Source organism: Scyliorhinus canicula, chromosome 14, assembly GCF_902713615.1.
Source record: "Scyliorhinus canicula chromosome 14, sScyCan1.1, whole genome shotgun sequence".
Classification (NCBI taxonomy): domain Eukaryota; kingdom Metazoa; phylum Chordata; class Chondrichthyes; order Carcharhiniformes; family Scyliorhinidae; genus Scyliorhinus; species Scyliorhinus canicula.
The window spans coordinates 136,971,841-137,116,019 of NC_052159.1; the positions used below are offsets into that span (position 1 = coordinate 136,971,841).

A 144,179-nucleotide genomic window follows, 5' to 3' on the forward strand; every position below is an offset into this window, starting at 1 on the left:
AGCACACGTGGACCGAGCCGTCGGGAACTCGGCCCATCGCAAGCGGAGCATCGCGGGTGGACCCACTCATGATATGCAAACGTTTTTAAACTACGCGCACCGTGCGTCACATTAACACAATTTCTGAGGAGGTGGAGCATCGCGATTTGGTGTAAAACCGGCGCCTGCCATGATTTTGGTGTCAGTTGCTATTCTTCACCCAATCGCACGGCCTGATTTTGACATCGGCCAATGCAGAATCCTGCCCTATGGGCGGGATGCTCCGCCCCGCTGCGCCACATTTCTGCGGGATTCTCCGTTACGCTGGTCGGTCAATGGGGTTTCCCATTGTGGGGCCGCCCACACCATCGGGAATCGGGAAACCCCCTGGCGCCGGCAAAACGGAGCAACCCGCTGGCGGATAATCCCGCTCCATATCTTTAAAATCAATTTTTTAAACTGTCGAAATGACCACAGAAATGAATGGTGCTATAACAAATTATAACTATCCTTAAAACCCAGTCAAAAAGATCAGGACCATGCTGGAATTATGTGGTTGTTAATTAAGCCACTACAGAGGGTCAACGGTAACATTAACGTAGGAAAATCCTGATTGTCTACATTTCTGCCAGTAATGATAACAGAGCCCTATTAAATGGATAGTTGAAGCAGCAGTCTGATCATTTTGCCTGTCTATTTGGTGTCATTAAAATAAACTAAAGGTGAGATTTGCAGTGCAGTCTTTAAAAGTGCAAGTTTCCTCCAATGTTGCATTTCCCGATTGAAATCTTTGATGTGCCACCCCCCAGCACTTCTTCCCATGTGAGGGAGTCCGGCGAAATGCAAGGTAGGCAGAGTGGGAAAGTTGCAGCAGGATAACATCCAGGAGCGAGTAAAAAAAATGATGGCCATTTGCCAAAGCCTGTCCTGAAAGACAAAAGTCTGGGGCGTGGTTAGAAAGAGCAGCAAAGTTGCAATGAGAGTGCTGGATAAGTATAGTAGGTCAAGAAAGCAAATAGACATAAGGAAAGGAGCCTAGGAAGAAAGTTGGGACTTATCTTTTTCAAACTGTGCTGGATCACTGTGGAACTTGATTTTGTCAGGATGTTTGAATGGGAGCAACACCCCCCCCTCCCTCCCCACCCTTTCATCTGGTTGGTTTAACATTTATCCTTTGATGAGCAACCAATCAGAAATGGAAGTTGAGGGCTTTTTTTCACTGTTATGATCTTGGACCAGACCCGCAGGTTGTTGATACAATCAAGTTAGGGAAAAATTACATTTTGTTAAAGTAGACAAGGGGCGCGATTCTCCGATGCCGCGCAGCATCGGGAAAGCCGTCGTGAACTCGGTCGAGTTCAACGACGGCGCGAAACGGCCCCGATCGCGACCTATTCTGGCCCCGGGAATGGGCTACCATCGGGGCCGCGCGAAACACGGGGGGGGGGGGGGGGGGGGGGGCTGACGTTGGAAGCGTGCGACGCCCAAATGACGCCGCTCCGTGTCGTAAAAGGGCGCGATCCACGCACAGAAAGGAGGGGGGGGGAAATGTCGGAGCCACGGAGGGCCACCCCGAGGTTCCGTGATACGGACCTAGAGACCCTCCTTGATGAGGTGGAGCAGCGCAGGGGCATCATCTGCCCAAGACGATGGCATCGCCACCCTCCCAGCGTTGTGCGACGGGCCTGGCTTGAGGTGGGCACGGCAGTCAGTGCTGTGGGGCAGACCCCTCGGTCTGGGGAGCAGTGTCGCAAGAAGCTCCACGACCTCACCAGGGCTGCCAGGGTAAGTGCCACGAGGGTGCCCCCGGGTCACAACCCTCCCCCCCCCCCCCCATGTCCCTCATCACCCACCTCCCCCCTGGGCACGCGGGGGAGGGGGGGGGCGAGAGTGAGTGGAGGGTGGTTAACAAATTTGTCACAGACCCACATGAGCACTGCAACCCCCTGGAGAGATGCCATGGTGTGGCTGCAACTTTCCCCCCACCCTGTGCCAATATCTGAATGCCCTGATGATACCTGCCGAATCGTGATGACCTATCTATGCCCCCCCCCACCAACAGGACAAGACTGCTCACAACAGCCGGGAGCGCAACAGAACCGGAGGGGGTTCACCCGTTATGCACCCTCTGACAGTGTTCAAGCAGAGGGCACTGGACCTTGCTGGGGGATCTTCCACCTGGGAGGTCGCGTAATGCGAGGTTGGGGGTGCAGAACCAAGTGAGACAACCCTGCATGACAACACCCCCCCCCCCCCTCCATCCTCTGTCACCTCACACTCTACCCACTGGACCCCCCATCCTCTGTCCCCCCACACTATGCCCACTGGACCATCCTACGCCCGGCCGAGCGTGTCTAACTAACCCCGTATCATTCTGTTCCCTAGGATGTGCTGACAAATGTCCAGAACCGTCTGCTGCCACACACAGGCGACCATCCACGACAACCATCGCACCCAGGCCCGTACGCCAGAGGGTGGCAGGAGGTCGGCTAGGAGTGCCATCCTCCAAATCCTGGACTCTCAAGCAGGACATACAGAAGACGGACAGTGACGACTTTCATGGCTGTGCGTTGCCCGAAGGTCGGGCCGTGAGACAGGACAGGACAGGGTAAATGGACCCAGACGCACAGAGGACGCAGACGCAGTCAACGGACTCACCTGACGCTGAACCGTACATGGGCCGCGTGTGCCCTGCGCTGGGACATGACTGGAACCAGGACATTCCTGAATTTCTGACGGACGAGGATCTAGAGCTTGCGGCACTGCTGTCTCCCACACCATCCACCATCCCAGAGACACTCGGTTGGGCAATTAAGTGATGAGGCTGCTGGGTCACGGTCTGGTGTGCACCACACAGCTGAGCCGGTACAGCAGGTGGAGGTCGGAGCAGCCGAGGGGCTGGATGGTCGGAGGGCAGCCCAGGCCCAGCATCCAGCTGCCGCCCAGACGTTTCCCGAGTTCCTGGATTTACTCGACCCACCTGGACAGCCGATGCATTTTGAAACCCAGGGACACAATGACGGGATGAGGGCCATCTTCCAGCAGCTGCAGGCGCAGTTAGAGGAGTCAAACCGCGTCCAGGAGCAGGGAGTGGTGCCGCTGATGGCAGCCACCCAGGCCGACACCACACGGGTGGCGTCTGTGGTCGAGGCAATGGGTGGAACGGTTTTGGCCATGAGTCAAGTTCTGCAAGCCGTTGGGCTTCATGTGCACACGTCATCCACGGCACTGGAGAGGGCTGCCCTCTCACAGGCAGCAATGCGCCAGAGCCAACATGACATTGCTGGCGCTACGGGCCATGGCCGAGTCTCACCAGGTCATGGCCCAGCCCCAGCAGGCCATGACACAGTCCCAGCAGTCATTCGCGGAGAACATCGACCGCCTGACGCACGTGCTGGATGGTGTTCGCACTCACAGGTTGAGGTCGCACAGTACCTGGCGGGAATGTCTCACTCCCTGGACTCCACTACTCCCTCTCTCCCCCCCCCTCCACTACTCCCTCTCTTCCCCCCTCCACTTCTCCCTCTCCCCCCTCCATACTCCCTCTTCCCCCCCTCCACTACTCACTCTCTCCCCCCTCCACAACTCCCTCTTCCCCCCTCCCACTACTCCCTCTCCCACCTCCACTACTCCCTCTCTCCCACCGCTCCACTACTCCTCTCCCCCCTCCACTACTCGCTCTCCCCCTCCTCTACTCCCTCTCTCCCCCCCTCCCACTACTCCCTCTCTCCCCCCTCCACTATTCCCTCTCTCCCCTTCCCACTACTCCCTCTCTCCCCCCTCCACTACTCCCTCTCCCCCCTCCACTATTCCCTCTCTCCCCTTCCCACTACTCCCTCTCTCCCCCCTCCACTACTCCTCTCCCCCCTCCACTACTCCCTCTCCCCCTCCACTACTCCTCTCCCCTACTCCACTACTCCTCTCCCCCCCTCCACTACTCCCACTCTCCCTCCCTCCACTACTCCCCCTCCCCCTCCCACTACTCCCTCTCTCCCCCCTCCACTACTCCCTCCCCCCTCCACTACTCCCTCTCTCCCCCTCCACTACTCCCTCTCTCCCCCTTCCCACTACTCCCTCTCCCCCCCTTCCCACTACTCCCTCTCTCCCCCACTACTCCCTCTCTCCCCCTTCCCACTACTCCCTCTCTCCCCCCCTCCACTACTCCCCCTCCCCCTCCCACTACTCCCTCACCCCCCTCCACTATTCCCTCTCTCCCCCTTCCCACTACTCCCTCTCTCCCCCTTCCCACTACTCCCTCTCTCCCCCCTCCACTATTCCCTCTCCCCCCCTTCCCACTACTCCCTCTCTCCCCCTTCCCACTACTCCCTCTCTCCCCCCTCCACTACTCCCTCTCCCCCCCTCCCACCACTCGGTCTCCCTCCCCCCCTCCCACTACTCCCTCTCTCACCCCCCCACACTACTCCCTCTCTCCCCCACTCCACTACTCGCTCTCCCCCCCACTACTCCCTCTCTCCCCCCTCCACTACTCGCTCTCCCCCCCACTACTCCCTCTATCCCCCTCCATTACTCCCTCTCCCCCCTCCACTACTCCATCTCTCCCCTCCACTACTCCCCCCCCCCACTACTCGCTCTCTCCCCACCCTCCCACTACTCCCCTCCCACTACTCGCTCTCTCCCCCCCCCTTCCACTACTCGCTCTCTCCCCCCCCTCCCATGACTCGCTCTCTCTCCCCCCCCCCCACTAGCCGCTGCGTTCTCGGGGATGCCTTCCCCAGTTTTCGAAGACTCCGGGACGGTCCGCTCACCTCCTCACTGCTCGTCAGCCAGCACGACTGGCTGATGACCTTAAAAAGCAGGTGTGGACGGTGACGGCGTGAACTGGGGCCACGCCGTTGGGACTTCAGCCCATCTGGGCCGTAGAATAGCAGGGGTTCCGGAGAATCGCCATTTTGGATGCATCGGGCGATTCTCCGGGTTTTGCCGCGTGGAACACGACGGAACAGATTTGCCTGTTTGGGAGAATAGAGGGAGCGCGTCAGACCGGTGTCACATGAAAAATGGCGCGGCCCACTATTCTCCCAACCGGCGTGACATCGGAGAATCACGCCCAAGGTTTGAGATCCAAGGAACTTGTTAAGGGAATAAAAGCACAAGAGTCCATGATTGTTGAAACAGCAAGCCTCCTGACTATACAAGGCCAGGAAGAATAAAACATTTACAATATCTGCTCATATTCTAACATTAATGGACAATACGAGGCACATATAAATTAACAAGCAAACTGAGATTGAACACACAACACTGCACAATGCGTGGTAAGCGCGACCAAGACAAATCACCCACATGCTGGCAATGCCACCTGGGAACCCTGGAAATGCCACCTGAGTGACACCAGCATGCCCAGCTGGTACTGCCAGGCAGGCAGTGGCAGCACAAAGGTATCCAGATGGCAATGAGCCAGAACTGGGAATCGGGCCCAGGGGTGTCTGCCCATATGAGGTGGGGTACGGTGAGTTGGAGCTTTGGTGGGGAACGGGAGTCACGTCAAGGGGTGTCAAGAGATCGGGCACCATTTAAAAATGACGCCCTGATCTCTTCCTGTACTGGCTAGCGGAGTTCCTCAGAGCAGGCAATGTGACTGAGTGTGGCCTTGGCGGACTGTTCCCCACTGACGCCTAAAAAACAAAGTGTGCTGTTTGATAGCTACAAGCGCCGGGAATTGCCCCGCTATGCGAGCCCAGAACGGGACTCTTGTTTTTTTAATTAGATCACGCACTATAAAATATATATAGATATTATCATGGCTCATTTCTAAAACTGAAAAAAACTGATCAAAGACGCAGCCTAAAATGGTTGAACCCGTGTCTGTCTGTGAGTCCTTGAACACGAGAGCTAATTTAGCAGTTTCACAAAAATTGAAGCCTCGTTGTCTCTGAAGTGACGCTAACATTTCTGTGGGCCACTACAGCACTGATGGCTTGGCATGCTGGCAATGCCACCTGGGAACCCTAGAAATGTCACCTGGGTGACACCCTGGCACTACCAGGGTGCCCAGCTGGCACTGCCAGGCAGGCAGTGGAAATACCAGGGTGCCAGACTGGCAGCACAAAGGTATCCAGGTGGCAATTAGCCTGAACTGGGAATCGGGCTCATTCAAAGGAAACTATATGAAGGTCACTTACATTCCATAAGCCAAGACAGGCTAACTGGAGCTGATTCATCTGCTGGGACAAATGACCCGCCAACCTCCCTTTAAGGCTGAATGGTTGGAACATTAACAATCTCATGGGACCCAAATAAAGGAATAAACACTTTTCCTCAAAGTCAAAGTACAAAGATGGGTGTGATGTGGCATGGAGGAACCAGTAATACATTGTAGAGCTGCAAAGCTCAGTCTGCCATTTTACCAACTACCCAGCAGCAGCACAGAACACCTGGCCCCATCTCCAAAGTTTTGACCAGATCTTCTGTACCATCACCTACAAGACTGATTCATTTCTGCATGCCAATCTCAATGTGGAAGTCACCTCCATCAGAAAAGTGAATTATCCAGCATCAGTTCAACCTGAAGGAATACACTTTTGGACTTTGATTCTGGACTCTGAACTCATGTAAAACAATAATTCATTTCTCTGTGGTCTTTGTCCTTTAAATCTTTCTTTCTCTAACTCTCTTCTACTGGATGAGCACACTGGGGAGCACGTAGCATCCCCCCTCCCCCTAACCTTGTTTTGAATGTGTGCAAATAAACTAACCATCTGAGTTTATCCTGCTGTGTGGTTATTGACAGAAAATTGAAACAACACCAAAACGAAGGGGTGGGTAAGTATGCCAATGCTTTTAGAGGGGGAAGAAAATCAAAACACCTTTTTCTGTCTGGGCAGATGGTCAGAGGATAATGCAACTCCAATCTATAACTATTGCCAACCATGATTAAGTGTATTCCTGAGGATTCCATCACCTGACTTGTCCCCACGCTCCTACCATTCTTGATCAACATATTCAACCTCATGATGTATTGCCTTCCTCGGCCACTTGGTAAGCAAAAAGGCTCATTACAATGCGATGTAACTTGACTGGAAGCCAAAGAGCCTTTTTTAATGTTTTTATATCTTGTAAGAAGAATTGTTCTGAGGAAATGGCAAAAAACCCCATCTATTTTAATGTCTGTATGATATTTCTCCAGCGTTGCACACAACACTGTGCAGGACCTTCAATTCCTGGAGAATTCAGGTCATTCCTGGAGGTCTTCCAACTCTGTGTGTCATATGCATTTGCTCCACATCGAAATTTCAGAACAGAAACAGACTGTTCAGCCCAACTGGTCTCTGTCAGTGTTTATGCTCCTCCAATCCTACTCTCGTTCATCTAACTCTATTCGCATATCCTTCAATTTATTTATCCCTTACCTGCTCCTCTAGCTTCCCCTTAAATGTATCAATGGTCAGCAACGAGGTGATCAACTATTTGCCAATTATTTTGCAGGATCTAGTTGCAACATGACACATGCACAGTCCCATAATTACGGGTGCCTTTTTCCAGCCTTCACACATTGTGAGGCACTGCACACACACATCAGAAATCAGTAGGCAATGGACGCACAATTTTCCAATCAGCATTCACAGAGTGCAGGCAACTACAAGGTATGCAAGAGCTCTGAAATTTTACTCCAGATCCATCAAACAGATGAATTTCTTCACTAGATCAATAACACAATTATATGTACACTGCCCTTCCAGTCAAAGAACCGGGTACCCGGTTTGGCTGGTCCCTTAGGCTTTACCCAGCAGCACATTTTCATTCCTGTGTTAACTTCCATTCGGTAAATGTTTCCTTACATTTCACATTGCATTAATCTTGAATAGCATGCTACGCTGCGTAGTGTGAAATATGAAATATTAAAAGCATAATGCCAAAAGCAACGCTGCATGAATATTATATGAAACTAAATAATTCACCAAATTTAATTTCCAGATGCAGTGGTTAAAATCCAAATACTGCCTACAGAATCAAATGTTCGGTAGTAATCATTGGCAAAATTACAAGAATGGGAGCTGTTCCTTGGCCTTTGCTTTAATGACTCTTAGCATGTGTTAGAAATCTGCTGCCAGTGACAATGAACTAAACCTTAACTGCGGCCGTCTCCTTCAATCATCTTTATTTGCTAAATTCTCCATTTGACATTTGTACTTCATATTACGACTGTTGAACATTTTGGGCACGATCCAACCAAATTGGAACAGAGTCCCGTAATGAACACGTTTAGCCAGGTGTTTCCCGGTGCTCAAAGCACTGAGAAACACCATGCTATCCATCGGAACTCTGTTTCAAATCGGGCCTCAGCAGCGCCGGCCCTAGGGTTGCTGGCGCCCCGGGCAAGCTGAACTTCAGCGCCCTTCGGGGGGGGGGGGCCGAGGCGGGGGGCGGAGCCGAGGTGGGGGGCGGGGCCGAGGCGGAGGGGCGGGGCCGAGGCGGGGGGGGGCAAGGCACGGGGGGGCGGGGCCGAGGCGGGGGCGCGGACGGAGGGGGGGGCCGGAGGGGGGGGGCGGAGGGGCGGCCGGGGGGGGGGGGGCGGCCGGAGGGGGGGGCAGACGGAGGGGCGGCCGGAGGGGGGGGGGGGCAGCCGGAGGGGCGGGGCGGAGGGGGCCGCCCTGGGGAGGGCGGAAACCGCGCATGCGCTGGTTGGCACCGGCCCAACTGCGCATGCGCGGGACCCGAGTCTCTGGCGCCCCCTAACACATGGCGCCCCGGGTGACTGTCCGAGTTGCCGGTACCTTGGGCCGGCCCTGGGCCTCAGCAGGGAACTCCCCGCCGAGGCCTCACTTAGTCCCGTTCCCTGTACTGAGGAGCTCCACATGCTGAAGAGATTAGGACACCACCTCAACCCCCTAACACGACCCCCAAACTGCCCCAAAGCCCCAACTCACCTATAAGGGTTGTCCAAGGGTCCCTCCGCACCCCACCTCACACGTACAGGGCACAGCCAGGCGCGATCCCCATGGTGGAAAAAATGCCAGCCTGGCAGTGCCCCTTTCAGTGCCACTGGGGCGCCTTGACTCCTTTGGTGCCATTCCGTCTGCACCCCGTTTGTGGGGATCAGAACAGACCGGCGCTCGCCCGATGTCTCCGAGGTTAAGATGTCAGATCCCACTGCCTCGGTACATCAGGTGAGTGCATTTTAGAGTGAGACTAGCTATCTGCCTCTAATATGCAGATTTCCAAAATAGTGATTCCCCCCTACAATGGGCAGGTTTCAGATCACAATCTCGTGAGACATGGTAAGCCGGGGAGATCCCGGAAGAGAGATCTCCTGGCATCTACTGGTTGCGCCACTTTTCGGGTGCAACGTGGCCAGTAGATCGTGCCCTTTATCTGCTTGCAGGAAAACAATAAAATGTGATGCAGCAGATGATGCAATTAATTGTTACATATAATGTACAGTACAGAAGGAGGCCATTCAGCCCATCGAGTCTGCACCAGCCCTTGGAAAGAGCACCCGACTTAAGCCCATGCCTCCACCCTATCCCCGTAACCCTGCAACCCCACTTAACCTTTTTTGGACACTAAGGGCAATTTAGCATGGCCAATCCACCCAATCTGCACATCTCTGGACTTTGGGAGGAAACCAGAGCACCCGGAGGAAACACACGCACACACGGGGAGAACGTGCAGACGCCGTACAGACGGTGATCCAAGCCAGGAATCGAACCTTGGTGCTTTGGAAGAAGTTGAAGGCTGAAAGGGGTGTGAATCATTGGAATTCTCTGCTCCAGAGCACTGTGTGTGTGCAGTTGTTGAGTGTATTCAAGGCGTGATATTCCACATTACCTGTGTGGAGTTTATATGTTCTCCCCATGTCTGCGTGGGCACGATTTCATCCCAAAGTCCAAAAATATATAGGTTAGGTGGTTTAGCTGTGCTAAATTGCCCCTTGGTGTCCAAAGACCTGCAGGTTAGGAGGGGTTGCAGGGAGAGGGCCGGGGAGTAGGCCTAGTTTGGGTGCTCTTTCGAAGAGGGTTAGTGATGACTCGATGGGCTGAATGGCAACAACAATCTTTCCCTCAATGCCAGCAAAACTAAAGAGCTGGTCATTGACTTCAGGAAGCAAAGTACTGTACAGCTCTGTCAACATCAACGGGACCGAGGTAGAGATGGTTAGCAGTTTCAAAGTCCAAGGGGTACACATCACCTAAAATCTGTCCCGGTCCACCCATGTCGACGCCAACACCAAGGAAGCACAACAGCGCCTGAACTTCCTCAGGAAACTAAAGAAATTCGGCATGCCCACATTAACTCTTACCAGCTTTTACAGATGTACCATAGAAAGCATTCTATCGGGCTGCATCACATCCTGGTATGGCAACTGCTCGGCCCAGGGCTGCAAGGAACTTCAGAGCCCAGTCCATCACATGAACCTGCCTCCCATCCATTGACACCATCTACACCTTCCTCTCCCTGGGGAAAGCGGGCAGCATCATCAAAGACCCCTCCCACCCGGCTTACTCACCCTTCCAACTTCTTCCATCGGGCAGGAGATACAAAAGTCTGAGAACACGCACGAAAAGACTCAAAAACAGCTTCTTCCCCGCTGTTACCAGACTCCTAAACGACCCTCTTATGGACTGACCTGATTAATACTACACTCTTGTATGCTTCACCCGATGCCGGTGCTTACGTAGTTACATTGTGCACCTTGTGTTGCCCTATTATGGATTTTCTTTTCTTTTCTTTTCATGTACTTAATGATCTGTTCAACTGCTCGCAGAAAAATACTTTTCACTGTACCTCGGTGCACGTGACAACAAACAAATCCAAATCAATCCAATCCACAGATTGTGTGTTTTGCCATAAATATATTTCAATTAATTGATTTTTAAAAGTATCGCCTGTAACTACAGTAATTATGACTAATAGCTGCATGTTACAGAATGTGCAATATTTTCTTCAGGGAAGGAGATTATTTAATTGCCAAATTGTTGAGTGAATCATGTATGAGGCAACGCTAAAATTAGAATTTTTAATTTCAAAGCTAAATGGGGTAAAAAAAAAACACTTTACGTTGAATTTCTGTTTTTAATAGTTTTTCCGACAAGATCTAAAATATTCTCTTGGTGCATTTAAAGGGAAACTAGCTTAAAAAAGCAACATGAGAGAAAAAGGAATAGAAAATGAAGTCTCCTGTTGAGCATAAATATTGGTATTGTTCTGCTGGGCCAAATGGACTAATATTGTAAATGTTGAGTACTTTGATTTAAAAGAGTTGCTGGAGGAGAAAATGTAAATTAAAACATTAAGAACAAACAAAATAGGAGAAGGAATAGGCTGTACAGCATAATGAGCCTGCACCACCATTCACTAAGATCAGCAGCATCAATTCTGCTTGTACCAAATCTGTAGGTGACCACCAAGTAGATCAATGAATAGACGTTTTATTAAGTTAAGTAAGTATTTACAGAGGGTGAGATACCATACTCCATGACTCCAGACTCCAAACTGTCAAGGAAAACCCACACTCCGGCCCAGTTGACCCTCTGGGAACTCCCCCCTCAAAGGGGCAAGCTGCTGCCTCAATATCCTTTGATTCCTTTAGTGTCCAACAATCTATCAATTCTATCCTTTAATACATTCAACAACTGCACACACACAGTGCTCTGGAGCAGACAGTTCCAATGATTCACACCCCTTTCAGCCTTCAACTTCTTCCAAAGTACCAGCACATTTAAAAAAATGATTACATTAATGGACCTCCCACCATATTATTCACAGAACATCAGAGACTTTGCGATGCCTCCGAGCAGTTTCTCTCTCTGTCATGTTCATATTTGTCTTATGCCTCTGTTCCTATCATTTTCTGTTCTCACGACTGAAATTTTCATGCTTCTTGTTCGCTTTTCGCTTTCCAATGTGAGGTAGAGGATTACATCTCAGGGAATCAAGAAGGCTTACTGGTTTGGATTGTTGTCTGTAAAGCCTCAGACACTTCGGCCAGTTTATTACTCAAACATTTAACCCAAGTGACCTTAATTGCGACATGATCAAAAAACAAATATAGGGGCTGGTTTAGCTCAGTGGGCTAGATAGCTGGTTTCTGATCCAGAACAAGGTCAGCAGTGCGGGTTCAATTCTTGTACCAGCTGAGAATTCTGAATTCTCCCTCTGTGTACAGGCGCTGGAATGTGGTGACTTTTCACAGTAACTTTATTGCAGTGTTAATGTAAGCATACTTGTGACAATAAAAAGATTGTTATTGTTATGATTCAACCTATTATTAAACACAGTAAACCAGTCACCCCCTTGGAAATTATCCCACCTAACAATAATCCCAATATTCTCAATACTACCCTTGTTGATGAACTCAGTCGAGCTGCGAGTTCAATTCTGCGAGTCTCGGTTGTCTCAGAGTCTTTGCCCGTGAAGTGGGTCTTGCATGCTGCTTCCTTCCATCCTCTGGCCTGTCATTGAATCTTCTTTGTTACCTCGGCGGGTGTCGAGTCTTTGCCAGTGAGGGTCCTGGCTGGTCGACCTTTGTATCCTTCTTTGTGCCTTTCCAGAGAGTTCTCTGACCTTCAATTAATGAAGCCTTGGGGTGGGAGACACAACACTCAATGGAGTTGCCGACTGCACCTCTGTAGGACACCAGTAACTCACCCCCAGGGTACATCACCAGGTACATTGTCTCCACAAAACCTTATCCAATATAAGGTGATCTAGGTGCCAGAAAGTCTGGTTCCATCTGGGCAAGCCACAACAATTGATCCATTTGAATAGGACTAATTATCTCCTGATGTCTTGTCGACAATGTAGACCCAGACTTTCCCCGACTAACTGTCTCTGTACAATGGATTTGAACTTGACTATTCGAATTCCCATCAGGCCTGCCTGGAGCTGATTCAGATTTCATTTAAAATGTCCAAATCGTAATGTAAAGTGTCCAGTTTTATATCAGGCCTAAAATTCAAACCGCTGTCCATTTTACCACAGAATGCGGTGTTCAGTGGCTTATTTTAGATTCCATGTTGCTTGAGCTGTGCCTGTTGCTTCCAATGTATCCGTTTAGTGCCAAAGTCTTGTGGTCTCCATCCCCTTTCCAAATTTGGTTTCACCTCTCCCGCCCACAAATCTGGCCTCCCGTGACCTTGTATCTTCTCTTGGACTATTGTTTCCTCAGTAACCTTCCGATTAGCTTGCCTATGTGTATTCAGGCTGCCATTCAGCTACATCCCTAAATCTGGTCACTGTAGAACCCGAACGGGAGAGACAACAGGAACACATGATAGGGTAGAAATGAACGACTGGTTTATTATGGTATACACAGAATGACAAAACTGCTACTCCTCTCCCTGAAAGGCCACCCTGCCTGACCTGCATCCAGTTCAGGGTTTTATACAGAGTCGTTGCCCCTTGTTAAGGGGAAACCCCACCCCCAATCATCGGGGGAGTTCATACTCAGCTGTGTAAGGGGATATCGAATGGAGCACAATCCTTGCACCCAAGGGCGTCATAATAGTTACTATTAGCTACAGTCTGCCAGCTCATATTTGCTACTGCTGTACTTGATGCTGTACGGCGTATGCCTTTAATATTCTTACTGGTCTCCGGTGCAGTCTGTAGAAGGAGCTGAGAAGGGACAAGTGTAAAAGGCATAGCAAATGCTTCAGGGAGAAAAGTACATTTTCAAGAGTAAAACTGGCAGAATTGACATCAGTAAGGCTTGGATTTGGGGTAGGTTCTTGATGGGGTGAAGTGATAGAACCTAATTTAAAAGCTACTGAGCAAAGGACGTCAGTGGTTTCATGTTGCTTCAAGGTTTAAAGCAGTCAAATAGATAGGATCATCAGGATAGTGACATGAATGGGTGTGGGGCCATATCAGACTGGGCCTCAGGTGGGACAGAGATGATGGTGAAGTGGAATCTGAAATTGAGCACAAGTAGCAGAGGCTACTTGAATTCTGAATGTCTTTCAGCCTTAAAACTATTGAGGTAGAAATCTATATATGTGGCGACTGTTCTTTTGGAGTCCAAAATAGGAGCAACACCAATTTGACAGTGCAACTTGCTGAACCCAATCTGCCCCAATGTTTGTAACCCCAACCACCACCGTCCCTCCCAAGGTAGTCTTTGGACCCTTTATCCATAGGTGTTGCAGGGACTATTTGCTGCTGAAAGACCTTGAGGTATAATTATTTCAAAGTGGAGCAGGTGTTTGTCTTGTCCAGAGCGGAATTCTTTCTGTATCCCTGCAGCTGCTGAAAGAAAGGTATTGTTTTGTTTTGTTTTGCTTTGTAAAATAAATTAGTATGGAGAAGGGGAGATAGTGGCATTGTGTTGTTGTCACTGGACTAATAATCCAGCAGACCCAGAGTAATGCTCATGGGACCTGGGTTCAAATCCCACCACAGCAGACGGTGAAATTTGAATTCAATAAAAATCTGGAACTGAAAGTCTAATGATTGTCAGAAATGGAATCTGCCTTACACGTGACTCCAGATCCACCACAGCAATCTGGTTCACTCTCATATTAGGGATAGTCAGCAAATGCTGACCCAGCCAGCGCGGCCCACATCCCATGAACTAATTTTTTTTAAATGGAAGGGCAGTTCAGATTCCCCAACTCCACCTACATTGCTCCGTCATGCTTCTGGGACTTAGCTAAGGGCCACTACCGGCAAGGGACTGATAGCTGCTCTTCAAATCTTAATGGGGAACTTATGGACATAGGTTCAATTCACATTGACTTTACCCTGTGTCTCTGGGGACATGGTTTCAAATATCACAATGGCAGCTGATGGAAATCAAGTTCAACCAATAACATTTGGAATATGAATCTAGTCTCAGTAATGGCGATCCATGAACCTGTCATCAATTGTTGGAAAAGGAAGGGAATGTCACTTAACTAACCTCTGAAACTGCCTATCAATTCAAGGGCAATTAGGGATGGACATCAAATTCTGACCTTTCCATCAACGTCCACATCCCACTGGAGGATCTGGGGTGGAGTTGGGGGAGTGGGGGGGTGCTTAGTAGCATAGTTACACGGGAGTTAGAACTAGTTTTAAGCCTTTTACTTTTTCCTGGGTAATCATTCTACAGAGTGAATTAGAATCTCCCGAAGTGTCCAACTTCAAATCTAAGTTTCAGACGGTTCCAGACACAGGCTACTTGCCCAACAGAAGTTAAAACCTCCCAGGCAATTCTTGCGGGGACTTGTGAGAGGTCTCCCAATGCATCTTCTGGGGTAACTCCGGGTAATTGAAGATCTGGACCTCTAGTGTAGTGATATCTGCAATTACAGCACGCAAGACAAATATTGAAGTGTAGTTATCTCATTTTAAATGTTACCATGGGGTGTTGTTGGTATAAATACTTGCGACAGGGTCATTCATAAATCATCACACAGGAAATAAAGGTAGAGAGTACAGGAACTGTAGAGCATAGGCAAAGTTTTAACATATTACAGGCACACACTCTTTATAATTCCTAAATGTTAACAAAGCAGTCAAGTTCTGCAAGCTTGGTTGAGGAATGATATTTTAGTTCAGCAGTTTTTCTGTAGCTTTTATTATTTCCAATATGATTTATGCCTGACACTGATTTGATTTTATGAAAGATAGACGTGCATTGTGTTATTGTTGCTGTGTAATAATACGATCAGGGGATTGGCACACAGGTGTAATCAAGTTGTTTTCTGCAGTATGCTTTGAAGGAACTTAATATCCTATATACTTGTTGTCGTATGTTCATTAGTTTTGTTCGAACTTATGAAGAAGTTTTCTTTTAATATGATTTGGATACAGCAAGTGTTATATGCATTTTTAATTCAGACATGAGGGCAAGGAGGTAAGTTCTCTATATAGCAGGAGGATTCCAGAATTGAGCAATCCTGAAGGAAGTGGCTGAGACAGTCAGGTGCAGTAGCATCATTGTGAGCACCAGGGTTGAATGCAAAATTATTTAAACGATTTGACAACAACAGTAAGGCAGCCCTTATTTCTCCAACGCTCTCAACAAAAAACTGGTGACAACCTGCTATATTTAATTGTTGCTGCAAAGAGAAAAGTTATGCCCACACTCGGGATTCTTGTAAAACATGATGAGAGGTTTCCTTTTTAAAGTTAGTTTAGTGTACCCAATTCTGATTTTCCAATTAAGAGGCAATTTAGCATGGCCAATTCACCTACCTTGCACATCCTTTTGGATGTGAGGGTGAGACCCACACAGACACGGGGAGAATGTGCAAACTCCACACGGACAGTGACCCGGGATCGGGATCGAACCAGGGTCCTCGGCGCCATGAGGCAGTAGTGCTAACCACTGCACCACCGATGAAAGGTTCATTAAGAGATGTTTCTCGTACAATCTAAGGTGGAGACCTGCAAAGCCTGAGCAAACACTCTGCTGATATCACTACACATCACGTGATGGATTCCCTGATACATAACACCGCTTCTCCTTCAGTTCATTAGTGCAACGACAAAGATCAGCATTTATACAACAGATCCACTTATACATTATTCTATACATACATACAATTCAATAAGACAGTTTCACTGGTGGATGTCTATTCCTATTTGGTATAATTCAGCATTCTGGAACTTGACTACTTGAGACTGCGGAAGCATTCTTCTTCCTTTCTGTCGATGGCACTTGTTGGGTAGTTACTCCAGTGTCTGTCACTATAGGTATTGCAAAGTGCTCTGAAACAGAACCTGAACTTGTCACTGTGTCTTGTCTCTGTTTCGGAGTTTGGCTCTCGAGGTTTTCCAAGGGTAGATCCACTTGAAACCTTTGTGCAAATTCACTTCATGAAGCATGTAGCTGAACAACATGACTTTGCCAAACTAACGGCAATCGTGACAAAGCATCATCATTTGCATTCTGCTCTGGTTTGCGATATTGGATATCGCAATATTAATAATAAGGTTAGCAATCTTCTAGCTGCCAAAGAAGATACACCGTTATACATCCCAAAGAGTATTGTAAAGGATCAATGATACACCGAAAGGATGAAATGACGCCTATAAAGGTCATGGTGGAATTATCTTACAACAAAAATGATGCTTAAAGTCTCTTTTCCTTGCGGAGTGTATTTCATTTCTGCACAAGTAAAAGTTTGTGAAGAAAATGCTAACAGTCGCTCCTCTCCTGAAGGCATAATGAGCGCAACAACAGCACCAACCCCAAAGTGGACACACCACAAACAAGTTGCAACTTCAGCTTTGGATTAAAATTAATCAACAACTCTGACTTCTGTAAAGTTTGTTTCACTTCACTGTCTGCATTTTCACATTCTTCTGACCAGTGCCATGCCTGTTTGACACAAAGCAACATGTGTAAAGGCTTTAACCGCATGAATTTACCGTAAAAATTGATTAATCCTAAAAGTGACCTTAATTTGGTCACATTTTGAAGATGTGATGAGTCTAAGATGGCTGACATTCCCTTAAGCTCCTTGTGTCTATCATCTTTGTCGATGACATGACCAAGGTAATTTATGGATGACCTGAAAAAGTCGCACTTTTCCTTTTTAATCTCGGAGCACGTTTGCTCCAACTATTGGTCTTCTTAAAACCTTCAGCATTGGTGGCAGTGCTTCCCCTGACATCTGTGTGTAAACAAGCCCAATCCTAAGAATCCTCAGTTGTTCCCGATGCCATTTCACTGTTAGTCGAGAAATGTCTTCTTCCAGTAATTTTTGGCTACCTCAATCCTCATCGCCAATCTTCTCTTATGCTATTTTTTTTTTGTTGCCCCAAAAAGAAAAGATATGGAAATGCCCACACTCTGGATTCTTGTAAAACATGACTCGAGGTTTATTAAAAGGTGTTGCTCATACAATCAAAGATGGAAAACTGACCAAAGCTTGTGCAGACATTCTGCTGATGTCACTACACATCTTGTGATGTGTAACCAGCAGGAATGTATTCTATGAGACACAACACAAACCTTCTTCCCTTCCCAGAACCATTCCCTCCTTTGCTTTCCATTATTCCCCATCCATTAAGTGGGCAGCACGGTAGCATTGTGGATAGCACAATCGCTTCACAGCTCCAGGGTCCCAGGTTCGATTCCGACTTGGGTCACTGTCTGTGCGGAGTCTGCACATCCTCCCCGTGCGTGCGTGGGTTTCCTCCGGGTGCTCCGGTTTCCTCTCACAGTCCAAAGATGTGCAGGTTAGGTGGATTGGCCATGATAAATTGCCCTTAGTGTCCAAAATTGCCCTTAGTGTTGGGTGGGGTTACTGGGTTATGGGGATAGGGTGGAGGTGTTACCCTTGGGTAGGGTGCACTTTCCAGGAGCCGGTGTAGACTCGATGGGCCGAATGGCCTCCTTCTGCACTGTAAATTCTATGTAATTACGAGGACACACGAAGCACATGCCACTATCAGTCTAAACACACAAGCAAAATATTGCAGATGTTGGATATCTGGAATCAAAACAGAAGATACTGGAAACATGTAGCAGGTCAGGCAGCATCTGCAGTGAGAGAAACAGGGTTAACAGTCTGGATTTTTAACTTGACTCAAGGGGAGTCGGAAGACTTCCACAAGAGGATGTGCACACAAGAGCGGGATTTTCATTGCTGGAGGGCAGGTGCGGGCTGGACCTGGGTCAGCTAAGTTGAGAGGAAGTGTGGAGGCAGCCACAGAGGCTGGTGGTGCAGAGATGGACTGTTTGAAAGGTCTATTTAGTGCCTGTTTCTCGGTGAAAAATAAAACACAATGGCCCTCCAGCCGTCACCCCCACGTTATCCTTGAAATGCTCCCCATGCACCATCCAGGCCATCCCATGATGCCCATCCCCATGGACCCCATGCCTCTATGCCACACTCTGCTCTTCGAACCAACCCCATATCCGCTCATGTGCCTGATGTCAAGCTTTGCCTTTCTATCCACCCATTATGGATCCCTCATGTCCCCATGTCAAAATATGGTATAGTGTATTTAAGAAATAAGGTTAGAAAAAACAATTCATTCAAACTATTCTGCTATATTTGAAAAAAAGTCTGGACTGTTATATAATAAAAATATCAATCATCCAGGCCTTTTGAAGTCTCAAATACCACAAACCCTTGAAACTACATAACTAGTGTAAAACAAATCATTGTGACATTTACTGCAAATCAAACAATGTTCTCTCTGAGGAGCAGGTGTTCACATATCATAACCGCTGTCTGAAATTTCAGTCAAGAATACATAATGAGACTTTAAATAATAAAAAATAATTTCTACTACAAGCCAATAAAAATGTCAATCACCCAGGACTTTTAGAATATCAAAAGTGGAAATTTAGAATAGGGGTGAGGGGGGGGGGGGGCATAGGGAATGGATGACATACATTGGCTTGGGCATATGAAGGGCCATGAGGGGTGGATTGGAGGCAATCATTGGCCTGGGGGCATGAGGGCAGATGGTGGGTGTGAGCTTGGGGTATGTAAGTGTGAGCTGGCGTGGGGAGGGTGAATGCCTTACCTTTTTCCTTTCTTACTGGCACAAAGTTCCACAGAACCAAGGTCAGCCTTTTAAACAACTGTATTGCTCAGCAGCCCCTGCTGATGCCTTTGAACATTTTCCTGTGTTAGTTGGCCCAACTGCAACATGGAATTGCGGTCTAATTAGCAATTTGTAAATTACTTTGTTGTTTTTAAATTCCTGTTGGATTTTAAGCAACTGGTTGGCTTATGAGCAAAGCTCCTATCCCACCTTGTTAAAGGGTATATCATAGGACCCTGATTTGTGATGTACCCACCTGCTTCTGGCACACATCTAAGGTATATAAATGGTGGTAAGCAACTAAAATGAAAGTAGAAATGCTTTAACAAATTTAAATTACATCCATTCCTGTGGTCCTGGGCTGAACTAAGCCATCTTGATGCTGTTACTTATCATCCTGATTAGCAACACAAGTGGGCCATTTAGACCCTCAAGCAGTTTTTATGTCATGTTTTTAGTTTGATATTCTCCTGTTGTTGAAAAGCAATGTTGACCACACAAGGCCAATGTTCAGAGAATGTTGGAAAACATGTTTGGTGGAAAACAATGCTTTTTACACTAATCCAAGAGAGGACAGAGCATTTTTCTCTCAATGGCTGCCGAAAATTGTGCTTTATACAGGAGACTGATCAATGAGGCAGTCCGACCCAGGGGTCATTTTTCTCAAGCGATCTTGTGTAGTTTTCATAACCTGTAGACAAGGAAATTATTTGCAGTCAAGCCAAGACTGTCCTCATCCAACAGCGGTGCACATACACTTTCTGTCATGTGAGAGTACCTTTAAGAAATTAGTGTTTATAAATGGGTGTGTGTATTAATATCTGTAGTGAGAGTACCTTTAAGAAATGGGTGTTTATTACTGCAGTGATGTCAGCGAGTGGATGAAGCTTGGCTGTCTCAGCTTTTAAATTTTGCTTTAGGCTGTTTGTTGCAGGGTGTGTTTTAGTTTCGTTTTCGGAGCTGGATAGCTGCAGTCACAGCCAGAAGGTGTATTAGTCTCTCTCTCTGTAATCTAAAAACGGCAAATCGATCCTTTGGTGATTTCAAACTAATAACTGCTCCCAGTAGTGACTTTAACCTGATGTGCTTCTGCTAAAAGTTCTTTCTTAAGGCTTATGGATGTCAAAAGGACAGCTTAAGGATTACATAGTGTTGTATTCTTTGGGGATTGTATTTGAATTAATGTTTGTGAAGATGTTCACTGTATGTTTTAAAAAGGTTAACTTGAGTTCATCGAATAAACATTGTCTTGTTTTAAAAAAGCTTTTCCATTTCTGCTGTACCACACCTGTAGAGTGGGCCGTGTGCTCCCCATACCACAAGCTATTTAAAGTTGTGGGTCAGGCAAACTCCATGATACACTTTGGGGTTCTCTAAACCCTCGCCCATAACATTTCCAACAAGTCTCACTGTTTCGCTGACTGACATCAGCTAACAGAGCAGGAGATCAAAACTTGTTGTTCTGAATGACTCAGCGTAACATCAAGTGGTGCATTGCTCTCTAAGATAACAAGATTCTCTTTTCCCCATTTTAATAGAAAAAGTATTCATGTTCCAAGATCATGGGGAAAAGAATGCCCCTAATCATTGTTCTTCAGCACTTATGTGTGGATGGGATTGGGTTCAACTATGATGCCCCTTCTTCGGTCAAACTGCCTGTCAGCAGCTTATATATACATAATGTAGTCACCCAACAGGGGTGTAGCATTCTATAAAGTGCCATGCGACAGAGGTTTATGGATGCTAATTAGAGATTAACGCTGGAGAGTGTGCACTGTGGATCAGGACGTGAATTGCTTGAGCTCTGGTGCACCGAGGGATTACTGTGTCAACTCACACATGAATATTGAAAGTTGGCCAAGGCGTTTAAGGGCAGCCTGCACTTGAAGGCTTGAGCCAGCATGAGGAACCATCGTCATTAGGGGAGTAAACAAAATCTGTTAAAATTGTTGTCAATTAGTATCCCCGGAGCTGCCAGCAAGAGAAAACTTCTAACCAATCTGTCTGTGCTGGATTAAGGCCAGATTTTGGATCTGGAAGGACACTGAGGCAATATTACATCTGTTTGTATTTTGGAGAAAATGCACAAATGTGAATTGTATGAATGCATAATTCTACAACTGGAAACAGATAAAATATTTCCTGCACCCTTCTAACCCATTGTGAAACTTCACTCTGTGAATACTTACAGCAAACGTAATCGGTTTACTGCTGAATTCTGGAAGAGAGTAAGGACGTACTGTAGTTTAACTCCCATACTCAGTTTTGGGAAGTCAAATGTTGTTTGTGTCATTGAAATGAATGGAGCAAGCACATCGAGAGTGAAACATATCAATTTCTCTAGTGAGTGTTACTTCTGGAACTTTGTACTTGTACCTTCAAATTTAATTTCACCCTGGTAGTAATAATAATAATCATTTTTATTAGTGTCACAAGTAGGCTTACATGAACACTGCAATGAAGTTACTCTGAAAAACCCCTTGTCGCCACACTCCAGCGCCTGTTCGAGTACGCTGAGGTAGAATTCAGAATGTTGTTTTCACCTAACAAACACGTATTTCAGGACTTGTGCAAGGAAACCGGAGCACCCGGAGGAAACCCATGCAAACACAGGGTGCAGACTCCGCAGACAGTGTCCCTAGCCAGCAATCGAACCTGGGTCCCTGGTGCTCTGAAGCAACAGCGCTAACCACTGTGCCACCCTATACTTGACCGCAAATTTATAAGTCCAACCCAGATGTGTTACCCAACATTTTCCTTAATGCGTGGGTGTGGGTGCAGAACTATTGAGAAAGTAAACAGCAAATAACAAAAACAGTATTTGCAAAAACATAAATAACTTATCAAATGAATTTGCAGTTAACGAAAGCGATTAGGTTTCATAAGTACAGCAGCAAATCACGGCGAGGATATCGCTGGATGAATTCTTAACAGGGTCATTCGACATTCCTCTGATGTAATTTGAATGCTAAAATGAACTGATTTAAGATAAGAAGCTTGGCACTAATTAAGTACCACTGCTGGATTAGCAGACAGAGGAATGCATTCAAATGGGTAACGAATATCAGCTTCTAATCGATATGTATGACAAATTTGGCTGCACTTCTTTCTTTGCTTTGGTTTCACTGCAGTCAGTCTGGACACCCATAGTGCACTGTCAGGCTGACCCATTTTCCTGGAGGGGGCCATATTGTGACCCACAACAAGTCCTCCACTACACGCCTGCCAAAGTCAGTGAGGAGAGCTTGGTGGTGCTGTAGCAGGAGACAAGCTGCAATGCCAGCAAGAGACTATTAAATGGGGCACGACTGCCCCCAGAGTCTTCACTTAAATATCAAAATAATGCAGTGCCACAGCTGTTCGGATTCTTGGCCAAAGTGTCAGAGCAGAACAGAGGGACAGGTTCAGATCCAGTTCCACAGGCACTGACTGCACTCCCATGGATTGGCCAAGTTTTATTGTTTACTTACAAGCCAAGACAATAAGCCCTGGGGAAATCAAAGGCCGGCCTATTCCTGTCCTCAATCCCCACTTTTCACCAGGAAGAAATCACTAAGATCCAAAAACCTTCAATGCAATTTTCCGAGGCAGGAGTGGAAGGGGGCGGAGGGGGGTTGCATTGGCATTTGTCAGAATCCCGGAAATTGATGTGGAGTCTGGGTACCAATGTCAACCTGGTTTTCCCCGTCGTGCATTCTGAGGGCAGAGAGGATCACCTTTTGCTCTGGTGGGAAATCAGTGAAGGCAATTAAAAAAACAACTCAGAGGCAGCTCTGAGGGGCTGGTTTAGCTCACTCGGCTAAATCGGTGGCTTTTAAAGCAGACCAAGCAGGCCAGCAGCACGGTTCGATTCCCGTACCAGCCTCCCCGGACAGGCGCCGGAATGTGGCGACTAGGGGCTTTTCACAGTAACTCCATTGAAGCCTAAGCGATTTTCAGCACGGTGGCACAATGGTTAGCTCTGCTGCCTCACGGTGCCAGAGACCCAGGTACGATCCCGGCCCCGGGTCACTGTCCGTTTGGAGTTTACACATTCTCCCCTTGCCTGCGAGGGTCTTACCCCCACCCCAACGATGTGCAGGGTAGGTTGATTGCCCTTAATTTTTTTTTAAATGCATTGGGTACTTTAAATTAAAAAAAAAGAAAAATAAATTAATAAAAGGCAACTTCGGGCATCTTTGACTGCATTCTGACTTTCCGAGATAATGAAAGCGATCAACACCTTTTCTACAGCTTGCCTGGCAGAAGAAGGTGAGTGTACAGCAGGACGTCCTTGCTCAACAAAGCTGAGCTGCCAGCAACAATACAGAGGAAGTTTGTGGTGAGCCAGGCAACCACCTTCAATGGCGTGCTGTGTCAAGACATGCGCTGTGTTCCTACCAATCCTGCCCTCCAATGTGGAAACATGGGATCAAGAAGGAAATGTAGATGCGCAGCCCAGTTCAAACTTAAAGTAATTGCGATTTCAGACCAGAGAAATAACTGTGCACAATCTGGAGGATTCAAGATAACAGAGAAAAATGTGAGAGGCTGGAGGAGGTTCTCTATACAGCTCAAAGCAGATATCACCGAATAATTGTGCAGGCAGAAGTAAGCCGATCGTGTGTTGCAAAGACAAAATTACGAAATACATCAATGAAAGTCACCGGAATGAACTCAGTTTCTTGCCAACCTATCCAAATCTTCGTCCAGAAGCAGAAAGAAAACTAGGCATTGCAGATTCCAAAGCCAGCCCGGGATAATGTACTAGGTTTACAGAATCATCAAATTTTATAACAGAGAAGGTGGCCATTCAGCCCATTGCATTTGTACCAGCTCCTGAAACAGCTAGCCAGCTAGTCCTATTCCCCAGCCCCCTCCCCATAGCCCTCAAAATTTGTCACTTTCAAATATATATCCAGCTCTCTTTTGAAACTTCCTATGGAATCCACCACTCTCCCAGGCAGCGGATTTCAAATCCCAAAAACTTTCTAAGTAAAGAACTTTCCCCTTATCTCACTCCTAGTCCTCTTACTGACCATCTTGAAATTGTGACCCCTAGTCACTGACTTATCAACTAGTGGAAACAGAATATCCTTCTTTACCCTGTAAAAATTGTTCATAATTTTGAACACCTCAATAAGGTCACCTCTTAATCTTCTCTGCTCCAAGGAGAACAAGCCCAATTTCTCTAATCTTTCCTTGCATCTAAAATTCCTCGTTCCTAGTATCAGTCTATTAAATGTTCTTTGCACTCCCTCTGGGGATTTAACATCCTTCCTTAAATAAGGTTCCCAGAACAGGACACAATACTCCAAATGTGGTCGGACCATTGATTTGTAGAGGTGTAGCATCGCTTCCTTGCTTTTATAAACCCAATGAGCCGAAATGCCTTCTTAAAAACTTGCCGGGTCACCTTCAGAGAATTATACACTTGAACCCCGAGGTCCCTTTGCTCCTGTACTCCCCTCACGTTGTACCGTTGAGCCTATATTGCCTCGTTTCCCCATGTTTCTTCCACCAAAACGCATTACCACACATTTCTCTGCATTGAAATTCTTCTGCCAAGTGTCTGCCCATTTGGCCTACTTGTGAAGTCCCTGTGAGGTCACTCAGTGTCACTCTCACAATTCACTATTCTCCCTGGCTTATTATCATCTGAAAATTTGGAGATTTTGCCCCCAACATCCTTCTCTAAATCATTTATATAAATCAGAAAAAGCAAGGGTCCCAACATTGAGCCCTGGGGAACATCACATTCAACCCATCTCCAGTCTGAGAAATGCCCATCTATACTTACCCTCTCCTTCCTGTCTCTTGGCCAACTTCTAATCCATGCTGCCAAGGACCCATCAATCCCAAATATTTCTAATTTGCTAACCAACCTGCCATGTGATATGTATCAAATGTTTTCTGGATGTCCAAATATACAACATTCACAGCATTATTCTCACATACTGCCTGTGTCACCTCGTCAAAGAACTCAATTGAATTTGTCAGACATGACTTGACCTTGAAAAAGCCATGTTGACTATCCAGTATTAACTTATTTTTCTGAGTGTATGTGTATCTTGTCTCATATTATCGCCTTCATTTAGTTTTCCCACTATTAATGTCAAGCTGACAGATCTGTAGTTTCCTGTGTTATCCTTTGTCCCTTTCTTAAACAACAGCATCACATTTGCAATCCTTCCCTCCCTTGGGACTAATTGTTCAGAAAGGCCTGGAAAATTTCTGTCAACGGTTCTGCAATTTTCTCCTTTACCTCATCCCAGCAATCGAGGATAGATCCCATCTGGACCTGCCGACTAGAGTGTTGCCAGTCTTTTTACCACCTCTTCATCCTCTGTCACTATACTGCTCAGTTGCTCAATGCCCACATTTTCAACTGGGCCATTGCCACCATCTTCTATTTTGGTAGAGACAGAAGCAAAGTACTCATTTAGTACCTCTGCCATACTCTCTGCTTCAGTGAGCAGTTACCCTATTTGTCCCGTCTGGGCCCCACTCCAGCCTTCAATAATATTTGACTATTAATATGTTGAAGAAAATTTTCACATTTGTTTTAGTTCAGTTTGCAATGCTTTCCTCATCCTTCCTCCTAACCATCCTTATTTCAGCCTTAGTCTCGCTCCTGCATTTGAGATACTTTCCTGATTTCTATTGCTGTTATTATTCCAACATGCCTCTTTTTTCTGCTTTATTTTCTCCTCAATAACCTTAGTCATCCAAGGTACACTAGCTTTGGATACCCCATCTTTATTTTTCATGGGTATGTACCTAGCTTGACCCCTATTCATCTCTCCCTTGAAAGTCTCCCGTTTCTCATCCACTGTTAGATCCATCAAAATGTGTTTCCAATCAACCTGTTCCAGTTAAACTTTTAGACCCCTAATATTTGCTCTTTTCCAGCCTGGGATTTTAATCCATGATTGAGTGTTACCCTTTTCCAACTTAATATCAAATCTTATATTATGATCACTATTTCCCAACTGCTCCCCCCTGATGTTCTCCAGCTGGATCTTATCCACCTCCATCTTATGTTTTAAGTTACAAACCTAGTGACTACAGTTTATTGGGCTACACCAAGGAACTCGGGTGTTTTGAATAAGCACTAATTTTATCTGTGTTGCGACTCCTGGTCAACTGGGGCTGGAATTGAGCACGCACGAGCCCTGGGTGTCGGGCAGAATCAGTGGATAAAGGTGGCTTGAAAATATGGCTGAAGAAAGTTTGGAGTTTCTAAGCAGGAGGACTACATAAAGAAAGACAAATTCACATCTAGAACATGTACAGGTCACACCCCGTTGATTGTGTTGATGCTGATATTAGAGTGAAAAACAGTGATAATGCAATGATTCCTGGTGGTCTAACAAACCTTGTTCAACCATTGAATGTCTCTCGAAACAAACCCTTTGAGGAACGCATGAGAAAAATAAACCAAAGTGGAATGACTGGGAGGCCGGAGGAGAGAAGACATTCACCAGGGAAGGCGGCATTTGGGTTTGAACGTTAGCAACCCTGTGTGAATGGGTTATCGAGAGCTGGAATGAAATCAGAATGGAGATCTGTGTCAAATCATTCAGAAAATGTGGGGGATCCAATGCTCTTGATGGCTCAGAAGGTGATTATTTGTGGAATGATGTAGCTGATCGCAACGTGATTGCTGGTGAAGATGATGTTGATGAACCATCTAATGATGACATTCAGGAAGCAGACTGGGATGCCTTATTTGGTTCTGAAGAATAGAATGGTGATTTTTATGGATTATAATTCACATTTAGTGCAAGGTCTGCTGAAAAGTAATGTTCCCTTCTGTGCTGTGAACGGACTAAATGGAATTTTATAAACATGTCCTGTAGCTTTTGTTTTTGATGAATTTAATATATTTGATGAATTTAGCGTAGAATTCCATGGAAAATTTGCAAAGTTTGGTTTGGGCACGTATGGTGGATTGTTTCGTGACAGCCAAGTTGATGAGATTATGGCCCTTATTTAATGGCAATTAGTGCCAAATATGAAACCTCACAAGATTCTCGACATTACTGGCTCTCTCGCTGTCTGATTCACCTGACTCATGCCTCAGCAGCTCACTGCTAACAAGGAGGAGCTGCTTCTAAACGTTCCATCACCACTCATTCCCAGTCAACACACAGGCATGACAGTGCGCAGATCTGCTCCTCACTTTGGGGATGCCAACCTCACAAGACTTCTGGATGGTGTGGATGAAAGGTGGTGCATCATGTTCCCCAGAAGGGGTTGGAGAACCAGAAGCAGGATGAGCCATCCCATGCCATCTGGGAGGCAGTGGCAGTGGCTGTCAGGGTGGGCAGCATGACAAGGAGGACCACTGTAAAATGCAGGAAGAAGACAAACGACCTCTAATGAGCTGCAAGGGTAAGTTACCACCTCTCTCCCTGCATCAGCACTTTCTGCCCCCCCCCCCCCCCCCCCCCCGCATCCGAACTTTGTGCTTGTTCCTCAGAATTCACTTCACCCACAAGCGCAACCCCTTCATGTCCAGGTGCACACATTAACCTGCTATCAACCTCCCTGACCCATCAACCATGTGGTTTACAATCCCCCTCTCTTTGTCCTCACAGGAGAAGTTAACCCATAATAAACGGAAAAGAGCCAAGGCAGGGGGAGGAATCCAAGAGATCCCTTATGAGGAACAAGTCCTGGAAATCACGGAGTTGCCTGAGGTGAAAGCATTCACTGACAGCAAGGTTGGCCTACGGCAGAGAGGTGAGGATCCACTGCCCCTTCATCCAGATAATCTGGCTCAACTGAGTTGCTCATGTTAGACAAAATTATTCTTCCATCTCACTGACCACATGTTCATTGTCTCGCAGGATCTTCCTTCATCTAATGAGGCCGGACCATCCGGAGGCATAACCACTGCCCTCCTGCAACCACCGCCCAAGAAAACACTGCGGAGGAGAGCTCCAAGGAGACCACCAGTGAGGCGTCACAGCTATCACCTTCACCATCACAGAGACACAGACCTCAGTGGGCGACATGAGTGGGCAGGCTTCTGGGGCACAATCTGGTGAGCACCACAGAGATGCTGTTGCACATTAGGTGGAGGCAAGAACATCCAAAAAAGACAGCAGTCAAAGGTCTGCTCGATCCCAGAACATAGCTGGGTCCCAGACAGATGCTGAGCCTCTGGACAAGATTTTTCCAGAGCTGATGCAGATGATAAGACACAGCTGTAACATTCAGGAGGGGGCGAGATTCCAGTTACCACATGGCTGATTGGAGGAGTCCCAAAGGCTTCAGGCACAGGAGATGGTCCCAACAATGCGTGGCGCCAAGGCCAACACTGTTGGGGGGCGACCGCAGTGGAGCACGACATCCACATCTTGAGTGGTGGTGTCCAAGGCATGGTTCAGTTTGTGATGAGCATGGCTGAGGGCCTCGTCCTCATGTCCCAGTCACTGAGGGACATGTCCCAGATGCAGGTGGACATTGCCAAGGCACTGCAGAGCATGACCCAGTCATAGAGGAGCATCATTGAACACGTCAACACCATGATGCCGACAATGGGGAGCATGCAGGCCTGGCAGCGCCAGATGACACAGGGGCCTCTGGAGCTCACTGAAGCTGTCCCTCCATCCCATGGAGTTCCCCAGGGCCCAATGGACACCGTCACGGAGGAAGAAGCGCTGTAGGCCAACCTGGGACCTGCCACCAAGGAGATCATGGCAGTCGCCAGCTCTTCCGAATTCCCCCTCCTGACACCTGCAGTGGACTTCCACCAAGGGCATCAAAGGACACAGCGCACAAGAGGCCTTCCCCTCTGATGTGCATCCTGGGGGAACAGCTAGACATAACAGTGGAGAACAAAAGGTCAAGAAGGGTGAGAAACATTGAATGGGCACTGGTGAGGTCAAGATCGGGAGCGAGGGAGAATGAAAATCTGTCACAATAAAACGTATTAAAACATGTCACAGCTCTTTCATGTGGAGCCTCTGTTGCATTAATATTCACAGCAGGCCGGCCTGAATCCCCATCCCCTGTTGGCCCCCAATCCCCAGCCACAGTGGTCTATGGTCAAGAGCCCCCGGTGCAGTCCTCGTTTGGAAGATGGTTATGAGTGCATTGTCGGCAGAAAGACAGGAGTCAGACATTAGCGGAAACTGAGGAGCACCATAGCTTACATCACAGCAACACGGTAGCACAGGGATTAACACCGTTGCTTCACAGCACCAGGGATCCAGGTTCGATTCCCGGCGTGGGCCACTGTCTGTGCGGAGTCTGCACGTGGGTTTCGTCCGGGCGCTCCAGTTGCCTTCCTCAAGTCCTGAAAGAAATGCTTGTTAGGTAAATTGGACATTCTGAATTTTCCCTCAATGTACACAAACTGGCGCCAAAGTCTGGCGACTAGGGGCTTTTTACAATAGCTTCATTGCTGTGTTAATGTGAGCCTAGTTATTAGATTATTATTACTCTCCTGCTTAATATGGTGACTGCTGAGAGTGCCAACAGTAGCAGGCTCCCTCTTTTAACTCCACTCGCTGGCTTATTTTGGGTTTGATTCTCCGTTACCCAAACCCCACCAATGCCCGAGTGATTCTCTCTCTCGCTGGTGGAACAACGGCCACCTTGCGCCTACTTCACTAGAGTAGCCCCCCCCCCCCCCCCCCCCCCCAAGAGAGAGAAAAGGAAACTGCTGCCTATCCACTGTCAGCCTTTCCTGAGTGGACGGGTTCGAATCGCCCAGAGTACCCTCGGTTCTCGACTCCGGAATATTTAAATTGTGACCCGACCAGAGATAACTGATGAGAAAATGAAAGAGCAAGATGGACTCCAATCGAGTTCACATCATATATATATTTTATTAAACACCAAGATTATACCTCATCAACACCAGAAAACAACATATAGGTGTCTTATACTCTATAACTATGACTATGGAAATAAAAACTAAACGGACACAACGTAAATTCTAACTTTAAACAGTATTAGCAATGTATTGCACTATGAAAAGTTCATGCACCCACCCTTCCAACAAAGCCTCAACTGCTATTTTACTCTCGGGAACTTCACGAATTACTAGGAAATACTCACAATCCTGGATTATAAATTACTCAGTTGTGTCGACCTTGACCTTCTGGGCTGGCTGCGTGCTGTAAAAACTGCTGTCTGTAACTCGGTTCAGGAGAGTCCGAAGAGAAAGAGAGTTGCCATGCGGGTCCGAAGAGAAAAGAGAGAAAATGGCTGCCAAGCCACACTTTTTAAAGTTCAGATTTCAAAAGATCCCGTGAGCTCCGCCCTCACCGGCAATTGCAAGAACCATGGTCCTAGATTGCTATCAGCCTCAGTGATAGCACAGTCTATTGAAATCACAAACGGCTGAGACTGCCCTGTCCAGTATGAATGGGCCCCATTGATGTTCCTAATCACTTTACCGGGGCTTACAGATTGCTTTCCCATCATGGAGATGGGTTTCTCCTTACTGCTGGATAGCCCCATTATCGTGTCTATTGTATCTTATCCAGGTCCATTGTGGTTGGTATCGATCTTCCAATCTTGATGCGGGTCTGGTCTGGTGATGTCATCTGCTCCCTTTGTGTTTCAGTTAATCTAATCAGCAGCCTGTCTGGGCTCTGACCGTTTGTGAATTCGACTGGGGGCTGAGCCTGCTGGGAGAAACAGCCAGTTTTTGCAGCCAAACGTGGTCACTTCTACCATTTAAAATGGCCAATGTGCATTTTACAGTCCTTATAGGTGTTGGTGTTGCCCGAAAAACTTACACCAACACAGGCCCATCACCCTGGAGTGATGTTAAACAGACCCATGGAAAGGGGAGCAGGGTGGTCAGGGAGGGTGGCGGTGTGATTGGGGGGGCGGGGAATTGGCGGGGGAGGGGGCTGGAAGGTTAAGAGCGTGGAAGGGCAGGGGGGATTGGGAGGGGAATAGGGATGGAGGGCAGTGAGGGTGACGGGATTGGGGAGAGGGAGGGAAATGGAGGCGGCTGAACTGACGAAAATGTCTTGTCCTCGGAGAATCTGGAGAGGATGAGGGCCTCTCTGTTTCTTCTGCCATGTTGGATCCTTGCCGTCACCTGTCCTCCATCCTCTGGCTCCTCCTCGGGTTCATCCTCCAGCCCATCCTTGATTGCCTCATCTCCTTCTCAGACAAGGCCGCATATCCCTCCACCTCCTCTTGCTCCTTTTCCTCCTCCAGTAGGTCGCCCTGCTGCTGTGCCAGATTGTGGAGGGCACAGCAGACCACCACAAAGCAGGAGATCTTCTGGAAGGTGTACTGCAAGGCACCACCGGAGCAGTTCAAACACAGAAACCGCATCTTCAGCAGCCCAATGCACTGTCAATCACAGCACGGGTAGCAGGGTGGGCCTCATTGTAACGGGCCACATTGTAACGGGTCTCTGCCTCGATATCAGGTCTCTGCACCGGCGTCATCAGCCATAATCTCAGCGGGTATCATTTGCTCCCCCTACGAGCCAACTCACCATCCTGCGGTGGTCCTCAAAGACACAGGGGATCTCCGAGTCCCCAGGATGTAGCTGTCATGCATACTCCCAGGGTAGCGGGCACACACGTGCAAGATTCGGAGACAGTGGTCGCACACAATGTAAATATTCAGAGTAGAACCCCTTCCTGTTAATATAGAGCACTTGCTGATGCCACAATATTTGCAGGGCAACATGTGTGCCATCAATCACCCCTGGACCTAGGGCATTCTGGTGATTGTGGCAAATCCTGCAGTCCGGGCATCTAAGTGTGCCTGGTCCGGCTCAACGGTTGGTAATATAGTCTGATATCCGGGCATACAGAGCATCTGTCATCTCCCAGATACACCTGTGGGCGGAAGATTAGGCTGTGCCACACAGGTTCCCGCTTGAGCCCTGCAATGACCAGGGTTGCAGTGACCTTAACGGGCACCGAGAGAGGGCGTCCTCCTCTTCCATGCAGTGCCATTTCTGCAAAGACGTGGCACAGGTGCTGCACTGTCTTTTTATTTAGACAGAGTCTTCTGCGGTACATGGTCTCCATCATCTCATTGAATGACCAACGATGCCTGTACACATTGGGCCGATGATGCCCACTCCTTCTCTAACACTCCTCAGCCTGATGGGTGGCCAGGTCCTCAGGCTGTGTGGTGGCTCCCTGCACATTGAGTGCTGCCTCCAAACTGCATTGTCGCTGCTGCCTTCTACAGCGTCTTCTCGCCTCGGCTGCCACAAGCAATGCGTGGGCAGCCTCCACGAGATCAACTCCAGCAAACATAGTTTTATTTGGAAGGAACTGAAGAACGAGAGAGGCTGATAATCGGTTAGGGCTTCCATCCCGTGACCCTCGGGTCCGCCAAGCCTCCCCCACCCTTACTATGACTGCCCGCCTTCTCTCAGAGTGCCATCCAGCGAGCCACTTGTGCTGGCAAACTTTGCTCTGCAGATGCACCCCCGGCCAGAAGCCCCAAGATCCCAGATCCAGACCTCTACCTCAAACATTAGAGAGGCCGTGATCAGCTGCCCTCCATTCATCCATACACTTACCCTTTCGTCATGAGTTCTTTAGTCTTGGATTGTTGGCAGCTGCCTCTATCATGCTGACGCTCCTAGAGTTCAGGCATCAAAGTTTTCTCAACATGCAATGCATGAATCATCCTCTGAGGCATGGCACATGTTCGCTTGAGGACTCACTTGAGAGTTCAGGCGTGTGAAGTGCTATCAAAACTAACAAGGCTAATTCCACATTTGAAATAGCCTTTAGCTGTGAAGCTAGAGGCTGCTCCCAGTCAAATGGAGTTAATATCATGACAGAAGCCACAGAAGTCCTGGAAGAGTCTGATAGGACAGATAGGCTGCAGCTGTTGTTGGCCATGTTATGGGTCTCCACAATATTTAAATATGGCTTGAATGCCTAACAGATGCAAAGCCCTTCACCTGACCCCGACTCTTCAAACCCCTCCCAGCCAAGCCCAACCCCACTGAGAGGTTCCCCCCTTCCCCTCGAGCACCAGGGAAGCTGCTCCGGTGCCTTTGAGCCACATGCCGGAGAATGTGAATGATGGCTCACCTCCTTGCTTCCCCTCAGAAGCCATTGCAGCAGGTTCCTGTATTTGAAAAGAGGTACAAAACAACGCCGATGAGATTTCTCGCGTGAGTGGGGTAATTCCCAGGAGGTCTCAATTTGACTTCAATCTCGTTAATGAGATTGAACCAAATGCAAATGAGGGTAAAACTTATTCTCGCCATTTTTGGGCGTGATCCAGAACTCACCATTGGGAGCGGGCCGGGTGAATCACAAAATGGTTCATGCCCAATGTGAACCTTGATTGTGCCCTCTCCCGCTATTCACCGGTCCGCCCCAGGCACAATGTGGCCCCTGAATCGTGCCCACTATCTATCTTCATGAAGGTTATTATTTATTTATAATTAAAATGCAACAATAAAATTGTTTTTCGACTCCTTTTATGCTACCTTTCGGGGGGAGGTTGGTGGAAGCAGTCTCCAAACTGGCTTCTCTGCAACAGCCAGACAATCAGAAACAGTGGGAGAGGATGGATTTCAATCAATCGAAAATATCACTTGTGTAAAAATCAGCCCCTACGTTTTGGCTAAAAATTTTATCTTAGAGACTCGACCTATGTATTTATATATACAGCTCCCCATTTTTACCTGGGAGATTTCTGAATTGGTTCATGTTTTTCCTATGATACTGTTGAATTAGTCCTATGGAGCCAAAACTAGAGGGCAATTTTTGTAATGTATGCTGCAATTTCAAACTGGGGACCAAATCAAAACTAACCGAGTTTTACCAAGTCTTTGGTTGGAATTTGACATCAAGATGGGGGCAGGATGTAAATTGTGATGAGCCATTCTAAAGTTCATTGGACGGAATTCTGATTCCTGAGGCTAAGGGCTGGTGCCAACGGTAAATCTGCGAGTGGTTCACGATGGGAAAATTGGAGCGAACCCCTCACCGATTCCGGTACCGGTGAGGGGCTACTACCAGCGCCGTGTGAAACACCTGCGGATCGCGTGGAAAACGACCGGAGAATCGCTGGGTCCTGGGCCGTGCATGCGCAGGGATTGACAAGCAGCACCGGTCGCGCCAGAAAACATGGTGCTAGCCATGTTCGACCACATAACCGCCCACTACAACCCCACAGCGCACCCCCTGGCCACCCCCCACCACTCTCGCCAGCCCTAGCAGAAGTCCCCTGGCCATGGGCACAGATCCCAGCCGAGTGTTGCGGCGCTGGACACTGTCTGCAGCCGGCACACCAGATTCCCAACCGCTGGGACCACACATGACCCGTACCGTCGGTAACTCGGCCCATCATGGGCAGAGCATTGCGTGTGGGCCGGCTGATGACGCACCAAGGGCCTTGAAACTGCGCACGGCGCGCGTCCCGATGATGCCGATTTGGAGGGGGCGGAGCATCGTGAACCGGCGTTAGACCAGCACCTGCCCCGATTCTAGCGTCAGAAGCCATTCTGCGCCCAATCGCCGATCCCAATTTTGGCGTCGGGCCACGGTGTATTCTGCCCATTCACTTTGGCTGGTCTGGAAGATCCCGCCGGCAAGAGAGGCTAGAAAATTCGGCCCCCCATTTGAGAAAGACCTTACCTCGTTGATCTCTGCTGGATCTCAGTTTAGATGTCCATAGTGATGGTGGGATGATTCTGATAGAGTATCACCATTGTGACTATACTAGTGTTAAGAATTACTCAGGAAGATTACAGTCACAGAAAATCTTTCAAGGTAGACTTTGCAGTTCCCCTATTCATTGTATATTAAAACAACAAATGGTAAATATGAGCTGGACATTCCTATGTAGCCGCGTTTGAGGAGAGCCATTTTGTGCATTGAGGTAAAGTTGTCACAGTCCCAGATGACCATAGGCTGCTTTCCCCTTTGAGAGGGAGAGCTGACTGGTGGCGATTTAACCTGAGGATCACCACACCTCAGGCGAAGGGCAAGGTTGAGAAAGAAGGTCCTTCATGAATAACCTCAGCCGGTACGGGACTTGAAATCGTGCTGCTCGTCTTGCTCTGCATCATGAACCAGCTGCCCAGCCAACTGAGCGAATCCAATAAAGTCAGAACCACACTTATTCAATTTCATCGCAGCAGGTAGATTTGATTTTATATCAAATAAGAATTGTAGCTGTTTAAAAGGCAGCAGGCCTTCATGTAGATCTATTTTCAGATATTTTGGAGCAATCTTTTGAGAACATTTCATGATGCAAGGTATGTGAGGAACAGAATGACTCTCCCAATATGTGCCAACTTGTAACCATACTTTTACAAAATGTCATAGGGTCTCATCCAATTTTGGATTTAACACAATCCGTTCCTAAGAATGCCGCAACGCGCTCAGCCGGCCAGCCAGCATCTGCGGAGGGAGAAACAGGATTTGATTTTCAACTGGATGATCTTTCGTTGGTTTCCAATTTGGATTTCAACCATCCGTCAAGTTTTACTTGTATCAAAAAAAATTATAATTGCTGACAAATTCCAAATGCTAGTGCAACATTGGAAATCCCAAAGTCCTGTAAATCAGAGTGCAGCAAAGTAAGGCACATTTGTGATTAATCAATTTGAGGAGCAGAACAGCAAGTATTAAACACCACCTCAAGTGTGTATTATACTGCAGATGTTCAACAAAAGAAAAGTGTGGTGGTAGATTAGCTAATTTTAAACAGATCTGCCACTTAATTAGTGGTTTCATTGGCATTTAACCACTGTTCATAAAATTCATAATTACCATTTAATTCAATATGAGTTCATAGCAATTAAGGTAGGAATATGATTCTTAGCAATATAACTCTTCTCCAGTCAGACCAAAATAGGACTGCTGTACCAGGATGATCCAAGAATGTTCATTGATTTATAGTTAAATGCAAATAACTGTATTCTTAAAAGAAGATTTTAATTGTAAGAATTATAGGTTTCGGAATCAATAACTCCTGTCAGTATGTGTTTACTGTACCAACTAAGCATCGGCATATTCACTGTCCAAATGATGGTAGGGATATTGGAAACTCACTTACACAATAGTCCTATATTTGTGCCTTACCTGTATGGATACATCAAATTCCGATGCTCATGCCATATTCAGAACTCTGGTCACTGGGCAAAACTCTGGTTATACACCACTTGGAGTACTGTGAGCAGTTCAGGGCACAACACCTTAGGAAGGATATTTTGGCCTTGGATGGAGCGCAAGGTAGGTTTATAAAAATGATACCTGAACTACATGGGTTAAGTTACGAGGAGAGATTAAACAAATTAGAATCAGAGAATATGTACAGCGTAGAAGGAGGCCATTTGGCCCATCGAATCTGCACCAGCCCTTGGAAAGAGCACCCTAATTAAGCCCATGCCTCCACCCTATCCCTACAATCAAGTAACTTCATCTAACCTTTTAGACACAAAGGGACAATTTATCATGGCCAATCCACCTGTGGGAGGAAACCAGAGCAGCCAGAGGAAACCCAACCAGACCGGGGAGAACGTGCAAACACTACACAGACAGTCACCCGAGGTCGGAATTGAACCCGGGTCACTGGAGCTGTGAGGCAATAGTGGCAATCACTGTGCCTCCCTGCCACCCAAAATTAAGCCTGTTTTCTCCAGAATTTACAAGGTTAAGGGGGGATCCGATCAAAATATTTAAGCCATTAACAGAGAAAGACAGGGTAGATAAAGATAAGCTATTTCCACTGGCTGGAGTTTCCAAAACTGGGGGCTATAGTCTAAAAATTAGGGCTAGACTGTTCAGGAGAGATGTTAGGAAGCACTTCTTCACTCGAAGGGTGGTAGAAATTTGGAACTCTCCCCCACAAACAGCAGTTAAAGCCAAAACAGATGTTAATTTTACATCTGAGATGATAGTTTTTTGTTAAGCAAAAATATGAAGGAATATGGACCAAAGACAGGCCTATAGAATCAGCCATGATCTCATTGAATAGTGGGACAGACTCAAGGGGCTGAATGGCCCACTCTTATTCCCATGTTCCAATTGTCACTCGTATGAAAAATGTAAACAAAAAAGAATGCGAAAGCAAGACTTGCATTTATGTAGCACCTTTCAGCACCTCAGGACATCCCAAAGCATTTTAGGACAGGTCGTGTTCATTCGCTTTATAGCCAGTGATGCACTTTTAAAATGTGGCTACTGTTGTAAACTAAGAAAGACGGCAGATTATTTGTTGACAGTGAGGTTGCATAAACAGATATGTGATAATTTGCAGATAGTCTTTTCCTGTGATATTGTTTGAGGTTTAAATCTTGGCCAGGATTTGCCTGTTCCTCTTCAAAATGATGCCACAGGATCTTACAACACCTACATGTTGCATTTATATAGCAGCCTTCACATAATGAAACATCCCAAGCCACTTCTCAGGAATATTAAAAATCAAAGTATGGCACTGAGACACACAAGGAGAAGTTAGGTCAGATAATTAAAAAGCTTGCTCCAGGAGATAAGTTTCAACGAGTGCCTTAAAGAAGGAAAGGGAGATCAAGAGGTGGAATTGTGGGGGAGGGGTTTCCAGGGGCTGAAGTCACTGAAGTCATGATCACCAACAGTGGAGTGTTTACAACTGGGAAAACCAGAATTAGAGAAGTGGAGCATTGTAATGCTGGAGGAGTTTCCAGAGGGAGGGAGGGGAAAGGCCATGGAGCAATTTGAAAAAATTTGAAAAGAAGGAAGAAAATTTTAACATCAAGATACTACTTGACCAGTAGACAATGCGGGCCAACAAGCACAAATGTGATGGGGAAATAGAATCTGCTCTGAGCTAAGAGTCAGGCAGCAGATATTTGGATGACTTCAAGTTTACAGAGGGTAAAATGTGGGAGAACACCCAGGATTCAATGGAATGTCGAGCGAGATGAAATCAAGAAACAATTGAGGGTTTCAGTCGCAAATAAGCTGACACAGAGGCAAAATCAGGCAATGTTATGAAGGTGGTGCCTTGTTATGCTCTTGGCGTAGCATAAGCTGCTTCCTTGATGTTCACTCTGACAAAGGAAGGTTCAGACGTGGAGATAACTTCAACATGTTTATTAAACTATTTACAATTCTCCTACTCGGATTCGCCTCTACTGTTAATCCTTCTATAGCTACTCAGACTGACGAACCAGTCTGCTACAATCCACGTGGTGGGTGTGATGTTGAATAAACTCTGTGTCTGTACTCACTGAGTGTCTCCACTGGAAAGAGGAAGATCATGTGTGCTGTGTCCTTCTTATATGGGTTGGTGGAATGCCCGCCTGTGGTGGTGTCACCTCTGTGTGTATCATGAATGCCCATTGGTCATGTCCTATCTTACTGACCAATTGATTGCATGTCTGTGTGTCATGTCTCTGGTGCTCCCTCTAGTGTCTAGTTAGTCGACGTGTACTTACATTAACCCCTTGTGTATGTACAGTGATGCATATCACCACATCCCCCCTTTTTTCGTGTTACATATTTTCTGAACACTGTTAAAGAAAATTGAACAAAAAACAGGTAGATAAGTGATGCTCTCATCGAGTTATGATAACAGTGATCATTAAACAATAAGTCCAACTCATACTTATGAGTCCAAAACCCATCAATTATCATGGTCGAATGTCTTTCTTGTTGGCTTGGTGAGTTGGTGATTTTGATGGTGGCATGTCCTTATGAACGCTATCAGTGTCCCTGTGCATAAGGAACCAAGAAGAGGTCAAATCATTTTGTTGTCTGATTTGGAGTCTTTTTTTCTTCCGATGCTTGTGACAGCGATGTTGGATGGCATCTGTCCTGAAAGCCAGGTTGCCTGTTGGTCGTGCAGCACACGTGAATTGGGAAGATGCATCGTCCTGCCATGGTATGTCATTGTACTGAGCTAGGCAGTAACAGTGTCCCGCATGGGCAGAGTTGTACCATGTCGTACCAGTCGTAGTTCCATTGGTGTAATCTTTGTCGTGCTTGCTGTCGACAATGTTGCCTTTGGTACGTGTCGTGTCATTGTCTTTGATATGGTTTTCATAGGTTGTGATGTTGTATCGGTTGGTTCTGTTGTTGTGTTCGCTGTGCTCAAGGACCACACTCTGTGGATAATACGAGTCCTTCAAACAGTTACTCGTGTCAGCGTGCTTTGTGGCATCTGCTGTTTCCTTGAGCGTGCCGTCACTGAGTTTGCGTCGCTCCCTGTCTGGAGTCATGTCCGGCTTACTTGAATCAGCTTTGGCGTTTGGTTTCTCCCCATTTGGAGTCTGGTCTGTTTCACCTGAGTCAGTTTTGGCTTGTCGATGCTCCCCGTCCGGAGTCATTGCAGATTCACTGGAGTCGGCTGAGATTTCTTGATGGTCCCCGTCTGGAGTCAAAACATTCAGGAATGCATTTGCTTTTGGAAAGGCTCGAGCAAATGAGGATTGAAGTAACATGTTGTCACCGGAGTCACTAGTAGTCTCACAGTAATTGTCGAGTACCTCTGTACACACTAGCTGAGGTCCATCACGTTGCACATCTTGTATGGGAAGTGTGATGCCGTCGTCACTTGTCGCACATACAGTGGGCAGAGCCTCAGTAGCTTCCTTTTGTTCACTTGAGCTGGGTCGACTGTCAGAGTCTTCTTCTTGTGGCTCAAACAATTGGTGGACTCTCATATTCGCTTTGTTGTTCACTGGAGTGTGGTAGACTGTCATAGTCTTCTTGCTGTGCACTGAGCATGGCAGACTGTCATAGTCTTTCTGTTGTTCACTTGAGCGTGGCAGACTTGCATTGTCTGCTGCTGGTTGCTCAGAGGAGGTTGCTGGACCCTCATGGTCTTGTTCATGCAAGGACTGCGCTGTGGAGCCTTGCGTTGCTTCTATCGTGGAGTCTGTCCATGAGCTCGCTGTGGAGGCTTGTGTCACTGGAGTCACTTCTTGTGTGGAGACGTGCAGTTGTCTCTCTGTGGAGTCTTTCATCGCTTTCTGTGTAGAGGCTGGGAACCTTTGTGATGCGTGGACCGCTCTCTTTGTGGCAGCAGGCCGCTCTCTGTGGGCTTGTACCATTCTCTGTCTCTTGGTGTCAGGCCGCAGCATAATCCTGCACTCACGAGTCGGGATGTCATATATGCTGGGCTGAAGATCCTCAAATCCGAAGAACACATCCGCGTCTGTGTCGGATTCTTCACTGTAGAACACATCTCGTTGCAGTTCGGATTTGGTACTGGGGTCGCCATCTCGAATGATGAAACCTTCGTCTGAGTCGTAGTCTTCTAGGACCATATCATCACTTTTTGTGTCGGAGCTGGCATTGGGCTCGTGATGTCCTGAGAAGAAATAAAGGTCGGAGTCGGAGTATTCAAGGACTGTATCATCTATTTGGGCAGTGCTAACTGCTTGTTGCAGGGTTCTGCGGAGGTTACTTTCAGCTACTGGTTGAATGTTAGGCATTGTGCTATTGTTCCAAGTGAAAGACTTTATTACAACTTTAAATTTTTTTTCGTGTTTTGGAACATTTCCCTTTAAGTGGGCGTGGTCCGGGACCTCTGATGTCACGAAGCGTGTGACGTCGGTTGTAGGTAGCGATTGCGCATGCGCATATCACTGTTCCTTTAATGGGGCCTTTTTAGCAATTGTGCATGCGCGGTTCTGTGCACTACTCGCGCAACTGCGCATGCGCAGTCTTGGTGCAAACTGCTTGTTCCAAGGTGCTGCGGAGGTTATTTTTAGCGTCTGGTGGAAGTTCAGGCATTGTTCTGTCTTTCGAGGTGAAAGAATTGTGTTTTGTGGCTTTGAAACTCTACTTATTAATTTTAAGACATTTCCCCTTCAAGTGGGCGTGGTCCGGGGCCTCTGAAGTCATGACGCTCATGACGTCATGCTCAGGACTCAATTGCGCATGCGCACACCGAGGTTCCTTTACTGTGCGCTCTTTTCACAACGGCTTCTAGCGCATGCGCAAAACACCGGTTTGCCGGTTTGCACCTTTTATGGACGTGCGCAGGTGTGGACTGGTCAGACTGCACACGCGCAAGATGGCTGCCATTCAAAACTGCTGTCTTCTTCTGTTTCAACCCTACCTCTGCCCCGTTGTGAGTATTCGCGCAATTTTTACCGATTATGTTCGTGTCCACCTCGCAGTGGCTTTTGAATTTGTCCAGGATGGTCTGGTATTTTGTTTTGTCCTGCCCTTCTGAGTATTGAAACGAGTTGAAGATCTCTATCGCATGTTCACCCGCAATGGTGAGTAGAAGAGCTATCTTCCGAGCATCGGTCGCGCCATTCAGGTTGGATGCTTCCATGTATAGTTGGAATTTTTGTTTGAACGAACGCCAGCTAGCACTAAGATTACCGGTGGTCCTGAGTTGATGAGGAGCCTGAATCTTATTCATCATGCCTGGATTTGGTTGCTGGCTGTCTCTAATGTTGCTGGGTTGAACTAGGGAGATTGAGCAGTCACTCCTGTACCATGTTGTGTTATGTTATTGCTGGTAACATAAGCTGCCACTTGATGTGGCTCTGCTGAAAGATGCTTCAAATTCGGAGATAAGTTTAACGTATTTATTAAATGATTAACAATGCTCTTAAATGAGTTCGACACTCTACTAATCTGCCTCCAGTAACTCAGTCTATTCTGCTAACTATACAAGCTTGCTCTCGACAATGTGCTAGGATGTGATGTTGCTGATTATCAACCCTGTCCTGCTCTCTTGGTTTCTGCCAGTGGAAGGGGCAGAGCATGTGTGCCTTGTCCTTTTTAGATGGGTCGTGTAGTGCCCCCTTGTGGTAATGCCACCTCTGGGTGTCCTGATTGCCCATTGGTTGTGTTCTGTTCTATCGACCCATTGATTGTGTGTCTGCATGTAATGGCATCTCTGGTGCTCCCTCTAGTGGTAGTGTATACATTAGCCCCTTGTGTTTATACAGTAATGCAAATTACTAGAGAGGCGACGGAGAATTGCGGGTTGGCATCAAATTGGTGCCCGCCGTGATTTTGACACCGGAACCTATTCTCCACCCCATTTCACGATTTTGGCGTCAGCCAACAGAAAATCCCGACCAATGTCTCAAATAAACCACTCTGCAAGGAATCCTCTTAATATAAATAAAAATCCAATAGCGCAAACTTTTAAAATGCTATAATTACATCGCTAGTTCCAAAAGGGGCTGCTTAGCACAGGGCTAAATCTCTGGCTTTGAAAGCAGACCAAGCAGGCCAGCAGCACGGTTCAATTTCCGTAACAGCCTCCCCGAACAGGCGCTGGAATGTGGCCACTAGGGGCTTTCACAGTAACTTCATTTGAAGCCGACTCGTGACAATAAGCGATTTTCATTTCATTTTTCTTTTTTCAAAAGGCCTTTTAAATCGGGATTTGTAAAAACACGACTGCAGCCGTCATACACAATCCAACCCAAGCTTTTAATTAACCCTTACTGTACCAAGCACATACAATTTAATACATCTGAAATTACTACATTCATCACAGCTTGTCCTGGGTGGCGGAATCGGTGAGGGAGAGGGGGAGCCTGGGAGAGGTGCACCATGGTCGGAATGGCATGACTGCATCATCAGTGTGGGAGATGGGAGAATCATTGTGTTGCCATCCTGTCAGTGTAGAGGGAAGATGTGACAGCTTTGCATGGGGGATGACAGAGCTTGGCTCGATGACGTGAGAGCAGGGAGGCACATTGTGGGTGATCAATGTGTCTTTTAATAAAGTTTGTTGTTACATTGGTGATTTATCTCCAGTACCTAAATTCACCTGTACCCACTATGTGACTATCTTTTCTTTGCTTTCTTCATCCTCCCACTATGTCTAGGTGTATCCCCAGGATCCATAGTTGAGGGTGAAGTGGCTGGCCTATTGACTTCCATCCCCCGTTGCCTGAGATGACCTTGGTGGTCGGGAATCTCTCTGGTTTTCTTGCTAAAACCGACACTTTGAAAAAATATTGTAAAATTCCTCCCTCTGGGCTGGGTTCTCCTATAATGGGGCTAGATGACCACACGAGCGTAAAACGCTGACGTTTCACACTGGACTTTCCTCAAGAAAGTCCTGACTGATTCTCCCATCTGCAGGGTGTTGAATGGTTCTTGCAGCTCTGCACCTCCGGTCGGGAGTCCGCGCATACGCACAGCGGTGGCCACCGTGCAACATGGGGGATTCGCACCATGTACCGTGATGGAAGAAGTAGGTCCCGTTCCCCCCCCCCCCCCCCCCCCCCCCCCCCCCCGAGATCGCGCGTGCCCATGGCTAGGTGCCACCCAATCGCTTGTCTGGCCGTCCCTGAGGCAGCCCCCGGTGATCGATCCCCCCCGCCCCCCACCAGGGCGGCCGCAGACTGAGTGCGCAGCCGCCACCCGACGTTCACGAAGGCCGATCGGTGGTTAGAACCACGCCGCCGGGAACTCAGGCAGTTGTGCGCGGAGAATCGGGGGGTGGGGGGGCCTCTGTCAATGGCCCCCTCCTGCGCCATGTAGTTCGCGTAGGCACGATTCTCGAGCGAATTTCCGAACACGTTTTTGGGGGCGGAGGGTCAGAGAATCCAGAGTGTCTGAGATGTCAAATCAATGGGTAAATTAATCTTCTTCCCCCACACGAGCACACAAGGTATATGTTACTGCCTTGATGCAGCTGCGTGATGCGGACTGCAATATATTGGATGTGTCCCCTGCTGAACACTGGAAAAGAGCCACAAGTTACCATTACAGCCACTGGCAGGGCCTGGGTTCAAGATGTTGCTGCACCATGCCAAACATGTAAGTGACCTCTTCAGGGTCTACCCTCAGCAGTCATTGGATTTCAGTCATGTTGAGATATGACCTCTGCGATCAGAACCTTTTCCACAGGGTAGTTGACCTCCTGCTCCTCCTTCTCCTTTCGAGTTCACACCATGCTTCTGCGTTATGTCCAGATGACCTCATTCTGACCTCAGATTGGTCACATTCATTTTCCTCCATGAGCGGGATTTCCTGACCCTTCCAGCTGGTGGGATTGTCCGGTTCCGCTGAAGGCGGCTCTCCCCCCCCCCCCCCCCCCCCCCCCCGCAGTCGGTCCCCCCGTGATGGGACGGGTGAGTCATGCAAAAAAATGCCTTGGATATAGACGAGAACAGAAGGCGGACGATGGTGGTCTCCTTCCGCTGCCGGAATGCACACTGCTGTAGGGGAGGGCATAAAATCCGGGCCTATTGGCCATTGTTTGAAGCTGCCATGCACGAGTTGCTCCTTTTTTGGCGCAATGCACAATGCTCCCTTTGCTTGCTGTGGGAGCAGGTCAGCTTTCAGCAGGCTTTGTGATCCATGTGACCGGCTCTGGACCAATTGTGCGGGGGGCATATAAACTTTGACCTGCAGAGAGACAGCACAGGGTACTGGAAGCAGGACTCTGGGCAGTGTTGACCGTGGAGCTGGAGAGTAAAGGAGCTAACCAGCAATATCCAGAGTCTGTGAATAGTTGTGTTTGCCGATGTTATTAAACCCCCTAAATTGTTACTGGAAATCTCCAGTGCATTGTCTCGAGCCACCACAATGGTGACGCAGCAAACATGTCGGTGGTTCATCTTCAACAGATTGGGATTTGAATTGGAAAGTGAGAAACCTCCAAAGACTGATGAGAATTGGAAACCTTCGACAGTGAGTAAAATGTCAATGATCAGAAAGTTAGAACCGCTTGATCAGGGGGCTGAAGACTGGAGCCAGGAGATCGAACGGCTACACTATTTCTTCACAGCGAATCAGATAGCAGGAAGACAAGCAAAAGGTGATAGTTTTCAGTTTGTGGGCCTCAAACCTACAATCTGATAAGAAATTTTCAGTCCCCGAATGGTCCTGACTCAAAAATGTTTGACCAGTTAGTCACATAGGTCAAAGAACATTTTAACCGCATCCTGCAGTGATACAAATTCAACTCTGCTGTTAGGGACCCAGAAGTCAGACTGGTAGTCAGACTCCGCTAAATGGCCGAGGACTGTGAGAATTATGCATTTCTCAGTGATATGCTGCATGATCGCATAGTTTGCGGGATCAACAATCTCAACATCCAAGAAAAACTCCTGTTTGAAACTAAAATCACATTGGACAAGGCAACCGAGATTTCTCAGGCCAAAAAAAGGCACACCTGATCTCCAAATCCTGCCAGAATGGTAAGAGAATCAGTCGTGAGGCAGTGTGACCACGAGGGGCACAGCAAGATCAATAGGCACAGCAGAGAAGCAGATACAGTCCTCAGGAACGGATCGAAGTTAGAGAACTGAGTAAAGAATGGGTTGTCAACCCAAATCGGAGGTGGATTGCTTTAGGTGTAGGAGAGATCGCCTCCAGGAAGCTTGCCATTGTCGCGAGTTTGCATTTTTCCGTGGTAACTGGAGAGACCATACCCAGACTTTTTGCCGTGTGAGGCAAAGCTGCCAATGTAAAAAAATACAGCAGCAGCAGCAATCCATGAAACGACTGAACCAATTGGAGATCTTTGAGGAGGAGCTTGAAATGTGCCATCTGAATGTAGTCAAAGTAAATATGACAGCCCCAATCAAAGTATTTCTGCAGGTGAAGGGAAGACCCTTCAAAATTAAAGTTGATAGCAGTGTATCGATTTTGGTTGTGGGAGAGCAGACGTTTGATTGCATTTGAGAAGGCATTCAGACACTGAATTTGGGTAGCACGATGGCCAAGTTGTCGACCCACATGGGAAAAACCCTAAAAATCTCTGGGACCACCAGCACGCCAGTAACTTACATAGAACAAGCCCAGGTGCCTTTGGGTGTCATAGAGGAGCAGAGCCCAAGCCTGATGGGAAGGGACTGGTTACAGCAAAATAGGTAACTTGGCTGGAAATGTTCAAGGTTGTCAACACATGGATTTCAAGGTGTGCTGCAAAGATATGAGGGTGCGTTCCGGAACTGGGAATTGTTAAAGCAATGCAATTGAACTAATAGCCCCCGTGCTGAAGCTAGAGTAGACTCATTCGAAATCTGGGCATGACATTCGTGCCACTTCACCAGTTACTAAAGAAACACCAACATTGACAATGGAAGGAGAAGCGAAAGGAAGCTTTACGCTTTGGAAAACAAGCTCCGCAATCTTCAACCTTTTAATTCATTTCAACCCAGGGAAGTCAGTTGATTTCGCATGCAATGCCTCACCATACAGGATTGGAGCTGTTCTATACCATAAGATGAAGAACAGGGGTGGCACGGTGGCCCAGTGGGTAGTCCAGCCCGAAGATGTACAGGGTAGGTGGAATGGCCATGCTAAATTGTCCTTTAATTTGAATTTATTTTAAAAATGACAGAGAACAGATCAGATTGATTAAATGCCTTGCCTTGAGGACCTTATCAGAAGCGGAGAGAAATTATGTCCAATTTGAAAAAGAGGGACTGGTCATCGTCTATGGTGTTAACAAGTTCTACCAATATGTATACGGTCGGCTATTCATCATAATAATTGACCATGATGAGGCACTACTGTGTCTTTTGAGAGAGGACAAATTAATACCCTTAATTGCGTCCGCCAGGTGCATGCAGTGTTGAACCTTCCGGCTAGTGACCTACAATCACGCCTTCTAACACAGGCCTGGCACCCAAATCTCTAACGGAGTTGCATTGAGTTGACTCCTCACCTCATCAGCTTACAAGAGAAATATCTCGGAGATGGTGGGGCCGATTGGGGAGAGGATTGGATTGGCTTTTGTTTATTCCAACGTGTACCGAGGTACAGTGAAAAGTATTGTTCTGCGAGCAGCTCAAACAGATCATTTAGTGCATGAAAAGAAAATAAAAGAAAAATAAAATACATAATAGGGCAGCACAAGGTCCACAGTGTAAACACATAGACACCGCCATCGGGTGAAGCAGACAGCAATGTAGTACTAATCAGGTCAACCCATCAGAGGATCGTTTAAGAGTCTGGTAACAGCGGGCAAGAAGCTGTTTTTGAAACTGTTCTTGCTTCTCCTGCCCGATGGAAGAAGTCGGAAGAGTGAGTAAGCCGGGTAGGAGGGGGTCTTTGATTATGCTGCCCGCTTTCCCCAGGCAACGGGAGTTGTAGATAGAGTCAATGGATGGGAGCTGGGTTATTGTGATGGACTGGGCTGTGTTCATGACTCTCTGAAGTTTCTTACGGTCTTGGGCTGAGCAGTTGCCATACCAGGCTGCGATGCAGCTAGATAGGATGCTTTCTATGGCGCATCTGTAAAAGTTGGTAAGAGTCAGTGTGGACATGCCAAATTTTCTTAGTTTCCTGAGAAAATATAGGCGCTGTTGTGCTTTATTGGTGGTAGGGTTGACGTGGTGGACGAGGACAGATATTTGGCGATGTGCACCCTGAGGAATTTGAAGTTGTTAACCATCTCCACCTCGGCCACGTTGATGCAGACAGGGGTGTGCACAGTACTTTGCTTCCTGAAATCAATGACCAGCTCTTTAGTTTTACTGGCATTGAGGGATAAGAACCAAGGAGGTCCACGAGGACTTGAAGGTCCCCGGACAAACTGATTGGTGATTAACTCTTTTCCCTTGTGTCATTTGACCTTTTATATCTTACTTGTGAAATGTAGTAAGGGATTTGATAGGAGAGGGATGTGGTAGCATGGCCCCTTTAAGGGGGTGGGCATTGCGGTCCACGTGATCAGCTCGAGACCAATCTCATGGGAGTGCACGAACCGCAACCAACCGAGAGAAATTGAAGGACCCACCCTGGGAGCAGTGTGGACCCCGGAGCTGGAGAGTCAACTCCTAAACAGCGTTGCTCTGTGCCTGTATATTCTTGCCTTTGCCTAAATTATTAAACCCTTTTATTGTTACCGAAAGTCTCCTGTGTATTGTCTAGGGCGACCACAATTACACTCTCTCATTCCTTCCACCTGTGCACCTGAGTACGTAACAGGAGCAAATAATTTTGTCCAGCCCAGTGTAGTTGCCCTTCCTTCATACACGCTTTGGTTAAAGTCGGACACCTGGGACTAATTATTTTGCCACCTCCCCGGCTGTTTCTGCAACTTTTCTTTTTTCCTCTAAGGGGATTTTTGCAACTCTCCAAAAGGGTACTTTACCTATTCAAGGAACCCCATAGAGTTCTAAACCTGCACAAATCATACCTTATTCCAGCTGTTGAAAATCAGACCTGACTGAAGGAAGCTACAGTCTTACAGGGGCGGTTGCCCCCGTGAAATATGCAAGTCCAAATTCAGACATGGCCCCATGAAACCCCACCACCCTCTACCCCCCCCCCCCCCCCCCCCCCCTCCCCACAACTCCTCCTCCCCGCCCCCTCCAGGAAAATGGTGGGAGCCAGGTTCCAGGGCCGGACTTTGGTATTTTTGTTTTATAAATTTTGAGTACCCAATTTATTTTTCCAATTAAGGGGCAATTTAGCATGCCCAATCCACCTACCCTGCACATCTTTTGGGTTGTGGGGGTGGAACGCATGCAAACTCAGGGAGAATGTGCAAACTCCACATGTACAGTGACCCAGAACCGGAATTGAACCTGGGATCTCGGCACCGTGAGGCTGCAGTGCTAAACACTGTGCCACCATGCTGCCCTGGACTTCAGTATGCAGGCCTCATGCACCATTTATTGGGAAGATGGAGAACAATCTTTCCATCTCCACAAATAGGTTTGGGCCCTGGTTACAGAACAGTTGATGTCACCACGCCCCTGCACTGCAGTGAGACCTGGACCATTCATCAGCAACACTGATGCGTGTGAGAGAGATTCCAATAGCATTGGCATGGATGTATCATAGGGGTTCACTGGGAGGACCATTGAACAAACTCCAGTGTTCCGATCGAAGCCAAGTCCCACCAGTATGCAGGTAAAACTATTGCAAAATCAACTTGAATGTTTAGGACATTATGACCAGATGGCTGAAAATCATCTCCCCTGCCAGGTCCTTTTCTCTCAGCTCTCAAATGGCCAACAGTCCAGGGGAAGTAAAAGAAAACTCGACAAAGGCATTCTGAATCTGTCCTTGAGCTGTGGCAGAATTGACATTAATCACTGGGATATGAACTTGCTCCTAATTGTTCAGATTGCTGACAATTTGTCCATTAAGCTGCGTCACTCTTCGGGTTCCAAAGCCTTAATTAAGAGGTAGGGGTGGCGGAGAGGGAAAGAAAAGGAAGCAAATCCAACACGCCAGATCCCACAACCAAGTGAGACATCTTGTCCCATGTACCCACAGATTTGTGGGTCGAAAATCTGCTCAGTAACCTGAAGGCATGTCATAGAAACTCATGACGTTGAGTCCAAGGTTTTCTTGAGATGAGGGGTAGCCAGTGTACAGAGCAGGGCTTTGGCGGCATGGTTGATTATAAATGGGGCCCCACACTGAGAATTTAGCAGTCAGCTAGCTTACTATAATTGAAACTAAAAATAGTTGAGGACCAGTAGGTATCGGTGTGATATGTGGGGTGGCATGGCAGCACAGTGGTTAGCATTGCCAGGGTCCCAGGTTCAATTCCCTGCTGGGTCACTGTCTGTGTGGAGTCTGCACATTCTCCCCGTGTCTGTGAGAGTTTCCTCCGGGTGCTCCGATTTCCTCCCACAGTCCAAAGATGTGCAGGTTAGGTAGATTGGCCATGATAAATTACCCTGCGTGTCCAAAAAGGTTAGGTGGGGTTACTTGGTTACGGAGATAGGGTGGAGGTGTGGGCTTAAGGAGGATGCTCTTTCCAAGGGCCGGTCCAGACTCTATGGGCTGAATGGCCTCCTTCAGCACTGTAAATTCTATGATCATGTTGTGTGTGTGATATAATTGTCCTTTAATTCTTTCAGCTGAAGTGTTGTGGATCTAACTCCGGTCCAGCGAAAGATGACCACCCCCCACACCCCACCCCCACGACGGGTTCCCCAGTGGCAGGGCAAGTGAGACACGCAAAACGGTGTAGATATCGGCAGGACCGGAATATCTAACCAGCGCTCAGTGGGGCAGCCACCCCCACCATTGGAAAGCAGGCTATGGTGGGGAGTGTCGGAAAATCCTGCCCTAGAATTCCACCAAGCAGGTTAATGACCTTCTCCCTCAGCTTTGTAAAGATGTGATCAGGAGGGTCATATGCTGGGTAGGGGCTTCATCCAGACCCGCCATTGAAGTTTCAAATCTGTGTCTCAAGGGTTAACCTGTCTGCCACGAGTGGCTTTGACATGCTGAACAGACTGTTTCACAGCACATGTACCTGAGAAAGAGCTCTGTGGGCAGAAATTTCCATTTCGGATCGCGGAGAACTTGTTTTATTTAATATATTTCACTTGTTCAGAGTCAACAGCACAGCCTGAGAGTTGAAACGGCAACTGCCTCTTTGTTTTTTGGCATCGCCCGAGCCAAAGTAATTGTGTTACCGTCATAAAATGCCCTCCTACTTCTGCATTAAATTGCAGCAAATGAGTAATTGTTCGAATTTGGCAAAACAAAAACAAATGTTTACTGAGCTGACAGGTTGAGATCTCCGCTGGTGTTGGAGTATAAATTTTATTAATGTTTAGATTCTGTCACGACTCGTATCCTTTGACATATCTTGCAGGCTGAGTTTAAAGGGGGAGTTTGACATCATGTATTATGTTTCTGAGCACTGGCATTCAATTTTGTTCACCCACACAGAAGAATAGATAAAAAACCAAGCACAAAGATACTGCATTCATTTGCATGTATCACCACCCACATAAATAATCATTATTTAATCGAAGCTGTTTTAGCAAAGCTCGATGTCAAGCTCTCATTATGTAGGAAATTCATGGGTCAGTTGTTTTTTTTTCTGCTACACAGGTACCTGCCCTTAAAACATGTTTCTAAATAATTAAAATCCCTAATGCAGTGGCCTTTTTTTTCTTCCCTATGACTTCTCCAATATGCTGATGGTTAACAGTATCCTGGCAGTTATCTATTATAAATATACATAATGCACAGTACGATTGTCACAGCTTGCACTAAATGATGACATGCAAATCAGTGTGTCGCTGTTAATTCCTAATTAAATCACATATGCTGGGCTTTCTGAGGGGTAAGCAAATTTGTGTGGCTGGCAGTAAGCACAGAAAAGTCCTGACGACATAACACTGATGTATGGACATTGGAGCGATTGTGAGGGAGTGTTACTCTCATTGTCCCGGTATGCTTGCACTGGGGAGGAAGGAAGGCCGCTGCAAATCTTCATTATGGAAGATTGAATGGAAAGTTCGGGACTGCAGTCAGTTCCTTCATGGGGTGGGGGTCGGCGGTGGGCGTGGGGGGGGGGGGGGGGGGGAAGGGTGGTTATGGTGCAAGAATTGGTTTTAGTACCCCATGCCAAAGCATGGATACATCATCTGCATTCAGTGACTCCTTCTGGAAAGTGAATGACCGGATTCTCCGTTGTCTGACTGTCTGACGCCAAAATCTCGAAACATGATTGGGCGGAGAATAGGTTACGACTCTAAAATCGCGGCGGGCGCCGATTTGATGCCAAATCGCTATTCTCTGTCTCCTCAACAGCGGCGTCAATGCAGTCTGGAACGCACTTACGGTAAGCACAGTTTGCATATCATTAGCGGGCCTGACCCGGTATTCCTTATGACCTCCTTGATGCACTGCCTCCGATGAGTCGAGTTCCCAATGGCACGGTTCGCTTGAGCTTTTAAAAATCGTGACACTGGCATCATGGTTGCAGAGGGAGAGAGAGGGGTTACGTAAAGTGTCCAACATCGCCATAGTTTGCTGACAGTTGTCCCGCTGTCTGGGGCCTTCTTCCAGGGTGGGGAAGTAGTGGGGGCGTGGGCAGGAGGTGGGTTGTGGGGTTGGGATGGACAGGCATTGAACACCATTGCCACAACCGGCAAGGCAGCCATGCAGCTGCACATGTCGCTAACAGCCCACTGTGAACACGGGTCATATAGGTGTCCCCCAGGTCCCCCCCCCCTCCCCTGAGGTGCCCTCTAGCCCCAGCCGACCCATCAGCTGTATGGGTGAGCTCCAGCACAACCAGTGCCATCATATTGGCTGGGAAAAGTGTGTGTGAGGATTGTCATGTGCATATGCCGCTGCAGCTTGTCAGGCCCCCGAGTGTCAATCACGGACCCCGCGAATCCCGCACCGTTTTTCATTGGAATCGATTGTGTTCCACGTGGCTCCAGTGCTAGCCCCTCCACAGTAGCTGAAACAATCCAGGATCGTTTTGCTGTCGTGAAAGTCAATTGTGAAGTTAGTGTTTCACTCTGCTTGCAGTGCAGGTCTGTCTCACTATAATTTATTTTGACCAACTCAGTGAGCTGCAAACCACATGAGGTGCAAACTGTAACTAAAGTCCTTTTGGACTCTCCGAACAAACACCAAGATACAGACAAAACAAAAAGTCTTCCTGGGATCCACCCGTCTCCATGACAACACATTCTGAGCTATCCTCTTGGTTCTAGAGATCTCAAATATAAAATACTGGTTAAATTCAACAGGTCTGGTTATTGCTGTAGAAACAAAAACAGAGGGCATGATCTAACAGAGTCCGGTTTTGAGCGTCTTTAACCAGGTGTTTGCCGGTGCTTGTAGAGCTAAGAAACACCAGGTTATTTAACGGGACTTTGTTGCAATCCAGGTCCTCAGTGGGGAATGCCCCGCCATGGCGGCACTTCGTCCCATTGCCTGCATTTAGGAGCTCCGTTCGCCAGAACTCCTCAGTGCAAGAGGAGTTTGGGATCCATTTTTAAATGGATCACCTGACCCCCCCCCCACCCCCTTCCCTCAAAGTCCCAGCTCACCTCTATGGGGTCCTCGGCCCTCCAGCACACTACCTCACATGAGCAGGGCACTCCCCCTGGCCCCATCACTAGCACAGGATAAATGCCAGCCTGGCAAAGTCACCTGGGCACAGCGCATTGGCAGTACCAGACTGGCACACGGGTAGCACTGTCAGGGTGGCAGCAGAGTGCCAGTGCCAAGGAGCTCAGGTGGCACCAGCAGTGCCAGGGTGCCACCTTGCCCAGAGGGCAATCACCTGAGGTCCTCAATTCCCTGGTAGATGCCCCCCCCCCCCCGAGTGTGGTTCCGTCTAGACCCCGCTTGTGGGGACAAGCACAGAACAGCGCTCACCTGAGGTTTCCGAGGTGAATGGCTTAGATCCCAGGGCCTCAGTTGATCAGGTGAGCAGCATATTAGAGTGAAACAAGCGGGATTCAAATTGCAAAGTCTTGCACGATTCCGTTAAATTCCGTGAGGCATGGCAAGCCGTGTAGATCCCAGAAGAGGGACCTCTGAGCATCTACCTGCCGTGCCCCGATCCAAGGTGCAATGTGGCAAGTAGACCGCACAGAGAATTAATATTTTGAGTCCAATATGACTCTTATGATAGAAGTTATTTAATTTTTTATTAATCATGATGAGTCGTATTGGACTCAAAACATTGGGCTCTAACTTCCAAACTCCCCATTGTCAGATAGGGAGAGGCGGGGGGGGGGGTGGGGGGCATCCTCAAAGATGCGCCAGGAAGTCCCCTTTGGAGATTCACAGGTAAGGTTTGCATGTGAATTTCCCAGAACGGGCAGCACAGTAGCACATGTGGATAGCACTGTGGCTTCACAGCGCCAGGGTCCCAGGTTTGATTTCCCGCTGGGTCACTGTCTGTGCGGAGTCTGCACGTTCTCCCCGTGCCTGCGTGGGTTTCCTCCATGTGCTCCGGTTTCCTCCCACAGTCCAAAGGCGTGCAGTTTAGGTGGATTTGCCATGATAAATTGCCCTTGGTGTCCAAAAAAAAAGGTGAGGAGGGGTTATTGGTTAGGGGATAGGGTGGAAGTGAGGGCTTAAGTGGGTCGGTGCAGACTTGATGGGCCGAATGGCCTCATTCTGCACTTATGTTCGATGTTCTAACTGTAAACTTCCCATGGGCACTTACCCTGCACTGGGAACCATCCGAAAATGCAATTTAAATCGCAAACTTCAGATGTTTCCCAATGGATTACACAATAGTTCCCCAGAAAAAAGTGAGTAGGATTAAAATCATTTCTAACTGCTGGCTAACTACAGTACAGACACAGAGCAATGTCCCACAAGATTCCTCCCAAACTTCAACAGCTCCAGGAGACACTCCTCCTTCCCACCCCACCCCTTTGGCAATTGCACTTGGGAAAATCTCCCATGCCCCTAACCCCCCCCACTCCCCCCCGCCCCCAGCTTCCACGGCATGAGACTACCATATCATCTGAACCCTCGATCCTCCGGCACCCTCCCATTGGGTTCCCCCACCCCCACAGGAATTCTTCCTGCCCCATCCCCCGCAGCTGGCCAGACCTTCACCCCGACAACCCCCAGGCCCAGCCCAACCTGAGGCTCCGTACTCCGACTTCCAAACCTCCAACCTCTAACCTCGGATTCCCTGCCAACCCCCTGGACAAGTCAACACTCCCAACCCACCTGTTCCCCTCCTAACCCCACCCCCCACCACCCCGCTGCCGACCTGCTGGCTTCTGACACCCAGACCTCCGATTACTCCAGCATTCCCCAAACGCTAACCACCGACTTTCTCCTTGGCCTGTCTAGGATGTTTACATTTCAATGGGATTTTAAACGTACCTGGTTTACAGCAGCTGGTGCCGGGGCAAGGGAGGGGGGGGGGGGGCTTCCCTTTGACTCAGATGCACTTTGACACTGGACCTCTGGGATGCAGTGCACTGCCTGGATCCCATCAATCCGGCGCTGATTGGCACTCGAAGGAAGTTTTGCCTCATTACCTATGTTTTTCTCTCCATAGATGCTGCCAGACCCACTTCGTTTTTCCAACACTTTCTGTTTTTTTAAAATTTAAGCTAATTATCCCACATTTACAATTTATCCTTTGATCTGAGTAAATGGGGTTTTATAACTTTTCAGTGTTTAATGAATGCTTTTAAAATAATTCATAGCAATTAAGGCCCTAAACAGAAATAGCTCTCTGGACTACGCCTGTCGCAATGATGGCAGATGGCACAACTTCAGCTCCTTCCTTAAGAAAGCTCATCTGCTGTTTTAAGATCTTGCCTTTCCAACTGTCAATCTCACAAGTCAACACGGCCCCAACCTTATCCAATAGGCTCAGAGCTGGCTTTAGTTCATTATTTATCCTATTACCTGGAGTTTAAATTTAACTCTTCAAATTATGAGCGGATTTTACAACCCCGCCACCAGCTGGCATCATGGCGGGCAAGACGGAAAAATAATCCCCCCCCCTCGACCCCAATGGCGCCTGCTGGTGGCAGGGCCCTACCATCCCATCATACAAATTCTCTACTTCCCATGGAAGCTAAAGAAATTTGGCATGACTGCATCGGCTCTCACAAACTTCTGCAGATGTGCCATAGAGAGCATCCTATCCGGCTGCATCACAGCCTGGTATGGCAACTGGTCGGCTCAAGATTGCAAGAAACTGCAGAGTGTGGCGAACTCAGTCCAATGCATCACACAAGCTTGCCACCCCCACCCCATTGATTCTGTCTAGACTTCCCGCTGCCTTGGGAAGGCAGACAGCATTGTCAGAGACCCCTCCCACCCAGGCTTTGCCCTCTTCCACACCCTTCCATCAGGCAGAAGATACAGAAGTCTGAAGACACGCACATCCAGACATAGGAACAGCTTCTTCCCCACAGCTACTAGACTCCTCAACGAATCTCCGTCGGACTGATCTGTTCCCTGTAAGAACACTATTCACGACACCCTATGCTGCTCTTGCTCATGTATTTGCTTTGTTTGGCCCTTGTTCCGCACTGTAACCAATCACTATTTGTCGATGTACTATTTGTCAATGTACTATTTGCTGATGGTCTGTCAGTTATTCTTTTGACTACTTTGTGCACCATCATCTTGCCAATGTACAAACCCTTCTTACCTCTCCGCCTTCCACCAGAAAAAGCAGAGGTTTCTGACCCATGTCTATTTAGAAATACTGTACATTCTGAGGTATTTTAAAGAATAATTTAGTTGGAACTAACATCATCATTGCATTGCTTTGAGATAAATCGACATCAAAGATATACAACAAACTGGTGAATATATAATATTAACAATATAATCCTGTGTATGGTCCTTTGGCCGCCGAAAAATATTTTTCACATTCTTCAGTACATGTGACAATAAATCAGTCAATCAATAAATCAATCATAAAGGTATATTTTAAAGCACATGAACCGTGAACTGTGTATTCACAACACGTTCTAATACTGACTGCTCATTGTCGCACTTGACTGTTCAGCTGAAGAATTGGGAGATGGTCAATAATCATGGAATTGAGCCTGAGCCTGAATCAGTAACTTCAGGAGAACAGGGGGGTAGGAAATTGGAAGGAGGGATGGATTGCAAGGAACAGAACACTGTTTGAATGACTGATGTGGCATTAATTGGGAGCATATGGGTATGTTCGGATTTCTAGCAGCTCAGAAGGGTTTTTGATGATGCATGCTCAGTTCAAACGGTGCCTGCCTATCCCAGGAGATGTGTGCGTGTTGGCAACTCGAGTGCCCGCTAAAGCAAGAGAATTTTAAGATTGATATCACTTTTTAGCATAAGCTTTCGGCTTTCAATTTTCATAAGCCAGATGAAAGCGACTATTTACAATCTCTCCACCCCAACAAATGCTGCCAAATCAGACAATTAACTTTTGTGAATTGTTGATGAGTTATTTCATGCATTTCCTGGAACTGCTGGCAAATCACATTTTACATTTTGAGCTGTCTCTCTAACCTGGATTTTTCACACTTGCTAAATTGGGATACAACTGGTGGGTCGAAGGTTACGAGGTGAGGGAGGGGTCTTATATCTGCAACAAAAGTGGACCCCTGGTACCAAGGTCATTATTATATTGTAAATATTACATATTCACCAGTTCGCTGTGTATCTTTGATGTCGATTTATCTCAAAGCAATGCAGTGATGATGTTAGTTCCAACTAAGTTATACTTTAAAATACCTCAGAATGTACAGGAATTCGAAACACACATGGGTCAGAAACCTCTGATTTTTCTGGTGGAAGGTGTGGAGGTAAGAAGGGTATATACATTGGCAAGATGATGGCATACGGAGTGGCAATATGTTCCCCCGCTCTGCCAGAATAAAGTTTTGGGCAGGAAGGCCCATGGTTAACTCACCAGGCTACTCTTAAATGACCAATTGATGACCATTTAAGGGTCTCATCGCACAGCTTCTGGTATTAGCCCAGTGCCGGGCAGGCCGTTCAACATACGGCTTGCATAGTAACAACAACCTTGGGGCAGGGTCCCGGACCAAAGGTATTCAGTGTTTGTTTGAGGCACTGGAGATCAGGAAATGGGAGTGGTCACTTGTCAAGACCATCCCCGCTCCCTTCTGACCACCCCAGTTCACACTTATGGACAGCACGGTAGCACAGCGGGCAGCACTGTTGCTTCACAACTCCAGGGTCCCAGGTTCGATTCCTGGCCTGGGTCACTGTCTGTGTGGAGTCTGCACCTTCTCCCTATAGGTGCGTGGGTTTCCCCCGGGTGCTCCGGTTTCCTCTCACAAGTCCCGAAAGACGTGCTGTTAGGTAATTTGGTATTCTAAATTCTCCCTGTGTACCCAAACAGGCACCGGAATGTGCAACTAGGGGATTTTCACAGTAACTTCATAGCAGTCTTATTGTAAGCCTACTTGTGACAATAAAGATTATTATAATTTCCACTCCCCGGGAGTACTTTTTCTGTATTATCAACACTGCAACATTGACTGAACTTCATTGGTATTGCTATTTATAAATTTGTGCCTGTTCTTTCTTTTTCCTTCTTCTTTGGGATTACGGAGACATGACTCCAAGGTGATCAAGGATGGGAACTAAACATTGAGGGCTAGTTATTTTTTAGGAAGGATGGAGAGAAAGGAAAAGATGGTGTAGTTGCATTGTTGATGAAAGAAGATATTTATACAATATTGAGGAAAGATATTAGTACAGATGATGAGGAATCTGTCTGGGTCGCGTTAAGAGACACCAAGGAGTAAAAAACATTTGGAGGTGTGATAAACAGACCACCAAACTGCAGTGGTAATGTCGGGAATTACACAAGAAACCTGAGATACATGTGATTAAGGAACATTTGTGTTGATGGGTGACTTTAATCTGCATATAGATTGGGTAAGTCAAAGTAGTCACTGTACAATAGAGAAGACATTTCTGGAGTGTATATGGGATGGTTTTCTGGACCAGTATGTTGAGGAACCCATACGGGTACAGGCCATCTTGGACTGGGTGTTGTGCAATGAGAACGGATTTGTTGACAACCTAGTTGTGAGTGAACCATTGGGGATGAGTGACCATAATATTGTCGAATTCTTTATCAAGGTGAATAGTGAGGTAGTTGATTCTGAGACCAGGTAACTATGATGGTATGAGGCATGAGCTGGCTATGAGGGACTGGCAAACTAAAGGAAGGACAGTGGACAGGCAATGGCCGCATTCAAGGAATGAATAAGTGAACACCAAAAATTGTTTATTGCTATTTGGTGCAAGAGTGGAATGGAACTGTGGCCAAACAATGGCTTACAAAGGGAATTATAGATAGTATTAGATTCACAGAAGAGGCATACAAAATACCTAAAAAAGCAATGGACCTGAGATTTGGAAACAGTTTAACATTCAGCAAAGGCAGACCAAGAGATTGATAAAGAAGGGGAAACACATTGAAAGGAAACTAGCACGGAACATAAAAACTAACTGTAAAAGTTTATATAGGTATGTAAAGAGAAAGAAATTGATACAAACTAATGCAGGCCCCTTACAGTCAGAAACAGGGGAATCCATAACAGGGAACAAAGATATGGCTGAGGAACTAAATTCGCACTTTGCTTCTGTCTTCACAAAGGAAGGCACAAATAATGTCCCGGAAGTTATGAGCAGCACAAGTTTTAGGGAGGAGCTGAAGGAAAAGAAATGGTTTGGGGGCAGCACGGTGGCGCAGTGGGTTAGCCCTGCTGCCTCATGGCGCCGAGGTCCCTGGTTCAATCCCAGCTCTGGTCGCTGTCCGTGTGAAGTTTCCACATTCTCCCCGTGTTTGCATGGGTTTCGCCCTCACAACCCAAAGATGTGCAGACTAGGTGGCTAAATTGCCCCTTAATTGGAAAAAATAATTTGGGTACTCTAAATTTATAAAAAACGAAATAAAAAAAAGAAATGGCTTTCTGGAAATGAATGGGATTGAAGGCGGACAAAACTCCAGAGCCTGATAATCTTCATCCCAGAGTACTTAAGGAAGTGGCCCTAGAAATAGTAGATCCATTGGTGGTCATTTGCCAAAATTCTTTGGACTCTGGAATGGATTGGAAGGTAGTGAATATAACCCCGCTAGTCAAAATGGGAGGTAGAGAGAAAACAGGGAACTATAGACCAATGAGCTTAATGTCAGTCATGATGTGGAGATGCCGGCGTTGGACTGGGGTGAGCACAGTAAGAAGTCTTACAACACCAGGTTAAAGTCCAACAGGTTTGTTTCAAACACGAGCTTTCGGAGCACGGCTCCTTCTTCAGGTGAAGAAGGAGCCGTGCTCCGAAAGCTCGTGTTTGAAACAAACCTGTTGGACTTTAACCTGGTGTTGTAAGACTTCTTACTTAATGTCAGTAGTAGGGAAGTTGCTGCAGTCCATTATCAAGGATTTCATAGCACAACATTTGGAAAGCAGTGGTGTAATCAAAGTCAGTATGGATTTACGAAAGGAAAATCATGCTTGATAAATCTACTGGAAGTCTTTGAAGACCTAACTCGTAGAGATGACTAGGGAGAATTGGTGGATGTGGTTTATTTAGACTTTCAGAAGGCTTTTGACAAGGTCTCACAGAGCAGATAAAGTTAAAACACATGGGATTACTGGTCATGTCTTGAGATGGATCGAAAGCTGGTTAGGAGACAGGAAGCAAAAGGTTGGAATAAATGGGTCTTTATCTGATTAAAAGCAAATTACTGCGGATGCTAGAATCTGAAACGAAAGGGACAATGCTGGAAAATCTCAGGAAGTCTGGCAGCATCTGTAGGGAGAGAAAAGAGCTAACGTTTCGAGTCCGATGACTCTTTGTCAAAGCTCACTCTTTAAAGATGGCCATTTGTCTGATTGGCAGGTAGTCACCAGTGTGTTCCGCGGGGGATCTGTGCTGGGCCCCAACTGTTCACATTATATATTAATGATTTGGACGAAGGAACTAAACTTATTATCTCCAAATTTGCAGATGATACAAAGTTGTGTGCGAGGGTAACTGTGGAGATGCAGAAATGCTTCAGCGGGATTTGGACAAGACGAGTGAGTGGGAACATGCATGGCAGATGCAGTATAATGTAGATAAATGTGAGGTTATCCGCTTCAGTAGCAAAAATAAGAAGGCAGATTGTTATTTGAATGTGTGTGAATTGAGAGAGGTGGATACTCAGAGAGACCTTGGTGTCCTTGTACATTATTCGCTGAAAATAAGTGCACAGGTACAGCAGACAGTAAAGAAGGCAAATGGTATGTTGGCCTTCATAGCGAGAGGATTTGAGTATTGGAATAGAGATGTTTTACTGCAATTGAATAGGGCATTGGTGAGGCCACACCTGCAGTAGTGTATGCAGATCTGGTGTCCTTATCTGAGGAAGAATGTTCTTGCTATGGAGGGAGTGCAGCAAAGGTTTACTCGGCTGATTCCTGGGTGGCTAGACTATCAAATGAGGAGAGATTAAGTCAGTTGGGAATATATTCATAGGAGTTTAGAAGACTGAGTTGGTCTCACATAGAAACTTTAAAAATCCTAACAGGTTAGACAGGGTAGATTCAGAAGGAATGTTCCCGATGGTGGGGGAGTCCAGAAGTAGGGGTCACATTTTGAGGAGAAGGGGTAAACCATTTAGGACTGAGGTGAGGAGGCATTTCTTCACCCAGAGAATGGTGAATCTGTGGAATTCGCTACCACAGAAAGTAGTTGAGGCCAAAATGTTGTGTAATTTGAAGAAGGAATTAGATATAGCTCATTGGTATAAAGGGATCAAAGGGATATGGGGGGAAGGCGGGATCAGGGTAATGAACTTGATGATCAGCCATGGTAATAATGAATGGGTGGAGCAGGCGCCAAGGGCGGAATGGACTCCTGCTTCTATGTTTCCATGTTTCTATGTTTCGTCAGACAGAACCTGTCCTTCTTAATCCCTGTTGTTTTACTCTTGACAGGGTTTCTTGATGGATCTAGCCTCAAAAGTTGGGAGAGCTGAGATAGTCTGGAAACTTTGCATTGGAGGTAATCACAATTTTAATGTTTGTATCACAAGCTCCCTACGTCTTCTCCTTATGTTAGCAATTGACAGGACTGCCTTAAATTATTCAAATGTGATATTTGCACAGGAGGCGAAATGTACTACAGTTCAGGGGGTTTGGCAGTCAGATCCTTATATTTTCTCAATTTAACACAGATTGATTGTAACATGCTGAGGAACTCTCCTTGCAAAGCAAACTATTATAATTTGACTTTCTAATGCTTCTAAAATAATAAATAGTAACACGCATTTCAAGTCACTTTGTGGGAGGGTAAGTGAATCGTTTTGCCACTTTAATCACTCTGAGGCTACATAAATTGAACCAAAAAAAAACAATGCTTTTTAATTTCTGCTTGAATCAGAATCACAAACGTCTCTCTGGAGCACATTGGAACCATGGGAAGAACTTACCTGTATCTAATTACTGTCTATAAGTTACATGAATAAATATAAGTACAATGGCCCATATTTATAAGTGCAACTGAGTCTAACTGCTGAAAGTTTTGAACTCGGTAAGAGAGAGGTTGCATTGTGGACACAAGACTGGATTGACATGGTTCCCTTTGGAAATGAGAGCACTGATTTAGCCCAACCATTTGAAAGGCATTGGGACACATATTTAATTTTTGACAGTCGATCAAAGGGGTAATAACCACTGCTCAGAGACAAATACGTTGTCTGGCTGGATCTATAACAGGCTTGCACACAAGACTGCTCTATGAATTCCCACCTCCAATCTCAAACTCCCCAATCATATGAGCCTGATATTCAGGCCCCGAGGTCAGAAGGTTCTTCAGCCAGTAGCACTGCAGATGAGGCCATTTTATGCATGAAAATGCATTTGACTTCTGCCCCCTCCACGCCATCTCCCCTTTGTTCGCAGTCTGGATCTGCCCTGAGAAATCACGAAAGTCACGTCAATAGTCTTACCCAGGAGAATTTTTAAAAACTTAATTCCCAGGATAGAGGCGTTACTGTCCAAGACCTGCATTTGCTGGTGCTGTCCATGTAGTGAAGGTGCTTCCGCAGTACAGGTTTCCACAATGGAGGAATAGTCAGGATGCTGTGTACCCCGGAGGAAAGGTTGGAGGTGTTGCTGCTCTCGTGCAACTCTGGACCTTCCATGTTGTAGATTCCATCAGTTGAGCACTTTGTAAATGGAGTTTGATGGCGTACTGGATTTACCCAGCCCAGGGCAACATGAAAACATACTTTGACAAAGGGTCATCTGGACTCGAAGGGCGCGATTCTCCCGAGTCACGAAGACTCGGGAAGCTGGCGTCAAAAACAGGCGGGTTTGACGCCAGCCTCCGCCCCCCCCCCCCCCGACCGGGAACCGATTCTGCCCCCCAGTAGGGGCTAGCATCGCGCAGCCGTGAACTCCAGCATAGCGGGCTTAACGAATTTCGTTAAGCCCGCTAGCCAGAGTTAGCGACGGCTGACGTGTCAGATGACGTCAGCCGCGCATGCGCGGATTGGACGACTCCAACCCGCGTATGACGTCATCACGCATATGCGTGAAACCCGCGCATGCGCGGGCCGGTATGCCCCTCAGCCGCCCTTTTGATCCATGGGTGATTTATGGACATGTGTCTTTAAGGCAGCCTGCCATTTTAATTCAAGCAGAAGAAAGCAATGGCCTGTGCCTTAAATCCAAATGGAAGGATCAAGAAGGTTGTGCTGATTTAAATTGTGGACTGGCACCAATGACAGAGATAGGTTTGCATTTGGTTTGATTGATTTGGCTGGTGGCCAATGAATGGGCCCAAACGATTGTGATCTGCCCGGTAATAGGTGCTGATTGAATATTATCCTTCAAATTTCTTTCAGAACAACAAGGCTCCATGATAGTTTTACTTTTGATTCTGGCACTGGAGAAAAATGATTCAGCTAAATCCTCTCCAAAAAAACTGCCTTATCAAAAAAGATCGAGCTGTCTCTCTCTCTCTCCAATATGCCTGTGGATGTTGGATTATTGAAAACAGGACCGGAAGGCAGGCTCTAAACTGAGAGCAAAGTCTGATGAAACAAGGATTCTGTCTCTCTGGAAAAATTGTGAGTACAGACACCAAAACAAGGACTGTGATTCCCAAGCTTACTGTGGAGAAAGCTAACAAGGGACCAACATCTGAACCAAAAAACCCAAGCCATGGAATTTGTTTTTAGTTAGAAAAGCGGCAACAGCATAAACCAGGCCCGAGACTGAAAAGGTATTAATTTGAAGATATGATGAGGAATTTTTGTACGTTTGAAATACTATTAACCTTTTGTGGCCTTGGAAGTTTTTCTATGTATGAGCAAATATTCCCACGGCATTGTGTAAGAGGAGAGAGTTTGAAGATCGGAATCAGTGAATCTTCAAATTCAATGACTGGAGGGTGACAGAAATGTACAACAATGTTTACAGGAAATGCATCCTTAATGTCACAAAAAATGATGTGGAGAAAAACATAAAATAAACATCCATTATTTAAAAAGCCATGTAATAACACTGAACCCCTCAACTGATGGTGCTGAAACTGGGAGCTTCTTTTAACCAGCACTGAAATACAGAAAAATATATATTTGCAATATTATAATCTTGGATCTAAATTGCTTTCTGCACATTTATTGTTGTTGCCTCTCTAATCATATATTGCTGACATGGAATTTTGAAGCAGGATTCTGTTTTCTGGTTAACCTGAAGCACTTTCAAGTAAGTTGACGGGTGGGCGGGGGGATGGATTTCGGCTTTGTAAAAGCTCCAGAGATTGGCTGCAATTACATCCGGAACATGTTGGAAATTCGTCAGGCTGATACATTTGATTTCAAAAAAGCCCAATGCCACACCAATTGTCTGCAGTTCTGAAATGGTTTGTTGAAAATCATGGTGGGGGAGTAATGGCCCTGACTAAATACTTCACACTCCTCGCAATTTTTATGCGCTATCTTGCAGCACAAAGCATGATTTGCTACAGTTTAACATATTGTACATCAGATGGGGATGCTATTTTAGCTGGAAAGAAAAGTTTTTTGGCAAGGTTCTGTTGATCCACTGAAAGTAAAATTTAAAATGTGCATAGTCTGAACAGAAGGTACAGGTTCATGTGTTCCCACAGCAGCTGAAACTCATTTGTTTGTTTCAATGACAAGGGTTAAAGTTCATTAGCATTTGTATAAACAGATTTTGCATTGTCGTACCAGGATAGTAGTGCTGCTAAATAAATGGTATGGTATGGCATGAATTTGACCAGTCCATTCACTTTTGCAAATCGGCCCTTGATATATTTTGCAGAGAGTTAGGGAGGTTATCATTTAGTCAATGGAGGTTTCATCATCCGTTGTCGGAGTTTAATCAGCCCTTAAGACAATAAGATATAGGAGAAGAATTACGCCATTTGACCCATCGAGTCTGCTCCGCCATTCAATCATATGTTTCTCACCCCATTCTCCTGCCTTTTCCCCGTAACCCCTGATCCTCTTATTATTCAAGAACCTATCGATCTCTGTGTTAAAGACATTCAGTGATTTGGTCTCCACAGCCTGCTGCGGCAATGAGTTCCACAGATTCGCCATCCTCTGGCTGAAGAAATTCCTCCTCTTCTCAGTTTCAAAGGATAGTCCATTCAGTCTGCGGCCTCGGGTTCTAATCTCTCCTACTGGTGGAAACATCTTCTCCACTACACTCTATCTAGGCCTCTCAGTATTCTGTATGTTTCAATGAGATGCCCCCTCATCCTTCCAAACTCCATTGAGTACAGACCCAGGAGTTCTCAACCGACCCTCAAATTACAAGCCCTTCATTCCTGGGATTATTCTTGTGATCCCCCTCTGAGCACCCTCCAAGACCAACATCTGATGCCATTTGAAAGCCTGGGAGATACTCTGAATAACAATGTTGATTTTTGTTACCTCTGTTTCCACACAGCACATTTCCACAGTCAGCATGATATGGCAAATGGAAATCAACAGAGCTGCTACCAACTACGTGAAACCAACACATGGTCAGCCCCAATAGCAGGCAGGAGTACATTCTCTGAATTGGTCCAGCTGTCCATTTCCCAGTTACTCTGAAGGGGCAGGGAATTAAGATTAAAACTGGTGGGGCCGGCTACCAGCCAGCTTTGCACAGACCTTTTGTTTTTATCCTTTCATGGGACATGGGCATCGCTGGCTAGGCCCAAATTTCCTTGAGAAGGTAGCGGTGAACTACCTTCTTGAACTGCGGCAGCCCATATGGTGTAAGTGCAGCCACAGTGCTGCTAGGGAAGAAGTTCCAAGATTTTGACCCAGCCACAGTGAAGGGACAGCGATAAAGTTCCGTGTCAGGGTGGCGTATGGTTTGGAGGAAGATCTTGCAGGTTGTGGTGTTCCCAAGTATCTGCTGCCCTTGTCCTTCTAGATGGTAGGGATCTTGGGTTTGAAAGGTGCTGTCGAAGGACCTTGGTGAGTTGCTGCAGTGCATCTTGTAGCTGATATACACTGCTGCTACTTGCCCTGTTGCTATGTTGCCAGTAAGTTGGGAGATATGTTTAATGCAAAATGTGAGAATGGAAGAAACAGTTTAGGATCAAACCATCCTGCTGGTATTGCTACTTTTAAAATGATCATACGATAAGCATTTTTAAAATAAGCATTTGGAAAATAATATCAAACAAAGCACATGATGATATGTAAGGGGAAAGTTGCAGCCCTTGAGTTATATAGCTTCATACCAGACAACTATTTATTTTATCTGAATAGTATAAGAATTGTATCTTTTATGAATAGGTTTGCATAGAGAAACAGACAGATGTAAGAAATATTTCTCTGGATTAAAATCCCTACCATTTAGCCCTCATCATTAGATGAGGAATTTATGTAGGTTTAATGATTTTAAAGAAATAAAGAGTAATTTATTTATGGTTATCTGTGATCCTGTTCACCGAATGGGTATGCTGAGATCTAATAAGAATTGTTCTGATGCTGGGAGACATTACACTTATTATTTATTTTATAACCATCCTGAGCCATTTGGTACCTCTCTTTCAGCCTCCCCTGATTCTCAAATACTGTGTGCAGTTTTGGTGTCCTTATTTTAGGGAACAAATAAATGCATTGGAAGTAGTTTGGAGGAAGTTTGCTGAATTAATACCTGGAATGAACAAGCTGTCTTATGAGGAATGGTTGGACAGACTGTGCTTCTTTCCGATGGAGTCTAGAAGAGTGAGGGGTCTTGACAAAGTGGACGTGGAAACGTTTCCTCGTGTAGGTGATTCCAGAATTAGGGGGCACAATTTTAGTATTATAAGAACAGAGATGAGTAGATTTTTGTTCTCTCAGAAGGTTGTGAGGCTTTGGATCTCTCTGCCTCAGAAAGCAGTGGAGGCGTGGTCATTGAATATTTTTAAGGCAGAGGTAGATAGATCCTTATTCAGCAAGGGAATCATAGGTTATCAGAGGTAGATGGGAAGGTGGAGCTCAAAACACAAAACAGGGCATCCATGATCTTGTTGAATGGCGGAGCAGGCTCGAGGGGCCGAATGGCTCACTGCTGCTCCTATTCTGTATGTTTGAACACAACTCAATTAAAATAAAACAAATCTCATCAAATTCATTACCACATAAATTAGGTGCTGTCCAATAATGTTAAAACCCACACTAACACCCCCATACCCCCACTTCTAATATTTGGCTGTTATTCTGTTTAACAACGCATGACTGAGGCTGGGAACTATACAAATCAGATGGGTTAGAAGTCATCTGATTACACAATGAGATGAAAGTTATTCTTGTAGCTATAAGCTAACCATATGCCTACAGGTTTAAGTGAGAATGTGCAATTAGGATCTTCATAGTTACTCTGCTTATTGCTTTTAGAGGATTTACAGATGTGGTAGGGCCCTCACTGAATGTCATTTTAGAATGAGGACAAAAGATTGAAATAAATTTGAAGCAATATGGCTTTGGAAATTGTTTGATGTAAAATATTAGCAACTAATATTTCTATATTTGACCATAGTCTTCTTAGGCTAATGTTATACTAAAGGTATCAGTGTCAGATCAATCTTTGCAGAGTGTCAATATGCAACAATATGTGAGTTATACTGCCACCGTGATTTCCAGCAATGTTCAAACATTAGAAATTAAGGGGTTTGATTTAATAGCCATTGCGGTGAGGCAGTTGCTGAATGACCAGGACTGGGAATTAATTATTTTGCATACTTGATTCTTTGAAGTGATGGACAAAATGGAAAAGGAGGAATTCTCCTCCTCTGATAATTAGGATGATATAAAGCAGTAGAGAGAAAGGACATGAGGTTACAAAAACAAGGTATGGAATGATTTTGGATGGATTTGAGAAATGAGAGATCAGAAAAAAATAGTGGGGCTATTGGTGATGTATAGAAGATAGTTTTCTAGAACAGAATCAAGGAAGAGGTTATTGTAGACCTAATATAGTGGAATTAGAAAAGGATAATTCGCAATATTGTAGTAAAGGAGAATATAGGAAAGAGTGTTCATAATATCACAGCAGTTAATATTGAGTTTAAAAGTGATTTAAATGTGGGCTCGGCCAACATTCATTGCCCATCCTTAATTGCCATTAAGATGGTAGCGGAGAGCTGCCTGTCCAATTTAACGGTTAACTTAATTAAGAACGAAACTAAACAGAACACAACGTGCAATTAAATAGCATCTTTATGACCACCGGATATCTTGAAGTGCTTCAAAAATGTTTTCTAGTTTGCAATAGTTTGAAATATTTATGACATGGAAATGCCGGCACTGGACTGGGGTGACCACAGTAAGAAGTCTCACATATATGTACTGTGATTGTGAATCTGCCTCCACTTTACCTGATGAAGGAGAGGTATTCTGAAAGCTTGTGATTTCAAATAAACTTGTTGGACTTTAACATGGTGTTGTGAGACTTCTTATTGAAATATTTAGACTCAAGTATATTTTTCTTACAATTCTCCATGTGGCTGGTGGACTGATACATTGTTGCTTAGCACCTGACTGCAATGTAGCAGTAAATATGGCAGCCTGGATGTACATTCCTCTAATAATTAGTTTCTATCATTTTGTGAATTATATAACAATACCTACTTGAAAAAGAATTGTTCAATATAATTGACCCAACCATGAAACATATTGGCCAGGATTCTCCCTTCTGGGGACTAAGTCCCCACGGTGGTGGGAAAACCAGCGCCAATCACTCCAGTGTCAACAACCCCCGAAAGTAAGGAATTCGGCCAACTTTCGGGGGCTAGGTGGACTCCGGAGGGGTTGACGTTGCTCCAGCCGGCGCCGAAGGGACGGCACGTGTTTGCGCATGAGCGGAACAGCCGGCGTGATCTCGTACACGCGCGGACCAGGTGGCGTATTTCATGCATGCACAGTGCTGGCATATCTCCGCGGATGCGCAGGGGTTCTCTTCTCAGTGCCGGCCCCCGGGCAATATGGTGAAGCCCTACAGGGGCCCGGCGTGGAGGAAAGAAGCCCTCCCATGATACAAGCCCGCCCGCAGATTGGTGGGCCCCGATCCCACCCCCCCCCCCCCCCCCCCCGAGGAATGCCCCCACATACTCACCTGCCAGGTCCCGCCGTGCTTGTGGTGAGTAAATCAAGCCGGCAGGACTGGCCAAAACTGGACGGCTGCTGGGCCCATCGGGGCACTGTCAACGGCCTCTGACCAGCGTGGCGGAAATCACGCCGCCGACCGAAAAAAGGCGCCAGAGAATAGGGCAGCCGCCATCGGGGTGGCGGGGCGGGATTCACGCCTACCTCCACGGATTCTCCGACCTGGCGGAGGTCGGAGAATCCCAGCCATTATATTTTACCTAAACGAAGGATGATTAATGATCAAAGTTTATAATTAACCTGAACATCTTCAAATCTGTTATCGCTTGTTTGCTTTCTCAAAATATTATTCATGATATCGGATAGGTGGAAAAATGTTGTATTTCTATTTGGCATTCATCACTGTCAGTGGTTAGTTTGGCATGTTACACAGGTGAGGTTGTGTGCATTGCTCCTGATGTTGTATAATTTGTGCTTGATGTTGATAATTGTATGCCACCTGGCTGGTGACGTTTATGTTGCTTCACTTATTGGCGGTGCTGGTGATGTTGGTCAGAATTCTCTGGCTGTTTGCTAGCAGCAGGATTCTCTGATCCCGCTGGCAGTGCACCCCCGCCCATGGGTTTCCGTTGCTACAATAGGAATTCCCATTGACAGTGGCGGGAACTGAGAATCTCACCGACAGTGAGCGGCGCACCATCTCTCACCGCCAGGAAACAGGCGGTTGGGAGGCCGGAGAAATAAACCCGTTGTCTAACTGGTAAGTAATATTCTTGGTGTTGATGATCTTTTCTCCTTTTCCACCTTAGGATTAGGCCAGATACAAACTCTGTTTTTGCTCAGATGCTTCCCTGTTTTGGCCTCAGTGATGAGCCTTGAAGTCTCAGCTTCATCTAGAACCTGCAAAGATCAACTGTTTACAATCTATGTCAGTGAATCAGAAGAAGGAATTGAGTATAATAAATCCAAGTTTGCTGGTGAAACAAAGTTAGGTGGGGAATTAAGGAGGATACAAAGTGATTGCAAAAGGAATTGGGTAGATTAAGTAAGTGGACAACAACAAGGCAGATGTAATATAATGTAAGTAAGTTATATGTAAACATTTCTTTGAATTATGAGATAGTTAGCAAAGTTGCAAATCCATATATAAATTGATATAGTAAATGCAACTGTGAGCATGGATGACAGCATGGATTGAACCACGCTGAGGGAAGATTTTCCCTTCCCTAATATAAAGGCTGATGGCGAGCCTGTGTCCACTTGTCCGTTTGGCCCCACAACCATTTTACATCTCTCGGACCACTGTTTGGTTCAAGGCAGGACTTGCATCCCCCATCAGATAGGAAGTCCTGCCTCTGAGATTGGTCAGAGGGCCAGAACTTCCCTTTACCCAGCAGCCTCACCAGAAGCAGGGCCGCTGGGACAAGATCCAAAGAGGAGAAGAGGTCTGGTTTCTCACTGGGGCTCGGTTGGCATGCTCCGGTGAGAGATCAGCAGGGAAGAATTATCAGTGCAGGGGAGGGAAGTACAAACCCAGAGAGGCCAAAACGGAGACACTTCCCCTTGTCTGGCCACAGGCCCACCAGATTTCACTCTGGTGACGTTGTCACCTGCTGCGGCCAGAGAAGGCCCGAAAATGGCTAATTAGGGCCTCAATTAGCCCAAGGTGTGTTGTCCACCTGATGCCACCCCCACCATGGTAAAATTGCAGTGGGGGCACTGGTTGCAGGTAGATGGCAGGCACGGCGCCACTTTAATGATGTACGGGATTTCAAACCATCACTGCCTGTCATCCCTTCCCTGAGGCACCATAAAATCCCAACCCACAAGTCAGCCCTGCAAATCAGCAAAGGAGAGAAGCAAACTGGAAGCATCCTACAAAGCACAGTTGAGGATCAGGTCAGATATTGGCATTCAATTCATTAACTGTCCTCACTCTGTGTCGATATCAATAACTTCACTACAATGACAACGTGGCTTGTGAAAAATAGTACAACAAATAAAAAAATGTTTTGAAAAAAATACAAATATAATGAATAATATATGGGATGAAACATTTTATTTTATTCATGAGAAACTTCTCACTCAATATGAGGAAATGCACTCTGAATCAAATATCCACTGTGCTCTTTTGTACTGCAGGGCAGATGTGTATCAAGATAGATAATTTCAACCAAATTATTGTGTTACCTTACAGACATGTCTGGTTCATTTAGCATCATAACAATGTTCTGTGACTAGTACCGTGGGATTTTTGTTTCAGTGAGCTGTGCCATAGACGACAAAAATCCCAGATTTGATGCTTGGTCCGTACATCATTAATTGATCCAAGCTTAGACAATGATAGCACTTCAACAAAAATAATCTGCTTTTATACAGCACTTTTCCCATAGCAAAATTATCCCGGCTATTCACGGGAGTGCACAGGACAACTAACCTCAGTACCCCTCAAATAGAAAAACTGTCAACGTTTCGATTCTTGGTATTCTAGTGGCCGTCTATTGAAGTGTGTGTGTAAAGAAGCTGTTAGGCCAGGAGATTGGGCTTGCCTGTGCCGTTTCCTGAAGTCAAACAGCTGGCCACTGCTCACGGTTGAGACTCAGATGTGAATTATGAAGAAAGGCTTCTGAATGTGGCTTTGTGAAGTGTACTCAACTGGTGTAGCAAATTCAGAAGATAAAGCTGGACAATAAAATGATAAAACTACCATGAAGAAAATCTGCATCAAGAGGAAAGTCAACTTTAAAAAGGAACTGCAGGAGCTTTTGAAAAAACAGTTTCTGGTTGATACATATTGGCCTTGTGCCCTTTGTCGTTAAGATCTATTTATTACAATAACCTGACAATGTGAGTGATGACACAATCCTAGCACTTCATCTTCAAGGCTGGTAAAAAGCCCGAAAGAATTTCAAGATCCAAGATGGTTACAACAAAGTATTTGGTCTCATTGAGTCTGCTTTTTCATCACATGAACAACTTCGTCTAATCCCTCTGTCCTGAAAGTTCACATTCCCTTTCCTGTTTTTTCCAAGTAACTGCCAAATTCCCTATTAGGCATACTAATTTCTGGTTTCTGCTTCAATAAAGGCAATAATGATCAAATTTTATTCATCGTCTTCATTAAGAACCTTTGCTTACGTCCTCTTTATTTATTTTTTGCTGTTTTCCTGAATTGTCTCATTCCCATCTCAATTACTTTTGAAAATAATCTACTATTGCTTACCTTATCATAATCCTTCAGCATTTTGAATACCAGCATTAGCTGCCTCTTAAGTTATTTAGTTCTGGTGGATAAAGAGCCTTACCTCTGGGCTGACTTTTTCCAAAGCAATAATCTCACCGCAGTGACATTCTTGTAAACACCTATTCCTGATAGAATTCCATATATTCCTATATAAATCTTCTATAATGGGGTGGCCACAATTGAGAAGATTTTTGCCTGACGTAACGAAGATACACATTGGAAAACCAATGTTCCTGCCGATTATTCTTATTCATTCTTTTCAATGGATAAAAAATCGTGAAATTGAGAATGCAATCGACCAATGGGCACTCACTCCTGCTGTACAAGTGGAAAATCTTCTAATGTTCCAACTATAGACTAAAATATTGTACAAGTTCAACATCACCTTGTTTTAGGGTCCTACCAGGATGGAGTGTCTGAGTAGCAGAGTCACACAAGAGAACAGATCAGAACCCTAATCCCCATCACTGGTATAATGTCACATAACCAATCAACGTGCGCATGGCACAAGTCATTATGAGCTCTAGCAACAGTGATGTAGTTTCATAAGCCATATTTCTGTTGCTGTTGATTGTGGTTGATTAATGGTGTTATATTCATGAGACTTGAGCTAGAGTTGTGGTACAATCGCACAAAACATTATTCAGTCTTCAACGTTACATGCTGGTATCACTTCTTTCTCTCCAATGCCGACAAGTTTCACAACTTTTATAACTCCTTTCAGAGGCAGGACTGTGAGAGTGTCAGTTCCTTACATGGATTGGTTTAATATGCTACAGTGGGATGTTACCCCCAGTGTTTGGGTTTATCCCCCACTGATTGGGTTTATCCCCCACTGATTGGGTTTATGGCTTAATCACATATAGCCTATTGTGTTTTTGGTGATGTCGGTTGCTGAGTAACTGAACTCGTGTTGTTTTTCACATATACTTTTGTCATGTTAATCACCCTGGGGTAACACGGGCTGCGACTGGATGCAGTTGTACTTAAAAGTAGACTCCAAACTTTGATGTTAGTTCAATATGCTTTATTGAACTTGTTAAGCAGTGCACACAGTTCGCTGTGGGTTTGACACTCTACTAATCTAAGCATGCTTACTATAAGTAACTAGACCAGACTAGCTCTGAGCCAGTGTAGAAGGTGCTAACTGATATATACACCCTGACTGTCACTACAGTTGTCACCAGTGGAAAAGAGGCAGAGTGTTGATGCCTCGTGTATTTTATAGTGGGAAACCGCCTTCTAGTGTTCTGCCTGGTGATTGGTTGTGTTCTGTCCTGTGTGTTGATTGGCTGTACTGGGTGTGTCTGTCACTGCCTGTCTGTATCTCATTATGTGCATGAGTGCATATCATGACAACCTTCAACTTAGTTCCACAACACCTGCTGCTGACCACAGCAGTTGTGTACATTAATAACCATCTAACCCTACAATGGTTTCTCAGAGGAAAATTGTTGCAATGGTTCGGTAACACTTATTAGAAAGGTTTAAATAAACCTGTTCTCTTGTCGTGTCCATGTTTACAATATGAAAATGCCTGTACATTTGTTTCTGTCATTAATTGAAAGTTTACTAACGATATTAAATTTTTTAAAAATGCCATTAATTTATTACATTTGGTAGCAAAGTATTTAATGTTTCTGTTAGCTCCCATTAATTTGGCTGAGTTTTTCTTGCAGTGGAAAGTGAAAGTGGTGGGGTAGGACTGGTGGGTGGTCCATGGGGTCTTTTGACCCACCTGAGTGGTCCCCGGAATAAAAGTTTGAGAACTACTGCTCTAATAGGATGGTCTGGGGAAGCTGGTGGCACAACTCTCAAACATTGCTAAGTCCTGGGTGAGGGACCCAAAGAGACATAAGTACCTGTGGGTAGGGATCAGATAATTCTTACTGAGCCTGATCGGAATGACCTCCCTTCATAGCTTCTCCCGATTCTCCTCCTGTGCTTCTTAACAGAGGAAAGGCAGACTACCAAAGGTGATATAATTAGTTATTTTCTTCCTCCCTGCCTGGCCACACATCAGTAATACTTTGCAGATTACAGAATTGTGTGTCATACAAACCATAACAAAGCAAGATACCCTGGTTTCAATGTGAGCAGCATTGTTATCGATCCACTCAGGCAGCTGAAAGAGATTTTCAGAACCAATAGTCTGTTCAATTGGAAACCTGGGAGAAACATGAGACTCATTGCATCAGTGCTCCACAGAGGTCGTTCAATACTATCAATCAGACGGTTTGCCTGAGTCACTAATCAATCTTCCGGACACCTACCTTCCACTTGTGGATTGTGCTTTAATTGCACACAGCCTTAAGTTAAAGGCATTTGACCATCTCCTTCAATCGCAAGCATGTCCTTGCCTCATAATGTGCTTTTGAATACATGTAAGCTGTTCATGACTGGAGTAAAAGTCCTTCCACCTGAGAAAGGTTCAGGGTTTCTCAAAAAAGGACATGCAGGTGATGCAGGTACAGCCAACTGCACCTTCCGCCTGGCGGAAATCCAGCTGCTCTGTAAAAGGTAATCACTGACTCACATCAATCTACAAAATCCAGAGGCAAGGCAATAAGCTCTGCTGCTCGCAAAGAGCAGTGTATTATTGACCAGCTTGTTGCATCACTCAACAGCCAATTTCAAAATGCTTGACATCACCTGAATAGAACCCAATGCAGAAGAATAGTGCCATAATTACTTTAACAGTCACTTACAGTCGTGCATCTCTAATGCAATGGTTCTCAAAGTGTGGGCTAGTCCAAAATGCAACTCACTGATGTGTAAAGCATAGTTGAGGTTACCCAAGAAAACAGGCTACAACCATTATCCCCTCCACTCACATGGCATTATGTAACCAGACCTTATGCTTGGCACAAGTCATCAGAAGCATGAGAAACAACCTTGCATTTTTAAAGCAAGAATTATGTACTCTTGATGTTCTTTGAGTAATACTGATGCCACATTAGGGCAGCACGGTAGCATAGTGGTTAGCACGATTTATCCACAGCTCCAGGGTCCCAGGTTCGATTCCAGCTGTCTGTGTGGAGTCTGCACGTTCTCCCCATATGTGCATGGGTTTCCTCCGGGTGCTCCGGTTTCCTCCCAAGGTCCAAAGATGTGCAGGTTAGGTAGATTGGCCATGCTAAATTGCCCTTAGTGTCCTAAATTGCCCTTAGTGTTGGTTGAGTGGGGTTACTTGGTTATGGGGATAGGGTGGTGTGGGCTTGGGTAGGGTGCTCTTTCCAAGAGTCGGTGCAGACTTGATGGACCGAATGGCCTCCTTCTGCACTGTAAATTCCATGATAACATAATTAGTTTCTCAGAAAATGATTATTTTGATAATTTTATATTGGAATGTTTGAAATCAACAGTTTCTTGCAGCATTAATAATTCGAAGGTTAAAATGTCTAATGACATGAATTAATCATTTGTTTTATGATGATTTGTGAAAGTATTTTGGGTAGGGCTGATAGGTAGGTGGTCTCAGAGTTTTAGTTTGCCAAAGCAGTCTGCAAATTAAAACGTTTGAGAACCACTGCTCCAATGGGATGGTCTAGCGAAGCATATGGAACAACTCTTAAGCATTGCAACGAAAGGGATTCTGCACTGAAATAGGCATAATGAGAAGAGGATAGAGATCAGAAGAGGCCTATTGTCCTGGTCACAATAACCTCCCTCTGTAATTTCCCAAGGTCACAATGAAAAGTCAATAAAAAAGGTACCAGGAGCCAGTTAGCAGGAACAAAAAAGTATCCCAACAATGAGAAAGAGATTACGGAAAATAGGAAAGAAAAATGTTCCATTTTACACTTTACTTCAGGAGAAAACCCAGAAGTAATTTTTGACGATGATCCTGCATGGGACACATCAAGCGATCGCAAAACCTGCCGGCAAGTTTTGTTTCTTTAAATATTTGAAAAATATTTTTTAACATTTGTATCCAATTATTTATTTCTTTTTTATATTTAGAGTGATCAATCCACCTACCCTGCACATGTTTGGGTTGTAGGGGTGAAACCCACACAGACACGGGAGAATGTGCAAAGTCCACACAGACAGTGATCCGGATCCAGGATTGAACCCGGGTCCGCAGCCCCATGGCAGCAGTGCTAACCACTGTGCCACAGTGACGCCCTGCCTATTTTGTACAAGGGGTGAGCCATGAGTGCCCACAGTGAAAAAAATACAGCATTGAGCACCAAAGGGAAAATTAAGACTGCAATGATGCTTTTTCGAGACTACATTAATGGACAAAAAGGGGTTTATTTAGTGATCTTTGGGCTTCATTCTGTCCGTTAGTGGCGCTGTGAAGTGGAAGTATAATCTTCCCCTTTTTTTAAACAGGTTTCTTCGATGGACACAGTCTTCATAAATGTTTTTTAAGAATGAACAAGTCAGAGAGGTGTACAACGGCTATATGGGGAGCACAGACCTTATGTTGTACCTTCGAGGGTTTAATTCTTTTGGAAAACCTGTCTGGCTAGACATCTGAGTTGTATTTTTAAATAGATTCCATCTCTTACTTGCCCATTTTGTTGCATGTTGCGAATTCCTGCATTTGTAAAACTTCTATCAAGCCCAGAATGAATGACTTCAGCAATGGTGATTTTGATGTTGCCTTCCTCGAAGAAGGATTCAGCGCCAGGGACATCTTGGAAAGCAAAATAAATGAAATTTCTCATTCTGATGACAAAGATGCCTTTTATGTCGCGGACTTGGGTGACATTGTCAAGAAAGACATGCGGTGGCACAGGGTCCTCCCTTGTGTGACTCCTTTTTAAACTGTCAAATGCAATGATGATAAAGCTGTGTTTAAAACTCTCGCTACTTTGGGTGCCGGATTTGATTGTGCTGGTAAGACTGAAATTCAGATGGTACAGAACCTTGATAACAGCTGCACAATAATCTATGCTAACCCTTGAAAACAGTTGCCACAAATCAAATATGCTGCAAAGTATGGGGTGCAGAAGATGACATTTGATAGTGAAGTGTAGCTGATGAAGGTAGCAAGATGCCACCCAAGTGCCAACTGGTTCTGCGCATTGCTGCTGATGATTCCAAAGCTATCTGGTGCCTGAGTGTTAAGTTTGGAGCAACACTTAAGACCAGTAGGCTTCTCCTTGAATGTGCCAAAGAGCTGGATATTGACATTATTGGAGTAAGCTTTCACATGGGAAGTGGTTGTACAGATGCCCAAACATATGCCCAGACTAATCCAGATGCTCGTTTTGTTTTTTCATATGGGTATAGAGTACGGTTTCAACGTGTATTATTGGTGGCGGTTTTCCTGGTTCGGAAGACACCAAACTCAAATTTGAAGAGATTGCAGCTGTTATCAATCCTGCACTGGACAAATACTTCCCCACTGATTTTGGAGTTCAAGCCATTGCTGAGCCTGGTCGGTTCTATGTGGCATCTGCTTGCACACTTCCTGTGAATATCATTGCTAAGAGGGTGATGCTCAATGAACAGAGTAGCTCTGATGATGAGGATGATGGTGAATGTGACATGACCCTCATGTACTATGTAAATGGTGGTGTTTATGGATCATTCAACTGCATACTATATGATCCTGCTCATGGCATGCCAGATCTGGTCAAGAAACCCAAATCTGATGAGAGGCTGTACTTGATCAGTATTTGGGGCCCAACTTGCGATGGGCTTGATCGCTGTAATTTGCCAGAGCTGCGGGTTGGAGACTGCATGATGTTTGAGAATATGGGAGCTTACACTGTTGCTGCTGCTTCAACATTCAATGGATTTCAAAGACCTCAGATCTTTTATAGAACATAGAACAGTACAGCACAGAACAGGCCCTTCGGCCCTCGATGCTGTGCCGAGCAATGATCACCCTACTCAAACCCATGTATCCACCCTATACCCGTAACCCAACAACCCCCCCCCCCCCCCCCACCTTACTTTTTTTAAGGACACTACGGGCAATTTAGCATGGCCAATCTACCTAACCCGCACATCTTTGGACTGTGGGAGGAAACCGGAGCACCCGGAGGAAACCCACGCACACACGGGGAGGACGTGCAGACTCCACACAGACAGTGACCCAGCCGGGAATCGAACCTGGGACCCTGGAGCTGTGAAGCATTTATGCTAACCACCATGCTACCGTGCTGCCCCTTTTACGTTATGTCAAGACCAGCGTGGCAATTGATGCAGCCGACCAAGGAAGATGGCTTTCTATCCCGAGCGTAGGATCGTGCTGCCAATACTTTATTGGCATCCTGTGCCTGGGAAAGTGGAATACACCTTCTTTAATCCTCATCATGCTCTTCAGCAAGCGTCAATGTCTGAACTTTTAATAGAACTCTTGCTGACCAGTGTTGCTCGTTCTGGGTGAGTGTGCTTTACACTCAATTTGGCTCTGTTTTATTCCTTAGCTCTAGAGTCGCCAGGTATCGTTATGATACCGCCACAAGATTCAAGTTCAAGTTCAGACCAATAACTCAATACACCAGTTAGTAAGTTCAAACAAGACACGTTTATTATAATACAGTTATCTACCACTTATGCATATAAAACTAAGAGACTAGGCTATTCCTACCACTAACAGGCCAATACTTGTCTGGAATAAGGGAACTGCCGGATCAGGGAACAATGGCCTCTTGCTTTGTCCTGGATCCGCAGGCTTCCAGTTGGTGTGGACTAAAGGGGTCAGGAGTGTCTACTCTCGTAGCGTGCATTGTATGACACTTACTTGATGGCGGCTGCTGACCAGGCCTCTCCTTCTCAAGGTCTTCTGCTGCAAAGGTGTTCTGCTGGGAGGGCCGGCTGGTAAAGAAGAAAGAATCAGTCCTGGGACCTGACTTTTATAGGTCACAGGGGCTTCGCGTCCTTCTGGGCGGACCCTCTCTAAACCTGCAATCGATTGAGTCTCTTCCCAATCGATTGATTTGAATTTCCCCAATAACGGGGCTGTTCCTCGATCACCGGGTGGTTCCTTACACCTTATTGGTGACCTTTGTCTCAGACTCCACTGGCGCCGGGATGTCTGACCTTCTATAGAATGTAGCAATTGCAGTTAACTGTTGTGTCCATTGTGCCTGGGAATCACTGTGAATCGCTCACTTAATATGCGCAGCTCGTTAGTTACAATTCAGTCTGGTTTCTTTTGCAGCTAGAATACAGGGGATTCTGCAAACTGCTTGTTTCTTTGCCAATGTCCATTTTTCCCTGTAACCTTTGCGTTCTTCCATTTTGTGTGAGGAAGTGGCCAACCCAGGTGGCTACACCAGATGGCAATCTTAGCTGAACTTGGAGGTTTGAGTAATAGTAAATGGCTGCCTTTTGGGGCCAGTAATTGATGCTTGAGTGCTTGAATATTAAAATATTCTGGATTTTATTTCATAGCATTTACAGTGCAGAAGGAGGCATTCGGCCCATCGAGTCTGCACCGGCTCCTGGAAAGAGCACCCTGCCCAACGTTAACACCGCCACCCAATCTCCATAACCCAGTAACCCCACCCAATACTAAGGGCAATTTTGGACACTAAGGGCAATTAATCATGGCCAATCCACCTAACCTACACATCTTTGGACTGTGGGAGGAAACCGGAGCACCCGGAGGAAGCCCACGCACACACGGGGAGGATGTGCAGACTCCGCACAGACAGTGACCCAAGCCGGAATCGAACCTGGGACCCTGGAGCTGTGAAGCGATTGTGCTATCCACAATGCTACCGTGATTGGTTTATGTCTGCAGTGAAATGGTTGACTAGGAGATGGGATCACATTCTGAAGTGTTCCAACGGAAACTTGTTTACACTTTAATAACAATTTTGTATTTTTATTTGAGCTTGAAATAAAAAATAAAATTTAGAGTTGCATTTTATTTGCAATGTCTTACCAAACAAAAAATATTTAGTGACTTTCATGAGCAGCATGTTTACAGCTATTTCTAAAATACCTCTGCTTAGGAGAACTCCTCCCCCTGGGCAGGTGATTCCCCACTCTGAGTCCCAATTGGTCAGGCAGGCCAGTTGGCCCTTACTCTGCTGTGTTGCCCTTAAAGGGGAAATTGCCACAAGGGCAACATTTATCAACGGGAAACAGCATGCGTCTTTGAAAGTGGTGAGCCACTGCTTTCCACCCCATCTTACTTTATCATTTATTCAAATCTGCTTAAAGTGGCGAAGAAATTACAAAGAATCCAGCCCAGAGGTTCTATTGAAAACCCACACATCCCTTTTCTCTTTTCAGTTGTAATGCATTTCAAGCATTTTCAATTTCTGTTTCAGATTTCCAGAAAATTCTACACTCTTAAGCATTGCTAGGAAAACGATTCCACACTAAAAAGGCATAATGAGCAGGGGAGGGGAGCAATGGATAGAGATCAGGGGCTGGAGTCTCCGCCCCGCCGGCCACATTTATGTTTCACCCCGACGGTGGGATGCTCTGACACGCCGACTGGGCAATGGGGTTTCCCATTGTGGGGCAGCCCCATGCCGTCGGGAAACTTACGGACTGCAGGCAAAATGGAGCATCCTGTCGGCAGAGAATTTAGCCCTCGAAAAGGCCCAAGAGGTCAAAATGACCTCCCGCCATAATTTCTCAAGGCCACAACGAAAAGTCAACAAAAAAGGTAGGTATTGCACCATGAGAAATAGATTGCTGAAAATGAGAATAGGAAAAAGTCCTCATTGTTTCCCTTTACTTCAGGAGAAAATGGGTGGCATGGTGGCACAATGGTTAGCACTGCTGCCTTACAGCACCAGGGCACAATTATGGGCACAATTCTCGCCTCGGGTGGCTGTCTGTGAGGAGCTTGCATTTTCTCCTCATGTCTGTATGGGTTTCGTCCGGGTGCTCTGGTTTTCTCCCACAGTCCAAAGATGTGCAGGTTAGGTGCAGTGGCATGCTAAATTGTCGCTCAGTGTCCAAAAAATTAAGTGGGGTTTGCGGTGATAGGGCAGGGGCCCAGGTAGGGTGCTCTTCCAGAGAGTCGGTGCAGACTCGATGGGCTGAATGGCCCCCTTCTGCACGGTAGGGATTCTATGATAACCCAGAAGTAATTTCTGATGACGATGTGACAGTTCTGCTATGATTATTTTTCTCTCCACCATGCTGTCAGACGATTAAAAAACCGAGTGAATGTGGTGCCTGTTTTCAAAGCCGAATGGATTTGTTATATATTACACTTGGATTTGTTGAATTCTTCTGCAATTAACTGTCCAATAGTTCTCAAGACAAGGAAGTTTAATAGTAAGGTAAAAATGTGATAACCCATTTTGTTTATGTATATGAAAATCCCAAGTGACAGTTTGCTCCGCTATTAGTAATGCACAGAGAACAGAATCCAAAAATAAAAGCTCTGACACATACATGCCAACCTACAGAACTTGGAAATGCAAAAAGCTGACAACCCCAAAAAAAGTTTCAGAGTGAAAAGAAGCCCTGAATAAATATCTACCACGATATTGGATTGCAGGATTTTTAATATAGTTTTCGCATAACGTTCTATAATTCTGTTTGTTCACGCTTCATTCTTAATAGTCACTTGAGTCTTAAATTCTACCTCCTCATATCAGAGGTGAAAACGAAGTTTTTCAGCATTGAGCACTTCCCCAAAGGAAGCTCTTTCACAGCCATTTTCAGAGCAGTACTTACTGTGGCTGAACTCGGTGCGATGGTTTTCCATGTTCGGCCCGGGTGCATCCAATACCCAGCAATGTGCTCGGTTGGCTGACTGACAGGGGCTGAGTGCCAAGCTGTGCATTCATTACTCGGTGCTGTCCCATAATAGATCCAAGTGTATCGTGGTTCAGCCTACCTAGTACAACAAAAGTTCCAAGGCCGCGGTGACAGTTTGTTTCTGCCTAAACGACAAAGGGATGAAGGGAAGCACAGAAACACCGAGTGTCGGAGATAATCCTGCATGCATCAGTTGTCACCAAACCTTCTGATCAAAGTGAAAAGCAGATTCATTCCTTTATCTGTGTTGCTTCAATTGTTTGCCATATATTTGCACAATGGATCAGCAGCATTTTTGAAAGAGCCTGCAATAACTTGCATGGAACACATCCAGCTGGGGATGATTATTTCCCTGTGCTCATTGGTGCTGCAGGCTCCAACACTTTGGGCAGAGCAGCTTATTCGCACTGATAGAAGAGTTCAACCAGTGTGGGGCTGATTAGAAAGGAGAGAAGACCCATCGAGGTGTACTGGGCCTCGCGTAGGTAATATTGTTTGCTGAATAAAAAGACTGCTGAGAAACTCGTCGGACTCCCCACGCTTTACTAAAGAACCATTGTGCAAAAATATCAAAAAATACATTGTCACAAATAAAATCCACTTATCCATCAAATTGCATTCCTTAGCTTATCCACACAATTGACTGAAAACCCGTTGGAATTTTATCTTTTATGCATTAGTCACAAGGCAATACAAAAAATAAGCATCATCCTGCATTCCCTTAGCTAATGGTGTTGACAGCAGGGGACCTGCAAAATTGGAGTGACAATGTTTCGCCAACACTGACCGACTCTCAACTGATCATAACCTCTAATAACAACCCAAAAGTGAACCTTTACTTTTTTCTATGAGTAGGTAATAGAAAATGAGGATGGTCATTTCTGTCCACAGTCGATTGTTCCATGTCTCCCCACACACATACCCCCTCACAGAACTCTCCTTGGCTAACTCTTCCAATGAGCTTTTCCTGCTTTCCACCTTCCAAGCAGTAAACTGTTCATTAGACTGACTCCGTGTCGCCATTGCTTTGAACTCAACCAATAGCTTTTCATTTGAGAAAGGTCTTTCGGAAGTCTAGCTGCGCCATGCCACCGGGCTATCTACAAGTATGATCTTCTCGTTCTGAAGCCATGTTGGTTATTGCTTTCTGGGTTTCATAGATAAATATATTTAGAATACAGATATACTTTGAGTTATCCATTCCATCATTTTGTAAGACGTTGAGATGTCACTTGGTTGCCTGTTTGTTTTGTCTCCATTCTTGAATTTGGTATATCAATATTCAAACTGCCAGTGGCACCCTTTTAACTTACCTCTTATGCCCAATGAGCCCAAAATGGGTGAACTATCATTAATCATCCAAATTACAGTGAGCATAATGGCAGGATAACTAGTAGGATTAAGGCTAGTGATTTTCAGAGCCAACTAGTTTACCAAGATTCTTAAAATAACGATGGACTTATGATTACAATACAATTCAAATCAATTGTCATTGCCAGTAGCTCCTAATAGTGTGATAGAGACCAAAAATTCACATTGCATATGTATTATTCCTTGTGTCTGAATAAAGCTCGTAGTCTTACAGTTGAAATAGATGCTTTATTTGTATAAGTTTGTTCTCTCTCCAGCGTTTATATTATGTTACATCTGAGCTGCCTGCCTGTGTCCTGCTCACCAGCTGTTGTTCCTGTGAGGACTGTCCCTGACTTCCAGTCTCTCTGTATTTATACATCTCCCGTGCTCCTGATAGTGATTGCTTAGTTGTATTACATTTACATTGACCCCTTGTATAAATACGCAGTGATGCATATCACTACAGCATATTCACATTTAATCTATACAACTGCTGTTTACCTATAGCTTGAAAGTAAAGACATGTCAAGCCCACCATCAGTGGAGGATGTAGTTTACTGTTTGAACAGACATGTAGATGTCTATCACCATTATTGCTAACACAGCTAAAGTCTATGGCATCAGGGGAGCAAGGAGGGCACAATGTCCCACATGACCTCTTGAGAACGTTACAGGCATTAGTCCCGAAGTTCTGAAAGACATGTTTGTTAGGTGAATTGGAGATTCTGAATTCTCCCTCAGTGTACCCGAACAACCGCCGGAGTGTGGCGACTAGGGGGTTTTCACAGTAACTTCATTGTAGTGTTACTGTAAGACTGCTTGTGACAATAAAGATTATTATTATTGGTCTTTCAGCTTTTCACTTTGTGCCATTTCCTGAGTGAAAATAGATCTGGGGCTGGATTCTCCTTATCCCAACGCCAAAATCGCGTTCAACGACGGGGCGTGAATCCGTTTTCCTGCACGAAATCGGGACCGGTGCCAGATCCGCTATTCTCCGTCCCCAGAAAAGCGGCTTACTCGTGGAGTACGCCACGCCGAGCATCCCCCACCTCAGGCCATTGCCTGAGGCCCGCCACGCTATTCTCCGTCCCCAACAGGCCGAATTCCCGACGATGTGGTTCTAAACTGGCCCTGCCGTTTTGGGAATTTTTGGGAATCTTCCCGGCATCAGGATGGATCCCTGCTGAATCAACAGCTCCCTTGTGGTGGGTGGGAGGTCCATTGGGGCCTCCTGCCATTGGTCCCATGAATGCACTGCAAAAGTGCAAAATCTGCAACCTCACCTTCATTCATCCTGTGAAGGGCTATCCCCACACACCGATGGCCTTAAAAGATGGAAACCTCTCATCCTTTACACATATTAATCAAGCTTCTGAGGAGACCTTCATAATGAGATGTTCTCATGTTGCCTTCCAAGCCATCTCGGCAGCATCCACCTATCCTGCAGTCTTCCCAGAGCTGTGAGACTGGACATCCTATTTGGCTTCCTGCCATGGGAAACTACCCACGTTCCTTAATTTGATGCCGAATGCAGAGGTGGCCTGTCATTTGCCGGTGTCAGGCCCCATAAATCACCCCAATGCCTGAAATTTAACAAAGGACATCAGATGCCATCCAATATTTCAGGGCCATTGGCGTAATTCTCTCTGCATGATTGGTGGCATGTTTCATGGTGCCAGAGGCTGCCCGCTATTGGCCAGAGGTGGGGTCATCTGGTCCCGCCGTTGTAAATGGTTTCCCATTGGATGCACCCCTCGCTGCCGGAAAATCCATGAGGGATGCGCCATTGGCGGGAGCAGAAGATAACGTCGGTGTGATCAGCCAGAAAACTACGGCCTATGACTTTTCAAGCAAAAGGTTAGAGATGTTAGACACGTTTAAAGGGAGTACAGAGACAGGAAAGGGGAAGAAATGAGTGGGTGGGGGAGTGGAAATAACAAAAGTGTAGGTCTTTGGCACAAGGGTAGAAGACCGGAGTGATTCATTGGTAAAGAGGATGAAGGTTCAAAGCAAAAGTGGGTGGTAATGCGATAAGTAAAGGCCACAATGTTTTGGGCCCATTCCCCTTGGGCGCATGTCCCAAAATGGCTGCTAAATCTGTGGAGAGGCAGTAAAGTGGGTCTGTGCCTCCAAGAACTCCGTAGACAATCAGGCTGGGAGATTTAGGGGGGTTGGGGAGTGGGGGGGGGGGGGGGGGGGGAGGTTGGTGTGTGCCGCTGTACATTCTCTCAGAGGTAATGCAGTGTCTGCCCAGGCTTCTTAAGTTTTAGGCATGACAGCAATTAGAAAATGGTACAATGAAGCTTGAGAGTGAAGTGTGCCTGTCAGTGTTGACTTTCTCTGCCTCAAAAAGTAGTTGTGCCCTCTAACATTCCTGATGGTCTTGTTCATCCAACGAATTGGCCATCATCATTTGACCCTTACCAATGTCATCAGCCCACAAGTGTATCCGATAGGTCATGAATGCTCTGTATGCCCAGGCTTCTGACTGCATTGACTTTGACCTCGACATGGACCATTCAGCTGACGGGGCTGCGGGACATTGCCGGACTGCCGCAGGTCCAGGGGATCGTTGATGGGACACATGTGGCGTTAAGAGCACTATGACATCAGGGAGTTCCCTTTATTAATCACAAGGGGTTCCACTCCCTGAATGTGCAACTTGTTTGTGACCACCAAATGACCATTATGCGGATTGTGCATGTTTTCCTGGGACCATGCATGCCAGCTTCATACTGCGGCAATTGCAGATCCCCGGGGTCTTCAAAGACCACCATAGACTGCCGGGGTAACTTGTGGGGAACAAGAGGTATTCTTTGAGGTCTTGGCTAATGATTCCAGTGCGCAGGCCTAAGACAAAGTCAGAGTCCCGTTATAATCACACTCAAAGTGCCACCCGTCCAGCTATCGAGCGGCGCATTGGGGTTCTGAAGATGCACAATTACTGCCTCGACCTGTCCAGCGGGGCACGTACCCCAGCGAGTCTCCCACTTTTTTGTGGTTTGTTGTTACCTCCACAACTTGGCATAGCAGCAGGGAAACATGCTGGAGGAGGATGCGGAGGTACGTGCCACTTCCTTTGATGAGGTGGAGGACCAGGAGAGCGTAGAGGGTGTGCCTGGGGAGGACATGGAGGAAGGAGGACAGTGGGCGGCTAGGGTGTGCCAGGACTGGAGGACCAGCATTTCCCTCATAATAATAATAATAATAATAATAATAATAGTCTTTATTGTCACAAGTAGGCTTACATTAACACTGCAATGAAGCTACTGTGAAAAGCCCCTAGAGGAACCCGGAGCACCCGGAGGAAACCCACACAGACACGGGGAGAACGTGCAGACTCAGCACGGACAGTGACCCAAGCTGGGAATCAAACCTGGGACCCTGATGCAGTGAAGCAACAGTGCTAACCACTGTGGTTCAACAATTAGGAAGCTTGTTGTTCGGCAACTCCACAAAACCATTTCGCTCACAATCACCCTCCCTCATCTCTCCCCGTCGAAGGGTTCATTGACACCTGAACAGGGTGATGGGCCAGGGCTGTCTGTGTGATAGGGTCGCTTCTAAAGGCAGGAAGGTGGTGATGACTCACTGTGAGGAAAGCTGTGTTGTTCCTCAGGTTCTGCCTCTGTCTGACTCCTGTCGGTTTGCTGACTGTTCACTGACTCCTGTGCTCACATTTAAGTGAAAGTTGGGGATTCATGCCTTTGTCCCGTAGCTCCAAGGGGGGAAAAGGGGCCAGGTGAAGGGTTTGCTGAATGATGAAACAGCCATTCCAGGATGTCTGTCTCATTATTGGCTTTACTTGGAGGGCCTGTAGGAGGACCTGAGTTTATATGCGGAGATGAGTTTTCCCTGAATGAGAGGGATGACAGACAGAGCTGGTAAGTATTTGAAGAGTGAAATTGTTTTATTTGGCAAGTGGTGACAGTGAAACAAAGATTAAACACTAACTACTAGTGAATAACTTCACCTCTGCCCACTCTGTGCATCGAGAACTCCTTAATCTTATTAGGCCTACCATTACTTCCAGGTATGTTCTCAGGATGCACGCTTGAGGTGGAGGTGGCCTTCTGTTTTCCATGCCCTGCAGCCTGCGATGCATTGGCGGGCATCCTCTGGAGAGCTTGAACCGAAAGGGACCCATCCAATGTTCGGGTGTCATTTGAGTTACCGCATCACCTTCAGCTGCTTGCTGCCACTGAGATGCACCGGTGTCAGGAAGTGGGGATTCAGAAGGGAAAGAGACTGCCAGAATCTCTTTGATTGAAGACTGTGGGTGGCCTCCAGTGCTCACTCATCCATCTGAGTGCTTGTGGGCCCTTGGATTACTCCATGGGATGGAGGAGCATTAGCAGTGAGCACCAGAGGCCTCTGTATCACCTGGCGCTGTCAGTCCTCTAGGCCCGCCATTGCCTGAACCATGTTTTCATAGCCCTCAGAAATTGCTCTAGACCAAGAACTGGAGCCCCTCAGCCATGGCCCTCAGAGACTGAGACACGCCTTGAACTCATGGCTCTGGCATCTTTCCCCAGGCTTTCGACTGCGGTCTCCATCTTTGCAGTTTTGGCCTGGACCTCTCAATGCCGGTAACATCTCCAGTGACTGAAGTATTTTGGGACTCTTCCATTCAGCCTTTCATTTGCAGGAATGTGACTGACAACCCCTCCTGGTATTTCCAGATCTGTCTTTGCATCTCTCGAGGCCGAGGGAGGAACCTTTCCAGAGGCACGGCACCTGGCTGATCTCTGAGATGCTCCTGACTCCACCTGATGTACATCAGAAGCTGAGTGATTCTCACCAAATAGTGATCCAGAAGCCTGTGTGCTGAGTTCACCCACCAAGGTGCTTGTTTCTGCAATGGTGGAAAGAGTGGGTGATAGCTGTGAAGTTTCTTCAGTGTCCTCCTCCGAGATCTCCTCTGAGCTGCTTTCAAGGGTGGTGGTGGGGGGGGGGGGGGGGGGGGGGGGGGGGTGGGCTCCGCTCATGAAAGTCTAAGTTCATCGGTTGATGTTCCTGCAAGACAAGGGATATGGCAAGGAAAGGGTTTGGGCACTTACCAACTCATGTGAGACAGGTCATCTGGATGAAGGTGCAGTCACACCTCACTTCTCTGCTGCAGGCCAACCTCACTAGACCTCCCCTGCAAGCTCCATTGCCTTTTCCTTGTAGGGAGTGAGAATGCACAGCTTGGACATGCCCCTATCCATTTTCTAGCTTTCATATCTGTTTGGGGTTACCTTCTCCTGCAGGGAACCAAAGTGAACTTTGTGAGCCACACACCTGGCGGGTCGGAGATCAAGGACAACTGGCATTTATGGGCACCACACTTGGGCAGAAAGTACTTTTGACAAAGAGTTGGGGGGATTTTGAATATGATGCTGGGTGGTCGAGTGTTGGGAGTAGCGAGGTGGAAGCAAGTAGGTTAACAGTGACATTCTAGGAGTGATGGAAGCATCGAGTGCAAAGGGGAAACAGGGGGTACTCACCTTTGCAGCTCATAGGAGGTCATCCATCTTTTTTTCAGCAGTGAACCCCCATCCTTTTGGTCATTCTGCTGGCACTAACTACTGCTGCCAACGCCTCCCAGGCAGGATTGATCACATTCCTCAGGGGCCTGTTGCCAACAGGTGGATAGATGGTTGCCCGCCTCTCCTCCACCATATACAACAATCTTGTCAGTGCCCTCTCCAAGAATGTTGGCAGAGGTCTTCTCCCTGTCATTCTACTGGCTTGGGTTGTGCTGAGAATCTGTTTACACGCCCCCCCCCCCCCCCTTGATTACATTACTCAGTTAACCCCCGAAGCGGGCGAATCACGTGCTTGGAAACTCAAGCGCAGTGTGTTTCACGTGAGGGGAATAAAATTTGACTCAGTGACGGAAGGTCGCTATCGAGATTGTGGTTAGCATAAATGCGTCACAGCTCCAGGGTCCCAGGTTCGATTCCCGGCTGGGTCACTGTCTGTGCCGAGTCTGCACGTCCTCCCCGTGTCTGCGTGGGTTTCCTCCGGGTGCTCCGGTTTCCTCCCACAGTCCAAAGATGTGCGGGTTAGGTGGATTGGCCGTGATAAATTGACCGTAGTATCCTAAAATGTAAGGTTAAGGGGGGGTTGTTGGGTTACGGGTATAGGGTGGATACGTGGGTTTGAGTAGGGTGATCATTGCTCGGCACAACATCGAGGGCTGAAGGGCCTGTTCTGTGCTGTACTGTTCTATGTTTCTATTGCGCAGCACCAGCGAGGATCACACCGGGTCTTTTCACCCAAATTGACATTTTAGTCATTTACTGGGAAAATTCCACCCAGAGTCCCTGACAAACAATTTCAGATCAGATTCACTGCTTCCATTTGTTTCAGAGGCGGTGATGGTTCTGCTGTTCCCATTTACAGATCCTTGCGCCCATCTTTTGTTTCTTTTACGTACTTGAAGAAGCATTGACTCAGATGCTATTGTTATAGAGAGTCCTTTGCCTGTTTCCACAAGCTGAAGAAGATTTTGAACATTTTGCATCCCTGCGGCACTTTTGAAGGAGAAGCTGTCAATGGGCAGTCCCTCGGGAGGAAGTGGCAAGTCTATAAGGTTTTCACAGGTTGAACATTGAGCTGCAATTTAGCATGACGTCCTGGGGGTTGAGGGGGGAGAGCATGCTTATTTCTTCACTGAGAATGAAGAATTATGAATCAAGGAATGATCCCAGACCTTGGAAAGCCAAAAGAACAATGATTAAGGATTATTTATTTTATGTGCAGAGAGAAGTGATGATTTCCACGAGGAGAATGTTGCTTTTGTGGACTACCTCTGTCAACAAGGTCAGGCAATAATTGTGCATCTTCAGAACTTCTGGAGTGGCAGCTTCAAAGGCTAGTTTGAGGGTTATCCCTAACAAGACACATTCATGTGCCTTCCAAGACTGAGTTGAGAAAGTTAATTCTGATCTCACATCAACCAGTGTACGCTGGCTCTATCTCCAGCACAAGGAGGCTGCATAGAATCATAGCCTAAATCCTAAAAGCACACTCAAATACCAATACATGAAGGAGCTCCAGACTTGGACCTGGTCTCAACTGACATATCAATAGAAAGTATACAGAGAAGTGGAAGTTTCGGGATAACAACTTCTATGAACTGAGAGTGACTTCAATCCTTGAAAGAACCAATAAAAGTAACCCTGCCACCAAAGCCTCAAATTTGTATCAATCAGAGAGCATCACACATAACTGGCTTTGACAAAGGGTCATCTGGACTCGAAACATTACCTCTTTTCTCTCCCTTCAGATGCTGCCAGACCTGCTGAGATTTTCCAGCATTTTCTCTTTGGTATCATAGATAACTAAATGGTTAGGGGCCTCTGTTAATAAGCACTTTGGCACTAAGAATAAACATGCAAAGTAGCAATGTCTAGTTTTTGAAATTATTGATCTAATTGTTGTGACCAGGTGAGAAGGGTTGAACTAGCTCCCCTCTACACCACCTCCTCCATCGGGCACAACAAAGGTTTAAGTTTCTTTTTCACAAGGAGATGACTTTCCCAAATTAGAATGTGTTTAACTAGTTAAGCTTTGAGGAATAAAGAACAAATCAAACCAAAGTTAGAAGAATATGTGGTTAAGTGTCCTTTCATTGTCCTTGCAGCATGGATTTTTAAATGTTGCTGGCATATTGGTGAAGCTGATTTTGTGGATGTGGTTAGATTAGATGATGTTGCATTATTATAAAATCTCAGTTTTCTGGTATGTTTCTGGTAAAATTAGGTAATGCACTTGTTCTGAAAGAGAGAGAGGGAAAGAGAGAGTTTGCAGCCTGTCTTTTCTGCTAAGTCTTTCTTATAATCTCTCTGTGGTGGCCTGTTATACTTCACCCATTGTGTATTTAGAAGGGGTTTTGGGTGGGTCATTGTTTCAATATCCAGCACATTGCATTTTTAATGTCTCTTCCTTAGGGATTCCTACGAGATTCAGTGGGCTTTTGAATTATAGGAAGTTTCTCTCTCATCACACTTTTCTGGGGGCATTTTATTTGTTTTTCACCTTCACCGTGGAAGGTGGCCTTGCGTTTCCAAACAGTTTGTTCTGCCCCATTTCCAAATTGCAAAATTTCCTCTCGGTTGAAGCTTGAAAAATCATACTTTGAAAAATAAATCGGGTTATCCTCATGGCATAAATTGTAATGATATGCAGAAAAGTCCTAATTTTTCTGAACATGCACAACTTGTCAACTGAGTAGATGAAATGTAAGATTCCTATTTCTGAGGTAAGGTCCATATATGCCTTTGGGAATCCAGGTCTTAATCAAAGTGATGTGAGTACTGATGGGGGGTTGGTTTGGGAGTAGCTATGAAAGAAAGATTTTGGGAATCCAGGCCTTAATCAAAGGGGGTGTAGTAGGGGGTTCGCAGGGTGGAGTTGCCAGGATATATATATTTCTAACACATATATATATATATAAAAGGTTAACAATAAGCAGCTGCCTTAATTCTGTGAATACAGGCTGCTCACTTTCTTGCTCCATCTCCTCTGACACTTCCTCCTGCCGTGGGGATGGAAGGCCATCTCCTTCTCATTCTTCATCATTATCTTCAGCTTCAGGGAGTAGTCAACCTTTCTACACAGCAAATTTGTGCAGCATGCAGAAAAACACTTCAATTTGGGACTCTCTTGTTGGGCTATACTGTGGGGCATCATCAAGATTTGTCCTGGCATCTAAATCAAGCCGTTAGAATGCTGATGGTACGTTCTGTCACATTTGTTTGGTCATCCCATGGGACTTGTTATATCTGTTACTCCCGTCTACTGCAGTACTGGTTTCAGGGAATATGCCCAATCCTCAATGGAAATTCTTGAGAAATTATTACTGGTGTGGTGGATTGTTGAATGACAAAAGCAGAATGACAGCTACCTGGGTAGTGAGCGTTAACAATCAGGATGAAGTGAATGGCATCACGCTCTAACTGGATACTAAAATAATTTAGTCCTTTCCTTTTAATGTGAATGCAGAGAGTTCATGTTGAACTTCCAAAGCCAAAATGTGTTCTTGTCAATTATTTCCTGTACCGATGATCATGATGCGGTCCAATTAATTGGGACCAAGTTCAAGGCCCGCCCAAAAGCGCGCAAAGCCCCTTTGGGTATAAGGAGGATCCCCAAGAGAGAATCGGACCGCAGCTTGATCATCGGTATTGATTTCCTCCAATAAAGGGGTGGGTGCCTTGATTGCTGGGCGGGTCCTAGGTGGCCGTTGGCCTGCTTTGTTCTAGTCTCCTCTGGTGCCAGGGTGTGTGCTTTTGTATCGTTTACCTGAATGTTAGTCTTTTGTCCCCGGAGATGGCTCATTAGTATGGTAATGGCTTTGTAGTATCGGTCTTGTCTGGGAGCAACAGCACCAATCAACAGACAAACCTTGCACCTGCTTGCTTTCTCAGCATTATCCATTTTCCCTGCATTCTTTGCAAAGTGTCCATTTTGTAATCGGGACGTGGCCATCCCAGATGGCTACAAAGATATGTCCTGACAAATGTCAAAGATCAGCTGAGACTGAAAAGTTCTAGTGGAGAAAAAACACATTCAAGGCAACAGTCACTTCCATAATTCTGCACTCTTCACTGATGTGGGGTCTGGATTTTCATTCAACTGGTTTTGAGCATTCCTATCTCTCCAGCACCCTCTGTTAGCTGGTGGGACAGAGGAGACATCGTTGCTTTCTGAGGCACTGACATGCAGAGAATTCTAAATAAGGCAGTTTTTTTTTTCGTAAGTAGACCCTGTGGTGTGGGAATTTACACATTGGCTTGCACATTAGCCTAGCTTGGGGCCAGTTGTATTCAGGAAAATGTGACCAAAAGGAAGCCGAACATTGAAATATCCGTTGGAAGTCTCCAGTAAATAAGCACATTTCTTTAAAACCGAAGTTACCGCAATATGGAGCTGGAAGGAGCAGGAATGATCCTCCTGGCCCTTCTGGAGTGTCAAAGGCCACTGACTGACCCCACTCTGCATCCTCCCGTTCTCCCGGTTATCAGTTCCTTCTCCATCACTTCCCGGCCTGTTTCCTAATTGGCATCCCTATCCTGATTACTCCCTCCAGCAGTTGCCTGCTGCTGGTCAGACTCATAAAAGAGGTAGTTTTAACCAACCAAAGATGATGAAATGGATATCCTATTCTGTGCACCTCCCAGTTTCACATATGTGGATGTAGGGGCAGCAGGGTAGCATGGTGGTTAGCATAAATGCTTCACAGCTCCAGGGTAGCAGGTTCGATTCCCGGCTGGGTCACTGTCTGTGTGGAGCCTGCACGTCCTCCCCCTGTGTGCGTGGGTTTCCTCCGGGTGCTCCGGTTTCCTCCCACAGTCCAAAGATGTGGATTGGCCATGATAAATTGCCCGTAGTGTCCTAATAAAAGTAAGGTTAAGGGGGGGGGGGGTTGTTGGGTTAAGGGTATAGGGTGGGTTTAGAATTTAGATTTAGAACAGTACAGCACAGAACAGGCCCTTCGGCCCTCGATGTTGTGCCGAGCAATGATCACCCTACTCAAACTCACGTATCCACCCTATACCCGTAACCCAACAACTCCCCCTTAACCTTACTTTTTCGGACACTACGGGAAATTTAGCATGGCCAATCCACTTAACCCGCACATCTTTGGACTGTGGGAGGAAACCGGAGCACCCGGAGGAAACCCACGCACACACGGGGAGGACGTGCAGACTCCGCACAGACAGTGACCCGGCCGGGAACCGAACCTGGGACCCTGGAGCTGTGAAGCATTGATGCTAACCACTATGCTACCGTGCTGCCCTTAAGTTTGAGTAGGGTGATCATGGCTCGGCACAACATTGAGGGCCGAAGGGCCTGTTCTGTGCTGTGCTGTTCTATGTTCTAAGTGGGGAATGAGGCAGGCTGCTCAAGCCAGTCGTTAACTGAAAAGCTGTGTTTACACATACTCAAGTTGAGTTGCTTGGGTACAATGTCTGAATGACTTTTCAGACTGAGGTTCACCTAGATGTTATTGAAGGACTTGTGCCGTCTGCTGCCTTCTGACCTGAGCACGACCTTCCACACCAGGAACAGCACTCGAGGGTCACCACTCTCTGATCTTTTGTGCCTCTAATTCCTTCCAGGCCACGACAGGTGACAAATTGAACAAGAATATCCGGCTGGGCTTTGTTTGTAAAGATAACTTTTTGCATCATTTTCCCTGACAAAATTAAAAAGAACTGCAGTTCCCCAAAGCCCAAGGGATTGTTGATGGACTCATGGAACCAATCCACCTCTACAATTCTACAATCAATGCCAGAATTCTTGGGGCTCTCCAATCCATCATGGTCCAGTAATCATAGAATTTACAGTGCAGAAGGAGGCCATTTGGCCCATCGAGTCTGCACCGGCTCTTTGAAAGAGCACCCTTTCCAAGCCCACACCTGCACCCTATCCCCATAACCCAGTAGCCCCACCCAACACTAATGGCAATTTTGGACACTAAGGGCAATTTAGCATGGCCAATCCACCTAACCTGCACATCTTTGGACTGTGGGAGGAAACCGGAGCCTGGAGGAAACCCACGCACACACAGGGAGAACGTGCAGTCTCCACACAGACAGTGACCCAAGCTGGGAATCGAACCTGGGACCCAGAAGCTGTGAAGCAATTGTGCTAACCACCATGCTACCGTGCTGCCCAAGCGAGTGTGAACACAGGATGGTCAAAACTAATGAATGGGAAGGAATCAGCTTTTCCTCGAGGAAAACGTAAATGGACTGGGCCTTCATTCTCTTGAGTTTAGAAGAATGAGATGTAATCTGGAACCAGGGGAAATCATCTCAAATTAAGGTGCAAGCCATTTAGGACTGAGATGAGGAATTTCTTCACCCCATAGTGATGAAGCTTTGGAATTATTTTCAACAGAGGGCTGTGGAGGCTCAGTCATTAAATATGTTCAAGACTGAGAATGGTAGATTTCTATATGTTAAAAACATCGAGGGATACAGAGATAGCGTAGGAAAATCTTGTTGAAGTAGGAGACCAGCCATGATCTCAATGATGAGGGGAATGAGCTTGAAGATCTGAATGGCTGACTCGTGCTCCTGCTTTTTTCCTTATGACCATGAAGATGAATGCTTACCTCAAGATTGAAGACATAGTTCTTTTCTTTTCCGGAATCCTATGGCTTTGTTTTCTTGAGGGCAAAGGCAGATTTAAAAGATGGTTGCTGGGAGACTAAGCCAGCCTTCTGTAGTTCCTTTGCAAGAGACGTGAGTACAATCCAACCCATGTATTCGCCATGTTGGTAACTGAACAATCTCTCAACTACTTGAAGCATTGCTCCATACGCTCAGGTGGATCAGAGAAAGTTTTGCCGTGTAGTCTGACAAGGTTCTCCACAGTCTGTCACACGTTGCAAAACCTTGCCATCCAAATAGCCCTGACCATTAAGAGTTAAAGGAGAATTCCCATTCACAGGCAAGGTTGGATCAAGAAACGATCAATGATCTAAAGAATATTCTTGCTGACATACTTAGCAACCCACAAGAGCATTATGCCAGCCTCCAAAGGAGCAGACATTTACTTAGTTGCTTCCATCACCCATGTGCAGTAGACGGCAATCTGACACTCCACCTGTGCATCACGTCAATTCCCATTTTCCCACTGCAAGTGATATGTCTTTGTGCTTTTGCCACTCCTACTCGACAAGGAAACAGTGCAGGGAGCTCATACTGAATATTATAGTTAGCAAAAGCTAAAAATTACCACATAATTGGCCATGCTAAACTTGGGTGGGTGTAACACCTACATTGTACAGTTCCTACCATCTCCGCGCACAGAGCAGAAGCTCTACCTTAATTTCCAAAGAATTCTAATTGTCCTTGAAATTTTTAATATTCAGTTTAATGTCTTTATTTGAAGAGCAGAGAAAGGAATTTAATTCATATGTATCGCCATCGCAACAGTGCAGTTTAGAAGCCTTTGCCATTTTGGTTTCTTTGTCTTGATTTTCAATGAATAATCACAAAGGGAATTTGGAACTTGATTAAGTAGCTGCTTTGTACTTGATAAAATGGAAAAGAAATGTGGAAAAGTGTCAATGTGTTGAAATTTGAGAAATATTCTTATTTATATTGTTCGCTAACATCGCTGGCAAGATCAGCATTTATTGTCCATTCAATTGCTTTTGAGAAAGCAGTGGTGAGCCACTTTCTTGAAGTATTGCTGACCCTGTTATGTATCTGGGTCCAGAGTGCTGATAGGGAGGCAGTTTCAGTATTTTGACCCAGCGTGGTTGAAGTAAAGGCAATCTTGTAACTTTGTGATATTTTTACAAATGCTTTAAGGTGCATTTAGTTTGTATCTTCACTCTTAACAGAGTAATTGAAAAACCACCTGAGTTCAATTGAATGTATTTCATATATCTATGTGATTACCTGCAAAAGCAAGTCTGGACCAACCATCTAAATTAAGTATGAGGAACTCGTTCAAAACACTGAAGAAAAAGAGTATATTTTAATTTTATGTGTTAATTTATTGTTATGGTAACAGCCTAGGAACTATCCACTTCCAATGACAAGCAAGTTTATGAAATTGTTGTTCTGCTTAATTATGGTTGTCCATCTTTTTAGTTAAAATCTTCTGCATGGGCGGCTTTTCCTTTATTCGAATCCGGTCGTGGAGAATCTGTTCCTCCGCTCTTGCCGCTGTCTCCACTTTTCTCACCGACGATTTTGTGCTTCAGTAATTTTTTCTTGCCTCAATCCTCGTCGCCAGTTTACTCTTTTGTTATATTCTCAATGTGCTGCAAAAAGAAAAGGTACGGAGGTGCCACACACCTTGATATATTCCAAATACAATGCAAGGTTTATTCAGAGATGTTGCTCATATAACCTAAGATGGAGAACTGAAAGCACCCCCCCCCCCCCCCCCCCCGCAGACAACACTCTGCTGACGTCACTACTGATCATGCGACGTGCTATCAGTAGGAATGTATTCTTTAATACAAACCAAGAATAAAAAAGAGAATTGAGGAAACATGCATCTCCTGTTTGTCAGCTGAGGCACATATCTATTTAAACTGTTGTATCTAAGTTTGTGTGACTGAAGAATGATTACTATGACATAAGTCCAAATAATAACTGGTTTATTATATATAACTGAACTACAGCTGCTGTTGAGTGCGGGCATTAATCCCGTAATGGCCACTAAATCTTGCGAGTGGCCAAAAACGGACGTGAACCTGATTTCCATATGTTTTAATAAATTAACATGTACTTACCGGCCTTGATGCTGTAATGTCTGCCCACATCATTTCCTCCCACCCAGTGGTCATTTCAAAACTGAAACCCAATTGTGATGACCACACCGAGGGTGCAGCGGGACATGGTCGGGCATCACCCTGGCACTTCCCCTTTCTACACTGCACTGCCCCTTGGCAATGCTAGTTTTATACAGTCAGTGACGGGCCCTCGAGGGAGCTTATTGGGAGATTCCCCTTATCTATGGTTGGGGGGGGAGACCCTAATGCCTGCAAGGAAGTGGGGTAGAGCCACATTACTTGCGCGGGAACAGGGGACGGGGAGAGCTCCAATGCCTGCAAGGAGGTGGGTAAAGAGGAGAGTGTTGATGCCTGTGAGAGGGAGGGTGAGGCATGTGAGCATCACACCGGGTTTTGCGTCTGAGCCAATGCTCTTTGCAATTTTGGGAAGATCCCGCTTTAGGTGTTACCAAAGGTGAAGCCATGAAGATTCTTAATCTGCTCTCCTGGTGTTGTATTCTCTTCCATCGTTATTGTAGGTGATACTATTTACACAGTCCCACAAATTATCCCTTACTTCCCGAATTCCATGTTAACCTTTGAACTTGCATCCTCTCAGAATGAACTCATACTTATACAACTGTAATAATAGAAACTTGGGCCTATCATAATAATAATAAGAAGAAATAATAATTGCTTATTGTCACAAGTAGGCTTCAATGAAGTTACTCTTGATGTTGTTTTTAACGATGCAATAAATGTTTGTATTCAGATTGGGTTTAACAGAGCAGCTGCGCAACTAAAAGTTTGACAAATTAAAAATCCGAGGACGGAATCAGTCCAGAAATCAGGAAAGTCTGACTTTGGTTGGGTGAAGTGGCATTTGACCAGCCAGTGCCAATGGCAGTTTTTTCCGTCATATTTTACGGCAAAGAATATAGACAAAGAGGTTTCACGTCGCATCACTGTTGGGGCGGCCTCTGATTTGCCCATCCCGCATTGCCATCAGTGCTTCAGTAATCCAGGAGTTATATTTAAAGAGCTAGCACTCCTGAAGGATCAGGAAGTCATTTTGGAATGAATGCCAAAGCCAAGAAACATGCTGCCCCTAAATTCAGTGACTCCTCCCTCGAGCATGGAGGCCAGCCACGATGCCCTCTGTCCCCACTCTGGGCAAAGTCCATCAAACAACGTCACCACTGCAACACATGAAGTAGTGGCAGCGGTGTCAGTACCAATACCCTCCAAAAGAGGACAGCAATCCAGCGCTGAAATAGAATGAATGTTCTCCTCCATTCCACCAGGGTAAGTCACACTTTCCATAACCTTCCACTCACATTCACAGACCCAACAGACATTCCCATGGATCTCACTCAATGCCAGCTCAAGGAACACGAGCGTTCACTCTCCCACTCACACCTGCATCTCCCCTGCGGGATGTTGGCCATCCCTTCCATGGCCAATCTCAAGAACCACACATGTCACAAGAGTCCTTGGCATCTAAAATTTAAAAAAATACTGCAGATGCTGGAAATTTGAAATAAAAATTGAAAATGATGGAAAGAAACACAGCAGGCCGGCAGCATCTGTGGAGAGAGGAATAAGGTGAATGTTTTGAGTCTGCATGACACATTTTCACCCTGTCTATGGCTCCTTGCTTTGATGAGCAATGTTCCCGTCAGTCTGAAGTGAAAACTTGGTTTCTGCAAGTGACTGAGACCTGGTGCTGTGTGAAACTTCCCCAGCCCACTGATGGGGCACTTTCACAGTCACTGGACATATCAGTCATACTGCATCTCAATGGGACTTATAAATCTGCTGGAATATGCCACAGAGTTCCATCATTCTACCTGTCTGCTCTTAGCCCCTTGAGGTGTGGCTGTCCCCCACATCTCATCAGCATCTGTGCCCGGTGACACTGTGGTCTTGAAGGGTTTAGCTCAGGATGGCTCCGATTGGATCGGGAGAGGTGAAACGTTCCCTGATGCATCACCATGATATGACCATGTTCATTGAGCACAAGTGAGCTGCCATGATCCAGACAGGTGTCAGATATTCACATAAGCTCTAGGAGGATCAATGAACTGTCCTACTGCATGTTGTCATCATCTCCAGAAATATAAGGACTATGGGCATCCTCTTTGTCTCCAAGGCAGAGGGTATGTGTGCAGCCATCAGCCAGACATGAGTCAAATGCTCAAAGATACAATGTGAGGGTCTATGGATTTTCCTCGCTGCATAATGTTATCCGTCTCCACAAATCTACTGGATATGAGGGTCTCCTCAGCACACTTGTCTCATTTGCAATGGCCTCATGGCCATGAACCTTGCCTTTGAAGACCTCCTCAGCCTCATATCCGTCAATGTCCTCCTCATTGGAGGAGATGTGCAGCTTCTCAATCTCTTCCTCAGTAAACCCCTCCTCCTATTGCCACACCAGGTTGTGTAGGGCACAGCAGACAATTACAATGCATTACCCCTCTGTGATCTGTATTGCAGGGTTCTACCAGACCAGTCCAGGCACTGGAAAATCACCATCAGCACCCTTATGCTTTATTCCACCAAAGTGTGAGTTGCAGCATGAGCCTCATTGTGCCTTGTCTCTGCTGCAGTCTGTGGCCTCCGCTCGGGCGTCATCAGCCACGTCCTCAGTGGGCAGTCCTTGGCCCTGATGAGCTAATCCTGCAGCCTTTGTGAACACCGGAAGACGTCAGAGACCTGGGACAGGTTGAGAATGTCGGAGTCTGGAGACATCTTGTGCAGACCTGCAGGATACGTTTGGTATGATACAGATCAGCTGGACATTCAATTCTGGTAGATATTGTTAGCAGTTTGTTCCCATGGACATCTGAGTGTCACTGAGTGGAGTCAATGGCATCCTGCACCTGTGCAAAACTAGCGATCTGCGCAAATCCCAGCAACTTGCTTCCTGGCTTGCCTGATCCCAGTCAAAAAGCACAACATTGTGCGCTCAAGTGAAGATGGCGTCCGTGACCGTCTGGTTGCCCTTGTGTGTAGAGGCCTACAAAATCCCACATAGGCCACCTGTGGTATCCTAGAAGGAGCTACTGGCTTACAAATTGAGCAATGGTCACTTTCATGGACATTGGCAATGGATGCCATCCAAGTCCCTGTCGTGCCAAATCCTGCAGAAGGTGACATCTGTGCCCAACTGGTTCCCTAGAAATAAACAGTCTTTCGTGACACTGGTTCTCAGTCATCTGAAGGAATGAAAAGCGCCATCTGTAAACCTGGGTTTACTGATGCACCTGTGGGCAATGGCTCTCTGAGGTTCATCCTCTGCATGTGGAGGAGGCTCTGCTGCCCCTTGCTCTTGAGGGCTCTGCCACTGCCTTTGGCAAGCCAAGTGCCGTCATCGCTTTCTTCTCCATTTCCTAGCCTGTCTGTAAACAATGAGGCAGATGGTGAAATCACCAGGATTCATCTCCCTGACAATCTCCTCTTTGCAGTATCAAAGAGAGAGACGCAACGGTCACCATTTGCCCACTAAGGACCACTCTTTTTCATGTTATTACCTGCTGCTTCTTAAGGGTTCTTTATGCATGCCAGAGACCTGATGTGATGAATGTTATCAGTAGTTGATATAATGGTACCTTACCTTTAATGCATTGGCCCTTTAAGAACGGGCTTGGAACCCTGGGGGACTCCGCCTCTGGCTCCGCCCCGAGGAAACGGTATATAAGATAAGGCTCACTCAGGCAACATGTGATGAGCACATTTCTCAGCTGCTGTACAGTTCTCAGATGATTAAAGCCTTTGAATCATCTATCTTCTCTCCTGTGTCATGATTGAGGGTATCTCACCTGTCCACCGCAGTGATGCATGCAGTGTTTAGTACATAGGATGATCAACTGACAATTCCCCCCCCCCCACCCCACCCTCACCACCACTATCCCACACCACGTGACCAAGTGGCGACAGCTTCGGTAACTTCACTGCATTCTGAACTCACATTTCAGACACAGGCGCTGTCCTGACATGCACTTCAAAGCATTGCGCTTTGCTTGGACCATGAGGGGCACTTCTCAATGTGTGTGTTCACATAAAGCAAAGGATTAGGAGTGCACCCCTCAGTCAGTATTCCACGGTCACCCTTCTAAGGTAATCCTCAAGTTTGCCCAGCTACCCAATGGTTCTGCTGGATTACAGCACTCATTAGATTTGGATGTCTGCACGTGAGGGATTTAATGTGGAACAGCAATCATTGACACTCTCACACATTAGAGCTGCTTGGAAAGCCTGACTACAGGCGTGTCAAGTGATCTCAAGCAAAACAATCTCAATTGCAGTAGAGTGCTCATCTTTGTCATGTTCTTACATTTGCCTGACCATTGCCTTCACCAGTTCCGTATGCAACACCCACCCCCACTCCCCGCCATGTGTCTGTGTCCGACGTTCGTTCTGTGCTGCCATGTTGTCCGGGGCATCCGGGGTTTTCTTGCCCCCTTCTCCTCTACACTGATGCCTGGGTAATGGCACCTCAGGCAGCCATGAAGAAGCTGCTGTTGCAAGGATCACCCTGTTTAAACCTGGTTTCTCTGCTGTATTCCTTTTATTTTCTGTTATTCTGTTACTCTTTGCGTCTGGACAGTTGCTGGGTCTTTCAGATGGACTGCACTTTTAATTTTATAAATGAACAGGATACTCCTGGCAGATATGCTAGTTGGCCTGACCTCATGACCCCCCCCCCCCCCCCCCCCCCCAGCCCCCCAAGTGAGATGCGCTGCTTCGTTTGGTTCATTGATGACACATTTTGATAGACTTGACTGGCAGCCAACCAGTTATTTTAAAATCCCGGGACTTAACAGGTCCTTGATGCTGATCCTTCCGGAGTGTCCCTTACCTTGTGAGACTGGGTGTTTTTTGCTTGCAGTTTCAATTTGAACACAGAGCTAAACAGAACTCTTTCAAATGTCTCCCCCAGAAAAGGAGGAACTCTCTTTTATACCTCAGCTGGGGCTCACTCAAGGTAAATGGAGCAGCTCTCTATCCAACTGTTGAGTGCTTAAAGCCTGAAGACAGAGCTGGGGGAGGGGGGTTACTTTACGGATTTCTCTCCCTCTCAGGTTCCCAGATTACTCTGAAGCTTTGTGGAATCTGCTGCTCTGATATGCAGTGTATCTGTGACAAGGTGTTGGTCAGTCTGTTGAAGCTGGCAACAAATAAGTAAGTAAACAGACCCAAAGTGCAACTTTCATATGAAGGCATAGATTAACACAAGTTAAAGTCTCTCCCCAGATGGGATCCTAAAGCCTGAGTGTCTGGCCTGAATGTTCCAGCCAGAAGATCCAAACCAACTGGTGGTTTCAGCACTCCATGTCCTGGGGAGATAGCCGTCGACAATGATCTCAATCTCAGGATCAAAGAAATGTATCTCTCTGCCTTACATTTTAATCCATATAATTTTACCCCTTTCCCTTTCCCCTGTGTGTGTGTCTGACATGTGTGTGCTCGGGTAGAGGTAGGATGATAAGTGGGGGGGGGGGGGGGGGGAATAGGTTGGCTGGCCAATATTCTAATATTATTGCATGTCTTATCTCTCTTGTTGTTATAAATAAACAGGTTTTTTTGTGTCACACTTACAAATCTGGTGCCGAGAAGTCATTGGCACAGTCCAGGGTCAAAGATCTCATAAACTGTATACAAAGTATTGATTAATTCACTTGTGTTGGGACTCAGGGGCCTGTGGAGCTGGAACTAGCGCAGGGTGTTGTAGCACTGTGGAGACTTTCCTGTGACCACCTCCCACCTCCTCCCCACCCAAATCTGAGGAGTTGCTTCCTTGCACTGCGATCCTCACAAGTACTGCGCTAAATTGTGTGCAGTCACCTCACAGATCCCCTCGAAGTTCAGATTGTCAGCTGCACTCCCTTTAAAAGCAAAAGGAAATCATGCCATTCTGCGATTACATCAACATGGATTCTAAATTTGGCGTGGAGGAATGATTCTGGCGTGTGGTGACAATAATTAGAGGTAAGCTTATCAAAATGATGTTCCCGACGCCAGGAAATAAGGCTGGTTTAGCACTGGGCTAAATCGCTGGCTTTTAAAGCAGACCAAGGCAGGCCAGTAGCACGGTTCAATTCCCGTACCAGCCTCCCCGAACAGGTGCCGGAATGTGGTGACTAGGAGCTTTTCACAGTAACTTCATTTGAAGCCTACTTGTAACAATAAGCGATTTTCATTCATTTAATTTCAAATGAGGCCTGTCATTGACGGGTGTGGGGGGGTGTCCAGTAGTATTAGTGTCCTGCACCTATACCACTGGGAAACGTGCCTTGAGCCTTCTCATGAGATTTTCCAGTATCGCCACCTGGCCGGGATTCTCCCTTCTGGGGACTAAGTCCCCATGCTGGCGGGAAAACTGACGGCAACCACTCTGGCGTCAACAGCCCCCAAAAGTGAGGAATTCTCTGAACGTTCGGGGGCCAGGTGGATGCTGGAGGGGTTGGCGCTGCTCCAGCTGGCGCCGAAGGGCCGGCGCGAGTTCGCGAATGCGCAGAACGGCCGGCATGTTCTCGCACATGCGTGGACCGGCCGACATATTTTTTGCGCATGTGCAAACTGGCCGGCGTATTTCTGCGCATGCATGGCGGTTCGTTTCTCCGCCTGGGAAAGGTTATGGTTGATCGGCAAGAGAGGGCGGGGGGGGTGCCCCCTGACTAGGCTGGTCACGTGGAACGTTCGGGGACTGAATGGACCAGTCAAAAGGGCCCGTGCGTTCGCTCACTTGAGGGAACTGAAGGCGGATGTGGCCATGTTGCAGGAGACACATCCGAAGGTGGAGGACCCGATTAGGTTAAGGAAGGGATGGGTTGGACAGGCGTTCCATTGGGGGTTCGACTTTATAGTGAAGGGGGTGGCGATCTTGGTTAATAGGCGGCTGGCATTTGAAATGGGGAATATAGAAGCGGACCTGGGGGGGTAGATATGTTATGGTTAATCAGTAGCTGGAGGGAATGGCCGTGGTATTGGTAAATATATATGCCCAAACTGGGATGATGTTGAGTTTGTTAGACATGTACTGAGGAAGATCCCAGACCTAGATTCACATCAACTAATTATGGGGGGAGATTTCAATACAGTCCTGGATCAAAGGATATTCATCATATTCACCAATAGTGGTGTCAGACCAGGCAAGTCAGCAAGGCATCGATTTCCCTTATTTTGAAGCGGGATAAGGATCCGGAGAGCTGTGCGTCGTATAGGGCAATCTCCCTGTTAAATGTCAATGAAAAGTTGCTCGCAAAGATCTTGGCCACACGCATAGAGGATTGCGTTCCAGGGGAGGATCAGACAGAATTTGTTAAGGACGATACCTGACGTCCAACATTAGTCGGCTCTTACATATGATAATACATGCCTGCAGAGGGGGCGCGAGGCCGAGGTGGTGGTGGCAATGGATGCAGTGAAGACCTTTGATCAGGTGGAGTGGAAGTACTTGTTGATGTTCTGAGAAGGTTCGGGTTTGAGCAGGGATTTGTGGAGTGGGTCTGGTTGCTATATTAGGCACCGGTGGCAAATGTGAAGACAAACCAGGTTCGATCAGGGTATTTTAGCCATTGTCGGGGGACGAGGCAGGGGCTTTTACTCTCTCAACTACTATTTGCCCTAGTTATAGAGCCTTTGGCAATGGCGCTGAGAACATCGAACATTTGGCGGGGGATAGTGAGGGAGGGGTGGAGCATAGGGGCTCGCTCTATGTGGATGATTTGTTCTTTTATATAACAGACCTGCTGGGGGGAATTGCAGGAATTATGGGGATACTGGAGGAATTTGGTCGGTTCTTAGGTTACAAACTAAATATGGGCAAAAGTGAGGTTTTTGCAATCCAGGCAAGAGGGCAGGAGAGGAGACTGCGGGTGATGCGTTCAAAGTGGTGGGAGGGAGTTTCAGATACCAGGGATTCAAGTGGCAAGGGACTGGGGTCAGCTTCATAAACTAAATTTGGGCAGGTTGATTGAGCAAATGAAAAGGGACTTCTGCAGGTGGGATGTGCTCCCCCGTCACTGGCGGGGAGGGTACAGACTGAAAATGACAGACCTCCCGAGATTGCTATTCGTGTTTCAGTGTCTTCCAATCTTCATCCCCAAGGCATTCCTTCGGAAGATGAATGCGGCGATCTCGGGTTTTATATGGGCCGGGAGAGCCCCGAGAGTAAAGAAGGTCCTTCTTGAACGGGGGCGCAGGAAAGGGGGCTTGGCCCTTCCGAACTTTATTAATTACTACTGGGCGGCTAATAAATCGATGGTTAGGAAATGGGTAGTGGGGGAGGGGTCGGTGTGGGAGCGAGTGGAGGCGGCATCTTGCAAGGGCACCAGTCGGAAGGCTTTGTTAACACCACCTCTGCCGCTCTCGCCGGCTCCGTACTCCACAAGCCCAGTGCTAGTGGCAGCCCTGAGAGTGTGGGGGCAATGGAGACAGCACATGAGACTGGAGGGGGGGCGTCGGTGTGGTCACTGATCTGTGATAATGACTGGTTCGCTTTGGGGGGAGTTGGACGGGGGCTTCAGGAGGTGGCAGCGGGCAGGGATTGAGAGATTTGGGGATCTCTTCATTGAGGAGAGATTCCTGAGCTTGGAGGACTACAGAAGGGGTTTGAGTTGCCGGGTGGAAACGGGTTCCGGTACCTGCAGGTACGGGATTTTGTTCGGAGGCAGCTCCCGAGCTTCCCTCCCCTCCCACTAAAGGGACCACAGGATAAGGTGTTGTCTAAAACAGGAGCTGGGGAGGGGAGGGTCTCAGAAATATACAAGGAACTGATGGTGTGGGAAGGGGTTCCAATTGGGGAGGTAAAGAGGAAGTGAGAGGAAGAGCTGGGAGGAAAGTTGGAAGTTGGGTTATGGGCGAAGGCCCTGAGGAGAGTCAATGCATCCTTGTCATGTGCGAGGCTTAGCCTAATCCAGTTCAAGGTGGTCCACAGGGCTCATATGACTGTGGTCCGGATGAGTAGGTTTTTTGAGGAGGTGGAGGACAGTGAGGTGTGAGTGGTGTGGGGGAAGTCCTGCGAACCATGGGTGGAATTCTCCGCTCCCGCGTTAAATCGGGATTTCCGTGGTGAACTCGGCCGAGTTTCACAATGGCCTCGGAGGCTGCTCCTCGTACCTTATTCACCCCACCCAGGGGGCTAGGAGCGGCGCTCCGTACCTCTCGGCCGCCGGTCCTTGACGCTTGCATCAAGGAGGCACGCCGAGAATGACGCGACGGCAGCACCTAAGTGACGTCAGCCGTGCATGCGCAGGTTGGCCGGCTCCAACCCGCGCATGCGCGGCTGACGTCACGACGGCTGACAGCTCAAACCCGCGCATGTGCGGTTGCCGTCTTCCCCTCCGCTGCCCCGCAAGACGTGGCGGCTTGATCTTGCGGGGCGGCGGAGGGGAAAGTGTGCGTCGCATTGAGATGCCGGCCCGACGATCGGTGGGCCAGTCCCCTCCCGAGCACGGCCGTGGTGCTCACTCCCCTCTCCGCCCCCCACAAACTTCAAACGGGCATTTGGCGCCCATGTTCACGACGGCAGCAACTAGGTGTGGTTGCCGCCGTCGTGAACCGGTCGGGAACGGCAGGCCGCTCGGCCCATCCGGGCCGGAGAATCACCGGTCACCGTGAAAAACGGTGAGCGGCGATTCTTCCGAGCGGGGGGTGGGAGAATCGCGGGGGGCGCCAGGGGGGCGTGTCGTGAGTGGCCTGGGGAGAAGTCCTGGGGAGGGTGACTCCGAGTCCAGAGGTGGCAATATTTGGAGTGTCGGACGATAGGGAGCCCTGGGTGGGGAGAGAGACCGGCGTTTTGGCCTTTGCCTCCCTGGTGGCCCGGAGACTAATTTTACTAGGATGGATGGACTCGGAGCCTTCAAAGTCAGGGGGTGAGTCAGTGACATGGCAGGGTTTCTTAGGCGTGAGAAAGTTACATTCGCCTTAAGAGGCTCATTATAGGGGTTCGTTCAGAGGTGGCAGACGTTCATCGACTTCTTCAAGGAAAATTGAGCGTCAGCTGGGGGGGGGGGGGAGGGGGGAGAGGGGACGGAGGGGGGAAGGGGAGGCATGGAAGTGACGACTAAGGGCATGGAATCTCATGTATGGGTAGTTAGGGTTAAGGGCTCGGGGAAGTGGGGTGCGTTATTGTGGGGTTTTAGCGTGTGTCGGATTTCTCTGTTTACAATGTTAAAAATGTTAAAACTGCAAATGCCTCCATAAAATATTTTCTAAAAAAACCAGAAAATCACAGCCCTAATCTTTGTCACAACTGAAAGAAATTGAATCACAAATGGCAACATGCTAGTTCTATTTTCTTACCAGACTAGATGTGCAGGTTTAAACTGCACCCACTCCCTTGAAAAAAAATCATTTTGGGTGGAACGGAAGGAGTATAATACATCGGCAAAGCAACTAACTGATAAATTGAAACCCAAAATCTTAGTTTTGTGTTACAATTGGGACCATTCAGTGGGTGCAGAATATCACACATTAAAATGATGAAGTAAAGAAGGTTGACGCTCTCCTACAGATAAACAACTTGCAACAATTAGTTTACCACATGGGACACATGTAACTGCAGCAGTTCAATTATTTTCAAGGTGATGTTCATGTGAACAATGCTTACAATGGATTCCACTGAGATGTCAACACAGCTGATGTGCATTTTTTTCAACAAAACATTATTGGTGTCTCGGTTTGGCTGCAAGTCAGCCTTGCAACATTCCCCTATAGGTTTAGCACTTTAAACAAAATCCCTGAATTGTGATGAAGGAGCTGTCAGATGTTCCTTCAGGAAGGCAAGAAACCAAAATCTTTGCTTGACAAGTACTTCAGGGTTTGCTGATCCAGGCTGAAACCGAGGGCTGGATTCTCCGTTGCCCAACGCCGGTACCGTAATTGGCAATCGGGCGGAGAATCCTTGTTTCTGACCGAATCACGGGCGGCGCCTGTTTTCAGATGCTCTGCCCCTTCTAAAATGGCATAGTCGAGGAGTATGGCGCCCGGCGTTAAAATGGCCTCAGGACCTTACCTGAAGGCCCTCTCCCGATGCTCCGCCCCCGATGGGCCGGGTCCCCGACGACGTGGAGGACCTGTGCTCTCTGTTTTCGTGAACACAGTCTGGTGGTTGCGGACTGTGTCTAGCGCTTCCACAATCGGGGGTGTGCCCTGCTGCTGGCCGGGCCGGGGGGGGGGGGGGGGGGGCTCAGACGAGGGCTGTTGGGGACTGGTGGGGGGGGGGGGGCGGCACAGGGGTCTCGAAGGGGTGTCTGGGAGGCACTATCTGGCAGGTCAGGTCCGTGCGTGGCCGGTGCCATGCTGTACGGCGCGACCACTGCAGGTTGTCGTGATGCACATGCACGGCCACGGATCCGGCAATTCTACAGGCATTTATATCGAGGAGGCCGTGCATTTTACATGGCACGGCTGCTATCACCTCACTGGTCAGAGCATCGTTACAGGGGCAGCACCAACATTTTTGTCGTAAAACCACACACTTCTCCGGACATAGCAGCTTTAAAATTGGAGAATCCAGCCCCTATTTCCCAATTCTCTATCTTTACTTGAAAAGTGCTTGCCGCTGAAGATGTGCCCATAAAAGCACTTTTCCCTGGGCAATTGCAAATGGATATGCTTGGATCTGCACATGTGTGGCTACGCAGATCATGATGCATGTGCCTCATGTCCATTCAGCTGCATTCTTAATATGTCCTCCACGTCGTGGACTTGCATGAGGGAATGCACTGGAGCAGTGATGGGATTTGAGCTGGCACTTTTATTTGAAATTTGATCAGGGTTCTGTTTTTCTGATTGTGTGAAAAGAAGCAGAAGAGATTAAACAATGGGCATCAGTGATGCTGGTGGTGGTGCAGAGGATAATGTAGATGGAGAGGAACTATTAGCCACTGTATGGTACACATGTACACGTGATTGAATCTCTTCCCTGGTGTAGCACTTTACCGATTGGACTGTTCATTTATCTGCTACTCTGCCTTTGTCTCCAGGTGGAGACCTGGGGCTGGTTTAGCTCACTGGGCTAAATCGCTGGCTTTCAAAGCAGACCAAGCAGGCCAGCAGCACGGTTCGATTCCCGTACCAGCCTCCCCGAACAGGCGCCGGAATGTGGCGACTGGGGGCTTTTCACAGTAACTTCATTGAAGCCGACTCGTGACAATAAGCGATTTTCATTTCATTTCTTCCTCCATCACTTCGCCATTAGTCAGCTTTCGATGGCAAAATTGGACATCGAGCAAGTAGACAGCGATAATCTCGCAGAATATGGCGTAACTGCATTGTAACGATCTCCCCGAATACTTCCGGACGACCAACCTGTGCAGCAGTTAGGGTTGTCAGATCTCCAGGATTGGCCTGGAGTCTCCAGGAACTGATGAATCTCCTGGACACGGCTGTGTGCAAGCCCAGAGAAAAATCATTGGGACATGAAGAAAAAATTTATTTTTGCCATTTTCTGTGAACATTTATCTTTACGGGGTATAAAAATATTGGAAACTCATTGCGGAAATGAGGGCTGTTTATTTGACAGTCAAGCACAATCCAATTGAGGAATGAGTTGGCTTTCCAATTAGCGTAGTGAGGTAAAGCAACAGGAATGGACATTTTGGGGTAGGTCATGTGATGAAATCTCCAGGAGTACGTTTCGTCATAGTTTGCAAACATAGCAACCATATGGCTTCAACATGCTCAATAAAGATCCTGGTAGCTCAATGCATCTGATTGTATTTTCCTATTGATATTCCTGGTGGTTACATGAGCATCGCAGCTTCTCTGGCTTTTGCAAGGGTGTCAGGATTCCGCTTTCAGATGGTGATCATTGACTTGTGAAACCATCTTGTTCGTCTGCCTAAATACTCACAGAGGATTGTCTAAAATGTAAAGAATCATGGCTACTGTCCATCAATTGCATATTCCTGTGCTGATCACTGATCACCTAGGTGCTGAATAAATGAAACCACTTGAAATTTCAATTATTCCTGGGTCCCCCTAAAATTAAAAAGTAAAATGGCATGGGAGGCTATCGTCGTTCATAATGGATGGCTAGTTAGGCTGATCCTATACCTGTGACAAAGGGTTAGTGTGTCCGCAATACATGATCTTCCTGTTTGTACCTGAAAATTGCAGAAATTACCTTGCTCCAGGCATTTAAGCAGTGTTCTATGGGGGGTTGACTTACTTCCAGGATCAACATATACATCAGCTATCTTGGGCGTCAGTAGGGCCGACTGCCATACAATGGTTGACTCCAGAGCTACCTGGTTACCAAGCAAGAAATAGGCTTTGAAAGTCAGCCCCCCTGGCTCTTGAATCCCTATTTGTTTTTGTTTCCTTTTTTTAATTTTCCAATTAAGGGGCAATTTAACATGGTCAATCCACCTAACGTGCATATGTTAGGGGTGAGACCCACACAGACACGGGGAGAATGTGCAAACTCCACACGGACAGTGACCCAGGGCCGGGGTTGAACCAGGGTCCTCGGCACGGTGAGGCAACAGTGCTAACCACTGCACCACCGTGCCACCCCTTGAGTCCCTCTTTCAATGCAGTTTTACTAAAACCATGACAAATATGATTGAGCTGTTTTGAAAAGAATACAACGAAAGTCAGGCATTCACATATCACCGTGGCATTCACTACGGGCTGAATTTTATGGGGCACTGTGAGCCCCATAGACCTCCCACCCTGGCTAAAAGGTCAAGGGGTGAGGAACCTACCCATGATTCCGATGGCTGTCCTGCAGTAATTTAATGCTCAGATAATTGCTTTCAGGCGAGGCTTCTACCTCTCTATTGGGAAGACATCCTGTCTTAGAGATCTGCCAGCCAAGTGGATGGCTGCTAACTCTAGTCCCTGCAGCATCACCCAGGACTATAGGCAGCCCAAATCATGTCAAAGAGACCAAGTAAGTCCAGGGTTTGGGATCTCAATGAGGGGCTGATGTGGGTGGGGAGACAAGGCAAAGGCCGTGGGAAGGGTTGAAGAGAAGGAATGACCTGAGGGGGAGGGTCACCTCTAATTGGCCCAAGGGATTGGCAATGGAGGTTGCCTGACAGAAGCACATGCAGCTAAAGCTGTCGGGCTTCTCGCATGACATGGACTTCATTCCTCCACGGGTAAAACGCCGATACGAGTAAAACGGGATGCGGAACGTAAGTGGCCATTAACCTGCCCCGCCGCTTCCTGCAACATTTCAGACAGGGTAGTCACGGGTGAAAAAGCTGCAGAAATGCCACCAGCTGGATTTCACATGCCTCGCCTTTAAATGTGCCGGTATCATTGTTTGAGAACTTGTAGATGGAGTTGGAGGCGTATTTTGCCACACAGTCGTGTATGTATAAGGAGTGTAGTGGGGGTTAAGTACGCAGCCTTGCAGGGTGCCAGTATTGAGGACTATCATGGAGGTGGTATCGTTGCTTATCTTTACTGATTGTGGTCTATGGAAGTCAAGGATTCAGTTGCAGAGAGAGGAGCCAAGTCCTAGGTTTTGGAGTATGGATATTAGCTTGGCTGGGATTATGGTATTGAGTTATTGTTGTTGAGATGCTCGAAGGATGAATGTAGAGCAAGTAAAATGGGGTCTGCTGTGGACCGATTGTGCCCGTTCATGAATTGCAGTGGATCAAGGCATTCCGGAAGTATGGAATTGATGTGACTTATGACCACCGTCTCGAAGCACTTCCAAATGATAGATGTCAGGGCCACCGGACTATAGTCATTGAAGCACGTTGCCTGTTTTTTCTTTGGCACTGGTCTGATAGCAATCTTCTTCAAGCAGCTGGGGATAACTGGCACAAGGATTCATTAAAGACCAAATGGCAGCCAGAAAAAGCAAGCTCTGAAATGCCCTCCAGACATGCATGTATTAAATTCATTTGTCTTTTTAAAATGAGTGTCCGGCTGAAACTCTGCCTTTGCCACCATGGACGTCACATTTCCCAGAGTGTTTCTAACAAATGCCTTCCAAAATGCTGGCAGCCAGAAAACAAAGCAGAGGCCTTTTTAATATTAAAATTAAGCTTCCAATTTGGATGGAGGAGATTCTGTCACCAATTCCAGCCCTGACCACCACATTTAACCAGGCACAAAATGAGATGGTGTCTCACAGATTTTTCATCTGTTTACCAAAAATATTTTTAATTTTCATGAAGGAAATGAAATAATGCATTTATTTGTCACCGAATACACAGAAGTACAGGATTATGCTACAGAATGGAGTCTTTTAGTGTCAGGGAATCCTTAGTTTCAAACGGTGATTTAGAGTAACATTGTGTTTTTAAAAAAGATAATGGGCGGGATTTTCCAACCGTTTCCGGTGGGTGGATCATCCGGTCCTGCTGATGTGACCCCGCCCCACGGGTTCCCCTGCGGAGGAGGACATAATCAATGGGAAACCCCATTGACGGCAGCAGGACAATGCGGACCGTCTCTGCCACTGGAATTTCCCACGCAACATCTTGCATGATTCTACGATCCCCGTGGAGCTTGATGACTTTTTAACAAGACATTAATTTCCAAAATGTCCCAAAGAAAATGACCCAAGGACAAGGTGGTGAATTCTCCACCTCCACAGCCACGTGTTTCTCGGAGGGGCGGCATCACTGACAGTGGGATTCCCCGTTCCGGCGGCTGGCCAATGGGATTTCCCATTGTAGCCACCCCTCGCTGCCAGGAAACCCGTAGGTGGGGGTACACTGCCAGGGGAACGGAGAATCCCGCTGGTGGAGAATTCATCTCAAGGTTTCACATTTTTAAGACTTTTACTGTCACAAACAAACTAAAATCAACAAAACTCAAAAATACCTAAGAGATAAATGAATTAAAATGCAGGAGATAAATTTCTGTAACTTCATGCCACCCTACAGGTGCAAACATAATGTCGGGGGGAGTACAAAAGCTTTTTCCTGCTCTCTGGCCAAGCTCAATCATTCTTCACTTTGCCGATTCAAATCTGCCAGTTTCCCTCGCCAACTGTTCCACTGCCATTGACTTTTCTGGGTATTATTACCACCATCACAGTGCATCTCAATGAATCCTCTCTCTCGTAGGTCAGGACAGTCATGACAACTCAGACTTCCATGCATTCCGGTATCCGAACCCTTCAAAAGGTTCAGTTGTTTTGTCCAATCTAAAGCTTCAATTCTGCTCCCAATCATTTCCTATCGGAAATGAATGACTTCCCAGGTTCGATCCCGGCTCTGGGTTGTTGTCTGTGTGGAGTTTACACATTCTCTCCGTGTTTGCATGGGTTTCGCCCCCACAACCCAAAGGTGTGCAGGGTAGGAGGATTGGCCACGCTAAATTACTCGTTAATTGAAAAAAATTAATTGCGTCCTTTAAAATTAAAAAAATAAATAAATAAAATAAATTAAAAAGGAAATAAATGACCAGGGTTTCCGTTCTTTCCATCCTGATTCTCAGCAGCAGCTCTTCCTCTGTCCTGTGAGCTTCATTTAGAGGTGCTGCCGTTTGACTCCTCAATGATTTCCTATCTGATTTTCTCTTTCATCTGAAATCTCATCCCTGTTGCAACCTCAAGTCACATGTCACTTCTCTCAACTGAGGTGTAACCAGGAATTCACCACCACCTTTTCAGAGCTACTTATCTTACTTAAAGTTAAAGGGATGTTTTAAAAAGTAATTGTCTTGTAAAAGTTCTATGTTCATGACAATATTTATCAATTACTCCTATTTTAGTATTTCTCGACATCTGTCTTATTATTCTCTGCTTTGTTTTCTTCCTGAATGTGACCCAATTAATTGTGCTGAATTGGCACCAGTACGTCTGTGATGCAATCACCAAATCCACAATTAATTGGCTTGTATCACTTTCAAATGACACAAGTTTGCTCAAGATGCTTCGTAAATGCCAATCATTGATATTTGGGTTCTTCTGGTTCATATTTTCCTTTTTCATTTCCTCCTGCCTTGTTTCTATCTCTCAAATTATGAATCTAATTCCTATTTTGCTGAGCCATTATCGCTTCTACTTCTCTCCGGTTTGTTTGCTCGATCAACAACAATTGCACGCGCACAGCTGATTTCATGTTGAACAACTGAGGGCCACAGCAGCGCAGGCAAACAAAATTTGACATTAAAAGATTCAGAAAGCCTTTAAGGAAGAGAGGCAAATGAAGAGATGAAAAGTTTTAGACAGAGAATTCCAGACCATAATACTGGGGCAGCTGACGGCACAATCACCAATGGTGGCAGCAAGTACAGAATGTGCAAGAGGCCAGAATTGGAGGACAGCAACTTATTGTTCATAGAGTTGTCAAGGAAGGATGAGATTTCAGAAATTGTGCAGGGTGGTTAACTGAGGGATTTTAGATTGAAGGTGTTGGTGAAGCAGAAATCAATGTAGGGGTGGTGGGTGAGCAGGGTTCGGTGCATGTGGAAATGGTAACTGTGGCATTGTCACTGGAGTATTAACTCAGACTCCCACGGCAATGATCTGGGGAACAAGGTTCAAATTCCACCAAGGCAGAAGGTGAAATTTGAATTGAACGAAAATCTGGAATTAAAATTCTAACAATGACCATGAAACCATTGTCGATCGTCATAAAAATCCTTCTGGTTCACTAATGTCCTTCAGGGAAAGAAACCTGTTCTCCTTACCTGGTCTGACCTGCATCTGACTCCAGATCCACAGCAATGCGATTGACTCTGCAATGGCCAAGCACGCCACTCTGTTGAAGGGCAATGAGGGAGGTACAATTAATGCTGGCCCAGCCACTCACAACTACATCCAATGAATGAATAATAAAAATGCAAAAAGGCAGGGGATGGAGGTTTGGTTGAGCTGAAGGATGGAGGGCGGGAGGCCATTCAGGAATGCATTAGAAGAGTCCAGACCGTGGAGAATAATTTTGGCCGAAAGTGGGCTGAGGCAAAGCTGAGTGGTAGGTAATATTAACGAGTTGGTAGTAACTTGTCTTTGTGATGTTTTTGAGTACGTGGCCAAAACGCCAGTTTGGGTCAAACTGAATCTTGGGGTTAGTTGGGAACACCATGATGAGTTTTTGACAAGGGAAAATTGCAGGACTTTCGGATCTGTAGGGTAACAACGGATACAGTGGTGCCAGACAGCAGAGAAGCCAAGCTGGATTTTATTTCAGTATGCAAGTTGGTACCAAATCTTTGTCGAATGTCACCAGGGCAAAATTTACACAAGGAACAGAGGGGCGCTCAGGATAGATCCTATCACTTCCAAGTGGAAATCTCAATGATGACCAGTTATGTTATTCGAAGTTGACATTCTGCAATTCCAACTGGACTGCATTGCTTACGTTTTCCAATACAAAGCATTAAGCCTCTGAAAACAATGACAGCATATGTTTCTACATTACCAAAAAATTCCTTTTGATACCTGAATGCATAAAATATGTATTTTGATGGAAATCAGATCACAAGGTTGTAGTATTTTAGGAGATGAGGCGCACATAATGCTGAGAATTGAATTCAATGTCCAAGTGGCGATATTAGCTATTTGGAATAGAACTACTCAGTGACTTATTTTTCATTAACCATCAAATCTCTGTGTGCAACTTACGTTTAGATGAGAAATGAGATAGATTACAGAATTGGTATAATGGACATTGCATAGCTCAATGTCAGTTCAAAAATGATGTGAGGTGGCATTTTGCATCTTTTATTTATGGCTAAGGCACAAAGGAATTCATAAAGTATTCATTTGAGGACATTTAGATGCCACAGCTCAATCTCTAGAGACAGGCAAATTAGGAATATTATGATTCCACAGAATGAGATCTCGGCCAGATGCAGCAGTTATAACTAATAGGGATCAAATTGATACAATTGTGATACCCAATGAAAATTTAACAAGACATATATTATTGTAAAAATATTCTCACCTTGCGCTCTCAAATGATTACGGCTTCCTGACTCAAACACACTGGTTTAAGTAAATGCTACAACTCCCTTGGAGCAAGAATCAGAAGTGCAATTAGATCGCACAGCAACAATCTGAATATTTCATAAGAAGATTTTTATTCTGTCAAGCACTGAAAGAGCTACCTGACCAACCATCCCCATTATATATCATCTTTCTGTGTAGCTGGACTGAATTGGTACTTTAGCATGCACAGCGTATATTTATAGGGGCTCTTCAGTGGAAGAGATTGAGGCAAAACAGGAAAATGTGCATTGTTTCCTGTAGCATAGAGTGAGGAGCTGCAGATGAACCAGTTAATAAACATAATTAGAAAAATATTTGTGAGTTTATCTCTTTGATGACAAGGAAGAATAGTTTTGTTCAAAAAAAGCAAATCTTAAGGTGCGATTTAGGCATTGAGAAGATATGATAAACTGAATATGATAAATTCAAAAACACATAGAAACAAATATAAATATAAATAAATATATAGAGCGCAAGTTTCAAGGTGAAATTTGGTGAGGAATAAGACTGTGTTTTCCAGATGCGACAGATTAAACCCAAACTTTGTACATGAACACATGTAAATTAGCAAATAAAGTCAGAAAGTCATTGAAGTCGGAAAAGCAAATGGTAAGTTTGTTTTTATTGCAAGAGCATTATAATGGAAAAGTAAAAGGGTCTTGCTGCAATTATATGGAACATTGATGAAAACGCACATGAAAGTTTCTGTGCAGTTTTAGTCTCCGTATATATATTTTTTTATTTTAAATATTAAATTTAAATATATAAATTATATATTTGCCTTCAAGGGTGCAACAAAAAGTTCACTAGCTTGATTCCTGGGATGATAGAGATCCCATTGAGGACAGGCTGAGTAGAATGGGCTTTTAGTTTCTGAAGAATGAGAGAGAATCCCTCTGAAACATATAAAATTATTTGGGGGCTTGACAGAATCAACACTGAGAGATAGGTTCCTCTCGTCATAGAAGCTAGAACAAAGGGTTGCAATCCCAGGTGAAGGGATTGATCATTTACAGCTGAAAGGAGGAGAAATGTCTTCACTCAGAGGGTTGTGCAGCTGTGGATCCCTCTACCCACAGGGCCGTGGCTGCCCAGTCATTGATTATATTCAAGACTGAGTTAATTATTTGATGGTAGCAAAGGGAATTGAGAAATATGGGGAGAGGGCAGAAAGGTAGAATTGGACTATGTAGTGGCTGGTCCCTTTAAGGGACGTCCACTGAGGGAGGGACAGTGTGACCCATGAGTTCAATCAGGGACAGGAGTTGGGAATTCAGTGGGACTTTTTAGTACTTGTACCAGCAGTTGGCCCTAAGAGCGGAGTATGGAAAGACCATTTTTAAGCATTCTGAATATAGTTTTTTATAGTTGTGATAAATTGTTGTTTCTTATCAGTTAACAGGTGGAGCCAATTCTTGGAGTAATGAAATGAAAATTGCTTATTGTCACAAGTAGGCTTCAAATTAAGTTACTGTGAAAAGCCCCTAGTCACCACATTCCGGCACCTGTACGGAGAGCTGTTACGGGAATTGAACCATACTGCTGGCCTGCCTTGGTCTGCTGTAAAAGCCAGCTACTTAGCCCTGTGCTAAACCAGCCCCTACATTGATGACAAGGGCCAGCAATACTGAATTCATGGAAAAAGTCAGATTGCAAGTATTACAGAAGAGGATGGTGACTCTGTGAAACTCATTGGCACAGAAGGCTATGGGGTTGAATTCTCCAATTCTGGGGCTATGTTCCCACACCAGCGCGGAAACGGTGGCATTTTACGCCAGAGAAAATGGGGCAAAACAGCCACTGATTCCCAATTTTGCTGGGGGCTAGCAGAACGGCAGCGTAGAGTGCCCACCCCCATCTGCCGATGCACCACCGAGAATTTCCAGGTCTCTGGCCGTGCATGCGCACGGGGGCGGCCTACAGTGGCCGCACCGTGCTACATGACGCCAGCCGCTCGCAGACCCGGCCCACAAAATAGTCCCCCCCTTCGGCTGGCTCACGCGCCCCGAACCACACCCCTCACAGTGCCCCCAGCCCCGAATAATGTCCGCCCCTGCCCGCGGATCGCACCTCCCCCGACTGTGGCAGCGCTGGACTGAGTCCGCAGCAGCTATGCTGAGTTTGCGATGGGTGAGACCAAACGTGTCCCGTGCTGTCGGGAACTAGGCCGGTCGGGGTTGGAACATCAGGTGGCGGGATTCAGACAACATCCTGAGGCCGTCAATATGTGGCGCGGCATACTCCTAGAATTTGTCGCCCCGGAGCATCGCGAGAGTGGCGCCACCCTCCGATTTGGTTGGAAACTCTGATTCTCCGGCCGATTTCATCGTCGCCGACCGGAGAATCCAGCTCCCAGTGTCCAAGTCACTGAGTCTCTTTAAGACAAGATAGATAGATTCTTGATTAATAAGGAGGTCAGGGGTTATGGGGAGAAGGCAGGAGAATGGGGATGAGAAACATATCAGACCTGAATGGCAGAGCAGACTCGATCGGCCGATTGGCTTAATTTCGCTCTTCTGTAAACAAGTTCAGTCTGCAAGAAAGAGAACAGTTGTAAGTCTCTTTCAGAAAACTAGAACCATTTGAGAATGCTACAGTGCAGAGGATTGTGTGCAGTATGTGGATTGCTTAAAATTACTTTACAGTGCAAATTATATAGAGCGGGAGGAGAAGCCAAGAGTAATTTTGTTAACTGCATCTGGGGCAGGGACAAACATTCTGATTCAAAGCTTAACGTCACCGGATGTCCCCGATCCAAAACACTCATAGAAACATTAGAGTTACTCAAAGGGCACTGCCACCCAAACTCCTAGATATTTTACAGCGTTACAAGTTTACTTCAACCGGGAGTGCCCCACGGGAGACCATTCCAACCTTTGTGGCAAGGCATAAGAAGATTGCAATTTTGGGACGGCACTAAATGAGATGCTCAGAGATCATTTTCTATGTGCCGTTAATGATGACGCTGTACAAAAGTAGCTTTTGGAAGAATTGGAAGTAGATTTTAAAAAGGCGCTGGAGATTGCTTTAGCCATGCAGAGCATGGAAACGGGCGCTCAGGAGTTACATGAAATGAAATGAAATGAAAATCGCTTATTGTCACAAGTAGGCTTCAATGAAGTTACTGTGAAAAGCCCCTAGTCGCCACATTCCGGCGCCTGTTCGGTGAGGTTGGTACGGGAATTGCACCGTGCTGCTGGCCTACCTTGGTCTGCTTTAAAAGCCAGAGATTTAGCCCAGTGTGCTAAACCAGCATTCTGAGCAGCACAGCCCACCAGTTAGAGAGGGAAACCGCAATCAGCACTGCCGCCAGAAGTGAGTGCACTAGTCCAAACAAGAAAGTACATAGAGGAACTAGGAAAGCCAGAGGGTATAGAAGATTAAACCCACTGCCTAGGGTGGACCCAGAGTGTGCAGAGTGTGAGAGACGTGGGGGATTGCTTCAGGTAGGGGGCAAAAGGGCATTTGAGACGCCTGTGCAAGTTTCAGCGGGGCCTGCTGAGCACCAGTAGATTAAACAGCACAGAACCAGTATTGCATAGGGAAGATGGTCCTGAGGTGGAGCGGCACGTTATGTCTGCCAATAACATAAAAGTGGGCAAAGTGGCCTCAATCACAGCAGAGTTAGTGGTAAAGCAAAAGCAGAAGGATGTTACAGATGGAAGTGGACACTGGGGCCTCCGCCATGGTGGTGCTTGGAGCAGACCTATCAGTGCCTTCAAGAAGGGGTCCACCCCCCTGAGGTTGAAGAACACTAGGACTGTGTGATGACATATACAACGGAGATCATAATGATGATAAGCATAACGATGACCGCAGTGAGCTATCAACAATAATCCACTCAGCTACCATTAGTCATGGTAGCTGGTTAGAGACGGAGGCTTGACTGGCTCCAGGAGTTCAAACTAAATTGGTGAGTGATTTTTAGCATTAAAGAAGGGGGCCTACTCAAGAGCAACAGCAAGCACCAAGATATTTGGTTTGGGGGGGGGGGGGGGGGGGGAAAGAAAAGGTGAGAATTCTTGTGAACCCAGAAGTCACCCCAAATTTTTCAGGGCTGGGCCTGGGCCCGATGCATTCTTGGAGAAGGACAAAACAAAATCAAAAAGGATGGAAGATGTAGGCTTCATTAAACCAGTGCGATTTGCAGAATGGGCAGCGCCCATTGTGCCAGTAGTGAAACTGGTTAAAACCATTCACATCTGGGAGGATTACCGGCTGCCAGTGAACCAGGCCATAAAGATGAACAGGTACCCCATACCCAAAATCGAAGATCACTGTACAAAATTGTCTGGAGGTCAAATTTTCACTAAGTTAGACATTAGCCATGCTACCAGCAGCTAGAGCTGGATGATGCGTAGAAGGAATATTTGGCCCTAAATACCCAGTCAATATGCTTGCCCTAAGGAGTTTCAGCAGCGTGACCAATGTTCCAAAGAACCATGGAGAATTTGCTGCAAGGGTGTCGCGCGTACTTGGGTGACAGACCTAGAGAAGAACACTTGTCAAGTTTGGAAGAAGCATTAAGGGATATTCCAGGACGCGGGAGTGCATCTCAAGAGGGCAGCACGGTAGCATTGTGGATAGGACAATTGCTTCACAGCTCCAAGGTCCCAGGTTCGATTCCGGCTTGGGTCACTGTCTGTGCGGAGTCTGCACATCCTCCCCGTGTGTGCGTGGGTTTCTTCCGGGTGCTCCGGTTTCCTCCCACAGTTTAAAGATGTGCAGGTTAGGTGGATTGGCTATGATGAATTGCCCTTCGTGTCCAAAATTGCCCTTGGGTGGGATTACTGGGTTATGGGATAGGGTGGAGGTGTTGACCTTGGGGTAGGGTGGTCTTTCCAAGAGCCAGTGCAGACTCGATGGGCCAAATGGCCTCCTTCTGCACTGTAAATTCTATGAAAGAGCGAGAAGTGCATCTTCCAGGATACATCAGTTCATAGAATCTACAGTGCAGAAGGAGGCCATTCGATCCTTTGACTCTGCATCGGCCCTTGGAAAGAGCACCCTACAAAAACCCACGCCTCCACCCTATCCCCGTAACCCTTGAACACCATTTAACCGTTGGACACTGAGGGGAAATTTAGCGAGACCAATCCATCTAACATGCACACCTTTGGACTGTGGGAGGAAACCGGAGCTCCCGGAGGAAACCCATGAGAAAGTGTAAACTCCACACAGGCAGTCACCCAAGACCGGAATTGAACCTTGGACCCTGGAGCTGTGAGGCAGCAGTGCTAACCACTATGCCACTGGTTATCAGGAGGATGCAGCCTATGGAGGACAAGGTGAAAGGAATCCAAGAGGCACCAGCCCCTAGCAATACTTCAGAACTCAAGTACTTTCTGGGGATAGTTAACTATTATGGGCGGCTCCTCCTAGATCTGTCAACCATGTTAGCTCCACAACATGTATTCTTAAAGAAACAAGAGATATGGGTCTGGAAGGCACCACAAATAGAAGCCTTTAGCCAGGTTGAGCAGTTGTTGCAGTCGTCATGTTTACTGGTGCACTTCACCCCCACCAAGAAGATAATATTAACATGTAATGCACCCCCATATGGCGGTGTGGCAGGTTTAGCCCACAGAATGGATGATGGATCACAGAGACCTGTGGGATATGCATCAAGAACCCTTACAAACGTGGAGAAGAACTATTCACAAATCCATATTCAACAAGTGTTCTTCTTCTGTAGGTTCTGTTACTAATGCATCATCCAAGTACACGGCAACACGTAGCAAGTCTTGCAGTAAACTCTCCATGGTTCTTTGGAATATAGCACACACTGATGAAACTCCATTGAGCGAGCGTGTGAACTGGGCATTTATGGCCACATATTGCTTCAAGCTGTCATCTGCGGCATCAAAAAAGTTCCACCAATATTTATACTGGAGACATTTCCCTTTAGTAACAGACCACAAACCACTGTTGGATTTATTCAAGGAAGATAAGGCAATTCCACCACTAGCTTCAGTCCAGATACAGAATTGGGCATTATTCTTGTACACCTTTGAACATCGCCCAGGGATACAAGTAGCCAATGCTGATTCCCTGAATCGTATTCCTTTGTCAGAAACAAATCCACCCCCCCTACGCCGCACCCCCCCTGTCAGAAACGAATCCACCCCCCCTACGCCGCACCCCCCCCCCCTGTCAGAAACGAATCCACCCCCCCTACACCGCACCCCCCCCCCCCCCCCCCCCCCCCCCACCATCACACACACACACACACACACTACTGGAAGAGATGAGAATGGCCATGAATTATCCAGACATTTTGCCAGTGCCGGCTCAACAGATTAAGTACTGGACAAACTGAGATGCAGTGTTGTCGAAGGTGAAACAGATGACATGGTATGGATGGATGGTGGAACCAGAGAGCTTTAGAGGAAAGTAAGCGAGAAGCCATGTGTGGTAGCCTGGCATCAACACTGTAATTGAACGAGCAGTAGTACAACAATGCGACTCTAAGCAGAAAGTACCTACCACAACTCTGTTACATCCATGGGAATGGCCTTGGGTTAGGATCCACGTCGACTATGTGGGGCCGTTTATGAGCACGATATTTTTGTTGTTGGTGGACCCCCATTCAAAATGGATGGAGGCATTTGAGAAGACCTCCACAACTACGTACACCACTGTTGAGAAGCCGCATCAATGTTTCGCAATCCACGGAATACCAGAGGTCCTCATTTCGGACAATGGATTGGCTTTTACCAATGCCAAACTTCACGGGATAAAACATATCAGAACGGCACCGTGCCATCCTTCATCCAATACCAGCGCTTCACTTTTCGTTGAAAAGACCTTTCAGAACTTGAAACACGCTTGTTGGATTTTCAGTGCCAGCTAGTGTGATGCTGTGCATTGTTTTTCAGATTAAGATCAAACGACTGATCTTTTGAAATTAAAGCAGGAACTGGGTTGTGGAGAAATTCATCCAATGGACTGGCCGAGAGGGCAGTGTAGACCTTCAAGGCTGGCTTGAAGAAGCGACCACCTGCATCTTTGAACACCAAGTTGACTAGGTTCCTGCTATCATATAGGATCACCTCAGTACGATTACTGGAGCCTCTCCAGCTGAGTTGCTGACGGGTCATTGGCTGAGGGTTAGGTAAGAAATTTAGCGGGAAGGGTGGAGACAAGCCAGATGAACCATGATTCATTTAAATGCACAAGAGGTTCCGTGATAGAGGATCCAGTGTTTGTGAAAAATTTCGACAATGGACCAAATTGGATTCTGGACGTTGTGGCTAGAACGGTGCTGAAGTCCAATGATGTTCAAGTACAGGACAGGATTTTAAAGAAGCACTTGAACCGCTTCCATGGAAAAGAGCCGTCCCAAGAGCCAGCATTTCAACATGATCCAATTGTGCCAACAGGAAGCATTGTGGATTTTCTGAGGAGTGTACTGTCGGATCAGCGCGTAAAAGCAAGAGTGTTATTCCCAGGAAACAATGGACGCAGAGGAAGGTGAAATGTCAGTACAAGGAGCAAATCATCAATAGAAGAACCTCAGTCACTGGAGATATGTCGCTGCAAGAGAAAAAAGAAGTCACCAGACAAACTGAGTTATTGATGGACTCGTGTAAGAGTATTCGTGGTTGTTATTGTCTTGGATGTTTGTAACCTAATTGTTCCCATGAGTTCAAAAGGACTTAAAAGGGGAGGGACAGATGTTGCTGTGTTGTTCCTCGTGTCTTAATAAAGCTTGTAGTCTCAAAGGTGGAGAAGATGCTTTATTGTGAATTTGTTCTCTCTTCAGAGCTTAACTTACGGCTACCTCAAATGCTGCCTGCTTGTGTGTCTGTGTCCTGCTACCAGTTCTGCCTTTCGTGAAGTGTGTCCTCACTTCCTGTCTCTGTGTATTTATAGCTTTCCCGTGCTCCCTCTAGTGCTTGCTCAGTTGTATTGCATCTACTCAGATCTACAATCACCACAGTTGCAATCTTCTTTAAGGGACATTCGCTGGAGGAGGGGATCATATGACTCATAAGTCCAATCAGGGACCAGAGTTAGAAATTCCCTGGGATGTGTTGGGACTTGTCCCAGCAGTCGTACCGTAGAGCTGAGTATGGAAAGACAGTTCTGTAAATAATTGTTTATAGTTGGAATAAATCGTTGTTTCTTATAAGTTAACTGGTGGAGCCAACCCTTGAAGGTAATACAGTGCAGAAGGTCAGTGGCGCTCTTATGAAATGGTGAAGCAGGCCGAAGGGCTGTATGTCTAACTCTGGCTCCTGTTTCAGATGTCCTTACAGAATGCGAGAAATACACAACAGTATCTGTGAAGGGAGAAGTAGGGTTAATGTTTCAGGTTGATTGCATTTCCTCCACAACACAGTTCCTGCTTTAAGTTCAAAAGATCAGTAGTTTGATTTTAATCTGAAAAAAATGCACAGCATCACACTAGGTAGCACTGAAAATCCAACAAGCGTGTTTCAAGTTCTGAAAGGCCTTTGCATCGAAAAGTGAAGCTCTGGTATTGTTTATTGTAATCGCAGCATGATATGGGATCTCGTTTCTTATGTTCTGTCGCGCTATTTCTTGTGGTCTTGGCTGTCTCTGAAGCAATGCAGTGAGTCACATATTTATTTAATTATTAATTTTGCTCTTGCAGAGAGTTATGTAGTAACACAGACGAAAGGCAGTGTGTCTTTAATGTCTGTTTGTTCTCCTGATTCAAAGTCAGGATCAGGTTTAAGCAGGTTCCCCTCAGTGGGAGCCTGCCTTGGTGCACAGATTAATAAAAATCGGGGAACTTGTAATGACTGTGATAATGAGGATCGGACTTATATTATCAAACGCGTTCTTAAGTCTTAAATAATTTTAGCTTCTGTGACAGTTTACAGCACACAGACTAGAAAGATTTTCATATATTTCATGTTACCCTTCTGAAAAATAAATGTGCAATTAAGGAATAATCTATTGGAAATATTTTAATTGTGTAACTCACATGTTTACTTGATAGTTAAGTTAAAACTTGGCTCAGCCACAAATTAGAAAAAAAGAATGGTCATGCTGTAGTATTTTACATTGCATAATCTCAAATATCCACCCCACAGCTTCATTATGTTCAGTCTAAGGTTTTGAAATGTAGAAAGCAGGAGCAGGGGTCAGCCATTTGGCCCTTCGAGTCTGCTCTGCCATATATGATCATAGCTGATACTCCAACTTAATGCCATATTCACACTCACTCTCCATACCCCTTGATGCCATTTAAATCTTTAAAATGATCCATCTCTTTCTTGAACACATTCACCAACTTGGCCTCCACAGACTTCTGTGGTGGAGAATTCCACAGGTGCGTGTGAAGAAATCTTTCCTTACCTCAGCCCTAAATGGTCCACCCCACATCCTGAGACTGTGACCCTGATTCCCCAAAGCAGGGAAGTCATCCTCCCTGCACCTCGTCTGTCCAGCCTGGTTAGAACTTTATACGTTTCAATCAATTTCCTCTCATCCTAAATGTTAGCGAATCAGGCCCAGTCAAACCAATCTCTCTTCATAAGACAACCTAGTATCAACCTAGTGAACCTCTGCTGCACTCCCTCTATGGCAAGTATATCCTTTCTCAGGTAGGGAGGCCAGACTGCACACAACACACTGCTCTTACTAACCCATTGCTTCTTCTATTCACATTGCCATCACATATCAAATCCAAAAATCACCAGAGGCTGATATTTGATTTGTTGTTGATGATTAAGCTCCCAAAACACCCAATCTCTTAATTCAAAATCACATATTTGTACTGCATACATGTTCACATATATTTGTGGAGTGAACCATCACAGAAGCCACCACATAGGTAACCTGAAATTGAAACAAAAAATGCTGAATAATCTCAACGTGTCGAGCAGCAACTGTGGAGAGAAACAGAGTTAACATTTTGAGTCCATATGACTCTTCTTCAGAGGTGAAAAGGGGTAGAAATTTAATGAATTATACAGTTGAGAGGCTGGTGGAGGAGGTGGGGCAGAATAGAAGATCAGGGCTAAGTGGGAACTGGGCTGGGAGTGCCAAGGATGTCATGGACACAAGACAAAGGGAGTGTGAATGGTAGCGTTGAGCACTAAAGAAGTGCCGATAGTGACATAAAGGTAACATTGCAGAATGTGTCAACAGGAGAAGAAAGGGCAGTGCTCAGTGAAAGCACAACTGAAGAACAAGTGACAGATGGTCTTGGGGAGAGGGGGTGCATAGGGGTGGCAGCGTTTGCATTGAGACTAACCAAGGAAACAAGAAAGGGGTCAAGATGGAGGGGAAAGTACAAAGTCTAAACTATTTGAATTTGACATTGAACCCAATCTGCTTCAACGTACCTATGATGCACTATCAATTATGACAAGCCGAGAGTAGAATGTAATCGAGGCTTTATTACACAGAGATGTGTGGCCTCCTACAGCAGCTGATGAAATGGATAGCGTACATATTTATACTCCACCTACTGGGCGGAGCCAGCAGGCAGGGATCTACCCCCGTACCTGTAGTACAGGGGCCTTACCGTAAAACTCATATATACAGTATAATACATTAATAGTGACTACCACATTCACCCCCTGTTAAAAATGAGTCCAGCGGGGTGGTGGAGAACTATATACATACAAATTGCTTTTAAACATCACAGAGAACGTTACAAATTCAGGCGGTCCCGTGCCTTGATCTGTCAGCGAGAGTGCCGCAGAGCTGGTGGCGACTCCGGCGTCGGCCTGGTCTTCAGTGACTCCAGGAGCGTGTCGAAATCCTCTTCATCCCCTGGTGGGAGCAAGGGGAGGACGGATTGTCCTGGAGCAGGGCTGCAGTGGTGTGCGCCGGGGGAAGGGAGGGTGGCGTTGGGGCAGAGGGGGGAGTGTTGTGGGAAACCAGCTGGTGCCAGGTCCCTGAGGGAGACTGTGTCTTGGCGGCCGTCAGTGTACGCTATGTAAGCATACTGCGGGTTGGCGTGGAGTAGCTGTACCCTCTCAACCAATGGGTCCACCTTGTGGAGCCACACGTGTTTACAGAGGAGAACGGGTCCTGGAACTGCCAGTCACGTTGGGAGTGAAACACCGGTGTGGTGATACGCATCACTATAGATACACAAGGGGTTAATGTTGGTATACGTAAACTAGCTAGACACTAGAGGGAGCACCATTGACATGACACACAGACACTCAACCAATAGGTCAGTAAGATAGGACATGACCAAAGGGCATTCACGATACACACAGAGGTGACACTACCACAGGGGGGCATTACACCAACCCAGATATAAAGGACACAGCACACATGATCTTCCTCTTTCTAGTGGAGACACTCAGTGAGTACAGACACAGGGTTGATTCAATATCATACCCACCACGTGGATTGTAGTAGATTGGTTTGTCAGTCTGAGTAGCTATGGAAGGATTAACAGTAGTGGCGAACCCGAGTAGAAGAATTGTAAATAGTTCAATAAACGTGTCGAAGTTATCTCCACGTCTGAACCTTCCTTTGTCAGAGTGCACATCAAGGAAGCCGCTTATGCTACGCCAGGAGCATAATAAGACACCCGGAGGTGGATTTCCTGGGGAAGGCAAAGAGATGTTCATGGGGGGGTTTCGTTAGTCGTGGTGCACAGGAGCGACCGAATGGAGTGAAGTGCGACGGGGAGGGCCTCCTGCCAGTAGGAGGCCTGGAGTTTTCTGGACCGTAGGGCCAGCTGAACGGCCTTCCAGACCGTCCGATTCTCCCGCTCCACCTGCTCGTTGCCCCTGGGGTTGTAGCTGGTCGCCTGCTCGAGGTAATGCCCCTGTTGAGCAGGAACTGGTGCAGCTCATTGCTCATAAATGAGGATACCCGGTCGCTGTGGACATAGGTGGGGAAACCGAACAGAGCGAAGATGGTGTTGAGGGCTTTGATGACGGTGGCAGACGTCATACAAGGACATGGGACGGCAAAGGGAAATCGGGAATACTTGTCTACCACACTGAGGAAATACGTGTTTTGGTTGGTGGAGGGGAAGGGCCCTTTCAAGTCCACGCTGATGCATTCAAAGGGGCGGGAGGCCTTCACCAGGCGTGCACGATCTGGCTGGAAGAAGTGCGGTTTACATTCCGCGCAGACCTGGCAGTCTCTGGTGATAGCCCCGACTTCCTTGATGGAGCAGGGCAGATTGTGGGCCTTAATGAAGTGGTAAAAACGGGTGACTCCTGGGTGACAGAGATTGTTGTGCAGGGTCCGGAATCAGTCCACTTGTGTGCTGCCACATGTACCTTGGGATCGGGCATCGGAGAGTTCGTTGAGCTTACTGGGGCGATACAAAATCTCGTAATTGTAGGTGGAGAGCTCGCTCCTCCACCTCAAGATTTTATAATTTTTGATCTTGCCCCGCTGTGTGTAATTGAACATGAAGGCTACCGACCGTTGGTCAGTGAGGAGAGTGAATCCCCTGCCGGCCAGGTAATGCCTCCAACATCGCACAGCTTCAACGGTCGCTTGGGCCTCCTTGTCGATGGAGGAGTGCTGAATTCCGGAGGCATGGAGGGTGCAGGAAAAGAATGCCACGGGCCTGCCTGCCTGGTTGAGGGTGGCGACCAGAGCGACGTCTGGTGCATCGCTCTCGACTTGGAAGGGGAGCGTCTCGTCGGCTGCGTGCATCGCGGCCTTGGCGATGTCGGCCTTGATACGGTCGAAGGCCTGGTGAGCCTTGGCCGTCAGTGGGAAAACGGTGGATTGGTGAGTGGGCAGGCCTTGTCTGCATAGTTTGGGACCCACTTGGCGTAGTACAAAACGAACTCCAGGCATCGTTTGAGGGCCTTGGGGCAGTGGGGGAGGGGGAGTTCCATGAGGGGGCGCATGCGATCGGGGTCGGGCCCTAGAACTCCGTTCTGAACCACATAGCCAAAATGGCTAATCGGTCCGTGCTGAACACGCACTTCTCCTTGTTGTAAGTGAGGTTGAGGAGAGTGGGGGTGTGGAGAAATTTGGAAAGGTTAGCGTCGTGGTCCTGCTGGTCGTGGCCGCAGATGTTGACGTTGTCCAGGTACGGGAAAGTGGCCCACAGTCCTTACCGGTCAACCATTCGGTCCATCTCCCGTTGGAAGACCGAGACCCTGTTGGTGACGCTGAAGGGAACCCTAACGAAATGGTAAAGGCGGCCATCTACTTCGAACGCAGTGTATGGGCGGTCCGCCTTACGAATGGGGACCTGGTGGTCGGCAGATTTCAGGTCCACTGCCGAGAAGACACGTTATTGTGCAATCTGATTGACCATATCAGATATGCGTGGGAGAGGGTACGCGTCGAGCTGTGTGTACCGGTTGATGGTCTGACTGTAGTCAACAACCATTCTGTTTTTCTCCCCGGTTTTCACCACTACCACTTGGGCTCTCCAGGGGCTGTTGCTGGCCTCGATAATACTTTCCTGCAGCAGTCGCTGGACCTCAGACCTGATGAAGGTCCTGTCCTGGGTGCTGTACTGTCTGCTCCTGTTGGCGATGGGTTTGCAATCCGGGATTAGGTTTGCAAAAAGGGAAGGCGGGTCGACCTTAAGGGTCGCGAGGCCGCAAACAGTAATGGGTGATAAGGGCCCGCCAAATTTCAGGGTGAGGCTCTGGAGTTGAACTGGAAGTCCAGGCTGAGTAGCAAGGCAGCGCAGAGGTTGAGGAAGACGTAGAGGGGGAAGCCGCTGAACTCTACGCCCTGGAAGGTGAGGATGGCGATGCAGTACCCCGGATCTCCATGGAGTGGGATCCGGAATGCAGGGAGATTCTCTGGTTAGCGGGGTGTACCACGAGTGATGTGTTGGGATGGCTGGGTCTATGTGGACTGCGTTTGATGCAGTGTGGAGAGAGACAGGCTTCCAACACTTGATGAGATGCAACACGATTTTATTGAACTAACTGTAATACATGTTTAACTGTAGTTTGACACTGCTGACGTGACTGGAGACCTGAGGCTAACCTGACCAGACTAACTGACTACCACATGGTGTTTGTACTAGCTGCTGCTCATGAGCTCTGACTGTCTCAGAGGCTGGATCCCGAGAGAGCGGGAAAACTGGTGCCCTCTGGCTTTATAGTGGTCCTGTACTGTCTGGTGATTGGCTGCTGTATTCTGTGTGCTCACTGGGGTTGGCTGGGGGCAGTCCCTGATGGGGTCCATGATGGGGTGGCCGTCGGCGGGGTCCATGATGCACAGGGGGTTTGGACTGCGCAGTTGGGGGCATAGGCCTGTATGTTGCGTTAGCGACCGTAAGCGAGAGGGCTAGTTTTTTGGTCGCTGCGAGGTCAAGTGTGGAGGCGCTGGTGGATGTAGTCAGACCCTATGCCTGTAACGAACGCGTCTCTCATCAGCAGGTTCAAATGTTCAGTGGCCGAAACGGCCTGGCAGTCACAGTCTCTCACTAGGGCGAGCAGGGCATGCCAAAAATCTTCCACAGACTCACCGGGAAGTTGGTGCCGCGTGAATAGATGTCTGGCGTTGATTTTGTTGGTCCGCTGAGCGTAATTCTCCTTCAATAGCGCCATGGCTTCTGCGCATCCTGGATGAAGGGAAAAACATTGGAGCTCAGCCATGTGTACAGAATCTGGAGCTTCTGTGCTTCTGGGATTGGGTCTGGCGCAGACCCGATGTATGCTTCAAAACAGGCTAGCCAATGATCAAAGTCTTTTTTGGCGTAGTCTGCTTGAGGATGCAGCTGCAGGCGATCCGGCTTGAAGCGGAGGTCAATCTCTGAAAAATCTCTGTGTAATAAATTGATCTACCCCCGTAACTGTAGTACAGGGGCCTTACCGTAAAACCCATATATACAGTATAATACATCAGTGGTGACTACCACAACCTAATCAGAAGATGAGGTGTTCATCCTCCAGTTTGCATTGGGCTTCACTGGAACATTGCAGCAGGCCAAGGATGGACGTGTGGGCATAAGAGCAAGATGCTGAGTTGAAATGACAAGCAACTGGGGGTCATGCTTGTGGAGTGAGGGAAGATGTTCCGGGAAGTGGTCACCCAGTCTGTGTTTAGTCTTTCTAATGTAGAGGAGACTGCATTGGGAGCAGTGAATACATTAGACCAAATTGAAGGCGGTGCAAGTGAGATGCTGCTGAATTGAATATTTGGTCCCTTGGGCAGTGTGTAGGATGAAGGTAAAGGGCTGGTGTTGCACCTGCTGTGATTGCTTGGGAAGGTGCTGTGGGGAAGGGGGAAGGGTTGGGGACGATGGAGGAGTGGACCAAGGTGTCACGGAGTGACCTGTCCCTGCAGAATACTGATAGTGGGGTGAGGGGAAGATGTATTTAGTCATGGTATCATTCTGGAATTGGTAGGAATGGGGGAGGATGATGTTACAATGCCAGTTGATGGGACTACTGCACAGGAAGGACCCAAAATAGAACCCTAGCTCAATATACCATAACTTAGCCTTTTCTTTCGGAAATGTCCATGAACAAAGTCTCAGGACCACTAATTAAGTTTAAAAAAAAGAATAAAACATTTATTAAACTTGAAAAGATTAATTATAATACAATACTCCTTTATCTTACTTATATCTTCACAAATGTACGCAGATTGTAAGAATAGCACAGGCTACAAAATATATTTTATACTATAATGTTATGAGCAAGTACACAGTCCATGTAAACTAACAGGTCAACTGTGGCCAGGCACACCACACTCTGAAACCAAGTGGCAGACACCACCCATTATACCTTCTGTGGATTTCTCTTCAAATCCTTCCAGGTGCTTCTCACATTGTGAGCCAAGTGGCCTCACAGAAACTCTAATTTCCACAGAGGTGTTTGCAACTCCACTCTCAAAAAGACATGTCTTAAAATCTTCTCACAATTATTGCTTGCTCTCAGAGAATTGCTTTCTCTCACCATGGATCCACTTCCAGGATTTTAGTCTCTCCTCTGCCTTGAATGGCCATATGCATTCAAGCTACCACACAATCTCTCAGATACCCAGCCACACAAACAAAACACCACAGCTTCACAGGCTGTACTAAGATCACCAATTCAATCTTAGGATTACTTCAGATGTCTGGCTTCTCGCCAGCCAACTTCACCAAGACAGCAACTTTGAGCTGTGTTTAACTGGGATCCTCTCTCTGTGCCACTTTCTGAACTTCATTGAACAGTACCTCATTCAATTTCTAGTTCCTTTATCCCTTTGGAGATTGTCTTTCTGGGGCTCCTCGCTTCATTCCTTGATTTCTAGAGCTACCTGTTCTTTAACTTCTGGGTTTTTCTTTCTTCCCATTACTCCATTTCTCTGCTCACAGCAGTTTTCTGTAAGAGATGCTTAAAACTAAACTCAAAAATTATTTCTAACGTAATGGTCCGTCATAAGCTCTCCAATCACAATGTAAACACAGTTTGAAATAAAACCAAAATCTCCATATATGGACGCACCTTTATTTAACCTGAATCTAACTAAAGTTTTTTAAAATAAATTTCAAATACTCAATTATTTATTTTCAATTAAGGGGCAATTTAGTGTGGCCAATCCACCTACCCTGCACATCTTGGGTTGTGAGGGTGAAACCCATGCAAAACACAGGGAGAATGTACTAACTCCACACGGACAGTGACCCAGAGCCGGGATCAAACTTGGGACCTCAGTGCCGTCAGGCAGCGGTGCTAACCACTGCACCACCGTGCTGCCCCTTAAATCTAACTAAAGTTTTAATACAGAAGCACTAAATTAAATTCACTTAAATCTATATCTTATTTCTTATATCCATCAATACAATTATAGATTACTGAAAACTACCTCTGTTTCCTGACAATGATCTTTTTAATGTGGAGGCTGCTGGGGAGAAAAGTAAGGACAAGAGGAGTGGGGAGAGACATGAAAGGATGAAGCCAGAGGTGCGGGAGATGGATTGGACACGGGTTGACTGACCAGCCAACTGCAGTGGGGAGGAACTTCGGCAGAGGAAAACGGCAGAAGCGTGGTGTTCAAAGATGGCATCATTGGAACAGATGCAATGGAGGCAGTGAAACTGGGATGGAGTCCTTACAGGAAGCAGGGTGTGAAGAGCTGTAGTTAAGGGAGCTGTGGGAGTCATTGGCTTTATAATGAATATGGGGGGTCACTCTATCACTGGAAATGGAGACAGTGAGTTTAAGAAGGGCTGAGGACCCGGGTTCAAATCCCGGCCCTGGGTCACTGTCCGTGTGGAGTTTGCATATTCTCCCAACGTCTGTGTGGGTTTCGCTCCCACAACCCAAAGATGTGCAAGGTAGGTAAATTGGCCATACTAAATTGCCCCTTAATTGGAAAAAAAGAAGGGAAGAGAAATGTCGGAGATGGACCAAGATGCAGGAGGGGTGGAAATTGGAAGCAAAATACATAAAACATTCCAGGTCCAGGTTAGAGAATGAAATTGCACCGATATGGTTATCAATGAAACAGAGAAAAAGCTGTGGGAGAGGTCCTGAGTAGGCCTGAGTTGGTCTGGAACAAGGAATGTTCCCCATACCCCACAAAAAGAAGGCTCAACCGGGGCACATAGCTGCACCTTTTATTTATAGGAAGTGAGCCAGATTAAAGAGGAAATTGTCCAGTGAGAGAAGATGCTCAGCGAAGAGAGGAGAGTGGTGGTGTAACCTGATTGAGGACAGTCTGAATCAGCTAATTATCAAAACTGAAGGAGAATATGGTTTGATTCAATCAGCCAATCATTGGGACCTAGGTGTTACATACCTGGCATGGGACCTGCATCCATCCCAAAATGTATACACAATGTTGCTCAATTGTGTGCTCGGCAGAATGCCTTTTCCAAAAAAAAGCAACCAACCTGCAGTTGCAATGCCAAAACTAAATGTCTACTGTTTGTTCATACTCTGCAATTGGGCAACCCTTGCTGAACAATCCTGTGTGTGCTAATAGCTACACACAAAACCCATTTAAGATAATCAGTTGAGCTCACAACGAGACTTGTTCATACTTGCTGGATGTGACATACATTCAGATACAGGGACTCGATCTCGGCAAAAAAAAAAAATAAGTTCAAGCTTGACAGCTTTTTGAACTACCCAGGAGCTTGGGAAGTCTATAGTTCCCCATTGCTTTCTCCATGGCAACTCATCAGCCAAACAGAGTCTATTTGTCAAGCAATCAGCACCGTTTTCTCCTGTAATATAAATTGTTGTGTTTGTTTAAAATTTGCCATTCTTGCATTTGTCCTGATGAATGTAAGATGGAATGGCAGCATGTCTCTCTTTTCAATATTCAATTTACTGATCTATTGATTTATATCAGCTTGTTTTCTATTTCCTACAACGTGAGTGGTGCCCTGACCTGTAGGGTTTTTCCCCCCTTGCTTTAGGTGTCTTAATTATAAAATTATTTATCTTCCCCATCTCCTCAGCCACCCAGGGCTACATAGGAAACATATATTTTACTAGTCATGTGAGTTCCTCTTAAGTCTGACATATCTGCCTATGGGAGGAACACCAGGATAAGAAAGAAATTGGTGCCCGGTCCTTGTGGAGCCAAAGTCCCACCTTCACATTAAAGATACCCTCCTCATCATGTTGTATGGCACTACAACCAAGCTAGATGGGAAAAGATTTTGAACAGATCGAACAAATAAAAACCAAAGATCCATGAGGCGCTGTGGGACATCAGCAGTGCTCGAATTTTGTCCAGCCACAATCTGTAATCTCATGGCCTGGCATGTCCCTCACTCGCCCATTACCATCCAGCGGGAGAATCAGCCTTGGTTCAATGAAAAGTGCATGAAGGGGTGATGCCAGGAGCAAACACCAGGCAAATTTACAAATGAAGTGTCAACCTGATGAAACTACAACACAGCATTACTTGGATGACATAGAGCAGAAGCAGGATGTCATATGCAGAAACAATCACAACTAATGGATCAAATCTAAGCTCTTCAGTCCTGCCATTTCTAACCATTAATGTGGTGGACAATTAGTCGGAGAGGGAGGCTCCACAAATATTTCAATCCTTAATGATAAGGGAGCCCAGCACATCAGATAAAAACAAGGCTGAAGCATATTCAACCATTTTCAGCCAGAAATGCCAAGTGAATGGTCCATCCTGGCCTCCTCCTAAGGCCCCCAGCATCACATTTTCCAGTTTTAGTTAATTTGACTCACTCCATACGGCATCAAGAAATGGCTGAAGACACTGGATACTGCAAAGGCTATAGGCCCTTACAGTATTCTGGCAACAGTACTGCAGACTTGTGCTCCGGAACTAGCAGTGCCCATGTTCCAATGCACCTATGATACTGTCATCTCCCCAATAATGTGGAAACAAAAGCAGGCGAAATCCAGCCCAACCAATTAACACTGCATCTGTATACTCTCGATTCTCAGCAAAGTGATGGAAGATATTGTCAATAGTGCTATCAAACAGCACTTTCTCAGCAATAACCGGCTGGTTTAGCTCAGTGGGCTGGACAGCTGATTCGTAATGCAGAACAAGGCCAGCAGCGCGGGTTCAATTCCCGTACCAGCTTACCTGAGCAGGAGCTGGAATGTGTCAACTCGGGGCTTTCCACGGCAACTTCAGACCTGTGACAATAAAAGATTATTATTTATTATTGTTGTTATTTTTATTATTATTATTATTGTTGACAATCAGTTTGGTTACTAAAAGGGCCACTCAGCTCTTGAGCTTATTACAGCCTTACTCCAAACATGGATAAAAGAGCTAAACTTGGGAAGTGATGTGAAAGCGACTGTCCTTAACATCAATGCAGCATGTGATCAAGCGTGAGATTAAGGTGCCCCGATAAAAGTGAAGTCAATGAGAGTTCAGGGAAATCTCTCCGTTTCTTGGACTCACATCTTGCACCAAGGGGTTGTGATTGTTGGAGGTCAATCAGCTCTGTCCCAGGACATCACTGCAGGAATCTTTCAGGGTAGTGTCATAAGCACAGGCATGCTCAGCTGATTCAGCCTTCCCTTCATCATAATGTCAGAAGTGGGTTGTTCGCTGATGGTTTCACAATGTTGACAACTCCTGAAGCGATCCCTGTCCATATGGACAATATTCAGGCTTCGGTTGATAGTGGCAATTAACAACTGCACCACACAAGAGCCTGGCAATGACCGTCTCCAACAAGAGAACATTGAATCATCTCCCCTTGGCATTCAAGGACATTACCATTGCTGAATCCCGCACTATCAATATCTTGGGGGTTACCATTAACCAGGAACTGACTGGATGAGCAATATAAATACTGCGGCTACAAAAGCAGGACAGAGGTTAGCAATACTGTGGTGTGCAACTCACCTCCTGACTCCTAATAACCTTCATGAGGTTCAGGGGACGACCCAATTGATCTTCCCATGGGGCTCATGGAATACTAGCTGTCCTGTTAATGGGTGGAGGCCCATCAGCTGGGGCTCATAGAAATCACCTCATAAAAGCCAGCCCCGACCAGCCAGCCTGATCGGTAGGCCCGATTGGGAACTTTGTGCCGCATGATCCGTTATGGACTTTCCTTTTGGCAGAAAATAAAATGGGCATTTGATTTACTTTCTCAGGCCTCCTGAGCTATTATACTCCCCAAAGTCTGTACACCATCTACAAGCCACAAGTAAGGAGTGTGATGGAATGCTTATCATTTGTCTGGAGAGTGTAGCTCCAACAACACTTAACAAGCTTAACACCATCCAGGAAAGAGCAGTTTGCTTGATTGACACCTGCATTCACCGACTTAAACATTCACTCCCTTCAGCACTGACGCACGGTCCTTGTATCAACCTATTGGTTCACCGCTCCCTCGTTGAGTTTAATTTTTCCCAACCAAATAAAGCAGGAAAGTTTTCCCGGACAACGTGGAGATGTATTTCCGCTGTTTGTCCATTTACATCCACTTTTACCGTAATGTATCCTTTTCGTGGTCCATCTCTTCCATATACGTCCATAGGAGAACATTTGATGGTTTTAATGGCAGATGCATTAACTCCTGATAATAAATTGTCTCCAGAATCAATGATACAGCCCCACCTGTATCCACTTCCATTTGGACAAGTTTCGGGAATACCCAGAACCGACAAGATGCCTCGTTTCAGCTCTTGAAGTTGTTCGGGTACAAAGCCTCTTGCGGGGTCTTGAACTTTGCCTACTATCTTGTGGACTCGACAAGTATGTTGAGATATTTTCTTCCTCATAGTCATCTTAAGTGTTGGTGAAGTTTGCCGTGACCAGCATGCTTTTACAATATGGCCCTTTTTGCCACAGTTCTTGCACTAATTTTCTCTACTCCAGCACTGCCCCGCCGGGTGCTCGACTTGTGCACATCAATGGCAAGTTGTATCCTTGCATAGTTGTTTTTACGGTCTACATTTTGTGGATCATCGCTCCAGCTCCTATCTGTGAGGCCTCTTTTGCTGCTAGCTCCATTGACATGGCAATTTATACAGCCAATTTAAGAGTTAATTTATTTGCAGTAATAATAATAACCGCTTATTGTCACAAGCAGGCTTCAATGAAGTTACTGGGAAAAGCCCCTAGTCGCCACATTTCGGCGCCTGTCCGGGGAGGCCGGTACGGGAATTCAACCCACGCTGCTACCTTGTTCTGCATTACAAGCCAGCTATTTAGCCCAGCGTGCTAAACCAGACCCAGCTCTCTCTGAATAGCTTAGTTATGGAGCACACATACCAACCTATAACTAAGGGAGTCGCCTAGTGTTGCACCAAACCCAGAATATTTTGCTAACCTTCGTAAGGTCACCACAGGTTGTAAGATGCTTTCACCATCTTTCTGACTATGGATGTGGAAACAAAACCTTTCTGCAATGATAAGGGTTCTTGGTGAGAAATGCCGTTTTAGAATCTTCATAAATTCATTGCCGGTCTTATCTCCCGGCTTTGCTGGATGGACTACGTTTTGCAGTGGCATAAAGGTTTTACACCTTACCGAACTGAAAATTAATTGTCCCATGCATGGCGGCCCATGCACACACATTGTGTGGCTTTCTGTGGCTGCCCATGCCCTGCCCATCTTAGCCCTCCTTTGCATCCTCCTCATCGGACGATTTGACCCTCCTCTTCCAGCATGTCACCACTCTGCGGTGCGATGTTGTGGAGGATGCATTAGACCACCTCAATGAGAGAGACTCTCCGAGTGCTATAATGGATGGCCCCTCCAGAGCATTCCAGGCACCGGTACCGCATCTTGAGCATGCTGATGCACCGCTCGATCATGCCTCTGGTCGCTGCATGGGTATCGTTGTCATGGGTCTCCACAACAGTCCGTGGTCTCTGAATAGGCATCTTCGGCCATGACCTCAGCGGATAACGCCAGTTGCCCAGAAGTTAACCCTTCACACAGAGTGCACCTCGAAGGTGTCAGGAACCATCGAGTGTGCAAGGACGAATGCACACTGCCCAGATATCAGCACAGACGTGCATGATGTGCATCTTATGGTCACACAATAACTACACATTCATCAAGTGGAGTCCCTTTCGGTTTGTGCAGACCACTCCCTCAGGTGCTTAGTCCGGCAAGTCCTTGAAGGATGGGGGCTGCTGACATACACGAGGTGTGATGCAGCACCTGCTTCCCACCTTCTCCTCAGTTTGTTGGGAGGCTGAGTCTTCACTCTCACCGGCTGGCCCCTGTTCCTTTGGGACAGGCTCCAGTTCTGCCCTCCTCGAGCAGCTCCTGCTCGTGCAGCCTCAGTGCATTCCCCAGGGCTAGGATGCCTGTTTGGATACCAAACTCCTTTGTCTACAGAGGTAAAGTGCAGACATGTAGCATGGTGGGTACCCTCGTGCCCGATCAGACACAACAGGCTGCACGGTGGCTCTGGCATGCATTGCAGCAACTCTGTCCCTGCATGCCCCCATCCCATTCCCAAAGCCACCCCTGGGTGATCACCCTGGCACTTTTCCCTCTACACCACATCTCTGGACCCATCAGTGCCCAGCACCCGGAGGACCTGTGTCCGGGCAACAGTCCCTGCCGGCAGGAGTACCTGCACTTGACATTCCACCAGCAGGGGTGTATTACTTAAACAGATAACACCTTTCCTCAACCCTTTATTGGGGGCTTGATTATTTAACTTGGCTGCCTGCCAAACAGAGCTGGGCGGCTAATCCCAATCTGGGGATTCAAGTGGTGGGACAGCGTTAGGAGGCTGCAACAAAGTTGCTCCCTCTATTTTTCAACACTCTCCCCCACAACCCCTCATATCTCTAAGACCAGAAAAGCCTTGCCTAAAACGGTTAGATGGTTAATACTTGAGTGAAAAAGGGCCATGGAGCAGTGGATTTCCTAATAATTTACAGGAAGCATTTGACAAAGTGCGTGAATACTGAACAAAGCTTAGCAACCTTGTTCTGTCAGCTACATACAGACATTTCAAGCCACAATGGCTCAGTTGACAAAATATTCCATTCTTTGGTGGAGTGCAACTACAATGTGAATGGATGTTCATGCATATTTTGGGTCTGGTACCAAGCAAACTCACATTTGCCCCAGAGTGCACAACAACATTTTCATTTCCTGATGCTAATGAGATTTGGTGTTTGCTTTTGTGAAGGATCCAGCATAAGAAAGAGCAAAAAATTCTGTGATGCTATACACCTGTGATCTTTCCTTTCACAAACTGCAGTAAAATATTGGCTGACCCGTTGATAACAAGAGGCAGTGTCAAAGTGAGGCAGCAACGACAAAATATGTGCAACAAAATCAATTTTCTGTGTGACCGGAATTCAGGATGAAGTCCTTTTATACATTTTTTGAAAGGAGAAAACAGATGTTTCTGCACAGCTGTTGTGTTTTGCCTCCGACATCTAATGGACAATTTAATTTGTAAGGCCTTCTGGAAAGAATAATATTGCACTCTCCGCAAACATTACCCAAAATAAAATGCTTGGGTCATTTAATATTTATAACTGTCTATATTCAGAGTGTTGTATCTGCTAAATCTCAGATACTTCGACCAGTACATCATCAACGTTTTACCCAGGTGCCCTTAGTTGCAAGATGGACAAAGGAAAAACACAAGTAAAGAGGCAACACATTTATTAATAATAATACTATTAACCCTTAAATTACATACATAAAACAAGAGGATACCCCAGATTCAAGCATACTACCTGCAAAGATGGCTTGGTAAGCTGTGGATTTGATTGCTGGAAATCCTCTGGTCGTCTTCACAAAGGTGGTTCTCTCTGGCAATCTCTTCGTTGCTTCCTTCCTTCCTTCTGGTCTGGTCAAGGTCACCCCCACATCGAATCTTTGCTGCTGGCGTGTCTGAGATGCGTACCTTTATCCCCCTCTCTCCTTGCCTTTCCAGAAACTTCTCTGACTTCCGGCCAATGAGGTCTCGGTTGCAGGTCCCAATACCCGGTGGGTTTCTTGATGTCTGCCTGACAGGGCCCGCCCCAGGTTTCCATCTCCATGGTGTTGCTTACATGTAACCTATTGCCATATAAGGCAACTGCAGGAGCCCTAGGTGACAGAACGTCTGGCTCAATCTTCTTCTTACACTAGGCCGGAAATTTCAATGGAGTGCAATGATCTCCTGATGGGTCTCAGTAGAGTGCGAAGATCTTTGATGGGTGATTGATGTGACAGGCCCAGACCTGGTCCTGTGTCTTTGTATATTTGACCTTTGTCAAGTCCGGCCTGCCCGAGGTTTGACTGTGTTTGCTCTTAATATGCCCAATTCTTTAATTCAGGATATCCAACATAATCGGCCTTAAAACTAGGCCCTGATTATATTACAAGAGGACCCCAACAAAATGGTGTTTGCCACATCAATGACAGGAATGCAATGGGTCATTTTCACCACACTATTTTCCGAGTGCCACCATCCCATTTCTGCCAGGTCTCAGCGCTCAACGCCAGAAGAGGCGAAAAGATAAATGATTACGTCACTAAATTGCCCTTAGTATCAAAAAAGGTTAGGTAGGGTTACTGGGTTACAGGGATAATTTGGAGGTATGGGCTTAAGTGAGGTGCTCTTTCCAAGGGCCAGTACAGACTCGATGGGCCGAATGGCTTCTTTCTGCCCTGTAAATTCCATGAGAAGAAAGGTTCCCGAACAGAGAGAGTTGGATATGCATGATAAATATAGTTTCGCAAGTGTCCACACAACAGAAATACTTTTCAAATGAGTGCGGTTCTTATTTAACACTCTTCCGCACTCTGTAAACCAGTATTGTGATTTGGATTCTGGGACCCTACCTGAAAACTTGGCCCAATTCCATCAACAGCAGAGAGCCAAAGGGAGATGTATAAAAAAGAACAATATGTCAGGAAAATGCTGCAGAGTTTTTCTTGGCTGCATCACTGCATATCATTAGATCTGCCCAAACTGCAGTATCAAGAGTCTCAAAGCTCTCTTTTTGATGCATCTGGTGGTGCAACAAGCCATATTGTATCTGCTGTTTGCAGGGGTCTAGGGTCTTTACAATGAGGCATTAGCTCTTGGATGTAATCCACTATCTGCTGAAAAGGGCAGTACAAGTGTGTGCACAATATATATCTAAAAAGGACAAGACCAGAATATTAAAAAGTCAGAACAAATGTACCCAACACATCAGCCTCCGATAGACTGACTTCTGTTCATTCTTGTCAGCAAGGCCAGGATTAACTAAAATGTAGGAGGAACCATGAGAACAAATTGGCCTACCTCACTGACAATTGCACAGTGATGAATCACACAATACTGACATGTGCAACCTTGACAAACCTATGATTTTCAAAATGCCGAAGATGTCAAAAATATCTATGCTCAGGAAATGTTCCCTTTTGCTTCACTGCTATGCACATATTTAATTGGTGGAACATTTGCAATGACCTTTTCACTCTGGGCTACCTCAGGCTGGGAAAATATTGGGCTGGTCCCAGCGGGGGCCCGAGGAGCATTGACCAATGGCTTCAGTCCTCAGCAAATTGGTCACTGAAGTTAGATGCAAGGTAAGTGGGCGGGAGGGTACCACCTGGGCCAAAACAGGGCAGGGGAGGGGGAAACTGGTGGTAGTTGGTGTTTGGGATGGCCTGCTATTAAAACAGGGCGCCAATAAATAGGAGGCAACCCACCACTGGCCCTCACATGCTCAAACCGCTGGGTTTTCCATCTGTCACCAGGCTCAGCCCCACCACCCATGAAATAGCAGCAGAATGGGAAGTGGCCCCTGAAGTGGTCATTAATTGGTCACTTACAAGCCTCCATTGGCCACCTGATATCTGCCTCATCCCTTGGAAAATTGCAATGGGCTGGGTGACAGGTTAGATGGTGGCCAAGGAGCCCTGTGCTTTTTAAGAACTTTTTAAGGTTAAGTGGGGTTATTGGGTTCCGATGATGGGGTTGGGGCATGGCCCTAAGTAGGGTGCTCTTTCAGAGGGTCGCGTGCATACTCGATAGGCTGAATGGCTTCCTTCTGCATTGTAGGAATTATATTCTATGGCCCACTTCTTCCATCGGGCAGGGGATACAGAAGTCTGAGAACACCCTTCTTCCCCACTGTTACCAGACTCCTAAATTACCCTCTTATGGACTGACCTCATTAACACTACACCCCTGTATGCTTCATACGATGCCGGTGCTTATTGTATACCTTGTGTTGCCCTATTATGTATTTTCTTTTCTTCCCTTTTCTTCCCATGTACTTAATGATCTGTTGAGCTGCTCGCAGAAAAATACTTTTCACTGTACCTTTGTACACGTGACAATAAACAAATCCAATCCAATCCAAAACCAAATTCTGAACCATGTTTCATTTGCCTATTTCTAAAGTGCCCAATGAATTCAAGAAATGCAGGTGACAGATAAAAAATAAAATATTTTTTATTTTTCGATTAATCTTGTTGGACAAATATTTAATAAATTGTTCTCCTGATCATTACAACATTTATCTGATGGGATGAGGTTGACATAGGATAATAGCATATCCAAAGTGCGTCTTTTGTTTTGATTCTGTATCATATTCAGTATGTTACGAGACAGGAAAATGTAATTTTGACCACAAAGCTTGTTCTTGTCGCAATTGTGGTTAACCCCATTCTACCTTAAGTTGTACTCAACTTTCGTAAGTCGGGCAGCATGTGGTGCAGTGGTTATCACTGGGACTGCGGCACAGAGGACCGGGTTTGAATCCCGGCCCTGCGTCACTGTCCCTGTGGAGTTTGCACATTCTCCCCAAGTCTGCGTGGGTTTCACCCCTACAACCCAAAGATGTGCTGGTTAGGTGGATGGGCCACACTAAATTGCCCTTTAATTGGAAAAATAAAAATAATTGGCTACTCTAAAAAAAATTTTAAACTTTCGTAAGTCAAAAAAGTCAGTTAGACATAAATCAGGTGGGCTCTATAACACACAGGCATCCTACACCATCAATTCACCATGGATGAAGTGAAAATTATCTTCATTGTCTTTGCCCCACTCCAAACATCAACCAAGTAAAGCTCTCAGAATACTGCTCCAATCATCCCTCCAACCTATGAATCATGGAATGTTTATCTTTTACGTTTTGACTGGCAGTTTTAAGAGACAATTAAGGGATTAGCCGAACTTGATGTGGTTAATAAATAGATGTTTGTTTTTCCATATCAAGTGTGTTTGAGTGGGAACTTTCTTAGATTATTCAAAGTTTGTTTCCATCTACACATGACCTCTGAGGTCTGCCAATAGTGAATAGTGTTTG

General features: G+C 46.4%; 1 pseudogene; it reads left to right on the forward strand.

The window, feature by feature from the left end:
• Positions 1–76,932: 76,932 nt before the first annotated feature.
• Positions 76,933–78,658, forward strand: LOC119977499 (annotated as a pseudogene).
• The last annotated feature ends 65,521 nt before the right edge of the window (positions 78,659–144,179 follow it).